This window comes from Gouania willdenowi, chromosome 9 (assembly GCF_900634775.1).
Source record: "Gouania willdenowi chromosome 9, fGouWil2.1, whole genome shotgun sequence".
NCBI lineage: Eukaryota > Metazoa > Chordata > Actinopteri > Blenniiformes > Gobiesocidae > Gouania > Gouania willdenowi.
Genome location: NC_041052.1, coordinates 8,996,992 through 9,138,399, shown reverse-complemented (window position 1 = coordinate 9,138,399; position 141,408 = coordinate 8,996,992). Strand labels below are relative to the sequence as shown.

The following is a 141,408-nucleotide window of genomic DNA, read 5'->3' as shown; positions in this document are numbered from 1 at the left end:
AGCCCTCTTAGGTCACCAAATCGCGATCCATTAAGCCGGCTACAAATAGCGTTAGAAAACTTCGACGAAACATTGCAGTATCATTCAGCAGCAAACGTACACACATTAATTCAAATGCTAGAAGCCATCTCTCCACCCCCTACACCGCAAAATGATTTCTTACAAATTGACAACGATGCATCTATAGCGGGTTCCCCACAAAACTCACCAACTCACGACATGCTCAGCATGATAGAAAGAGCATTACAAAACATTCGGAACTCACCTACACACTCAATGCATAGCAACTCACCTACGCATCTCCCCCCATCACCTTATTCTTCATACACAGACATAGATACGCCTCTCCAGAGCTCCACAGAGCTTCTGCAGAGCTGCGTACACACAGATGTAGAAATGCAGCCGCAGAGAGGAGGAGGACCGGTGGGGGGTGGTCACACAACTAACAACGAACATGAACACATTGAGAGTGTTAATACGAACGGTAATTCGGCAGAAATTAGCCACGAACGTTTTAACACGCTCAGATTGAGACGATCAATTACGATTCCTAACCTAGGCGAAGTCCCATGTATTGCGACATTTTATCGCGATGTGATGGGGATTATTCAGGATTTGGCCAATGAGACGAGATCACACGCTTTGCGTAGCGATGTTGTACAATTTCAATTATCTAGTGAAAATGTACACAAACATGTTACAATTACCGTGGATGATCAGCGAGATAACATTCAACCCGCTTTTGAAGATTTGCTCGATCGTTTAATGCAGTCAAACGGTAACATTGTCGGGGATGAAAACATAGAGCTAAGCGTTCAGGTAACCAGAAACCCGCGGGGCGGAGCGAAGCGCAAACTTGAGAACCTTTTAGACTGTGAAATCCTAAACAAAAAACGACGTTTCTTATACATTGTTGACAATCGGTCAGATCAACTATGCTTTGCCATTAGCTTAGCTCATGTCATACACCCCGACCTCACTGATAAAGAGTGTGAGAATATCGGTAAGAATATGCAACACATGGCCGGTTTGAGCGATCAGACAGCCGTCACTTTGAACGACGTTGAAAAATTTGAGAAAATTCTATGTCGGAAAATTATCGTATTTTTCAAAAACCCCAGGACGCATTTTGAGACAAAATTCTCAGATCGTTCCAGGCCACTGTTTCTGTTTTTGCTACAAAACCACTACTACGGGATAAAGGATCTCAAAGCCTTTGTGGGTGTGAAATTCATTTGTGATTTTTGCTACGAACCGCGTGATGATAGCCATAACCATCGCTGCATCGGTTACTGCGGCGTGTGTGAAGAACGAGTGTGTCCGACCGAAGAAGTGAGGTCCTTAATTTGTCCCGATTGTAACAGGACGTGTCGTTCGGTGTCATGTTACAACAGACACAAAACGGTCTATCCACCGAGGGTGAAAAGCAAATGCAGTGAGGTAAAAAAATGCGGACAATGTCATCTAATTTACAAAATAGGTACAAAGGGGGATGTGCATAAGTGTCCGATCTCAAAATGCGTCATTTGCGACGAGAAAAAACCTGGCGACGATCACCTGTGCTACATCGAACCTTTAGCTCCGCGCATTGATAAATCATATTTGATTTTTTATGATTTTGAAACTTTTGCGGATGAAAACAACGAACACAAACCATTTCTAGTTTTTGCAAAAACACAGAAAGGTGAAGAGAAAGAATTTTACGGTCCTGATTGTGTAAAAAACTTCATCACACACTTTAGGAGCAATAGATACAAGGGTTGCGTCTTCATAGCACACAATGCTAGAGGCTTTGACAGTTACCTGGTTTTCAATGGTATACTGAAAGCGGGTGTATCACCTCAACAGATTCTTATGACAGGTTGCAAACTGTTATGCTTCGAAGAACCCGAGTATCGTCTCAAATTCATAGATTCACTCTCCTTTCTACCGATGCGTCTTTGTGATATGCCCTCTGCATTGGGTTTTAACGACCGGAGCAAGGGCTATTTTCCTCACAAATTCAGCTCGGAAAACCATCTCGACTACGTCGGACCCTACCCCCCTCCCTCAGACTACGGTGTAGAGCGCATGTCCGTTCAGGAGAGGGAAGAATTTGACGCTTGGTATAACGAGGTACGTCACAGGGTCTTTAACTTTAGAGAAGAAGCCGTGCACTACTGTAAAAATGACGTTGACATTCTCGCTAGGGGTTGTCTTAAATTTAGAGACCAGTTTTTAGACGACACAAACGTAGACCCTTTCGGATCCGTCACTATCGCAGGTGCTTGCATGAAGGTGTTTCGCACTAATTATCTGCAACCTAAAACCCTCGCGATACCCCACCCAACCAACTACAAACAAAATCACAAAAGCTACTCAAACGCCTCAATTCAATGGTTAGAGTGGATGCGCTACGATCAAAAGGTCTACATTCAGCACGCGCTAAACATTGGTGAGAAACAGATTGGAAGTTTTTTTGTTGATGGGTACGCAGAGTGTAACGGTGTGAAAATGGTATGGGAATTTCACGGTTGTTTCTACCACGGATGTTTGCAATGTTTTAACCCTGCAGAGACATGTCCTATGAGGAGGGTTAGATTCGGTGAATTACACGCGCGCAGCGAGGAACGACTGGAAGAGTTAAAGACAAAACACGGCGTCGTCGTAGTAGTAATGAGAGAGCACGAATGGGATGAAATTAAAAAATCACACACCAAAGTTAAAGAGTTTATCCAAAGGTATAATGCTCCCGAGCCTCTTTACCCTCGCGATGCGCTTTATGGTGGAAGAACGAGCGCTTTAAAGCTGAGACACACAGCTGGTTCTGATGAAACTGTCCACTACGTAGACGTGACATCCCTCTATCCTTATGTAAACAGTACATGCTCTTACCCAGTTGGCCATCCTACAGTCATATACAAAGATTTTGACGACCCTTCGACATACTACGGTCTGATCAAGGCTACAGTGTACCCACCCCGCCGTCTTTTCTTCCCTGTGTTGCCTTACAAAAGTTTATGTGGTAAACTACTTTTCACACTTTGTCGCACATGTGCGGAAACCAATAATCAACAGGGTTCCTGTGAACACGACGATGACGCAAGAGCTCTAACGGGTGTCTGGGTCACGCTCGAATTTAACAAAGCCCTGGCATTGGGCTACAGAGTGAGTAAGATTACAGAAGTGTGGCATTTTGACAAGAGCAGCGATACCGTCTTTACAGGTTACATGCACACATTTTTGAAAGGCAAACAGGAAGCGTCCGGTTACCCTCCAGAGGCTACAGATAATGACACTAGGGAACGTTACATCAGGGACTATAACGAACAGCAGAATATTCTTTTAGATGCAAACAAAATTGAAGTCAACCCTGCAAAGAGACAAGTTGCTAAACTGTGTCTTAACAGTTTGTGGGGTAAATTTGCACAAAGGGATAATTTACTTAAAACCAACATCGTCACAACACCTGATGAATTTTTTAAGTACTTGTTTTCAGGTCAATACAAAATAGAGTACTACGACGTTCTTGACAACGACAGAGCTCTAATCAGATGGAAATACACCGACAAGTGCATCCATCCCCCAGGTAAACAGAGTAATGTTTTTATCGCAGCATTCACCACAACGCACGCACGTCTGAAGATGTACGACTATCTGGAAAAATTGCAAGAGAGAGTCTTTTACATTGACACAGATAGTTTGATCTATGTAGTAAAAGAGGGCGACTCACCCCTGGCTTTGGGTAACTATCTAGGCGATCTGACCGATGAATTGGCAGGAGACAGCATTCAGGAATTTGTATCAGCAGGTCCAAAAAGTTACGCGTACCAAACGAGAAACAAAAAAAAAGTGGTCATGAAAGTAAAAGGTATCACACAGACCAAAGAGTCTGCTGAAAAGGTGAACTTTGACTGCATCAGAGATCTGGTGGAGGGGTACATGCGCAACTCTCGCGATGAGATCGAAATCCCGCAGCACACCATCAGACGGTATAAAAAGGGGTTTGTGTTGAAAAATCTATCATTCAACAAAAAATTCAGGGTAGTTTATGATAAAAGGCGTCTTTTTGAAGACGGAACAACTCTACCATTTGGTTATTAAACTCGTCACTCACACACTATGGAAGAAATAGAATTTGAACCTAGATTTATTTTTCCTTTTTCATGTTTAATCGTTGGTCCTAGCGGGTGTGGGAAGACCTATTTTGTAAAAAATGTATTAAACAACTGTAATCATGTTATGAATATTGTACCTGAAAATATTGTGTGGATTTATACATGTTTTCAACCCATCTACAATGATATGCAAAAGATGAATAAAAATATAAAATTTGTCAAAGGTCTACCTGATTCTTTTGAAGATGAAAACCTGTTTCCTCCGGATCAAAAACATTTGATTATTCTGGATGATGTTATTTTTCAGGCTTCAAACCACCCCGAAGTTGTAAAGATTTTTACTCAATTTCGACATCATAGAAATATGAGTGTCATGATGTTAACCCAAAATATGTTTCATCAAGGTAAACACAGTCGTACTATAAGTTTGAACAGTAATTATTTGGTATTGTTTAAAAACCCCAGGGATAAACTCCAAATTAAAATATTGGCTCATCAGATTTATCCTTCACAAAAGGCATTTTTTTTAGAGAGCTTTGATGACGCCACCAAAGATGTTCACGGATATTTAATAGTAGACCTCACACCCATATGCCCAGAGCTATACAGACTAAGGACCGGCGTGCTGCCTCACGAACGTCTGGCCGTTTACACCCCCAAAACGTAAATCATCATCATGTCGGCACGTATAAAAAGAAACGCTCCCTTGTTGGCGGCTCTGTATCATGCCTCACCCAAGAAACGAAAGGACAATGCTTAAGAGAAACACCCCGGGAAGCGCCCGAAGGAAAAAGAAGAAAAAAGGCGTTACTATCCCCAAAATGGATTACTCCCGAGAGAGAATTAGCTGCCGAACGGACTGTGGGAAAAACAGATTACTTTATCATCGCCGTGGATTAACATTTCATCTTAAATAACTGTGATGCAGAACACATTTTATTGTCTTTCATCAATAAAAATGTTTATTGAGCATATTTTGAGTGTACATTTTTAAAGCAAAATACACGCGGGTAATGGCATAGTATAAGCATAAAAAAAGTAATTCATAGAACATCAACTTAAAGCGATCCTTGAGACCTTGAGTTTAACAGTAACATACCTTTATCATTTGTTCTAATTTTACTTTGTATTGGCTACATGTAACTTGTCTTTATTTGCATGTTTGAATTTCTTCAAATCAAACATGCAAATAAAGACAAGTTACATGTAGCCAATACATTTTCAGGTTAACAGTTACGCTACATTAAAGGAAATGTTTTTAGTATATGACATAGACCACCAACCTTTCTAAAACAGGAGCTACTTCAAAGTGCTAATACACGCTGCTTCAATTTTCCAGTTTTACTTTAATTAGAGGGAAGACTTTGTTTTATTTTTGAAAATAAACAGGGAGTCATCGCGTTCCCACTATACCTGCCATCAACTGCTCTTTACCGTGTTTTTGGATTGTAACAATTATGTAAACTCCACCTTCTTATTTAATTTTATTGCCTTAAACACCAAATCTGCAACATCTTTAATGAAACACTGCTGGGACAGATGTCTCAGTGAAAATAAACCTGTATTGAATACACTTTAACTCTAACTTAAATGTAGATCAAATGCAATTATTGTGCATCATCTGGCTGAAATATTTATAATTTCACTAAACCATGATTTGTTTTTATCTAAGCGAGTTTTTACCAGAACAAGTGGATGTGTGCCGCTATTTCTGTTCAGGCAGTGTTGCGGGCGGCTAAAGGGTCTTGACGTTGGAGCAAAAGGGTAACGGAACATTTCGGTACACCCTGTAGTGTTTGGTGACTGATGTAAAGTTTAATAGGTAACGCGTTGATGAAGAAGAAGTGAGTTTGTCTCAATGTGAACGTGTTTAACTAATTGTTTGTCTGTAATAAACATCACGCTAGAGCATCATTCATCTGTTTAATAGATGTTGCGCGATTTGCCGGCTACGTCACACAGGTCCTGGTTTAGTAGCAGAATGATTTATTGAATAAATGGACGGAAATCTAAACACACGGACCTCTGCGCGGACACACGGCAATTATAAACAGAACAGACTTAACCGAAAGGCCATCATCAAACGGAGTAAATGTGTCCATACTGTTTGTGTAGAGTTTAATATCACCAAGTTTACCAAAGAGCAACTATTTATTCCTAGTTATTGTTTCTAGAGTTTTATTGCCTTTATTTGCCGGTTATTAGTTCCTATCTCCTCAACGCTCCGCTAATCAGACAGAAACAGAATAATTCAAACAACCCGTCGTTATAAAAATACAATCCAGTGCTCCATCATTTCAGAAACTATTTCTATTCAAACGGAGCAAAACTCTTGAACCAAAAAAAAAAAAAAAAAAAAAACATGCAACCACACACACACACACACGCACTGCCCCCTCCCTTTGGAACCACGGCTGCTGCAGAGGATCCAAGGGGGAAAAAAACAGCGGCTGCAGGCGGTAAAACTGTGGTCGGCGGTGCAAAACCGGGTCCGTCTTAAAAACATTGTTATTCGTGAATAAATCATGATATTATAATCAAAACATATTTATCATCATATTAGGTACGTATTCTGCGTAAAAGTATATTCTAAAAAGCTCACACAACCCTTGAATTTTGCTTTATTTGTATGAGGGTTTTGGAGATATCTTTATTTACTTTTTCAACTCCGTCAAAGTCCCATAGAGACTCATTTTCTTTATATCAGTAACCAGCAAATGCTCAGCGTCAATCACCCCTTAAAGAGACAAACGTTGTCTCTCTCTCATTCAACTGTTTAAACAAATTAAAAACAAATTAAACAAAGTTACGTTGCCTTCAAGGCAATAAAAATGATGAATATAAGAAATAATATTATAGTAATTTTTTGTATTATGAATATATTAAAGAAAAATAATAAAGTTGAAATAAGAATAAATACAAATAACTAGTAATATAAGTACAAAACAAATACTTAACCCTCCTGGGTTATAAGTTTTATGACATTTACCTTCTTTGAATATGACCCATTCAAAACAGACAATTAAACTTTAAAAACAAGTCATAGCTGGCGCACCAAGACTGCTTTTTTTTTTTTTTTTGTTTTTTTTTGTTGGTGGGATGGTTGAAATTGTGCCTGTGTGTGTGTGTGTGTGTGTGTGTGTGTGTGTGTGTGTGTGTGTGTGTGTGTGTGTGCGTGTGTGTGTGTGTGTGTGTGTGTGTGTGTGTGTGTGTGTGTGCGTGTGTGTGTGTGTGTGTGTGTGTGTGTGTGTGTGTGGGTGTGGGTGTGGGTGGGTGTGGGTGTGTGTTTAAAGTTCAGAGGTAAGTCTGATGTTCAAAGCATTCTTATGCATAGTGATGGTCAGACATGGTCATATTGCTGCTATGAATGGTAAGATTTGGAAAGCTTTTTGTAAGATATGCTTCAGCTTGTGCAGTCACTTGTTTTAACTAACTGTCACGTTATTATCTGATACACACTTGTTTTAACTAACTGTCACGTTATTATCTGTTAGATGCACACTAGAAGAATGTGTGTTTGCAAAACATGTCTGTTTCACCCCACCCAGGGTGCGGCTCAGTTTCTGCCCTTGACTCTTATCTCTTCAGAGCTTACAAACTTTCTTCGGTCATTGTGAACATCTAAGGTCATTCAAAAGATCACACACATTACACGACAGGAAAAAGAAAGAAAGAAAAAAAAATATGTATACATTAAGAATGTCAACCTCTAAATGATGCCTGACCGAAAGGGGTTTAAGCTGAAGTCTAGACTTATTTTGCCTTTTACAACTGAAACACTACTGTCTGTCCAAAGATGACACAATTTCTCTCATACCAACGATGTAAGCACAAAACTTAAACAATCAAAATTATATTAAGCATCCTCGATCAACTTCTTTTCTAATGTTTCATTCAAGTGTTCTATAATATTTAACTTGTACATTTTCTTAAATGCATGAATAGTTTTGGAGCAGAAAGGTGATTGAAACCCTCTCTCTCTGTGTGCGTGTGTTTAAAGTTCAGAGGTAAGTCTGATGTGGAAAGCTTTTTTTTTTTTTTTTGCATCTTCTTTTCAAAGCAAAACACTTTTATTTTATGCAGTCTGAACTCAGGGGTTGTGTTGGATTGTTAATTAGTTTTGTTTCTTCGGTCATTGTGAACATCTAAGGTCATTCAAAAGATCACACACATTACACGACAGGAAAAAGAAAGAAAGAAAAAAAAATATGTATACATTAAGAATGTCAACCTTTAAATGATGCCTGACCGAAAGGGGTTTAAGCTGAAGTCTAGACTTATTTTGCCTTTTACAACTGAAACACTACTGTCTGTCCAAAGATGACACAATTTCTCTCATACCAACGATGTAAGCACAAAACTTAAACAATCAAAATTATATTAAGCATCCTCGATCAACTTCTTTTCTAATGTTTCATTCAAGTGCTCTATAATATTTAACTTGTACATTTTCTTAAATGCATGAATAGTTTTGGAGCAGAAAGGTGATTGAAACCCTCTCTCTCTGTGTGCGTGCGTGTGTGTGTGTGTGTGTGTGCGTGTGGTTTTCTTTTATTTGGTGAGAAACATTGTGCATTTATACCTTTCTTTAAAACAGTTCAGTGAGGGGCTGGTGAATTATGTGTGTGTGTGCGTGCGTGTGCGTGCGTGTGTGTGTGTGTGTGCGTGTGGTTTTCTTTTATTTGGTGAGAAACATTGTGCATTTATACCTTTCTTTTTCTTTAAAACAGTTCAGTGAGGGGCTGGTGAATTATGTGTGTGTGTGTGTGTGTGCGTGCGTGTGCGTGCGTGTGTGTGTGTGTGTGTGCGTGTGTGTGCAAGATTTTTTTTTTTTTTTTTTTTTTTTTTTTTACTCTAAGGCGGGACTTCCGGTTTGGGAAGGCGGGACTTCCGGTTGGGGGCGGGACAAAGGTCGTGACGTCACACCTGTCAAAAGTTTGATTGAAAGTGGGTACTATCTCTCTCTAATGTAGACATGCTAATATTCCTAAAAAAAGAAGAATATGTCCAATTCTTAAATGTGGGCTTTGTAGACTGTTGTCATTTGATGTTTTGAAAGTTCATGCACAAAAAGGAATATTATTTGAAAAAATGTTATGATGATGACATGATTTGGTTTACTTTTAGACTGCAATGAATTGCCAGTCTCTGTTTTTGCGTTGTTGTCAGGATGGGGTTTTATTTTGTAGGGTAGGCAGGAACTCTTGGCCTCCCTCCCAGCAGCTTTCTCCTGGTGGGCACCAGCTGCTGGTGATTGGTCACCAGCTGCAATTAACTGCTCTGTGTTTAAATAGGGACGCTTTGCCTCAGTTCAGTGCTGGGACATTTACTATGGTTTCTCACTTGTTAACTGGACTCGGTTTCATGCCAGTAATTCCTGGATTCTACAACAAGTGTTTCTTCCCTGATTTTGAACATTCTTCTTGTTTGTTCTTGGTTTACCTTTTTGTGTTTTTTTTACCTCTGCCTCCCTGGAATGCTCACGTGTGTGCCGAATCCCTGCTTGTCTAACCATGCCTAAAAAGCAATAAATATTGGACCTGACCTCTGCCCCTGCATTTGAGTCTGCACCTACACCTGTATATCAGAACATCAACCAGCAAGAACAATTCCACGCAAAGTATCTTCCCTCAATCATGTTTATTAGCAGGCAGGACCAAGTCCCTAATCAAGAAACGCTATGAAGGGTGAAATCCTAGATTCTTGGGGTAACGCTGCTCAGAGCTCAGTTATGGACGACCATTGCGTTGTCAGGAAGGTAGGCTCTGACTGTGAAACAATGACAAACAAGATGGTGTCGTATCCAGCCTTCTGAAATCAAGCCTTTAGCCTCAGATATGAAATTTTAGAGAAACACCACACACAGTGCTTTTGAAGATGCTTTCGAGAAGGACAAACGTCTTGAAACTGCAAGAGACAGAAACCTTCTTCCTCAGTCTTTAATACAGACCACCAGTGTCCAACTTGCTGGCGTTTGTTCGAAACTGGCTTTGTAGCTAGAGGCGCTTATTTCATTCAGCACTTGAATGATGAGATACTAACATAAGGCAAGTGGTAGTCACAGTCAATATAGATCATTTGGATCCTTGCATGAGACACAGGAGTCTGAACTGACTCCTGTCTATTAGGAGAATGTCTTTCCACTGCACTTCCCCTCACTGTTAAAGCTGATTATAGGCTCACACCGAAATGCCACCATTGTGTCAAGTGCACGCCACAGAACAATACTTCAAGAACGTGAGAGTAATGATGAAAATTGGCCCAGGGGCTACCCCGGAGGCACGAACATCAGACGCTGCATAGAGAGTTCCACTCATCACATTTATCTGTTAGGATTGGAAGAAGGGCGGAACAATCTGGGAGAAAAAAAAAAGAAGGGTGTGGATTCTTCCACAGGATCCACTGTGATTGCTTGTATGCCTAATTCATGGGGAAGTTAAATAATTGATCTGGGGAGTAATTGGTTCACACATCTACAGAAGGTTTCCTTTCATGCCACTCTGGGGACGAATAAAACAAAACTATGAGAAAAAGGTTTTGATCTTCGCTTATGGAGAATTAATGCTGAAATAACTCTGCTGTATATTTGACTGTGTTAAGAATGAAGACCTTAAAGCTGATATCTGGAGTTTCTGAGAAATCTATGTTTATGTATGATTCCTTTGAAATGCGAAAAAATATCTAGCTAGTCTTTTACTATGGTCTATGAATGTTCATTCATATACATTAATGTGTATATATATATATATATATATATATATATATATATATATATATATTAATGTATATGATAAGTCCCTTCTTCTTCCTATAGACCCCTATACAAATGGAAACTATCGCCGAGTGCGCCCAGCCAATAGGCTTCGACTTTCTGGAGCGAGGACTGTCAATTAAAGTGAATTTGCGTGTCGTGCACAGAAACGAGGCAGCGCGTCTCAAACAATTATCACTCCAAGCAGCATAGCATCATGGAGGAGCGCTCCGAAACTCCAAAGTTATCCACGATTGCCAACGTATAAAGCTTCTACTAAAAAAACAAAAGAAAAATCCAGGTACAAAGCTTGCAGATAAACGTCTTTGTGACCGCAACAGAATTTATCTCAGAGCTGCTTTTCAAAGGTGGAGAGACTTGCTACTTTTAAAAGGATTCTGAACGAATCAGGATTTGGCGACATTTCTCATGGACAGTTAATAAACATGTTTTAATCAAAAGTTATGGCACTCTAACAATAAATGTGTAATCTTTGTATTTATGCGACTTTGTTATGTTTTGCAATGCACAAACGTAGAGGCGTAGCTTCTGGTAGATTGGCAGAGGCAGGGGAGGAAGTAGAGCTGTTGAGGGCGGGACATCCAGACGTTCTCTCAGAAACTCCGGATAGCAGCTTTAAGTGAGGTACATGTGCTGTCAGCAGCTCATTAACAAGCAACACCTTTTTTTTAAAAATTGTTGCAATCCTACAAACCTTTTTTTTTAAATTCTACATGTAAACATCAATATCCTCGACATAGATAGAAACACTTGACGAGGATGATAATGTGCATGAATATGTCACAGGTACATCTGTACATTAATGTGTTCAGTAAAGCCCTGAGGCTGCTTACGGACCAGGAGGAATTCTCAATGCAGATCAGCAATACGGAGATGAAACTGGGGACTGAACCTGGCCTCACTGAGACTCTACTCAACACCTACTCACATCTGCGCCATCTGCTTTGTAGCTCCGTGGAAATCCCTCCCACCAAACACACACCCACCTTTTCATCCTCCCTCTTCACCCACGCACGCCTAATGCTTGCACACACGGCACTGTTACTGTCAAACACTTAAATGCCAGACCACCTTCCACCTCCAAACTACCTCCCACACGCTCAGAGCAAGTGACAGGAATATAGAAATGTAGTCATCAATGCACACACACACACACACACACACCAAATCCCACTGTCGTGTAGGAGTGGTTTAATCCCTTCCTCTCGTTGACTTCAACAGCTTCGTCTCACATCACAAGGCTGTGGATGACCTTTTAATCTGTATCGCGTTTTTGCTAGGTTTCTCCGATGTGCTACAGATTACTTATCCACTTTCAGCTGGTTGTTAACATTTTATGAATGCTTGGGTTCATAGCTGCTCCAGGCCTTTATTTCTCCTTTTTTTATCCAGCCCAATCATTAAAGCTTTTCTATTAAGTTCTATTGAGGGTTGATAAATACAGAACGGAATCTACTGTGTGAAAAGAAAGTGTTTCCACACCGGAATTTCTAAAAGCTAACAATCTCTGTTTTCACGTTAATATTTTCTATGTACTGGACTCACACATCATTATGTTTGTCATAATATGACAAACATATTATTGGCATAGACGGATTACCGCATGGGCAAAATGGGCACGTGCCCACTTTCAGACTTTATATATATAATGTGTATATATAGGTGTGTGTGTGTGTACACAGTATACATTTGTATGACAATTTGTGTCGTTTTGAAAATGCAGTATGATAATAAAAATCATATGAATGTTAAATCATTTATAATATTAGATCATTAATGTCTAATTACACAATGACGTACCTTAAAAATGGAGATTTTGGATTGTGAGCTGACCGCTGATGCAGTGGCCAAGCGGTTAACATATTTTTACAAAATCTACAACCTGTAAAATGTGACGAAGCATAAGAATAAAGAAACACTTGAGATCATGCGTCAATGACAAAAACAGAATCAATTTCTTGAGGTACAACTCTCTTTTGCAACAGACATCTCGCAAAATGTGTTGCACAATTCAAGCAGTGCAGATTCACGCGAGAAAAGTAGTTTGCGCATCTGTAGCGGCAGATTGGAGAAGTTGTGACAGCAGAGTCGTGGTTGTAAATGATAATTTGCGCGAGTAATAAAAAAAAAAAAAAAACATGCGAGTCTACACATTTGTGAATATTTTGTCTGTGACTTAACATTCAAATCATGCATGTGTGAATATTTTCTTTGGGTTTAAATCCTAAATCAACAGTTCACATTTTTTCCCATCATTTGTGACCCATATTGCCAGGCCTTTTTCATGATTTTCACTGATCTTTCAAGACACACAGAATATCACAAAATAACTCCAAAAACATTCAAAAAAGTGTAATGAAATAAAACATGTACAGTAGCTGGTGATGCACTTATTCAAGTTGGTTGCAACACACCAATAACCAAGAAAGAAGAAACTAATTAATTACATTAGTAGTTATAGATATGGGTAGATAAAATTCTTATCCACAGGAATAAAATTCAAAAATGCAACTGTGATTCGGGTGCACACATATAAGTGTGTACACAGAAAACTTTTGACAGTAACCGCCCCACACTGTCAGTCCACGACAGTCCAGTTTTTGGTTTCTTCAGTCACAAAGTCAGACTGGAACTACAAGCAGGATTGCAGGAGAAGCCTTCAGCAGTTTAGGGAGTGAACTGAGAAAAAGCAGGAGTTCAAAGAGTTCTTGTGTGAATGTACCCCGCACTACCCGTTCACAACTTTAAAGCAACACCTGAAGCTTCAATCCTGCTGAGGCTCCAGTCCCGCTTGATATTCACATGATCATTCAGCTTGAAGACATGTTTTTAGTCAAAGCTAAGACACAGACAGAATTGGAATCAAGCCTAAATTACGCTTCCTCTTTAAAAAAAAAAAAAAAAAAAAAGCTTTGTTGACACAATCTGCTCCAGTACACACACACACACACACACACACACCCACATGGATACTCAGTATTCCTCTAATTCAACAGACATAAGAGCGAGCCACCTCGTCTGTCAGGCAAACACCCACACTGTTTTTTGGGGGGGGTTTTCACCAGTGACAGAATTTCTTGGTTGGATGTTTTCTAAACAACAGACTGGAGAAGCCCAAACACAACACCACATCAATTCATAAAACAGGAAGATGCATACTTAAACAGCAAATTCCGACATGAAAGTGCACAAACCATGCTGGTTCTACAATAAATATGTAAACCACAAAAAATTTGAACATGCTCCACAAAGAAATATGGACTATATACACACATGCATGCATATGAAGCATAATGCGCTAATGCAATTGACTGTATTAAAATGTAGCACTATTCTCTAATCCGAAACAAGCTAAAATGGCATTCAACTAATTTTTTATTATTCACAATTTTCTGGGAACTTGCCAACACTTCAGCGACTCTCCAATCATATTTCCCATCATTACGAGCAAATATTTGCAATCAGGTTATTGCATGAATGCATACAATTCACACAATCTGGATGTGTTACAGAATCAGTCGTGGGTGTTGAATATTTCCTAAAGATGATGTTTATTTAATGTAGTTGAATTCATTAATGTTGTGAATGTTAAGATGTATGATAGAAAGTGTCCATTTGTACGGTTGCTATTGGTACAGTTACTGAAGTACAAGTACGTAACTCTTTAGGGTTAAGGTTAGGGTTAGGTTATAACCCAATATTACAACAATTTTTACGATTAGGGTTAGGTTTAGGGTAAGGTTTAGTCTTAGTCATGTGACCTAAACTCGCCAAATTGGGGCGCTGCGTACGTTTAGAATGTTGGTATGATACGGCAACCGTACGGATAGCCACTGCCTTTATGATATTGTTGGGGAAATGTTTAGAGGGAACAATTGTTTTCCTTCAGTTGTAGCTATCAGATATTTGTTTTGACCAGTAGATGGTGCTGGTAACCCAGTTTTTGGTTGGGGGATGCAGCTTTTCTGCGCAGTGATGAGAAGAAGACATGCTATGCTACTTGGGAGAGCTAATAGAAAAGAAACGGGACTTTTACATATGTGATGCTGCAGTTTATTTCCCTCAGTAAAGTTTTTGAAGCTTAAGATCTTCTTCTTCTTCTTCTTCTTCTTCTTCTTCTTCTTCTTCTGTTTCTTCTTGTTTTTCTTCTTCTTCTTCTTCTTCTTCTTCTTCTTCTTCTTCTTCTTCTTCTTCTTCTTCTTCTTCTTCTTCTTCTTCTTCTTCTTCTTCTTCTTCTTCTTCTTTGGTTATTGGCATGTTTGAATCAACTTCAATAGGTGCATATTGCCAGTATACTGTACATGTTATATATATATATATATATATATATATATATATATATATATATATATATCTTAATATTAGATTTCAATTATAGATACAAGCAGTTCTTCCAAATACAATTCAATTATTTATACAGTATTTTCTGACTAAAAAGTCAATTACAATTGCGATCCTCATTGCTAAAGTTCCAAAATCAGACAATTAAAAACCAAGATTTATTTTTACATTTTGTTAATGAGAGATAGAGATAATTCAATTATTTAAACCAATCCAGAATCAGAATATTGATCCAGATCCAATCCAAAATGTAATGCCATCTTCCATGAAGGCCTATCTTTGTCAAAATCTGTTAAGTACTTTTGTCGTAATCCCGCTAAAAGATAAACGTATATTTATAACATATATCAACGCCAATGAAAATATAACCTTTTTGGTGATGGTAATAGATTTACCAATGGTAAAAGTTCCTAACCAGCTCACATAACCACCATAATTATTTTTTGTATACAAAAACTAAAAATTGTGTAACAAGATATGTGCTCCCCCATGATTACTGCACATGCTACAGAAATACAGACAAAATGATTGCAGTGTATGGAATAAAGGCTGCTGTATCTGTGTTAGTAGTTTAGCATAAATGAGCCTTTTCGAAATATTTAGTGTCAGGATACACCGTCTACCATGCCTTCTTCAAAGAACCCCTCTGTGCCTCAGCTGCAAAAGATGCTTTGAAATGAGAAAACATGTATGGAACAAGCTCTGCCATTTGTAGCATCTTGTCATGACAAAGAAGGACTTATCTCTGCAACACGTATGTAGTAAAGAGATTAGTGCTGGTTTGAAAAAGAGTGTTGGACAAAAGGGAAATCAGGCAGCTAACATAAAAGAGTGAGAAAACAGTGTCTCAATTTATGTAAGTAGTTAAGACAGGAAAATTGAGATGTGAAATGTGTTTGCTACAGACAGGAAGGGGCGGGCCTTACACACAGACAGCTTTCTGCATTTTTCTTTAGCGCAGTTTAAACTAAAGGTCAGTGGGATTTGTGGGAATTACAGTTTAAGAACATTTTAAAGATAACTCTGTTCACACAATAGTATCTCCATAATGTTCTATCTTATTTAGATGTACACGATTATGGAATAGTTTTTTTCTTATTTGGCAAGGTAAGATTTATCTACAGAAAGCTTCAAAAATATTTTAAGAAGTAATTTATCCTTGCACTGTAAATGTTATATTGCCTTCTCACTGAATTGCTGTTATTTTAGTAGTAGGGGATTTGGTCCCACTATTCTCTTTACTGGTTTGCTCACTGAAAGAGTATACAGCCTTAGTAATGGGATAGCAAATGATATAAATGTATGCAAGCATGACTTTAAATTTTGTAGCTACAGGTGGAGAAAGGAGCCATGCAAATCAGTAATGTGCTTATGAAGAGTCTAAAGCACGCTGCACACTGAGTGGACCTGCTGTTTGCAATGTCAGCGTGTAGGATTTTCTAATCCCGGCTCGATTCTGGAGTGTTCCCAGCAATATAAAAACAGTTTGGTGAATTGGAACTTTATGAATACATGAATAAAATTCAAATAAAATCTGGAGATGACGACAAACACGAACATTTTTGATTAAAGGAATCCGAGTTGGTGTTATGTATCTACTGGTGCCCCTCATTTCTTCTGATCAACTTTTGTGTGTGCTGACAGCTGCAATTGTTAGCGCTGGCTATTCAAACATGGAATTATTCATGGAATTATTTTGTTTAACTGCCCTCACAAAAGCGATGTAATTATTTTTGTAAAAGTATTTCATGGTACATTTTCTCTAACATCTATTGTTTGGCTCGCACCAGCAACACAGAGGATAGTAATAGTCACCAGTTTAATTGGATATGACTTGGACCATAACACCGCAAAACAAAATTTAAGTGAGCAGGCTTTCAGTTAGGATCACTTTAGTCAAAATGTTTATTAGCATGCAGATTTGGTGGTAAGGCTCTGTTCTGGGACCTCTCTGCCCTTACAGCAGCTGTGTGGAAAGCCTGAAGCAAAGAGAGCTCCCCATTGCTCTAACATTAGCTACATGGAGAGGCATAAGCAGAGAGAGCGGTCAGCAGGACCTTCTGAAACAGACATTAGATGGCAACAGGAGACACTCTTTAATTAGACAGAAGAGGAGGAGCTGGGGTAGGGGTGGGTTATGAGGCCTTTGCGGACAACGCGTGCGAAAGTAGGCATGTTGCAGTGGTTTAAATACAGCTTTGTGACTAACTCTAACCAATGGGAAGCATGGAACATGATCAGCTGGATGATTAACTGAATTAGGGGATGGATGCTGTCAGTTCTTAACAGCTACTGTCAGCTGATGGGGCTGGGCTAGCTTGAGTCCAGTGGTTGCCTGAACTAACATAATGCTCAAGTTTTAGGAGCGGAAACAATCAGACTGCATGAGAACATGAGCGCTAAAGGAAAACTGCTGCTAAAACCAGTTAAATACCAGCTAAAATAAATAAATCCCACACAATCCTATCCTCCGTGTGCAGCAACCTAGTACGGGACTTGGGGAGGAAAAAGGGGTGCTGTGGACTTCCTAAAATTTTGCGTCCTCTTTGTTCCTACAGAATCCGCTGTGTGTGAAGAAAAACTACACAAAAAAAGAAATGAAATGTTAAAACATGTTTCAACCCCATTTAGGAATGTTGCCAGATGCCATTGTCATATGAAAGTCACTATCGCTTTCCTCTCCCTGCTCATCAAGTCTATTTTGTAAATCACTGTTTGAGAAGGAAGTTGTCTTGTGTCCTTAGCTTCATCGTTGTTTGCTGTATTTTCAAGGAGAGCAGGATTATCTCCATGGAGGTATCCCCAGTGTATTTCTTTGCTTGTGTTATCTAATGACTCATTGAAGTTTTTTTTTTTTCTTACAAAGGCGTTCATTGCAGCATAATAAGGAAGTCGGAAAGTTTTATTGGCATTAAGCCAACATATTAAACCAGCATATTTAACGACTGGAGTTCAAGTAAACCATGTTGAAAGAGCTGGAATGTTGTTTTCCGTAAGTTAGATGGGTTAGTACAGCTCAAAGGATTATTATAATATTATTCAAAACTGACAACAAAGTCTTCATTAGATGAGATTTGCTGTCACTGCTGAATAACATTACGGGTCTATTTTTTTCATGGTACATTTCAGCTTACAATATGGTTTCAGGGTTTGAAGATTAGAAGTATATTGATAAAAAGATGGAAAAAGGCAGGACAGGTTAGCTTTATTGGTATTGGTGGTGGAGCCCATTATTTTATGACCTTGCGGTAGTTTTCCTCCACAATGCTTCAGACTAACAATAATCTAGACTTGGAGGGAAAGGTTTGTGACGTTTGACTTGCTTTGTGTGTTTCTCTGTTACACATGCTTGTTTTTCTGTGATACTTACACATTAATAGGCTGTCATAATGTTCTGCAGTCTTTATTTTTTTCTTGACATTTGATGACTTTTGATGATAATTAGGTCAATATTTCCCATCAATACAAGCAACACACTGGTGAGCTGATGTAAACAACTTACATCTTTGCTGACTGACAAATTTTAGGCAGAAAGTCAAAGACACAAAAGAGAAAAAAATTACAAACAACAATGTGAGCTCAGGTTCCTCTACAGGGAGTCATTGGTATTGCTTACCTCCTATAGTCATTTTGCTGTTATTAACACTAACGTAGGAGAACAGAAACTATGTTAATGTTAAAGATTTTTAGATATTTGCAGATATACGATGTGCCAATATTTTCCCAACACTAAATTTCTGATTTCTGATATTACCAGTACCGATACATGCATAAACAATAAAACCCCACACCTAATTTTAGGTAACATAATATACTGTTTATAAAGCTCAAAGGAAATTAAATTACAGATTTATTCTGCTTTTAATATGATGCCCTACAGGATGTATTCTACAAATAAACATCATATGCACAAAAAATTTATACTTATTCAACTTTAATAGTGTTACAAATGCTCAAGACCACAGTTTCCGAGACCAAGGTTTGCTCGAGACCAAGACAGGACCAATATCAAGACAAGACCAAGACAAGACCATGAGAAGACGAAGACCGAGATAAAACAAGATATGACCGAAACAAGACCAAGACAAGACCAATATCGAGAAAAGACCAAGACAAGACCATGAGAAGACGAAGACCGAGATAAAACAAGACAAGACCGAGACAAGACCAATATCGAAACAAGACCAAGACAAAACCAAGACAAGACCAAGACAGAATGGAATTGAAATTACAGATTTATTCTACTTTTAATATGATGCCCTACAGGATGTATTCCACAAAAAAACATCATATGCACAAAAAATTAATACTTATTCAACTTTAATAGTGTTACAAGTGCTCAAGACCACAGTATCCGAGACCAAGATTTGCTCGAGACCAAGACAGGACCCATATCAAGACAAGACCAAGACAAGACCATGAGAAGACGAAGACCGAGATAAAACAAGATAAGACCGACACAAGACTGAGACAAGACCAATATCGAAACAAGACTAAGACAAGACCAATATTGAGAAAAGACCAAGACAAGACCATGAGAAGACGAAGACCGAGATATAACAAGACAAGACCGAGACAAGACCAATATCGAAACAAGACCAAGACAACACCAAGCCAAGACCAAGACAAGATCATTATCAAGAAAAGACAAGACCAACACAAGACCAAGAGAACACCAAGACCAAGACAGAGGCCATCAAAATCGATTTCAAAAACCATTGCTGCAAACCATCTCTCTTTAGTTTTCATTTTAATGTTTTATAAGATCCTTCCATCCATCCATCTTCATACCCGCTTATTCCCGTTTATCAGGGTCGCGGGGGTCTGCCGGTGCCAATCTCCGGCTGTTTTATAAGATGGTTTCACTAAATTATTGGGAAAAATAAACTCTCTTGTGTATTATGAAGCCACTGATAAGTCCAAAATAATTTTTAAACAACTGAAAACAAGATTTGTCTTTCTCAGATGAATGTACAGTTAGACATTTAAAGGGATTTCTGACTAAAAATAAGATGGATGGTCCCAGTTTTTGCAGGTGTCACAGACACATAAGGAAACCCAAAAGATTTACAAGAAGGAACAAGAATCATATAATTTATCGTTTCACCAATTTCTTGTCTTTATTATCACATTAATAAAGTTGAAGAATAGCAGAAATCAGTAATGGTCTTGACGGAAAGTTTTAAAATGTACCAGTCTCGGTTACTACAACACCAAACTTTAGTCATGGAAAAAGCACCATATTCATTTGTATTATGTATTAACAGCACATAGCCTGTTTTTGTTTTTAAATATCTGTGGAAAAACCAATACTGTTGTAGGCTGATAATATCAGTGGGCTGACTATAACGTCCACCTCTAGTTTATATTTCTGCAAATAATCTAAATCCAAATCAGGGAAAACAGATTAACATTTGGCAAGGTACGTCTACAGCCATAATGTGACAAGACTTTATGGTGCAAAGTGCAGAGACTTTTAAATGGCTAAAGTATCAAGGACTTCACATTACAATACAACAAATTTAATTGCAGCTCCAATAAAGGAATACAGAAAGAATGAGTTTGATTAAGTACTTAATATTAATGGGTGAGTTGATTGTTTTATTCATACAGGACACAGAAGATGAAGCAGTAAACAGGAAGCTTTGTGAATGCTAAATGTTCTCTTGGGGCAGATATGCAATTTAAAACAGCTTGTGACCACTTTTCACTCAAATGAAACTATACTGACATACAAAAAAACAACATAATAATAACACGCTTAGGTGGGCTGTCTTTAAATGCACACGTGCAGTTGCAGTACACCATGTGACAAACATCGTATCTTTCGTTTACCTAACAGTGCTAAAGCATCGCTGCAGAGTCTCACTCTGTGTACAGTATGTACTCTTCCCTGCAGCCCACAATGTGTCTCAGAGCAGTGTGGGTATTAGCAGTGAGTAACTGGAGGGAGGTGAGGGAGCCATGCGGGGCAGGCAACACTCTAATGATGATCTTCACCATGAGTAATAATGAGCGCTAAGGTAATCCTCGCCTGGGACCAAGTGCAAACACACACACAACCAAAATGCAACCAAGAAACCACACTAAACACACACACAGCCTGCGTATTATCAGTCTGGCTACCAAAGTGTGCAGGGAAATCAGCGGCGGACAATCTTGCCTCCTGGATCCAAACTTATAGCACCCCCAAGGCTGTTACCATGATACTATCTCAACCCTTCGTTCCGTTCTTTATTCTCTTATCACACAGGCAATCAGATAGATAGCAGTATTCTTGAAAGCGCTCCTCGAGCTCAGCAAAGGGGACCGCTGACTGTGGTCCTCACTTATGCAAGCCCTTAAGCCCTGGGCTTGTTAGCTGGAGTTGTACCTGAAAGGAAAAAAAAGATGGAGGACAGTAAAGGAGGGGAGAAGAAAGGGAGCACTGCAGATGTTTGGATGGTTGCAATGATATGGAGCAGATAAAAAAAACATCTGGATAGGAAATGACTTGGTTGAGAATTATTATAGTGGAATTTGGATGATGAGTTTTTTAAAATATGAGTTTGAAATGATGACATCTGCTGCAAAAGTTTCCCTGAGAATGAAAAGGTTTGGCTTTATAATTGTATAACATACTGAAAGATTTTATTCAAGGCTGTTATCTAGTGTCAACCCTCCATTTAAAAAGGATCCACAGCAGAGGATATAGAAATGGATCCACTTCATTTGCACAAAGACTGTACAGATAATATTTATCAATGATATAGATACATGTATACAACTATAAATGTATACATACAAAATACAGCCTCGGCCCCCTCGTTTATTTGGGTAAACTGTAAGAGTTTTTCTTTTGTCACGAGCATAGTGTTAATATGTCAACAATTTGTCAATTTAAAGTTGCTATACCCCAATTTTTTTTGTTTTTACAAGATAAAAGCATAGTGTGTGCCCACAGATCAATGAATTTGCTCCAAAAAGAAAGACAGATGGTTGAAATGGGCACTTGTCTGTAATGGTAGCATTTCAGAGCATGGCTGGTGGCCGCATGATGTTTAAAAATATAATTTTGTTTCTAGCTTGTTTCGTTCTTCCGTAATCCGCAGTTGAATAGAGGCAAGTTTCACACAAATCGCCAGTTTGTGACAAAAAACTGAGAAAAACATATTTTTCTGAAAAAATCTATTAGTGACTTTGAAGCAATTTTTTTTTTTTGCTTTAGTGACACTCTGAACATTAGTTTCCTACTATAAAACTACAAAAATAACACTGAAACTGGGCTTTTGATGGCAAAATTATTATTATTTTGCTATCTAGGTCAGAGTTCAATGAGTTCTTAATGTATTTTGGCTTTCCTCCAAGTCTCTCCCCCCAGATTCTTTACAATGTGTGTTAATGCTCATTAATTCCATCCTTATGCTCTATATTTATTTTCACCGTATTCTGAGGAAAATGTTGTAGTCAGACAAAGAAGGTACTTGGATTCAGATATAAGAAAAAGGCGGTACTTAAGCCACAAAAGTTTGAGAACCACTGGTCTAGACTTCGATTGGGAACGCTCCGAGACCGTCAGAAACTATCGCTCTAGAATTTGCCTTTTTGATCCGCTCTAGACGTTGTTTGCGTGTTCACACCTCAATTGAGTCCAACTATCTGAGCAAACAAATCCTAGAACATTTTAACCGCTCGAGGGTCTGTTGGTGTGAACGTCCCCTTAGTGTTTGAAGGTACTTCTATAGGAGCCAGTTCTGGCTAACACATATACCTCTTATTTTGTTAAAATAAAAAAAGTGGTTCCCTGCACAATCTACAGAAGTGCTGCTGACTGGCACATCGGCTTATGTCATTACAGGTTCAAATCCTGCTGGTAACCACCAATTTCGGTGTGATAGACTGACATATTGTCTCGGGGGGTGGTATCTCACCATACATCCACTGTCAGCTGGAAGTAGCTTTATCAAGACCTCTGTGACGCTGTGCAGGACAGTTGTTAAACGAAAAGGAGAGACCCTCTGTGGAGGTGAATTCATTTCAATGGCAGTGTGTAATGCATGTAGAGCAGTGCCTCTGCTGAGAAGTAGCAAAACCAGATCGTGTCCCTATGTGTCAGAAGTCTGCCTCTTTGAATGAGAGTCAAAGTGGAAGAGCTCACACTCTTCCTTCACCGACTCCCTCCCTCTCTCTCTCTCTGTGTCTCTCTCTCTAGTCTTTGATCTGAGTGTTTCTCACTCTGCCTGGTTCAAAATCAATCGACCTCCCACACATCATGTCATTACGAAAAACAAGACAAGGACACGTGTGTTCATCCAACCCGCATGACACACTGCACTGCTGGCATTATTTTTGTTGTTTTTATATGTTTATCCACGATAACGTGTGTAGCTCAAGTGTCCCATCACAAGCATGACAGCAGTCTTCCCTCTGCGCTTATGACTAAAGATGATATTAATCCTTAAAACATGGAGGAGGAGATTATTGTGTTTACTGCAGTGCATGTGAGTGGGAATGGAGCGCTCGTGCCCAACGAGGGATGGTGCGTTTGGACTTCCAAGAAGATTTGTAACGTCACTTCAAAAGACAACAAAGAGGAAAAATAAGCATAATGAAAGTGCTGTTTTCGTGCAAGTGCAGCTGACATGGCTGCCATATGTGCTTTGGATAATTTATGGACAAATAAAAAGACGTATTTCATTTATTTTTAGCCCCGACTGTTTTTGCGAATCGTTGCAAGTGCTTCCATGTGTTTAAATCTCTCCATAGCAACTTGCCAATATTTCTTCAGTACTTGCAGAACCTCGGTCCCGATAAGAGAAAACATGAAAGAAAAATAAGGGGGAATTAAAGATAGCCAAGGAACCAATCTCTTAAAATAGGTCAGTTAGAAAGCATGATGAATTTTCATACAGCCTTTTTAAAAAGGGCTTTTTTGGACTGATGATTGTGGCAGAGACGAGGTGACTGAGAATACACACAGACACACACACACACACACACACACACACACACACACACACACAGAGGACTACTACTGCCCCCTTGTGTTTACCACCTAAATTGCTGGGGTTTTTTTGTCTTTTTTTTAATACAAACTTCAGTTCACTTCTGTTGGGAGTATATTTTTAAAAAGCGTGTGGGTTTAGTCTCCTCATATAGTTCTCACAATATGTTTGCGTGCGTGTGTGTGAGATGTGGGCATCAAAGCATTGTCTATTTCTCCCGCTCTTTCACTAGCTCACTTCCTGTTGCAGTGCCTACACGGGAGCAGCTAATCAATGAAGTTTCCCCATCCACAAAAAACCCTGAGCTTTCAGAAGCTGCCATCTTACGTTTTTACATCCAAGGTTGTGTAAAAAAAAAAAAAAAGGAGAGTTGATGTTCTCTGACTCATCATCCTGAGAAAAAAACAGGAGCTTACTCAAATTCAGCTGCAGATAGCTCAAATGAGCTAATGCTGCTAAAATTGCTATGAGCCAGTTCATGTAGGGTGATCAGATGTCACGATTTACCCGGGACAGTCCCGGTTTTCAGAGTTATGCCCGTGTCCTGGTTGATTTCCCCGAAACCATTGATTTGTCACTAGTTCAGTCCTGTTTATCCCGTTTGTTAAAAAATTTACATCTGGTCTAATGCCGCTGACAGAAAAGGCCCTGAAAGCAGCCAGACAATTCGCTTAAAAACGTGATCTTTGTGAGCTGTCAATCACAACAGTTGCCATAGTAGCGCTTGCAAAATAAACCACTTAAAAACCTCAAAAGTCTTCCAAGAGTTTGCAATTCGATGCTGATTGGTGGATGACATTGACAATACTACATGTTTGCGTTCTCGTTCAATATGCCAAAAACAAAAAACAAGTTTGTTTTTTTTATTATTATTATATAAAACAATTTTATGTTAACTTAAAATGTTGCTTTTTTTTTTTTTTACTGATGGCCACTTTAAACTTGTGTCAGCCATTGCAATAATTTAAATGTAACATTTAGATTTAACATTTAGCATTTAGATTTAATGTTTATTCCCCGGGACCCTGAAAAACAGGAACAAAATTGATGGGTGGATGGATTTCACATTTATATTTAAAAGTAACATTTAGATTTATCATATAGTATTTGACATTGACATTATATTTTTACGAGAATGAAAAAAATCTCACAAACCTCATATTTTGCTGTAAATCTGGTCAAAAGTAACATTTAAAAAAATCACATGCGTTTTTTTTAGACGTGATTTGTTGCTAAATTTTGGTAAAAGTTGCCATTTATTTTAGGATGTGTAACTATGCAGCAGCCTTGGAGCAGAGCTCAACACTTCCAGGGCAACTTTCCATGAATGCTCACACTGTTTTTACACGTAGTGAGAACAGCATGCACCGGACTTTCGGATTAAATCTCTAATTAAATAATAAAAGTGTGTTTCATGGTTACTTATATCATCATAATAATAGGGAAAAAGAAATAAGACAATCATCTCCAAGTGATATCTGACCAGAGGTGGAAAAAGATCTTACTTTCATTACTAAAAAAAATGACTTAATGGCAGGGGTTGACTGGCCATCTGGCATATCGGGCATCGTCCAGGTGGGCCGTCAACCCGAAGTGGGCCGGTCCAGTCATCTACGTGTTTTTTTTGTTCTTTTTTGACGAGCAAGTAGAGGCAGGCATGGTAACAGGTGGCCAAAAATGGTCCATAAGTGTCAAAAACGTGTCATGAAAAGAGTGAAAAGTGACTAAAATGGGCCAAAAGCAGTCAAGAGTGGCCAAAAATGGGCAAATATAGAGAAACCAGGTGGTACGTATTGGCAAATAGTAGCTTAAATGGGCAAAATGAGGCAAATGTTAGTGAAAAAGGGCAAAAAAATCCCCCCTTTTAAAATGTGACAAAGAAAAATACACAACAAATACACAAATTTACTCCTAAAATTGACAAAACGACAAGTAAGTTAAACAAAACAAAAAAAACAAATTACATGAGATGACAGATAAATACACAAAATTACTCCAACAACACACAAATCGACAACAAAAATACACAAAATGATTGAAAGAAAATTTGAAAGAAATACTCCAAATACACACAAAAAGGACTACGTAGCATGTAAAAGGACATCTAAAATTTGCAAATTGACAAATGGAAATCACAAAACGACAATTTAAATACACAAAACGACAATTTAAATACACAAAACAACAAGTAAAATCCACATGACAAGGACAAAAATACACATATTAATGACGGAAATACACAAAATGACAGACAAAAACACAAAGTGGCTGTCAATCCAATTTATTTCCCCCAAAAGACTTCAAAAACAAGTAAAGTGACAAATAAAATACACAAGAGAAAATAAATTGACAACGTGAAAATACAAAAGACTACAAATACACAAAATGACTCTCAAAATACTCAAAACAACTAATGAAGTACACAAATCAAATAAAAATATGCAAAATGACAAACAAATACACAAAATGACTCCCAAAATTGACAAAAACAACAAGAAAGATGAACAAAACAAAAACCAAACTACACAAGGTGACAGAAAAATATACAAAATGACTCCAACAACACACAAATTGACAACAGAAATACACAAAATGAGTACAACATTTAAAATGACAAGAAAAATTCACAAAAATGACTTCACACAATAATATTAGATGAAATTGTGAAAGGACAACAAAAATAGACAAGATGGCTGCAAAAAAAGCATAAAATGACAACAGAAATACATAATTATTTTTTGAAAAAAGTGAAAAGTATAGAGAAATATCACATTTTTGTAGCCCTCACTGTGATAAAATGTGCCCAGCTCTGCTCTAAGTGGACACATAAACTTTGATTCTTTACTGCTTTAATTCGGGGTAGTGACTGCAAAGCCACTCTATGGATTTTCCTCCAGAAATCTGTTCACATTGAGGGACACGAACAGACTTGTGATTTTAAAAGCCCTCAGTCAAATTAGCTCTAATCACTCATGAATCCAGTTTAATTTGTTCGTTTCTCTATTGTTCTGGGGAGACCTGTTCAGTCTAATCCTATTTATCCAAGTTCTTTCCTCTCAATCTTATTGAACACGTCCATCCAATTAAGTTGGAGTATACTTCAGAGCAGGTGAAAGACAAAGCAATCAACTGTGGTGGAAATGGATGTGCTTGAAAAAGTACAAGTCCTGAAATAAGGCAAAACTAAATGTAATATACTACAGATTTTAATTAAAGCAGGTAACCACAAAGAGCTCGAATCTGTATCAATGTGTAATTTGACTTCCAAAGCTGTGAAATCTTTATATTCAATGCACATTAGGCCTTAGATAGAACTTTAAAAATGGTCGTACGCATGTGCATTTGTGTGCAAGTGTGAATTTTTAAGGTAAGAGCTTTAATGCGATCATTGTTAGCAAACTTTAAGTTATCTCAGCGTGATGTGAGATTTCCTTAAAGACACTTAAGAAAAGTGAAGAAGCCTCTTGGTTGAAATGGGAAAATGTCTGAGAGGAAAACTTCAAGCAGATCCATCTGTCCATGTACAAGGCTTACCAGATGTGTTATCAGCTTGTTTTCAGTGGAAAAACCCTCAGGTGGTAAATGGAAGGTGCACTGGGAAAATATCAAAAAACAGATCAAAAAGAAAATAAACCTCACCGTTTATGATTTTTAATTCTTATTGTTTTATTTAGAGCATGAGCTGCGGGGACACAAAAAACTTTTAAAAGTACAAATAACAGAGAAATCATGAATTATTGTGCAAAATACCATCAATACACAAATTCAATATTTGTGAGGGCTCACAGTTTTCCATGATTATATCACATGATGGCAGTTATTTTTAATTTGAAATTGCTGAACAGACTCTCAATTATTTTGTAATCCTTAAATGTTCCCAAATTATTCAACAAAATGTCACCAAATTAATAAAAATTGGTCACAAAATCCAGGATATCTAAATGATGCTCCTGCAGGGACTGATATCATGGATACGTGGAAGTACAGACTATAGCACAATTATGTTAAAATTGATTTTGTTTTCTCCTCTTTAATCTGCGGCCCTTTTAACCTCGAACTGAGACATATTTGGCCCCTGAACTTAAGTGAATTTGGAGCCCTGCTGTAAATAACACAAAATACATGGGTTTGCTTTAAGTCTCCCTTGTTTAAAAACACAATGTGTACCCCACTTTCTGCCCTGAGTCACCCTTCAACTCCCAGAATAGGTGGGTATCCACCTTATTCCTGGAGGAGCTACTTTGGGTATGATTATGGGCTTTTCCTAAATAACAAGAGCACTCAGAGGGCGTAAAACCTCGCCAAATATTATTATCCTTGCTCAAAAAGTTCTTCTGGGTACTGTATCTACAGAACCTTCCGGGTCATCTCCAAAATCAAACTCATTCTTCCCTTTGACTTTGTCCATCAGCTCAACCAAATTGAATTTAAATCCATTCAAAACTTTTTGAGATATCCTGCTAATAATCATCCACATTAACGGACAGACAGTGAAAACGTTACCTCCTTGGCAGAGATAATAAAATAAGTTACATTTGATGGGTAGCATATTTATAACAAAAAATGTAGTTATTGTTTGTATTAATTAAAATCGTAAGTGTCTCGTGTTTATACAATAATCAGAAATAAAGTTATATATTAGTATACAGTGTATAGCAAAGATGGGCAACTTTTATCACAGTGGGGGCCACAAAAATGTGATTTTGTGATCCGAGGGCCACATTATCAGCAGTTATATTAGCCTTTAGATTAATGACCAATCTGAGCATTAATACAGGAAACTCAAAAAAATGCCTTGTCATTTTTTTGGAACCATTTTGTCTATGGAATCATTTTATTGATTTTCTTCTATTATTAGAGTAATGTTTCTGTGTTATTGGTGTCGTTTTTAAATTTAGTTTTTTGTATTTTTGTTGTAGTCTCTGTTTTTAGTCTAGTTTTGTTGTTCCTAACTGTATTTTTCTGTATTGCTGTATTTTATATGTTTTTTTGAGTCATTTTGTGAATTATCCTGTAACTTTGTTTGTTTATTTTGGGAGCCTCTCAAAATTAGACCAAGGTCCGCATGTTGCCCATGTCTGGTGTATAGTCTTTATTATAGGCTCTTATTGTGAAAGTCTTGAAGGAGAAGTTGGTGTGTTCTGTGTGTATGACCATGATGATCATTTATATGGCAAAACCTAGAGTTGAGTTTGTCTGCTTGTCATTGTATTATATAAGTTTACCTCCCATGATGCACCTATAATGAGGAAGTAGAGTCCTCGCGAATAGGCTTTGATAAAAGTTGGACTGAATCTCACATCAAAGCAAATAAAAAACACTCAGGCATACATACTGCACATAAAAACCGAGTGACCAGAAGGCTGTAAAACGCCGTTAGCTCACTTTGTGCACTTAGCAGTTTGGACATCTGTCAGCTGGACACTTCCTGTGTCCCTCCAGGCAAAACGTCCTTTGTTATTGTTTCACATGCACATTATTATCATAGATGTATAATCTAGATGAGTGTGTTTGTTTTACGTAAATTATTAAGAAGCAGTTGAAGTTAAATTGTATATTCACTGTGGTTGCATTCGCAAGGAAGCTTGGAAATGTGATTCTTTACTTGGATGCAGTTAAATTTCGGTTAAATTCTGTTGCCGTCAGATAAAATCGTTTTCTCTAGAAATCCAAAGACCATTCTGCGTCTTTCACTGTTTGTTTGTCTGCTTGGTTGCTCGTCTTTGCTTTTATCTCAGCATCAGTTGTATAGTGTAAATGTTTCTCCAACTGTTCTGGCATTACAATTGGATCCACCATGCTGTGCTCGCCCGCTAACACGCTGCTTCCTATAGACACACGCACAGATCTAATAGGAAACACACCCAAACACCATCAGAGCATGCAGATATAGAGAATCCATGCGTGTATCAGCCGCATTTTTTTTTCTTCTTTTTTTTATTTTTTTTATTGCAACCTACTTTCTTTTATCAACTGTTATTACATCTTTTTAAACAGTAGGATTTTTTTCCCCTATAATTATTATAAGTCTAGAGATATGATTATTATAGGTCTAGATATATGATTATTATAAGTCTAGATATATGATTATTATAAGTCTAGATATATGATTATTATAAGTCTAGATATATAATTATTATAAGTCTAGATATATAATTATTATAAGTCTAGATATATGATTATTATAAGTCTAGATATATGATTATTATAAGTCTAGATATATGATTATTATAAGTCTAGATATATGATTATTATAGGTCTAGATATATGATTACTATAAGTCTAGATATATGATTATTATAAGTCTAGATATATGATTATTATAAGTCTAGATATATGATTATTATAAGTCTAGATATATGATTATTATAAGTCTAGATATATGATTATTATAAGTCTAGATATATAATTATTATAAGTCTAGATATATGATTATTATAAGTCTAGATATATGATTATTATAGGTCTAGATATATGATTACTATAAGTCTAGATATATAATTATTATAAGTCTAGATATATGATTATTATAAGGCTAGATATATGATTATTATAAGTCTAGATATATAATTATTATAAGTCTAGATATATGATTATTATAAGTCTAGATATATGATTATTATAAGTCTAGATATATGATTATTATAAGTCTAGATATATAATTATTATAAGTCTAGATATATGATTATTATAAGTCTAGATATATAATTATTATAGGTCTAGATATTTGATTATTATAAGTCTAGATATATGATTATTATAAGTCTAGATATATAATTATTATAAGTCTAGATATATGATTATTATAAGTCTAGATATATGATTATTATAAGTCTAGATATATAATTATTATAAGTCTAGATATATGATTATTATAAGTCTAGATATATGATTATTATAAGTCTAGATGTGATGGCTCCAGGTTTATCTACTTATATGAAACTTAACACTACATGCAATGCAGTAGTTCCCAAACAGTGGTACGAGTACCCCTTGGGGTACAGGAGCACATCGCAGGAGTTACTCAGAAAGATTTAACAATTAATTTAGAAATAATTGGGAAATGTTCCGAGTTCCTACTTTTTTAAGCAATTTTTTTGGGCAAATTCACTTCAAAATCTCCGTAATATTGCTAAAAACAACAACATTTTCTTGTTTATGTTGAAACATGATTATTTCATACTGTAGAGGCCATTTCATCACACTTCTGACAATAGGGGACAAAAGTTAGCAACATTTAACAAAGGACACCGTATTTACTCACTATTGAAGTAATAATCACATAAAAGTGCATTGGTATTTAAGAAAAAAAATAAAAATTCACTCATTGTTTTTAATTTGTAGATTAAACCTTAGGGATTAATCACTATTTTTGCTTTTGTTTTAACTTGAAAAGTTTCTTGAATACTCAATTATCCCACAGAGTTTCATCCAGATCAGATGCGCATTGTGCATTTTATCATCATTTTTTGGGAGAAAATGTGCATATACAGTGGGAACAAATGTATTGTTATTAATGTGGAAATACATTTTGGTAATACTTTACTTAAGGTTTTATACATACGGCTGAAATTACACTGTCATTAGCATGAATATGGTGTCATAAGGGCTGTCATTAAGTGTTGTTTGCTAAATCATGACACCTTTGGAGCTATGTTGGCATTTTTTGGGTTAGTTGGAGGAATCTAGTGGGGTTAGGTAGGGTTTGGGGTTAGGGTTACGAAGGGTTAGGGTGACGAACAACACTCAATCACAGCCTTCTTGACACCTTATTCATGCTAATAACAGGTGTCTTGTTATAATAATGGAAGCGTAATGTCAGCCATATGTATAAAACTTCAAGTAAAGTGAAATTTCTTCCAAGCTTAGTTTACAGTGTGAATGATCATGATACCATAATCAGGATCATTGATCCAGATGTTGTCAATATCTGGCAAAGAGGAGATTTGGTGCTTGTCGGTGGTTTGTGCTCTCCTTGATTGCTATCTGTTTATATCTATTCGTTTGCCCCACAACTTTGACTTCCTGAAACGCTCATTATGTGTTTCCCTGATTATATTACAATTTGTTATCTGTAATTCACGATTATGTTTATTGGTCTTTTCCACAAACGCATTCAAAATGTGATTTTGCACTTGCAGCCACTCTGCTCCTACACATTCTCCATGTTAAAGACCATGATACGTGCAAAAACTGTCATTTAAATAGGGCTATCTCCACTACTTTAGTACCTGCGGTGATTTGAGCAGGCAATCTTAATAAATCTACAACAGGTGAAACAACAGCAAGTGCAATCCATATGTGTTTGTTTGCTTAAAACCAGTTTATTTGGGTAAATCAGGCCCTGAGAAATGAGGTTTTTAACCAAATAAACATGAATCTGCGCTCCGACAGAGTTTTCATTTGTATGTCAGATTGACTGCAGTGCATGTGTGCTGGTGAAAGTCTCTGCAACATCTTTAGGTTCATTATCATATACGAACTGGGATGGGCTTTAGTAGCCTGTGAGCCTCGAGCAGATAAACATGTACAAACAAGGATAGTTGGACAGATGTGAGTTATCATACAAAGATTGTATTTTTTTATTTTTCATTAAAAAAGTGAAAAACCTGAAAGTCCAATTTAGAAATCCACGTGTTATCACACACAAGCTTCAATCTGCTGCTTGATCTTTCAATTCCATACAAATATAGATGTTATCTTTTTGGCACTGGTATTGTATTGACGATATATACAGGTGGAATTGAATTTAGCTGCGAGCACGCACAAAACAACAGTGTGTGTGTGTGTTTCTTTCCCTAAAGGCGTCAGCTCCAATCCATCCTGTGATTAGAAATTGTATTTTTACTTTCTTAAGAGAACTGGTGGCCATGAGATAGTGATCCTATTTTTCCCCTGCTGCTGCTCTCCGTGAATCCAAACTAATGATCAAAACAAAACACTGAGGCACTCTGAATCATCACCAACACACACACATTGGTATACAGTACATGAGGAGAAATAATAGGGCTGATGTAGGTGTGGTGGTCCGTCATTCCTGCATTAACACTTTCTTTACTGAGAGTTTTAAATGTTGTCAGAGCGTTTCAATCTGACTAACTCCCGTACCCTGCTGAAAATGTTTCAGTACAATCCAATGTTGAATGATAGTTAAGCACATTTTATTTAATGACAATACATTTCAAAGGGTGCTGTTAGATTTGGTAAATTTTCTTGAAATGAACACTGACAAATCATTTTTAAAGGCTAGTGTGTAACAATTAAAAGGGGAAAAATTAGCAAAAACATGGTCAGTATTTTTTTCTTTTTAATAGTCACTAAGGCAGCGCTCTCATTGTGTGCGGCCTCAAAAACAAACGTACAAAATGACTACAAGAAACATACAAAGATACAAAAAGGTACACTAGACAACAAAAGTACACAAAATGACTCCAAAAACACACAAACCACAACAACAATAAAAAAAAACACACACACAATAACAAAAACAATATACAAAATGACAGAAATACCTGCTGAAAAAAAACATTACGAACCATTAGGTTTCCAATAGTCTAATGGGAATTGAACACCATTAGGAATCATTAGAAGAAACAATTAGGAATCATTAGAAGAAACAATTAGGAATCATTAGAAGAAACCAGTAGGAACCATTAGAAGAAAACAGTAGAAACCATTAGAAGAAACCAGTAGGAACCATTAGAAGAAACAATTAGGAATCATTAGAAGAAACCAGTAGGAACCATTAGAAGAAACAATTAGGAATCATTAGAAGAAACCAGTAGGAACCATTAGAAGAAAACAGTAGAAACCATTAGAAGAAACCAGTAGGAACCATTAGAAGAAACAATTAGGAATCATTAGAAGAAACCAGTAGGAACCATTAGAAGAAACCATTAGGAACCATTAGAAGAAAACAGTAGAAACCATTAGAAGAAACCATTAGGAATCATTAGAAGAAACAATTAGGAATCATTAGAAGAAACCAGTAGGAACCATTAGAAGAAACAATTAGGAATCATTAGAAGAAACCAGTAGGAACCATTAGAAGAAACAATTAGGAATCATTAGAAGAAACCAGTAGGAACCATTAGAAGAAAACAGTAGAAACCATTAGAAGAAAACAGTAGAAACCATTAGAAGAAACCATTAGGAATCATTAGAAGAAACAATTAGGAATCATTAGAAGAAACCAGTAGGAACCATTAGAAGAAACCAGTAGGAATCATTAGAAGAAACAATTAGGAATCATTAGAAGAAACAATTAGGAACCATTAGAAGAAAACAGTAGAAACCATTAGAAGAAACCAGTAGGAACCATTAGAAGAAACAATTAGGAATCATTAGAAGAAACCAGTAGGAACCATTAGAAGAAAACAGTAGAAACCATTAGAAGAAAACAGTAGAAACCATTAGAAGAAACCATTAGGAATCATTAGAAGAAACAATTAGGAATCATTAGAAGAAACCAGTAGGAACCATTAGAAGAAAACAGTAGAAACCATTAGAAGAAACCATTAGGAATCATTAGAAGAAACCATTAGTAACCATTAGAAGAAACCAGTAGGAACCATTAGAAGAAACAATTAGGAACAATTAGAAGAAACAATAAGGAACCTACTGGTCCCATCAGGATGTAAAACCATTAAAGACCTAATGGTCTCATTAGGATGTAATACCATTAGAAACCACTACATATAGTAGCTATAGTAACCATTAGACTGGTATAGAAACGCCTGTAGGAACTATTAGGACTTCTGTAGGAACCATTAAACTCCAGTAGGAATCCTTAGTAGTGACCAGTTAAAGTCCTTTATATTTGTGTATGAGATAATAGAACCCCATTAGAAAAACAAACTTAACCATTAGGAAAACATAGTCATTAGAAACCATTAGAAACCAATAGAATATGCCTAATTGTTGCCTAATGGTTTCTCTGACTTTTTTCAGTAAAAATGACAAAAACACAAAAAACAACAACCAATATACAAAAAATAACTCCAAAATTACAAGGAAGTACACAAAAATGATTCCAAAAACAGAAATCGGCCACTAAAATACACAAATAACTTCAAAAACACATACAAACAACAAAAACCATGTAAATGAAAGAAATCTACACAAAACAACCAAAGAAATTGCACAAAAACACACAAAGCAAGAACATAATATAAAAGATGACCACAAAAACAGACAAAACTCTTTCTTCCTTCTTGTATTAATGTTCAGATTGGTTGGTATTCTTAAACACTGACATGAATGTTGATATTGTGGCCTTTGTAACAGACAATCCCATTTTTGTGGTTTTCTATATAAAGAGCTATTATTCATCATAAGGTGCAGAGGGAGGAAATTCAAGAATCTGGGGAATAAAACTCCCACGGACACACTTTCTTAGAACATGCTTACCTATGATTTATCTCACTAATATTTTTACTAAAAAAAAAAAACAACCAGTCATTAGTTGTACCTCAGAGGATGCAGAGGCATTCATTTCTCTTTCCATGTAAGCTGAGCTACTGTGTGATGTGTGTGTGCGCGTGTGTGTGTGTGTGTGTGTTTTGCTGTTTTTTGTTTTTAAAAAAAAAACGCCTTTTGGCACAGCAAACCTAACAGCCTGCAAGATGGCAAACTTCCTCTATCGTGCATATGTGATTATTCATTCCGCTGCTTTAATACGAGCCTGTGAGGATATACTCATTGCAGGTCCAATCTGTTTACAAATCATTTGTTTTCTCACAGTTTTATATCACAGAAAATGAGGAATTCTTCAGGTTTGAACAAAGATCTGGGCTCAAGTCAAGCCACTCAGATGATTCACCACATTTATGGCTAAATGGTTCCTATCACAGATTTATGGCTCAACAGGAACGCCTTAAATAGTTTCTCATGCTCTCATTTCTCATGTGTTTGGAATACAAACAGTACTTTTGTCAGATAACTGCACCACTTTCCTCCAGTCATCCCCCATCATCAGACACTTCTAACACCCTGGAGTCATTTCCTGCGCGCGGAATTGCATACTAACATACTACTCATACTCTGACATCAAAATGAGTATGTAGTGCAGCTTTTTTTTTTTTTTTTTTTTTTTCAGTTTATTTGTTTGTTGCAGTCTAGCAAAATGATATTCAAACATCAATCACAATTTAAAAATACATAACAATACAGAAACAGGCAGAAGCAAAAACGCTTATATTCAATAATACACACCAAAGAAACTCAAGCATTTAAACCAGTTCATCTGAGTTGCCTTTAACGGAGAATACAAACATAATTCTACTGCTTCACATAACTCTCTAAAATATATTGTGACTTTTTTTGGGGAAAATAAATAATGTGTCAGTCATTTTTATTTCTTTATCAACATTGTGCCACAATTTAACCCCTATAACAGACAGACATTTGTGTTTTACTTCCTTCTAATCTTGCTTTTGGTAAAATAAACATAAATTGATCTCTTAGGTTGTATTTGCTGGTCTGTAGTGAGAAGTATTTTTGAATTCCTTCTGGAAGAGGATTTATTTTTGCTTTGAACAATATCTTTAAAATTCATAAGTTTTGATTTACCAAATATTGATAGTATGGAAAGATTGAGTATGTGAGACATACCCGGATGTATACTATATTGGGACATTTTTAAAGTATGTACAGTGGGCACACTCCTCATACTCATCCACCCCATGATGCATTGCAAGCATTTTCTTATTATTTGTTGGCTAATTTGGTCCAAATTAGCCAAAAAATAAAAGGGTTAAAATTGTTCAGCTACTTACCCCAAAATGAGAAGTCCTATTTCCAATGACTGTTTTTGGGCCACACTTGGACTGAATGTGCTAAATATGGACCAACTTGAACATTCCAATGACAACCCAATTACAACGACATCGGCAAGAAGGGCCCATCCACCCATCTGCTCGGACCCCAGGCGAAGGGGGCCAATGATGACAGCAAGGCCAGGGAGTAAGGGAGGAGCCCCACTGATGCGACGAGGTGGGCCTAGCACCGGGTCTCCGGCGGCAGCGAGAGGAGGGCGGCGGCGACCGACCCAGCCCTGAGAGCCAATCCTTATCTCAAAGTTACGGCTCTGACTTGCCAAACGTCATTGTCTTACCTGTTTGCATCACATTGAAATCATGGGAGATTCAGTGAAAGTTGTGTGCTCTCCATTATCCATATTGTCTGGATTTAACACAATTTCACGAATCATTTCTCAGTTTCATTGGGGGGGGGGGGATGGGGATCTCACTCCCATCACTAAAGATATGAACACAGTCATGCAGCTGAATGTGCAAAGACCCAGTTTCTCTTTGTGTGCAAAATGTGGCAGTAATCTCTCAGTTTGCTGTCAAAAGATAAAGACCACACAATACTCCTGGGTGGCTCATAGCCACCACGCTCCTTTCTGTCATTTCATCTACTGGGACACAAACCCTGATTACAGCTTAAGTGGCAGCTGGAAAGCAGCAAGCCTCTTTATCTATTGTGCAGGAACAAAAAAATCTTTTCTAAGTTCTTTTCCTGTAAAATAATACCGCTACACAGCCCACACAGATAGATCATTGGAACTCAAATTCCATCAGTTTACTAAAGCAAATCAGTCAGGAAAGTAAAAAATCCTGCACATTAGAACAACATTTACTCTTGCAGTTGTTCTTTTTCTTATTGCTGAATCCATGTACCCCCTTCTGTCCAACTACTACATTTTACTCAGAATTCTGTGAAAAAACAACTATAAAGCATAATGATGGAATAAATGAGTGATGACACACATTTTAAATATCATTTACAGTCATCTCCCTCCTGATGTGGGACCTTTGTGTTTTCAGTTCGTGTTCTAATCAGAGAATTTATATCATCATTTTGTGTGTTTTTGTCCCATTTTGTGTATTTTTTTTGTAGCTTCTCTGTTCTTTTTATTATTCTGTATATTTTTCTCCTATTTTGTGTGTTGTTGGTGTTATTTACATTATTCTATCCTAGTATGTGTGTATTTGATGTCATTTGGTTGTTTCTTATGCTGTTTATTTTTGTGTATTTTGTAGTGATCTTGTGTATTGTTCAGTCATTTATTGTGTCTTTGTTGTCGTTTTGTGTGTTGCTGGTAATAGTAAGTATTTTTCTCTCTTAGTGTGTGTGTTTTTGGTTTCATTTTGTGTATTTTGTTGTTGTTGTCTGTTCTTTTAATTATTCAGTATATTTTCCTCTTATTTTGTGTGTATTTCTTATCGTTTTGTGAGTTGCTGGAAGTATTCAGTGTGATTATAGTTTTTAATAAAAATTAAACGTTATAAAACCCCATATTTTTAGGCCGGGCTACCGGACTCAAAATGCCACTCACTTTGTTGTTGGTATTATTGTTGTTGTTTACACTAGTTAAAATCGCTACTGCTCTGTTATTCGTGAACGGATCGGGCTGAAATTTGGTCGCTATAATCAACGAATATGTACGTGTCGAGGCTCAGAGCCCTATTTAAAAAATTTGATTGATTTGCGAGCTAAATATTATGATGGTTGGTGGTGCTGAGTCATTGGCAACATACCAGTCTATAAATGGGGCCCATTACCCCGTACGTGTCACGGGGGCCCCAGTTTTCAAATGACTACTCTTTCATTCTTTTTCGTTTGATCGGAATGCAGTTTGATATGAATACTCTATGAATAAATTTGATGAGATGCTCAAAGCCCTTTTTTTGAAATGGGGCCCGGGGGCCCACCCCCCATTTCTGTTAATTACCAAATTTATGGGAACATAGTTGAGTGATATCTCATTTCAAAGGTAATTCAACGTAGATTACGATTATGCCTCGCACAATTTGATTAGAAGCCCGGGGGCCTACCACCCTTTTTTAGGATATTTCCATTAAAGTCGTTTTCTCATTTATTTGTGAGTCCAATAATGTGACAGTTGGTGGTACTGAATCATTGACATATATCAATATATGAATGGGGCCCATTACTGCGTATATGCCATGGGGGCGCTAGGAGCCCCCGGGGGCCCAATTGTTCAAATCACTACTCCTCCGTTAATGCTCGTTGAATCAGGCTGTAATTTGACATGGATATTCTATGAGCAGATGTCAAGAGCCTCTCGTGGACCTTTTTGAAAGGGGGGGGCACCTTTCTAAAATGAATTTCTAAATTCATCGGTACAGTCGGGTGATATATTGTTTCAAAAAGCAATTCAACGAATGCTTGGGATGTGATATGTGCTCTTCGACGCAGAAAACTTCCGCGGGCCCGGCCGTAGTTCATCAGAACTTGCTTCCTCGTTCAAGTATCCCCTGTAGTGCCATTGCGTACCCCTAGTGGTACACGTATCCCCATGTAGAACTTTTCCTCAAACAAATACTCAACCAATCAAAAACAGAAGCAGTGACAACTCTGTGGCGCTCTGGCTTGAGGAAAGTTAACACCTGCTAAAGTTTCCCTAGAGTAATGATTAATGCATCCAATTTCTGTGATGAGTATTGAGCGCAGCATCATGGGTAATTAAATGATGGTCTACGGAGCACTGACTGCACTCATAAAATGACAAGGCCATAATTATCATGAAGCTTGGTTAGCCTTTGACTCAAATACTAATTGTCTATCAATAACCCAGCAGAACATGTCGGTGAATTAAACCCCTTAAAACAAACCCCAAGCTGCACCAATAGCTTTGAGTTTTTCATAATAGTTGTTTCTTTTTAGTTTTAGTCATGGTCTTTTGACTAAAATGACATTTTTAGTTTTTACACCAAATGTAATCATCAGGACTATTTCAGTTCTAGTCTAGTTTTAGTCAACTGAATGATGTCAAGATTTTAGTCAACTAAATCTCTTATATGTTAAATATATAACACTAAGATATACAGCACAGTTTTTAGGGTTTTTTTTTTTTTTAAAAAAAATGAAATTATCTTATCATTATTTATCACCTTATTATTATTTATCCACCTGATACGGGATAGTTTTAACAACATATTTGATGTGATCAATACGCAAGACCAAATGATCCATGTTCTGATTGAATTTCGTCCCATGTGCCAAAATTATAGTTTAGTTTTTTTTTTTAGCTAAGAAAAATATGAGCTTTTTTTAATTATGATAAATGTAATATTAGGAACTATTTGATATGTTATTTAATCTACAATGATATATACAAATTGTATAATACATATATTAGTATGAACTTCTTGATGATCTACTTAATCTACAATGATATATATAATATTTTTTATGATAAAAATAATATTCTAGTATTACGAAATAGATGCCTATGTTAAAAATAGCTCCTACACTATCTTTATAGTTGAATGCTTGCATGTTTATGTATGTTTTTTATGTTCTTTGATGCTTTTTGGTCACATGATCTCTCGCACAGCACATAAGCACCTGTTTTTACTTGTTTTAATCATGTCCGGATGAAGACAGTGTGAGTTAAAATGTGTCGACATGACATCCCCGTGCTGAATAAAGGATTTTACACCTCAAGAGTGCCTCGGATCTTCAATTTTGGCTGCTTCTGGTACTTTATTCATTATTTTTGACATAATAGTGAGGCAGGTGACTGATTCCCTTCTTCAAACATATTTTAATATTGTTCTTGTTCCCATGTATTTGTTTTTAGTCACAGTCTAATTATTGTCATTTTAAAAAAATGTACTATGACAAAAATCTTTAGTCAACAAAATTAACACTGGACACGTATTATGTATTTTATGTTTATTTGTCCTTAAAATTAAGATAGTCCATTTGTAAACGTAACAATATATGTAACTGCTCCACAACTAAAAACATATTTATGTAAATGATGAGCCCATTTACACACAAACAAAACAATTATTGCAATATTAAAATGCCCCAAGTAGAAGTGGGCAATATTATCAGCCCACCGATATTATCTGGTGATATTTGCCATGAAATATAATATCAGTATTGGTTCTTCCAATGATATTGAAAAAAAACCAATATGTGCCATTTGAGACATGTTAAATATAAAACAGATATTGGCAGAAAGTTAATATCGAATATCTCTGGTAACGAGATATTTCATTGAGGTGTACCAAACTTGATATTAATTTCATCTGTTTTTATTTTATTTTTTACATTCAGTGTGACAGCCCAAATAGTTTGGTTTGTTTGTGTGTCTTCTCCTCTCTCTCCCACACAGGGCCTGATTGGGAACATTGGTTTCAGGTGTAAGTCTCTACGGGGGCGGGGCTACAATTATAAAACCAGTAAAAACCTGCTGCTCGGCTTGACCCTCTGCAGCCACTTCCTGCTTTCCTTGTGTTTCTATAGGTTGTGTTTTGTCATTTCATTGTGTTAATGTTTTGTTAATAAATGTTATTTGCAGTTATGGCAGAGCTATTTATCCAATTGTGAGTTTTTATTCATTTTTTTGCTTTTTTTTTGCCCTTGAAAATGTTGTATTCATTTCATAAACCCCATATCATGTATCATATTGTGAACCCCACCTCAGTACCGAAGCAATACCAATAGGAAAAACACCCACAAAGAATAACACTTTATTGCCCTTTAAGTCGACCTTATTGTTTGTTATTGTTCATTGTTTAAATAAATAGATGTCTCTTTAAAAGATACTGAAGTCCTAAAGAGAAAATGTGGAATGGTTATTGATCCAGAGATGAATAACTGAACAAAAAAAAGGTTTACAGAGGAGTGTGATTTAAGTGGTGAGGGCTAGTAAGAAAAGAGCAAACCAGAGAATAGCCACAACAGCAGGAAAATACAAAATAACTGACATGTAAAAACATTGTGAATTGAAAAAACAGCAGGCAAATAAACCAGGCACAGCAGTAGCAGTCATCAACCACAGGCAAAACAAGTGTTTAAAAAAAAAAAAAAACCTCATGACATTGACATACTCTCTATTCTGTCAATGACTCTTTTCTTTTTTTTTAATACACCGGTTGGTAGAGAAGCTCCCCAGAGGCAAGTCTGCGTTTGAGCTCCTTCCACAGCAGCTCCCGCTCCCTTTGGGCTCCCTTCATGAAGCCTCGGTTCTCCTGCGCTCTCCGAGACAGGTAGGGCATCACCTCGCTCACCGGCCCGTAGGGGACGTACTTGAAGACAGGGAAACCTGCCTGGCCTGGAGATGATGCCCATGGAAGGAAGCAGGACAACGCATGAATAAAAAATACAAGAAACCAGAATAATATGAGTTTTTTAACACAACTTAAGCACAAATACACAACATATCTAATGTTGGTTAAGTTTTTGATAAGGTGCAATTGACTATACTAACTATTTTTCATTAATTCAACAATAGGTTCCATTATTGACTGATTCATTCAAACTCTCTCTCAGCAAGCTGCAGATGTATACTAGCCTATATTACAGTGCTAAATATATGCATACTTCCTACGGGCACTGCACTAGCACTATTCAAAAAGAAGACAAAATGAAACTCGCTGGAACTATTACGTGGAAGTCAAGTGAAACTTCAAAGGAACCATTAAAGGCGATCAGCAGAACTCCTCTGAGGAAGACTGGCAGTTGACAGTCGAAACATGTCGGGAAGAGAAAAAGTTCCTGAAAAACCTAGTCTGAATAAACGAAACCTCATCTTATCAAAAAAAAACTACCTAAGTGTAGTAACAAAGTACATTTACTTCATTACTATACACCTCAGTCATCTCTATCCTTAAAACAATCAACTAAATAGCAGTCAAGCCTGTTTCAGCTTGAGCTTCACTTTGATAGACAACCACAGTGTCTGTTTCTGATTGACAGACATGCTGAAAGTCACTTTGTCAAAGACTACTCGTCAATACTGAGGTGTCTCGGTTCATATGACAGGCTGCAGTCTGACTTCCACCTTTGCACCACTGGCAGCCTTAGCAGTGTGTGTGGTGTGTGTACATGTGTGTCGATCACAGGTGTTAGCAGACACGGCTGAGGTCTACAGGAGAGGACAGAGGGAATACTAATGTGGCAGATGCTGTCAAATTGTCTTTAGATGGGCCGGGGATAAACAGCGCCACGAAAATGTGTTTTTCTCACCCAGTGGGAAGCTGATCTGATCACACATGCCCAGTAGTTGACCAAAGTACACTTTGTTCTCCTTGGGCAAGACACGTAGCTCATTCATTCTGAGAGAGAGAGAGAGAGAGAGAGAGAGAGAGAAAAGGGGGGTGAGCTCAATCTGAGTCCAACTAGTGTCGATACTGTGCTTAAAATGTTAACCCTTACCTCTTCAAAGTGTGTTTTATTGTGTCTTCGTTGTGAGAAGCGACCATTACGTTGGCCTTTCTGTTCAGAGCGATCTCATCCAGAACATAGTCCAAACATCTAAATACACAACATAACAACTCAGCAGAAATCAAATACTCTCAAACAAAAAAAAAATACTTTATAATATTTTTTTTTACTTTCTCTCTCTCCATTTAACCCTCCTAATATCCCAAAATATTACATTTTACCCTACGGGTTAATCTGACATTTGCCTTTAGAAAATAGTTCCTAGAAAATTGTTGGGCACGTTTTTGTGTCAGGCACTGTTTTTTTTTTTTGTTGTTGAATACATAAATAACCCTTTGATAATGAAACCTTGACCTGTTTTTTAGCACCACCATCAGCTCAAACTTTTAAATTAGTATTCATTTATATTGATTTCTGACATTAACCCTTTTATTACCCTCAAATATTACTCACACATTTTACCCTTGGCGTCAATCTAACCCCAGAGATATTTGCCTCAAGATAATGATTTTCAGAAAGTTTGTTGACCAAGTTTCTGTGTAGAGGACTTGTTTATTTGTTGAATACTCAAATAACCCCTTGATAATGAAACCGTGACCTGTTCTCTTGCACCACCATCAGAACAAAAACTTTTACACAAGATTATATTCATCTTGAATAGTTTTCATCCAAAACCTTCTCAAATTTACTGACAACATTGATGACCACAAGAGTATGAACCCTATTGTTTGTGGTGATGATTATGGGTGGGAACCTCTGGGTACCTCACAATACGATACGATACGCGACACAATAACGATTATCTCACAATATGACGATACTGCGATTATCAATATATTGGTCAGAAATCAATCTACGATTATCTATGACATGACAAGAAAAAAAAAAAGATGAAGTGAAAAAATACGATGTTAATTTTGTATCTTTGAAAGACATACATTTAAAAAGTGTCCTATGAACAGTGACACTACTTTAGTGCAACATTTCTGTAAATAAGTGTCAACATACCAATGTAAAAAAATAAGTATCTCCAATTGTGCTTTCTGTAAACAAAAAATAGGGTCTTTTTTACCAGTGACACCATTATAGTGCAAAATTCCAGTAAACAATATATTGGTTCCTTCAACAAACAGTGACAAAAGTTCTGTGAAGACCTACCAGCACATTTTAGTGAAAAAGCAAAAAAGGCTTAGAAAAAAACAAATATAATAATAATAAAAATAATCGATACCGATCGTGCGAAAAAATACCACGATATATCGCCGTATCGAGATATCGTCACACTCCGAGTGATGAGCTTTGCTGCAGCGCCACCATCAGGTCACACTTTCAGTTTTAGAGTTAGCATATCATGATTTAGAATGATTCAAAAACATTACTTTTTAGTTATTGTTGATTTAATGTTTTTACTGCTGAATTCAAATGTTTTTACAGCTGATTTTAATGTTCTTATTGAATGTTAAGCTGTTTTCTGTTGCATTTTTGGTCATGTAAAGCACATGGAATTGCCTTGTGCATGAAATGTGCTATACAAATACATTTGCCTTGCTTTGGAAATCTTTCATCCAAATCTTCACTATTTTGGGGGTGCACATTCATGACTCACAGAATGAACCATATTGATTGATGTTGGTGATCTCTCCCCACCCTTTCTTCTCATAAACATATTTATTTGCTAGTTTTTATCACCTTTTTGTAACATATTTGGGGTTATTCATTATAAAGTGATTATATTAGACAAGTTCTACACAGCTAAAACAGCTTGGGGTCAAATTGACCCCAGAGGAACACCAATGTGTGCAACATGTGTTTGTGCACCGTGAAAGAAAAATCCTCATGATAATTTTATGCTTAATCAAATTAGAAAAAGTCAATTATTATTTTTTGAATGATAAACATGGGTAATAGGAGGGTAAAATCTACATCGAACACATTGTGTTTTGATCTGTGATCGTCATTCAGGGATTCAGTGTTTTTGCGAAATTGCCTTGCAGCTAGAAGGTCATGAATTTGTGCTTGATTAATTCTTTGCAAAGTTTGCCGGAGTTCTCTCAGCGCTTCGTTTTTCACCCGCTGAGCAGAAACATGCAGCACGCTGTGAGGGATGAATTCTTCTTGAGGGTAGTTAAACATGGACTGACTAAGACTGATTGGGGGAACATTTTATTCATGCCTTACAGGTAAAAAAGCAGGAGGGTTAATAAAATGCTTTTGTGGGGGCTGTCCTAATCGTGAAAAGTCTGAAATAAAATTGGCATTGGCACTGCAGTTTCCTTGAGGGGGTAAAAAGAGAAACTTAACAAATAGAGGTTTGCTGACACAAAATGATAGAACCAGATATTTGGATTGGACTTCCGCTTTCCAAATAAATTAAACCCCCGAGCTGTGCTTTGGAGAATACGAGTCCCAGATTTATGTAAATGTGGGTTACAAACTATAGCGATACATGAAAACAAAAGTCAAACACCTACTTTCAAGTAGGGGGCATTTAAAGTGTTTTTTTTCCAAACAAAATGAAAGTTTAAAAGAGCGTATTGCATTTATTCGATGTAAACAATAGAAGATAGAAATATTTGATTTGATTTTGTGAGTTTTTTTAGTGATGGGAATACAACATGAGGAAAGCTTTACCGAATGCTGATGTACTTTTTCATGCAGCAATGATTTTTTTTCAGGCCAATGCGAGCGACAATTCTAACTGCTTCACTCTATTTAAAGCTGCAACACCTGATATTATTCTAATTCTAATCTCATAGATCAATTAATTAAACATAATTTACTTTAAAAAAAGCTTGAAACTTTGTTTTTATCTTCACCCTAAACATAGAGTCCCATAAATGGATGCAAAGAAGTGATTTTAGTTTATAATTACCGTGATTTTTTTTTCACCAGACAAAGAGGACAGTAATTTGCTTGACACCCTTTTTGTTTCCAGTACACTAATGTCCTTGATAACAGAATTAAAAAAAAAAAAAAAAAAACTACGCATGTGTCTCAGCGTCTCAATATGCCACGATGCAATGCGTGAAAATGGAGATGAAAGCAAACTTTCAAGCGGTCATTTTTACCCTATTTCTTTTTTTTTGTTTGTTTGTTTTTTGAGCAAATTATGTTTATTTAATTTATCTGAGGCCTACAATAGGAATTAATTAATCTAATTGTTTGAAAAAACTAGCAGGGGTAGCAGCTTTAAGGACTTCACCAACATGCTCAAGACCGGCATCATTCTTAGATTGGTAAATGAACAATGAATCACTATAGCTACAACAACTTTCTCAACCAGGGGTTCTCAACTGGTCTCACCCTGGGCCCCACATTTTGCCATGGTCATGAAATCGCAACCCACTTTTTTTTCCTTTTTTTTTTTATTCAACCTACCAGAATTAGCCTTTCTAAAGCCTGTTGAAAACACATGTAATCTTTTTAAAAATATAAATCTATTTATTTTCCTGTGCGACATGTATTTCACAGCATGTCTGACAAAAGAAACACTTCTTTTAAAATAAAAGACAAGTCCAACATGAGACAATAAGTATTTCTTTTTTTTTTTGACCAGCTTTCCGCGACCCACTTTTGGGTCTCGACCCACCAGATGAGAATCGCTGTTCTAAACTCTGTTGTCTCCAGTTAGGACAGTATCCAGTTTAGCAGAAATGCTTCAAATGAAAAGACAATGTTTGACTTATTTTTAGGCTCCATAATAAATGGGGAGCATGCTATTCTAATTTGTCACCATAAGTTTGAGTTATGTAGTTTGAAGTTGTCATTCGTTAGCTTTAGCCGCTAGTCACTTCTCAAATTCTCATCCAGGAAAAATATTTACATTTGGTTTAAACTAAAAAAAACAAAAAAAAAGGCACCAGATACGACAAAAGTAACTATATCTAAATTATGACATTTACATGCTTTACAGCCCTAAATCCTTGAAAATTGACCAAAAAAGGGGCAATTTTACTTCTTTGTGTGTTCTGCTTGGTTTATTTTATAATTGTTACAACTTTAATTATTTAAAGGGGTGAGTTTAAGGGGCTTCATTAAGAACTGAAAACATCCTTTTTTAAAATAGTTTTCTCTGCTGCTGTGAGTGGGCTACACTGTCTGCCACACAAACGAAGCCCATTTTATCAACACCAGCTGATACACTAGTGAATCAAAAGCTCTGGGTCTCACCTGTGGTACATTCTGTTAGTCGACTCATAGTCGGCGTTGATCGGGTCCTCGTAGCCCATTTCTTCGGCCCTCTCCCTCTCCTGGTACATGTACGCCCCTCGCACCAGCTTGGCAGCAAAACACCAACCTTCACGTTTCGAGAGTTGAACGTCCCTTGTTATATTTTCATAAGCATCCTGCCAGAAGGAGAGATTTATTTCAGTCTTTAGGTAGCGTAACATACTGTAAGTAATGGGAATTATAGCCGCTTAGTCGTCTTATGCATCTTTAACCACCTGTAAAAGCCCAGTACATGCACGGCCTATGCAGAATGAAAGTCCCCTTTCAAACAGTGGTAGTTTATCAGTTACACAGAGGTAAAATGGCTTAAATCACTGTTAAAAAAAAAAAAGCAATCTGTTTTTGATAGGGTCACACAACACTATGAGAAATGTGTGCATGAGATCTTAATTTTAGAGGTGTCCTGGTCCACATTTTTCACTTCCAATATGATATCAATATCAATCCGATACAATATCAGCACTGATTATACACACTTTTATCACTTATTATGTAGTGTGGAATGTTAGAAAAGACTTAATAAAGTAATATTACTAAAAACAGACAATAGTCAGCGACAGTAGATATAAGAATAACTGAGCCATTTACAAATAAACAATGAGCTGCATAATATTTTACCTTAAATACATAATAATAATAATAAATAATACAATTATAATCGTTCTACAACTGAAAAAGATAAATTAAGAAATACATTACCAGTAAAAGATCCCAAAAAATGATATCAATATATATATATATATATATATATATATATATATATATATATATATATATATATATATATATATATATATATATATATTAAAGTGCAAAATAATTACAAGTTTAACTGAAATATAAGAAAATTCTACAATTTAATATAATAAATAGAAAATAAATTAGAAGACCCTGAAAAATAACCTTAAAATCAATAAAAACAATATATTATTTTAAAGTGCCAAATAACCATTCAATTTCACTTTAGTTATTTATTTATTTATTTTTTATTGTTGGTGTTTAGTTCTGTCAGCTGCTGGGTAGAAGTGTTGGAGCAGAGTTCAATAGACTTTTTGCTGATATAAGACCAATTTCCAATATCAAATTGGGACACCACAATTTAATTTAGTGTGTCCAACTTTTGAGTCCCATATATACTGTATGCATCGTACAAAGGAATGCACTGCGAGTTCCCAGGAACCTTTCATAGTTGTCTAAAAATCTTTTTTTTTTCTGTTCTCACACTATTAATCTCAAACGTGGCATATCCTTTGATATTTGGAGGAAATTCATGGCCAGTGTGAAATTGAATACGTCATTGAAAGGTGTGATTATTAGGCATTTATTTCCTGACACATTACCTTCAGGTAGCACTGGTAGGTGTTGAAAATGATGGGCTTCGTGGTGTTAAAGATCCTCTGCATCTCCAGGGTGAGTCTACTGATCGCTGGTTGGAAATAGGTTTGCTCTGCATCAACCATCAGTCGAACACCGTTCTCTTGTGCGTGCTGCAACATGGAAGATGAAATGTATTTTTGTGACAATCACAAACTGTATAATAATTGCTTAATGTGCATGTAGGGGACTATAATGGCCTATCTTTGCATGGTAGCTCTGTAATACACGTGTTTCCTGTCCATAGTGTACTCCACCCTGCGCCTAGGCTCTGCTTGGTTTAAATTAGGTGTCAAACTTAAGGCCAAGGGGCCAAATTTGGGCACAGGAGAAAGTAAATATGATATAGAAAATGGTATTCATTGTGTAAATTACAAACTAATAAAGTCCTAGATATATCAGTCCCTCAAATACATAAATTAAAGTTGAATTCAGTTTTCCCATGTTAATGTCACATGATGGCAAGCATTTTTGGTTTAAAATTGTTGAAAGAACTCTACATTTTTCCAAAATACTGACATTTTTGTGAAAATAATTCCACAACATTTCCCTAAATTAAATAAAAATTGCTCACAAAATCCAGGAAGTAAACTAAAGATCCAATACGGACTGATTATGTGTCACTTACTGCTTGGATGTTGTCTGTGCCTTACATAATTTACATATTATTTACACATGGATGTGCAAACTGGGGTCAATAATTTTGAATGTACTTGTTTTCACTTGAGATCAAACTGGTTTAATTAAACACTGTATTTTGTTGCCATCTAAACATCTGCGTTTCTGCTCCGGAGGGGGGTCCTACTGACCGCTCTCTCTGCTTATGCCTCTCCATGTAGCGAATGGATAAGCAAATGGGAGCTCCCTTTGCTTCGGGCTTTACACACAGCTGCTGGAAAGCGCAGAGAGGTTCCAGAACAGAGCCTTACCGCCAAATCTAAAATGTATGCTAAATAAAGCTATTTGACTAAATTGATCGTGACTGAAATAAATCTAATTAAACAAATTCAGTATAAAAATATCTGAGCCGGTGCATTTTGTGCATTAATCTGGCTACAAATATGATTTAAAAAAACGAATTCAAGAAGAAAAAAAATGTCTCTGGGGTTGCCAGAAATTCAGCGTTATATCAAAATGAGGACATGACCCAAAAACGTTTGGGAACCACTGCTTTCCTAATGATTCCATTTCATAAATAACAGTTAACTGAAACACTATTGATATATAAACAGATTTATTATTGTTTCTCTGTGCATGATGGGTCTATTAAAGATAAGATTGACATGTGTTTGACCAATAAACATACCACGCTGCCAATATACACGCCATTTGTGGTTCCATATTCCCTATTTGCATTTATTGCAGATTAAAACCAAATGGCTGTAGCTGTTTATGGAGCATGTGTGGGCTGCTGCTCAGGCTTTATGACTAATTAGATTTTTTTTTTTTTTTTTTTTTACCATCCCCAAGATCTCCATCCGCTGGAATATTCTCCTCATTTGTTCCTCCTCCTCTTGTGTAAACCTCTTCAGCAGTGGCTCCAACTCACCTAACTGGAAAAACAAGCCCAGAGAGGGGGAGAAAACAACCGGAGATGCTAATGAGCCAAATATCACACAGCAAGACACCTATTAGCGCTTCCTGCTTTGTCCATGAATCGGCTGTACCCAGTTCCAGATCAACAAATATCTAACAGATAACCTGCTCGGACACACAATTATACCCCTGTGTGCGTTTTCATTTAATTCCTTTAAAGCTCCATTTTAGACGCAGTTTACTTCAAAGACTCAGAAAACACAAAGAAGAATCTTGAAAGGCCTCAAATAGAAAAAAAAAAACTAACTGTAAACAAGGTTTAAACTTCAAAAGGGCCACTAATAACCTTCTTCTTTTAAACTTAAAAAAACAATAATATCCAATTATATACTGTACCTGCTTTAATACAAAAATAATTATCAACCCTCGGTCCACCTTTGGGGACCAAACGTGGACCTTCTGCTTATTCAGTTTTTTTTTTTTAATTCTCAATATCTGATTTAGTTTAAAGACTAATTGTATGAACCTAAGCTAAGTTTTTGTTTGATATCATGTTCATAATTTCATGATCACTTTTGTTGCAAGACGTATAGAACAAGAGATATAAAATGTACCGTGCTCTGGAGCGATTTGGTCCCATTATAACCACATATATTGGATATCCTATTATCCTGACAAACAACAGTCGTTTTCCCATGTATACCTAATAAATCTAATCTGCTACCTTCAAAATACAAAATGCACCTTATTTTTAGAAGGAAAAAAAATGCATAATTTGTGTTTTTCTCATTGAATGTGTGTTGTTATGACAAAAAGGGCCAAAAATAATAAAATGTATACAAATAAAATGGAAAAACTTTATATTAAGGGTTGGGTCTGAAGTTGTTGAAAATATCTGATGTGAAAAAATATATCTATTAATGACATTTTGAAGACACTTTAATTGAAGGGCACTGTTTTGGTACCTAAGCTCAAAGAGTGTAGGTTTTTTTTTAATATATATACAGTATATGTATATATGAGTGCATAGCTCTGAAAATTATTGTTCCTATCAATTATTGACCTAGTCAATGCTGCAATAAACTCATACCAAATATTCCATTTTGCACCTTTTTTTAATGTATTTTTTGTTTTTGTGTGTTTTTCTTAATGAAAAAAATGTGTTTTTATGACAGAAAGGGCATAAACACATAAAAAAAAAATTTTAAAAAGTAATATTGTTAGGTCTGAAGTTGTTGAATAGACCTGATGTGAAAAAAATTATGACAGTTTAATAAAAGTTACCTAAGCTCAGAGTGTAATTATTATTATTATTATTATTATTATTATTATTATTATTATTATTATTATTATTATTATTAAAGTCTGGGATTTAAATCTGTACATTTGTTCTATAAAATCATGAGGATTCAAAACATTTAAAGGAGATTTTTCTAAAATGTCAAGATTCTATTATATTTTCTTATAGAATATTGTCACCAGTATTGTGTATAATTTGATGTGTATTTTGCTTTATTTCGGTGTCCAGTGCTACTGACCTCAACATTAGGAACAACAAGCAAATGTGCTGTTTTTGTCCTTTCATCTATGAGGCTGTTCCAGTCTAGCACATCAATGCATCTGTGAGAGGGTAAAAAAGTATTAATGAAACAACCCAACATGTCAACTTCACATATAAAAGCACTTGTCCAGTGAAGATACAGAATTTTAAACATGTACGTCACTCAGCTTTTCTGCAAGTAGAAAGTATGGACTGTTAAAAGGTATATACAAAAGAGTTACTTATTATATTTAAAATTAGCTGCTTGGTTCTGTGTAATTGGTTTTTGCTGCCTGAAGCCCTGATGATTTGTAAAATTACAGGTTGTTCCAACCATAATCAGGACGTAGCGACAAGAGGAATACTTTTTTTTGAGATTTATTTTAATGTTAAGTGCATTATAAATGCAATGTATTAACGTAAAAAGCACTGTATTTTTAGGTTGAAGCTCAAGGTCTGAAGCAAGTGGAGAAAATGGAGGTTAATGCTGACTCGACCTAAAATGCTCTGTCTGACTAAAATGTGAAGAGCTAGTGATTTTGGTGCAAAGTATTTACATTTTGCATTTTTTAATTTCCTCCTCTCACAGCCCTCAGTGAGCATTGATTGACAGCTCCACGCGGAACTGTGCAGTGCCGTAGGGGCGGGGCTGCTGTGACTGGGCGTGTCTTAATTACTCTAGGAGCAACGCCCATAATCAAGGCTTTTTTTTTTAAATTTCCCCGAGTGACAGGTCAGCAAAAACCTGGGGGTGTGCTTACACTTTAAATACTGTAACAATAAAGATGTCATTTGGTCAAGGATTGTCAAGCATTCACATGTTAGCATTAAATAGCTGTCCATATTTTATATAAACAAATAGTAGGGATATGTACTGTATATCACCAGTTTAATGACGACACTATATTGATTGTTTACTGGTTTAATATTTACAGATGTTACAAAATCTGCCACGATTTGATTTCCATTTAACTGAATTTAGGGCCTTTTGATCGATCCAATACTTCATTCTATTCCAGTGTTTTTCAACCTTGGGGTCGGCTGCAATTTCTGAAAAATTAAAATAAATTTTTGAATTTTTAAAAAACAACAATTAAAACAACACACAATATTAAACAAATGTATTCTATACATTCACTTTGTCAAATGTAAATCTAGTTAAACTAAAATTCAGTAAAAGAAAAAAAAAAATATTTATATATATATATGAGATGGTAAAACTTGTACCAACTAATCCTGGCTAATCTGTAATTGTAATACAGTATAACAAACATGATCAAAATGGCAAAATGGGGTCACGATCCATAAAAAGGTTGGGAAACACTATTCTATACCCATTTTACACTCATTTCTAGGGTTGCCAACTTACAGTATATAGGTGATAAGGATTAAATATCAAATATAATTTATTTAATGCCTATACATGATTCTATGTCCAGCAACCGCTGTGTGAGTGAGTGCTGGCTGAAAAAAAAAAAAAGTATAGTCACTGATTCTTGATCAGAGCATAGAGGGAATCGATACGTGGACTATGTAAACAGATCCACTGCTGTCTCTGGCGCGGCGGCACACACTGCACACCTGTGTTTGACGTGCGTTTGTTTCCCCATGCGCTGATCTGATGTTGACATTAACAGTTGTTTATTAATAAAAGCAGGCTTACCACTAAAACAAACATAAATATGTAATTTGTATGAGGAAAAAAATAGGTTCTAATTGTCAGGTTGAGGTCGGGCACTGATATAAATACCTAATGTCTGTGAGACTTGTAGGTTTCACTTTTGCTTTGTCGGGTTCTGGTCAAAGCTTGAATAAGGTTCATATCATAAATGGTCTGTGTTTAAAGGCAAATCGGAACCTCACAAAGACAAAACAAAATATTTGTCTCTCTTTCTCCTCTGCACATGCTCATTCATTCTCCGTTTTTTTTTTTTTTTGGTCGACTAATCGCTACGTGTGCTATAGTCTTGGTCAACCAACAATTTCCTTGGTTGACTACAGCCCTATTCATTACTGTTATATTTCATAGAATAAGATGTTTCTGACTTTTCTTAGAACAGCACTTTATGTTTGAACATCTTAAACAAGATCTGCTTGTTACATAGTGATATAGTCATTTTATTTGATATAGACTGGTGTGTAGTTTTTATGGGAGATGAAAAAGTTAATTCTAAAGATCATAAAAATGCTTTTTATTCAGTCGTGAGAGGAGATGCTTCCTTACCCTTCATGTTTCTCTTTTTGGCCAGTAAACCAGCCATAGTAGTCTCCTGTAGCACCCAGCTTGGTCAGGCATTCCTACAAATTAAATGAAAAGTATTAACAAATGTTCACTTTACCAACACATTTCTTCATTAGTTAAATACTTAAGGGGTTTAATGTAGATGTTAAATCCTAACCTGCATTTGTGTCAGATCTAACTTCTTCTTTAAGGTGGCATCTTTCCCTTGTTGTGCAGCCAGGAATGCGTAAAAGTTTTGCCATTTCACCAAGACCTCTGAGAAATTTAGCTTGTAAAAGAAAAAAAACAACAACCCAACACCACAAAGACGAGTGGTTTCACTCTAAAGTCATCCTTGCCACTACAATATCATCTTAACTATCACACTGACCTTTTAATCCCCCCCTTTAGTGCCTACCAGAAACTGTGGACGTCCCAACGCAGTCATTTTGATGGCAGAGAAACCGTCGGTTGAGCTCCATCCTACCGGGTGGATAATCAGTGTTTATGTGCACAGCGATCAACCACAGCATTACGACCAGAGACCTGTGACTTATCATGACACCTGTTAGTATTAATGAAGTATCAAATGTCAAAGTGTAAGAAGGAATGCAAAGATGATCCTCTGCCAATCTACCAGAAGCCAGAAGCAAATTTTGATTTCAGTCGTGCTCCAGTAATGACACTTTGGCACTTTGTTTTTGGGGCAACACTGGCATCAGTAGAGGATAAGAACCACTTTTGGATGAAATACAGGTAGGCTATGGTTTAAAAAATGTGGTTTATCATCCCCAGAAGTTTTAAAGATTATCAAAACTCACCAGAAGCTTTGATGCACTTGATAAAAGTCTCCATATGTCGATCACATTTGGCCTCTTCAGAATTGGTACATGTAAACGCTTTGGTCCCTCCTTTCATACTGTCCCTGTCTTCTTCCATGTCCTCACCTTAGGGATGAATATCACGTTTTCATACAAGTTTACATCAAATTTTATCACATACTGTGTCCACAAATGAGAAACAAAATGGGGCTGCTTACTAACGCTCTTGTTGTCTGTCGAGGATACACATGAGCTGTGAAGCAGAGAAAACAACAATGATACAGTTAAATTGCTCCGGAAATATCACAAATGCAGGCTGCGTTAAGAATCAATTTAGGAGCGAGGCCATTTTCTGTGAACGCTTTGGCATCTGAACGCTGGCCTCGGAGGATGTTTAGTGACCCCTTATGTGCTGAAGTGGCCCACAGATTTGCTGCTGGCCCTCAAAAGAAAAGGAGCAGTGACCCCCCCCCCCACTCTGGTACAAGCATGTAAGCAAACAGATGACTAAACAGTGATTGTGCCAAACATCGGGAAGTTCACCAAGTGTGAAAGCCAGAAAAACTACGAGGCATAAAATTGACTTTCGACATCCTTATTAAAGATGCTGATGGTACATCATAATCTAGTAGTGAGAATCATACCAAAAAACATTACCTCTGACTAACGTGATTAAAATTCTGCTTAAGAGTTCTTTTCATATTTTATTTCAGTTCTCATACCTTTAGTGGCACAACTCAATCTAGCATCTAAGTCAGAAGGAAATATTCAATAACTATGAACGCTAAATATTGCAGGATGTTTGAGCTTTCATTATCATTAAATTCTTGGTGCTTGCTGTAGATGTGTAAACTTACCACCACCTACTGCACAAGAGTGGTATTACAGATCTCTTTTTTTTTTTTTTAAGACAACAATGCATGTTTTGTGGCCATCACCAGCCCTCCCTAAGGAAAGGTAAGAAACACTTTATTAAAGGGAGAATATAAAAAGAGAGGGCAGTGTTACACCTAGGTGAGGATGAAGGGAACAGTGAAGAGAGAGTCAGGGTAGGAAAATGGAAGGGGTGAGGAAGAGTCGACTCTTTTAAGGTGAGAGTGAGATGTGATGATGTAGTTGTGCATATTAATAAGTATAATGGTGGTGGCCCTGAACAGAGGGGAGGAGTGAGTGCTTATACCTAAAACAGGTATTTGGGATCAATGTGTCTATGGTTAAGCCCAATACGAGTTTCATCCCACAGCCCAAGGCCAGTGCATCCATGACCAATGTTTGTACAAGAACCACTTCCGCGAACTCAGGCGTCACCTCGCGCCCGAAGGTTGGCAGCAACACCGGGAGCCAAGGAGCCCCAGGCCAAACCCCCACGACCGAGCATCTGTATCAGGTCGGTATCTAAAAAAACAGCCTGAATTCATATGATTTTTTTTAAACTCACTGATTGGTGATCGGCCGAAAAATTCTGATCGTGTAATGCCTTATAAGAATAACACATTATCATCGGCTAATGGCTTCATAATTATATTGATATAAGCAATGCAAACAGTAAAAGAAAGATCAGATTATAAACACATCAAACCTGGATGTTCCTCTCTAATTTCTCTCAGCTCTGAGGAGGAAAAAGAAGTGATGCTGTTCCTATCTTGACAGATTACCAGAGAGCTTGTCAAACCTTGCTTTTTTCAGATCAGGCTGACACAACAGACCTTGTCCTTTAATCTTTAGAGTTTAAAGGTAAATGTGTTCACCAAACAAATGCCTTTCCGCGGCTCAGTCGAATACACTCTTTGATATCCTTTGTCTTTAAGACACCTGCTTTAAATCATCAAAGCATTAATGCCAAAAACACTTCAGAGATAAAAGCTCAAGGAGGGTCAAAGTAGAAGCTTCACCACCTTATATAGAAGGTGTTGGCAAGACAGTCTATGGAGAGTTATTACTAAATGACCTGTTAAAGCCTAATGTAAAGCATAAAGGATTAATGAGTTTTACTTACTAATGCTAAATGGATTTGTTTTGACACATGTAAACGTGTGATCCTCTCATTGCCTAATACACTTTTATCCTGAGAGAAAACGTTACTTGCATAAGACAAACACTGCCTTCCAGGCTTATATCAGCTCACAGATCAGATGGCTGCTGCCCTGCCTTCTCATGTGACGGAATTCTTGACAAGTTAAGTTAAGTCTCCTTTGAGCGAGCCAATGCAAATGAAGGAGGCTGTGTTCATGCTAACAAATCAGGATGTAGGGAGAGAATGTTTATTTCCTCAACAAGATTTTGCTAGTTTATCGTTACTTTTTAATTCCATCTTTACTATGTATTTCAACTTATTATTTTTTGTTAAGTGCAGAAAAATGGAGCACTCAGAGAACAAAAACCTCCACCAAGTACCAAATATCCTCTTTTTCAGATATTGGCAGTTATATCCTCATGGTACCATGATCATTCACACTTTAAAGGCTTGAAAGAATTTTTTGTAACACTTGAAGTTTTATACACAAGGCTGACATTACGCTGTCATTATCTGACATTAACATTAATAAGGTGTCATGAAGGCTGTCACTGTCATTTGCTAAATTATGACAACTTTGGAGCTATGTTGGCATTTTTTAGGTTAGGTGGAGGGATCTCGTGAGGTTAGGTAGGATTAGGGTTAGGGAAACGAAGGGTTAGGGAAAAGAATTAATTTGGTCACAACTGTGTTCAAATTTGGTCACAATTGTGTTATAATGGACGGTATTGTGAAAAAATCACTTTATAATGATTTTGCTACAGTGATAAACATTCCTTTAGCCTCATTCAGAGGGCCAAAGTGTAAAAAGTTCTGTTTCCTCCCTCCCTTGTTATTCAACATTTTGTAAAAAGTCAGCTCCAGACGGCCGAGTTGGATTTTCCACGGGAACCTGACGTCACCTACCAGAAACTCCTCCTCCTAACAATCCTGGCTCCTCCTACCCTATAAGAATGTGAGCTCCTCCCTCTCAAACTACCTCACAACTAAAACAAACACTGCGGTTTGATATAGAATATACATTATACTTTATTGTCATATATGTAAATCCACATACGCAAAATGTGTTCTCTGCATTTAACCCCTCCCTGAGGAGCAGTGGGCAGCATCGGTAGCACCCGGATAACTTTTAGTACCTGTTATACCGCCTTGTTTTGCCTTTGAGATCTGACGTGTTTGTGACAATGTGAGGCAGCGGTTTGACAAAACAGTGGACCATCACCTCGAATGGACTATTCCTGTAATCAGCAAAGGAGATGATGACAAGTAAGTGACGTAGCAGCTCCGGGAAGTGTTTGAAGCAGCTGCTTTTGCTGCTGTTGCTACTTCATGAAACAATGTTTTTCTGACTCACAATCACAATAGCCACGTAAATAGCCATGTGTTTTACTGTAATGTGCAGTTTTTTTGGCTGAAAACAATAAAACAACAAAGCAGCCCGTTTTTAGAATTGCTCAGAATGTCACTTTTCAGAGGGCTGAAATTCCAGAAAAAAGGCAATTTTGGGAAAATAAACCTCAATAACTATGTTGTTGGGATTCTTAGAACAAATGGAGATGGGTGAAAAATAGCGTAAGACTGGACCTTGAAGTACTTTTGTCGTAATCCTGCTGCTTAGTCCGTAGGGACATGGGTTTGGAACCGGAGGGTCGCCGGTTCAAGTCCCAGTATGGACTAAAAGAACAGAAGTTGTTCTGGTAGCTGGAGAGGTGCCAGGGCACTTCTCAAGCACTGCCGAGGAACCCTTGAGCAAGGCACCGACCCCAACACTGCTCCCTTCATTGTAAAGCAACTTTGAGTACCCAGAAAAGCGCTATATAAAATTGATGTATAATAATAATAATAATAATAACAGACAAACAAATAAAAACCGGTAAAAATATGACCTCCTGGTAAAATATAAATCATTAAAACTGTACAAAAATTAAATCATACTTTGCCTCAATCTGTCCAACTTCCACTTCACTGATGTCTTCTTCAACGCTATAGTCCAGCACAGATCCCACACCAAAAGCCAGGTTCTTCTGGATCAGTGGTCTGATTTCCTTCTGGTCTTCACCAGCAACAAACTGGCCATAAAATGTCATTTTCATGAACTGGTCAAAGGCTTTCTGGCCCAGTACCTTTTTTCCAAGATCCATTATCTAGACAGAAATAAAAAAAAATTGAAAAACATAATGAGCAGGGCCATGATTTCATATTTGTTGTATATGAAGTCACTTATGTATTAGCAAAACTAATGAAGTCCAGTACAGACGTAAGCCACTGGAGGCCAAATGCTGCCCTTATTCTAATTTTGTGCGGCCCTTGAATTGAATGCACAAAATGACTTAAAAAAACAAACAAATTGGAATAAAAATACAGAAAAAGGAACAAAAAACACATTTGTAAAAATACAGAAAAAAATAGCAAAAATACAAAAAAAAAATGGTAAAAATATGTAAAATAACCCAAAACACACAAGACAACTACAAATAAATAATTGACTTATACAAAACGGTTACAAAAGTACACAAAAATTAGTCCAAAAACGCAAAAAAACAAAACAAAAACATAATGACTCAAATCGCAAAAAACAACAAAAATAAGCAAAATGAAAGAACAATGAAAACCAAAGATTCATGATATGACTCCAAAAAACACAAAAAAACATAAATACACAGAAACCTTTTGTTCTCTCCTGTGTTAATGCTCTGTTTGATCAATATTCTAATTACTGACATGAATGTTGATAAAGTGGCCCTCGGATCAGACATGTTTGTGGCCCCCGCTGAGAAAAAAAGTTTTCCATCTCTGCTCTGGAACATTTTTTTTTTCTTCTTCTTCATTTTTTTTTTAAACTAATCCCACAATCACCTTAATAACTATCAACCAAAATCCATTTTTTCATTTATTTAAAGAATGACACTAAAGATCCATTGATTATTTTTTTTTAATACAGTTAAACTAATAGGGAATGAATATTGCCGACTCCTGAAATTTGGCAGCTCTATAGAGATAAAACAGTTGAGTTAATAAAAACCATGCAGTGTAAGTGTATGTCAGGCATGTGTCTTAGTCTCTTTCTATAATAGATGTTACGTGACTGCAGCCGGGATTTTGTAAGCAGATATAATAGAACATGTTTTACCACCAAAGTTTATATAGGCAACACAATATTACAAAACATAGCAGTGAAAGTCAACGACTTGTATTTAATCCTGATTATTCATATCTATAATCCTTATTTAATATTTAACACATACTCTAGTGTTAATATAATCATTGTCTTGGTCTTGTGTTTCCCCCTGGGATTATTAAAGTAATTCTGATTCTGATACCCTGCTGCTGCATTATTATAAGTAATAGTAATATGCTCTTCTAAAGAGAACGCATGTCTATACATATACACGTTGATGCTGGGTTACATAACTTTGACTGCAGGGGGTTTCACTTATATGTTTGGAAGAACAGGTTGTAATTTGAGAAGTGAGCTCTGAACAAGTGAGCGTGGATCTGAACTTCAAAACAACAAGAGTTTAACAAAGACTAATAAGGCTGATGTTTGGTTTTTGGCTCTAACAACATCTCAGGGCTTTTAAGAACATCACATCACGCTGAGTGCAACAAATGAGTTCAAATAACTGCAAACTGTCTAAAATGTAAAAATAATAATATCAATAATATTAATTAATAAAACTGTATTTAAAGCTGCAGTTTTCAGCCTTATTGGTTTATTGGTATGAGCTTTAAACAAACTTTGGTCACACTTTACTTGAAGTTTAATACATAAGGCTGACATTACGCTGTCATTAGCATGAATAATATGTCATGAACGCTGTCAAATCATTAAGTGTCGTTCGCTAAATTATGACACCTTTAGAGCTATGTTGTCCTTTCTTGGGTTAGGTGGATGGATCTAGTGGGGTTAGGGCTTAGGGTTATGGTAACGAACGACACTTAATGACAGCCTTCAACTTATTCATGCTAATGACATGTGTCATGTCATAATAATGACAGAGTAATGTCAGCCTTATGTATAAAACTTCAAGTAAAGTGTTAGCCAAACTTTTGTATAGTTTCTTGTATTTTACACAATGCATTAATCTCTACACCTAAATATGCAACAGCAAATTACTAGTTGTAGCTTCCTAATCTGTTTTAGTTTCTAATAATAAATACATGTTTGACCCTATAATAAATACATGTTTGATTCTATAATAATGTTTGACCCTATAGTAAATACATGTTTGACCCTATAATAAATATATGTTTGGCCCTATAATAAATACATGTTTGATTCTATAATAAATACATGTTTGACCCTATAATAAATACATGTTTGATTCTATAATAATGTTTGACCCTATAGTAAATACATGTTTGACCCTATAATAAATACATGTTTGATTCTATAATAAATACACGTTTGATTCTATAATAAATACATGTTTGACCCTATAATAAATACATGTTTGACCCTATAATAAATACATGTTTGATTCTATAATAAATACATGTTTGACGCTATAATAAATAAATGTTTGGCCCTATAATAAGTATATGTTTGACCCTATAATAAATACCTGTTTGGCCCTATAATAAATGAATGTTTGAATATAATAAATATATGATTGACCCTATAATAAATAAACGCTACATATAAATAAAGCAAACATACATAATTACATATAAACAAAAGGTCACCTGAACAATGCTGTCTGATTTATACATTAATGTAATTACCTCTTTATTCTTATCAACCAGGAAGTCATAGGAGCAGAGTTTAAACACCACTAAACTCCTGAGCAGCTCTAAAGAGGCTTTGCTCCTGTAGACCTCCTGGGTTTTCTCAAAGTCCACCAGGACTTCATCAGCTGCGGGGTTCTCGGTTTCCTCCTCAGCAGCTCCGCGGTGTCCCCGGTCCTCCTTCCCGGTCCGGGCCGGGCTGGGGCTGGTCGAGGTGACGGTGGACCGGAGCCTGTGGGTGGAGAGCAGACCCCTCCTGAAGTGGACCTCCAACCCGGACCGGGTCAGGGTGGAGGCGGACTTGACGTAAAACATGAGCCGGTCCGTAGGCAGCTGTGAGCGACAGAACTAAAGAAGACTGAACACAAGCACAGCTCCGTCACAGGAGACGCTCCAGCGGGTTAACGACGTGACGCACTTCAAAAACATTGTCTCCAAACGTGTCCGCGCAGCTTCACAAACACACGTTTAAAGACAAACATACAGTACATAACTTTTTACATAACTATCCAAACCAGCGGTGACTTTTATTTCTGTCCATGGTGACTGAATGCGCAATGTGAACGTTAGAGAAAGGACATTCAAAGTCAAACTCAATACAGTGTGAAGTATTGTATACATTATATATATGATATCTATATATTATATTAACCCCTCCAAAATATATCTTATTGCACAATATATATATATATATATATATATATATATATATATATATAAATCTATTTAATTTATTCAATAAAAGCAAATCATCAGATTTATATGTAAATTGAAAAAAATAATAATAATATTTTTTATAAATTATCTACGGTTTTTAGAAATCTGTGATATCAAAATGGGTTCACGACCCAGAAAGGTTGGGAACTACTGTGATAGGCTTTTATTTAATCCTCCTGTCACGTCTAAATTGCACTTTTTCTATAGTAACAGATGGGGGCGCTGTTGGTTCACATTTGTTATTATCACATACACCAGTGGTTCCCAACCAGAAGTATTTGTACCCCTAGGGCAGGGGTCTGCAACCTGCGGCTCTGGAGCCTCATGTGGCTCTTTGACTCTTTAGCAATGGCTCCCGATAGCTTTCAAAAACTTAATAAAATAATTAATTATTATTTCTTGCAGAGGGTATTGATGAATAATGACATTAAGTTCAAATAAAATTAGGATAAAAACAATTTGTTAACCTAAAAATAAATCACATTGTGCAATAACTTGCACCTGTGGCTAACCTTAAGTTGTAATGAAATCCCTAACTAAACTAACAAAAAGACTATTCTGGAAGAAAATAGATATGTTGCAAGAAATTAAATCCATTAACTCATAAAATTATTTGACATTATTTCAACTTTATAGAATTTTATACACTGTATTGTTTGCATTGAGAAGGTTTTTTTTTTCTTTTTTTTTTTTTTTCCCGGCTCCAGAAGAACTTTAATCCTGGTGAGATTAGGCAAAATGGCTCCTTTGAAAGTAAAGGTTGCTGACCCCTGCCCTAGGGGTAATTGAACACATTGCAGGGGGTACTTAGAAACATTGATGAATCTATTTCCAACATGCGGAGTCATTCTTAAGCCTATTTCAGACACTGTACATTATCATCCAACATCTTTTCCACCCATTGACAATAAATGGCATTAATGGAATGAGCAATATTTTGGCTTTGATATCCTACTAAATTGTTACTAACATGTTATGCACATTATTAAATATTGAAGTGATGGAGGGGTTCTCCTAATCTGAAGAGAGGCCTCAGGGTTACATGAGACAGAAAAGGTTGGGAAACACTGATATACACAACCATCTAAAATGCTTTAAAATTAAGATTTGTATATGTATTTCTTTTTTTGCAAACAAAAAATTAATTCTTGAATTTCTTCTATTGTAAATGTTTTGATTTGGACAAAATCAATGTAACAGTTGGATTATTAGGTTTTGATTTTTAATTAGGCTTACATATGTTTAGAAACTTGGCTTAGCATTTTAAAAAAAGAAAACTTTTTTTGTTGTTTTTAATTGTTTATTTTTTTTCTTTTTCCCAATAACACGCAAAATGACTTCCAAACACATACAAAATAAGAATACACACAATACTCCAAAATAAGTAAATAAGTATAAATATTCATCAAGATAACTACAAATAAATAATTGACAATTATACAAAACATCTGCGAAAAAAGGCAAAAAATGTGTTTTGCACTTAAGGCAAAAAACAACCCCCCCCCCCCCCCCCCCCCCCCCACAAAATGACAACTAAATTATACAAAATGACCAAAGATACACAATTTGACCCCAAAAAGACACAAAACAACAACAGCATGTCACAGCATAATGAATATGCTCTGAAATGTAATACATGTATGTCGTAGATATACTGTAGTTCCCGCGTGTCTAAAAAACAACAACAAACAAAACTATAGTTAGGCTTCCTTGTGGAGGGTGTCAATGACTGTCTTCTGGACTTTTGTCAAGTCAGCAGTCTTCCCCATGATTGTGTAACCTATTGACCCAGACTGAGACCATTTACAGGCTCAGGAACCCTTTGCAGGCGAACTTTTTCACAATATTCTAATTTTCAGAGACACTGAATTTTGGGTTTTCATTATCCGTGAGCCATAATCATCAAAATTTCAAGAAATAAAGGCTTGAACTATTTCACTTTATATGTGTGATGAGCCTATATCATGAATGGGTTTGACTTTCTGAAATGAGTGACAAAAAAATATTGAACATTTTCATAGCATTCTAAATTTTTGAGATGTATCTGTATACAACCATCTATATTAAGATTTGCATTTTTTTTTTAAAAAACACATAAATCTTGAATTCCTTCTATTCGAAATGTGTTGCTTTGACCAACATTTTTGTTACACTTTGATTATTAACTTATATATTTAAGTAGGCTTAAATAAGTTTATAAACTTGGCTTTTTGCAATAATACACGGAATGACTTTCACACATGTACAAATTTAAAAACACACAAAACAACAACAACAACAACAACAACAACAACAACAACAACAACAACAACACACAAAATACTTCAAAAACACACAAGATAACTACAAATAAATAATTGACAGTCATACAAAATGTCTGCAAAAATGTGTTCAAAAAATGCACAAGATTGTGTTTTGCACAAAACGCAAAAAAAAAAAAAAAAAAACACAACAACCAAAAACCCCAACAAAACTACAACAAACATATACAAAATTGCAACTAATTATACACAGTATGACTTCAAAAATACCCAAAACAACAACATGTGACAGCGTAACGAATACGCTCAGAAATGTAATATGTATGTTTTAGATATAAAACAAAACAATTTTTTTTTTTTTTAATCTGTCACGTATAAACTGCACTTCTTCTATAATAACAGATGGGGGCGCTGTTGGTTCACATTTCCATTTCCAACCATTATACAAATATACAACCATCTAAAATACTTTTGATTTAGGATTTGCAATTTTTTTTCTTGAATGTCTTCTATTGGAAATGTATTGTTTTGCCCAAAATTAATGACATACGTAGATTATTAAGTTTTGATTTTTGAGTAGGCTTATATAGGTTTATAAAGTTGACTTGGAAATAAAAACAGAAATATTTTTTGTTGTTTTTATTTGTTGTTTTTTTTCTTTTCTTTTTCTTTTTTTTTAGTTGGGCCCTTTTTACGCACAGAGCTCGATGCAAATCCAGTGGCGCACACATGGAGCACAAAGCCAAAGATAGAGTAACAAATGAGGAATTTCCCTCCCGCTACTCCTGAGAGCGCACCAGAGGACTGAAGTCACACACCAGACGCTGCTCCACAGAGGAACTGCTCCTTTCTCATAGTTTACTGGAGACAACCCTCTGCATGTTACCTGGCACAACAACGACTTTTTCTTCACTGCAATTTATTTTAAATCTGTGCACATTTCAGTTTTGGCCTCTTACAGAAGTTTTGATGGAGTAAAACATCTGCGCATGGCTGGACCTTCTGCGATTTGCAAGTTTGGGGTGTTATGAGCTTCCTGCTCTGGATTTTCATGCTGGAGTAGATGGTGCCAGAATCTTTGTCAAAGGCTCCAGAAAAGCAAGAATTGACCACTAGGACTCGCGTTGGGTCGATTCTCGAGGATTATGAGTGCGTAAAAAGTTCCAATCCCTGGACTTTTGGAGAGGTTTTACGCGGAGTGAAAACAGGGTCTTGAAGGATGCTGTTGCTGGTACAATGGAAGTGAAGCACTCTTTAGCAGTCGTTGCGGGGCTTTGTCTTTTCTTTTGCTTCGCTTTCGGTCAACAACTGAATCCCAAAGGAAAGAATGTGTGTAAAACACCAGGGTAAGCATCACAATATAGGTTTATTTCAATCACATGAGTTGGTTTGTGAGAAATTGACTTATCATTATTAGTGGACATTGTAAAGTACAGCAGGTTTGTTTGTGTCAGACATGATCACCATAAAAAGTATCATATTTTTACTGAGAGAAAACTTTTAAAGTGTCCACTAAAGAAACTAATTCATGATCTAAAATGTTTGTTTTTTTGGGGTTTTTTTTACTTTGTAGATCAAAGCAGGAACAAGTAACAGTTTTTAGCAAAGTGGGGAAAATTATATATATAAAAAAAAATACTTGTGTTGCTGGTTTATCATAATGACTACTACATTTCTTAAAGTAAAATCCCTAATTTGTCCTGAAAACTGCTGCACATCTGTGTACATCTGGAGCGTCTCATCCAACCAGAGGGGGCGCTCGAGCACACGGACAGCTGCAGTGACAATGCAAAGAACAGTTTAGAAACTTTACAGTTGTGGACCACATTCAGGTAATTAATAAATAAATAAATAAATAAATAAATAAATAAATAAATAATAATAATAATAATAATAATAATAATAATAATAATAATAATAAAGATGTTTTATTTAGAATAAAATGCCATTTATTGAAGAAGTAAACAGAAAGAAAGTGAACACTGTGCTTTATGTAAAGTTAAATCTTAAAAAAAAGTGTGAATGCTGTGAGTTAGCCAAACTAGCAATAGCATCCTAGCTATCAAATTACTGACTTTGGGATTCCACCTTGTTGAATGGATGTTTAAGGGTTTAAAAATCAGTCAGAAAACTGCAGAAGTAGCTCTATGGGGATCATTTTGCAACATGCTATAAAGTTTTAATGTAAGGTTGAAGTTTACCCATTCTATCTTCACAATTGTCCTTTTGAATGTAGGAACACGCAACTTGTGTAAGAAGGTTCTTGTAATCTTATTTCTTTTAAACACAAAACTGTTTGGAATCTATAGTTGTTTTTTTATTGCTCCATTAACTTTTCACAAAGCCCTCGTGGTTATCGAGTGTTATCTATGTATTTATCAATCTATCTATTTATTTAAAACCTTTAATTATACAGGTGGTTCCATTGAGTGAGAGAGTTGTTTTGAACAAATACATTAATAATTTAAAACGTACCATTTAAGAGTTATACAGACATGTTAAGTGCTGCAAAAATCCATCCAAAGTCAAGTTGAATATCTTTCTAACTGGAATGTATCAATGGTGAGTAGTTCAGTATTTATCATGGTTGCTCAGCATTTCCGTTATGTGTTCTCACTAGGGGTGTGGAAAAAAAAACAAACTACATTTCACGATATATTGCGATTTTTTTGGTTGCCGATTTTAAATTGATTAAAAAAATAATAATAATTATTCACATTTTTGTAGATGTGTTTTCTACTGTTGGAGACATTTTATTTTCAGATCAGTGTTTAAACTGACACAATAGAATCAATTATAAATTGTTCTTATTTTTGCGCGTTGTCAGTAACTCAGGGTGTTTTATCCTTAATGTTCTCACTTACAGTTGTTACAATGTCGTCATTATGGTGTCACGGTTACTTTGCGACTTCTACACAGTAGTTTCAGTGAAAAGAAAGTTGTTGCACTTTATTTTATGATGGCAGTGTGTAACACTGCAATTTCTTTTTTTCAGTGAAAATGTGCAAAAGCACTAATAATAGATAATAAATAGGAGGCTTTGAAGCAAAGTTTTGACTCAATTTGTCTTCTGAATGATCAATATCTTCTGACAAACATATACATCAACTTGATTTTTCATTTCTACGTTTAATTTTGATATCAACTGGGTAGAATATCGTGATATATTGTGATAATATCGCATCGTGACCCAAGTATCGTGATACGTATCTTATTGCAACATCCTTGCCAATACTCACCCCTAGTCCTCACATTTTAAAATCAGCTGCATTTAGTGACATTATAAATGGATTTTTCAACAAAACTAATATTCTACTGTTCAAATTCTACTTTAAGTGGTCCTTTAAAAGAAAAAAAAAAGGAAACACAGCAACCATTACTTTGTTAAACCAACTGTTCAACCATGTAACACAGTGGTCCTTTAATAAGGATTTGTGGTCAGTAGAGCAGCCTCTTTACGGACGAGAAGTTCTATCATTAAGTGTGTTCGTCTTTGCTCATCATTTGGTCAAATTAGCTGTAAAGTCCACTTTGTTACTGTGTTAGACTGTTAGACTGTGCTCACTGTCTCACTTTTACTTCTGTAGATGTTTACATATAGACTTTGTCAACAGAGAGAGTCTACATTGGATAATTGTTAGTTAAATATAGTTGTTTTTTGTTTGTTTGTTTTTTTTAGGGGCAAATAAGAAAATATGGAGAAATAAATCTGTTACTTTAAATATCAAACTTTTCCTCAGAGAAAGTGTGTCATTTTAAATCTCTGGCTACTTTCATTAAGGACATATGATACAAGATAATATGAATCATGTGTGAGTCACAAGTCTTACTCATTGAGTGATAAGTGTGTAAGTCTATTCGAACCAATATTAGTGATGTTCTCACAGCCATAGCTAATAAATGAGTATGTTTTTAGAACCCAAAAGAACACATTTCATGTTCTAGCTAAACTCTACCACTCATCAGATCCTATTGTCTCTTGGATGTTCATATGTCACATTCATTTACACTTTTGACTGCAGTCACATCTAGTTTGTAATACAAAAAAAGACATATCCTAAATGTTCCTGTAGATCAGTGATGGGCAACTTTTATCACAGCAGGGGCCACAAAAATGTAATTGGGACACATTATATTAACGTTGATGTAATCTTTTACATTTTTTTCATATATTGTGCATTTTTTACTTATTTTTATCAAATTTTGTTTATTTTTTTGTTTTGATCTTGTGGGTTTTTGGAGTCATTTCATATATGTTTCTCTCATTTTGTGTATTTTTGTTGTCATTTTGTATATTTTTCTTTTGGTTTTCTGTATTTTTGTTGTCCTTTTAAGTATTTTTCTGCAATGATCGGCATATTCGCAGTAATTGTGTATATTTTTCTGTCATTCTATGTGTTACTTTTGGGCGTCCACACAAAATTAAACAGAGGGCCGCATGTGGCCCTTGGACCACCAGTTGCCCATGTCTGCTGTAAGACATTTCTCCAGTCCTAAAGGACACTTCACAAATATGGTGATTGATGACAATAATAACAAAAAAAATGCAATATTCCTTTTAAAAAATATTTTAGTCCATAGAAATTGAGAAATATTATTTCCTGATGTTTTTGATTAATATTTTTGGCTTGTTTTATTACTGTTTTATATAGCTCCCAAAGGGTTTGAACCTTACTGTAGTGAGGCAGGAATTTATGTATCTATTATTGAAATACAGCTCATAACAGCCAGCCAGTTGGATCCTAAAAATCAGCTTTTTCTGATAAATCTTGACTCCTTTTTTTTTTTTTTTTTTAACATTTACTGATTTTAATAAACTTAAATTACTCTCATTAAGACCTGTATGGATGTTTACTATGTAATTCATATTGTGTATAGAACAGTGAACTCTTACTTTTTTACTCGAGTGGTGTCTTTTAATTACTGTTAGGCTGCATGTGAATAATATGCATTTTAATTTGGTTGACTAATTGTATTTTGTAGTTTGCTAGCAACCAAACATGTTCAAGGAAAATAGTTTGCGTCGCCTTTTTCAGGCTGGGTTTTAGTCCCACTTGTCGCACAAAAGCACATTTGTCCTATTATCATACACAAGGCTTTTTTTCAAACGAGGGGAAACATTAAGTAGTCATAATACATGTTAAATATTTCTTTTCCCTCTGCAGGCCAACGCAGAGGATATAAAGGTTTGACCTGTGATCGTAAACATGCGTTTCTTTCCACGGGATAAAAAACAGCCCTCCTCCCTCCACATTAATTGAAAGCAAACTGCCATCTTTAAACAATTTAGAGGAAGCTGACGTGTTGCAGAGGCCCCGCGAAGGTCACATGTATGGAAGGAAGACGTGATGCATTTGTCCTTTCCTGTTAGGCCCCAGACTGCAAAGTATTAACTGAGAGTACCCCCCCCACCCTCCACCCCAAAAAAGGCTAACGGCGCTAATAGGCTACACAGTCCGCTACAGGGTTTCTTTAATGTTTTTCAGAGCCTCATCTTTATCCTTTGATGTTTCTTTTTTCTCATCTGTATCTTTACTTTTTTACCTTTCCAGGTCGACGGGGTTGGTGTGCTGTGGTGGTTGGGAGCAGCTTGGGGATGAATGCCTGACGCGTACGTTATTAGACCAACATTAGGCTACTTTTAGTCATCGCATTGTCATGAGGTGTATTTTTCTGGCTAGCCAAATAATGTTGGATATTCTCTTTTGCCGTAGCAATCTGCGAAGGCAACTTTACCTGCAAGGAGAACGAGGTGTGTGTCAGGCCGAACGAGTGTCGCTGTCGCCATGGATACTTCGGAGCTAGCTGTGACACAAGTAAGGCCATCTTTCTACAAATTAAATGTTACTATGTCATGCATTAAGTACCTCTCTTTTGCTGTAGTACAAATCCTAGAACAAACATAGAAGAGTTTTGACTTCATTCATATTTTGATTTCTTGTGTTGGCCCCCAAAAACTGTGGGCCACAACAATGGTGGATGTTTAATTTTGGGCTTACACGGAAGGTTCGTGATCTGGCCGAAATTAAATGTCTTGCAGTGACATGAATACTTTTTAAAAATTGAAATAAGATTGACGTTCGCATGCGAGAGTGTAGGGGAGTTTAAAACATCATAAAACTCTCCAATAAAACAAAATAAATTCCCGACATTTGTCATTAGTCTCTATTGAGAAATAAGTCGCTAAAAGCTCCACAGTTGTGCATGTTCACAAGGATACAGGTAAGGGATGATAGGTTTCGAAACGGGGAGGGGGGCGCATGGTTGTTTCTATACAAGTCTCACAATTCTACATACTGCAGCTTTAATCAGTAGGTTGTAAGGAAGTGTGTAATGCATGTAACATTACGCAAAAGTTTTGCGCATTGCGTTGTGGGATGTGGAGTCCCACAGACAGATGCATAGAAGTGATTTCATTCATATTGTGATTTCTTGTGTTTGCCCCAAAAACACTGCGGCACCACAATGGTAGATGTTTATTTTGAGGTTCACGTGGGAAGATCTGAAATCTGGCTGAAATGTAATATCATGAGGAGTGAGGTGATATTACTGGGAAGACCGTGAACAACAAAAAATGGCAACAAGCGAATCCCTGTTCTGCTCGTCATGTCACAGTAAGAATGAAGTAAACTAAAAACACTTCGAGCATCGCAATGTGCGAAAAGAAACTTTTCCGACAATCTCAATAAATAATGTTTACAGTGGAGATCAAAACAAACTTTTGAATGTACATTTCCGACTATAAAGCCTACACTGTCGTTATCTGCTCAAAATATTCTTTCCAGCAGCTTTAAATCTGGATTTCCTTGCACTTACTAATCAAGTTAATGATTCATCTTTCGGAATGTTGAAGAAAAATTCCCCCTTTAAAAAAATCTAATGGAAAACGTACTGTACACATGCTTTGTGTACAGTATTATTTCGTCAATACTTATTCAATGATTCAAACTGACTTGTCTTTCAACAGAGTGTCCGACACAATTTTGGGGTCCTGACTGCAAAGGCAAATGTCACTGTTACCCCAATGGACAGTGCGACGATTTGACTGGCAAGTGCACCTGCAACCATAACCGATGGGGGCCAAACTGCGAGAATGTGTGTCTCTGTCAAAAGGGAAAGTGTGACCAAGACAGTGGGAAATGCACATGTCACCCTGGTGTCTGGGGGCCCAATTGCAACAACAACTGCTACTGTAGCATCAACTCCATCTGCGACCCGAATACTGGCCGATGTCTGTGTAACCCTGGCTGGACTGGGAGAAACTGTGCAATCCAGTGCAACTGCAACAATTCTCCGTGCGACCAGTTCACCGGACGTTGCCACTGTCGGGAAAGGCTTTGGGGTCCTCGCTGTGAGAGATACTGTCAGTGCATACATGGGAAGTGTAACCAGGCTGATGGATCATGCACATGCACACCGGGGTATCGTGGGAAGTTTTGCCGGGAACCGTGTCCTGCTGGATTTTATGGCCAGAACTGCAGAATCAGGTGGGTTCGCACAGTGTAGGTTTGATAGGGAATATGATATGATGTAAAGTAGAAACATGTTTGCTAAAAGAGAAATTATGAGGTTTTAGGAGTTGTAAGGGTTTGGAATTGATACCAATTATTGAACCTTTAACTCAAATGCCACCGGGGGGTATTAATCCATATATTGTTATAGTTTATTTAAAAAAAGAAAAAGTATTTTCCTATTGAGTTGAAAAGGTCACACACAGAGTAAGTATGTCCAGTGTTTAAATAATAATAATAATAATAATAATAATAATAATAATAATAATAATAATATTATTTTTTCAACTGCAATTATTTTTGTCATTTTTTTCTTTCCAAAAATACGATATCATATACGGTAGTTATTGCTTGCGAGCCAGTTATCGTACCATATTGTGAACTCAGTGTATCATCCCACCCCTAATCGATTCTATAAAGCGCATTTTCAGGTCACTCTTGACAGTCTTAACTTCTAAACAAATGTGTGAAATGTAAAATATGTACGCATGGATATGAACGCATCCATTTTAGCCAATCATCACCCGAAGCACAGATCATGTGCCACATTGAAAACATTTTGTGTTACCAATTAGGACTTTTCTGACCTAGAATTCATACAGTAATTTAGTCTCTTGCCAACATTGCAAGAATGTGGGGGAAAAATGATCTGAATAAGATGTCATGGCCCTGTTAGCAGGGCCGGCGTTACTAATTGTTGCGTGACTAAATCACTTCAGAAGAATTGAAAAAGAGATAAAAAAGTTATGATAATATTAAATTAAAAAAGAAACAAGACTTTTCACTGCAGGTAAATATATAGAGAGAAGCATTTAACTGTAGGTAAATGTAATACTTTATTTTGTTAACTTGTTATAGTATCAGTATAAAGGGAGCTGAGTTAGTTTTCTTCACATGCAGATTAAAAATGAATGTTATTGACTACAAAATCTAACTTTTTATATGTACCCTGGTGACAGAGGTGCAAGGAGTACTGATAGACCCTACTCAAGTAGACTCAAGTACAAGTAATAAGTAGCTCAATTAATACATTAATGAACTCTACAACTGAGAAACTGTTTTGGCGCCGTGCATTACGTTTAATCTGCATTTGATTGTGAAACTACAAAAAATGAAATGACCAGACAACAATGTCCGTTGATCATTTTAAAACAACAAATAATAATTTACTCAGTAACGTTTGGGTGTAGAAATGTAAGAAATGACTTTACTTCTTTGAAAATGTCCCTAAGTTCAAGTAAAATGACTGATTTATAAATATACTCAAAAAAGTACAAGTACCCATAAAAGCTAAACAATGACAGTAAAGTGAGTACTTGTAATCCGTTACTTTCACTTCTGCCTGGTGATGTAGGTGTGGCCACTGCAAAGGTCAGCAGCCATGTAAGGTGACAGAAGGCCGATGTGTCACCTGCGACCGAGGCTGGAACGGAACCCGCTGTGACCAGCTCTGCTCCAAAGGGTTCTTTGGGGAAAACTGCCAGGAAGTTTGTCCCACCTGTAAAGATGGTCACCACTGTGACCCCATCCATGGCAAGTGCTCTCACTGTAACCCCGGCTGGATTGGGGACAGGTAAGAAAAACACATGAAAAGTGTGATAACAATGCATCATGTCAACACTGTGATGATGTGTGCTATACTTCATCATTGAAAGAACAGCAGTCATGGCCTTCCTTCTGTGTGTTTAGGTGTGAGGTGCGCTGCCCTAATGGAACATATGGAGAAAACTGCGAGAACAACTGTAGCCATTGTTTTAAAGGCATTTGTCATGTTGTCACGGGGGAATGTCTGTGTGATCCAGGATTTTACGGCACCTAGTAAGTCAACACAGCAGTGAAAACGCTAAAACGCTGATGTTAACGTCCCAGTTCAGTTGGAGCACATTCACAATATAATATATAAACAACTAAAAATGTGACGTCTTCTTATCAAAATGTGAGATTTGAAGAAACCGATCTCAGGCTTATTATTGTTTAGAGTCATGTTCACTTCAATTTGTGCTAAAAAAAAAAAAAGGACACATAATCAATAAATGGTGGCAAATCTAATGTCTTTAAACTCCTTGATCTCTATATTTAATCGCATTTCTCTACTTCATACATGAGCCTAGAGCTGGGCGATATATCGCGATTCAAGATGTATCAAGTTTTCTATTTTGGTAAAAAAAAATTACAATTCATATATATTATAGCTTGTTTTGTTTTAAAATACTTGTTTTAGGAGTTGCTGCTTTAGCTACTTCTCCTAACAGCATGAAAAGCACAGTTTGATGGATTACTGAGTGCGTTCTAACCCAGACCTTTCCCTAAACAAGCCACACTACAGGACTCACTCACACGCACTATCTCTTATAGCCTAGGTTCCCAAAGTAGGGTACAGGTACCCCCAGGGATACGCAAATTGCCATAGGGGGTACGTGAATAGAAATAAAAAAAAGAACATTGATTAATGTACCCAAGTTTGTACTTTATGTATGATTTATACATTGTGTAAAGAATGTAAGGCACCAACAATATCCAAGCAACAAGTAACATATCAGTCCCTGCAGGAGTTTCTCATTCAAATTTCATTATTTTGAGACCAATTTTTGACTTCTTGGAACATTTTTAATTTAAAATGACTGCACTCATGGGAAAAAAAGCATGGGAAAATAGCGATTCTCCAAATATTGTGGAATATACATTGAATTTGTGTATTTAGATATCTGAGTTGATTTTCTACAACTGAATTATTATTTGTATTTATTTGGTAATCTGGACAACAATTTCTGTTTTTTCTGTTTTTTTTTTTAAACTTTCTCCTGCAGAACGAATTTGATGGTCTAAAGGGCCAGATTTGTGCTATAGGGCTACGTTGTATGTGACATTACATTATTATGTTAGTGTGCAGGAATAAGGGGTACATGGTTTCAAGTGAAATGTCTGAAGGGGTACGAGAGTGTGAAAAGTTTGGGAACCTCTGCCTTAGTGGTTAGCACGTCCGCCCCACAGCAAGAAGGTCCTGGGTTCAAGCCCTGGGGTGGACTTGGGTCCTTTCTGTGTGGAGTTTGCATGTTCTCTCCGTGCTGCGTGGGTTTCCTCCGGGTACTCCGGCTTCCTCCCACAATCCAAAAACATGACTGTAAGGTTGATTGGAGTCTCTAAATTGCCCATAGGAGGGAATGAGAGTGAATGGTTGTCTGTGTCTGTGTTGCCCTGTGATGGACTGGTGCCCTGTCCAGGGTGTACCCCCGCCCAGCGCCCTATGAGAGCCGGATATTGGCACCGGCAGACCCCCGCGACCCTGATAAACGGGAATAAGCGGGTATGAAAATGGATGGATGGACTTTATTCAGTTAAAAATATGTATATTGTACTGTATAATGATGTATATCATCATTTTGTGGTCCAAATTGCCCAGCCCTACATGAGCCTACGTTTTATAGATCTGTTTTGGAGGATAGACATTTATCAATAGTTGTGTTTGTCCTTGTGTTAAAGTTGCAATATGACCTGCCAACCTGGCCAGTACGGAGTCAACTGCAATCAAACGTGTTCCTGCCATGACAAGAATTGTGACCCAGTGTCTGGTGCCTGTCATCTACGTAAGTACAGCAATTGTTTTATTTTTCAAAACAAAATTAAAAATGAAAGTTTTTGCCCATTGGAAGAAAAACGCAGACAAAATGTAAGAACTTATTCAGACTCGAGGTGGTACAAATGTAAAAATCTGAATGGTGATTTCATAGCTGGGTTCTAATTAAGCTCAAACACATCATTGAATATGTAACGTAATACAGTTTAGAGACTTCACAGTGTTTCAGACGGAAGCTGGTCTCCTTTTCATAGCTGTTTTTGTTGATTCTATTCCCGTTTTAAGAGAAGAGGGGACATGAGGAGGGGAGGAAGTAAAAATAAAGATAAGGGGCACTGGCAATTCAAACGATATTAAAAGGATGTTATCGGAGGCAGGAATAGAAATTGGTGTATCACACAAGAATAACAGGCTAGGAATCACAATGGGTGGTGGCATATCTTGTCATTTTTTAATTCCATTAGTGGTGACAGCATGGCACACCCAGACTGACTCCAGTGCCTGGCCCGGGGGTCACTGCTAATTATCCTCTCACTGATAGCTTAGCTTTCCTCTGCTCTGATGGGATTTGTCCTCAAAACTCAAATACTCGCCCTATACACAAAACAACACGTATTATCCATAATGTGTTTCCAGGGAGGATTACTAATGCATCATCAATGACCAAGAAGGGCTTCAAGTAAACTGTTAGTTGTCCTAACTCAGCCCAAGTACTCCCGTGTTACACATTAGACCAGCTTTAAGAAGATTTATTTCATATTAATGACGTTACCACTCAGATATATTGCACATTAAAAAGCTGTTGAAAGGCAGAGGTGGAAACAAAGCCTCAACTGATGCACATCTTTATTGTTGGATTCCGACTTAATTGGTTACACAACTAAACAGCGTCAGTATTACTGTAGATCTGTGCTGAGTCATATTCTTTTTTAGTTTCAACAGTGTCATCCAGATCAAGACATGTTTTTGTTTAGCTTTTTATACTATGAATTAGGTCATTTTAAACCAAGCTTCTTTTTTTAAACCAACAACATAATAGTTGGACATCAGTGGCTGCTTTGTGATCATTGTAATCAGAACAATTTTATGCTATATACTGCTATTTTGAGTTAGATGTTAACATTTGTGTCATTTCATATTTCAAATAGCAAAGAAACAAACAAAAACGGTTATGTGGTGTTGTACACAGTGCATAAAAACATGTAACAACATAAAAACATGTAGCAGTGCAATTTGACCCATTAAAAATTCTAGATAATGTAAAAACAGTGAGACAAATATAAATATAAATCCAGGGATCTGAGGTGGGTGAGGTTTTGAGGTCAACCCAAATGAGTTAATGAACAAAAAGTTGTGAGAAGGACAAAAAACAAAGGAACAAACCGTACATGATGAGTAATCTGAGAACATGAAGAACCACAGCATCAAAGCCAATCCAACAGAAACCACGCTGTGACCAAGCACTTTTTTGCTAATGCAGGGAAGATAATCAGGGGATGGGAAACGCCTGAGTGGAAACAGAAGGAAATGTTCAATATCTCTGCACTTAAACACTAAAAAGACACGAGGTGCGATACACAAGAAAGGACTATAACCCTTAAACGTCAACTGAAAATGGAAGAAATACTGAACAGAATGCCTAAGGAAATAAAAACGCAACAGAAAAAAGTCCCACCAAGACTTAAACTCTCAACCATCTCCATTAACTTCACAGTAAACAGGATCTTACCTAAACCAGTGATGAAATCTCAGTTTTCTATTCAAAATGTAGGTTTCTTTATTTTTGCTTGTTTAAAAACAAAAAAAAATGTAGGGTGTTATTTGTGAGTCATGTATTTATCGGAACTGGGATTCAGTTTTCATCGTCTTATGTGACATACCCAGAATTCTTTGCATCTTGTGTCTTAGAGCTCTACAAAGTAGTACACTGCATTTTGTATTTTCTTGCAGCTTTCAATAGCTGTTTTTAATAAGTGTTCCAACCTTCAAATGCTAGTTAGCACTAATGGCGGATGTCACATACTGTTGTAAACATGTTGCATTTCCTACACAGTAATGGAGTTCTCTTAAAGTCAACGTCAAAGCCTCCACTGAAGCACATCTTTATGGTTGGAGATCAAATTAATTGGTTACACAACTAAACAGCTCCAATATTACTGTAAGTCAGTGCTGAGTCATGTAGTCTTATATAACAGTGTCATACAGATCAAGAAATAGTTTTGTTTTTAACATTATGAATTTGCCAATATTTTTTATTTTTTTTAGATTAACAACTTATGCTATAAACCTTTTAGAATTTTTATCTTTTTATTGTGTTCATTATATTTTGTGTCCTTTTATATTTTGAATAGCAATGCATATTTTGTTATTGCAATAAAATACATTGATTTATTTTATTGCTTAATTGTGACCATCACCAGCCCTCCCTAAGGAAGGGTAAGAAATCTTTTATTATAGGGAGGATATAAAAAGGGAGAGCAGTGTTACACCTACGTGGAGGGGGAGGGGGAAGGGGAGGGGAAAGGGAGCAGGGAGGAGAGACTCAAGGCAGGAAATAGATAAGGTGGGGAAGAATAGACTGTTCTTCGTATACCAGCATATGTGCAAAAAAACCGCTACTGCAAGCCCAGGAACTGCCCTGGGCCCATAAAGCACTTCTTAGCTAGTGCAGGGAAGATAATCAGTAGATGGGAAAGGTCTGAGTGGAAACAGAAAGAAAAACTAACAAGACACGAGGTGCAATACACACAAAAGGACTATAACCCATAAGCAGCAACGGAGACTGGAAGAAACACTAAACAAAGTGCACATGAACAGAAAAAGAGCTCCAACAAGACTCAAACTCACAACCATCTGGATTTACTTCACTGTAAGCAGAATCTTAGCTAAACCTGTGATGAAATCTCAGCGCTGTAGTCAAAATCTAGGGTGTTTTTTGTGATAGTCATCTTTTTTATCAGAGCTGGAATTCAGAGTTTTCCTTGTCTTATGTGGCATACCCAGAATTCTTTGCATTTTGTGTCTTAGAGCCCAACCAGCGGATGGGTGTGATTGCGGCCGGGACCTTGGTCTCCTTCCTACTGATCGTCCTCCTCTCTCTGCTTTGCTGCTGTTGCCTTTGTCGACACAAAGATGACCACAAGTGAGTGACACATAGAAATAAATGCCTTCATAATTGTTCCAACTGTTAGTTTGAAGCCTCCCATATTGATTTTTGAATTACTTTTTTAAGCGGAGGGAATCAAATGTTATTAAGTTAACAATCTTGGGACTTTGACATATTATACCAGTAAGAAAAACAATATGAAAAAACTCCTGAGCCCTTGCATAAGGCAGGCGGCCAGGCCAAATGGGCCTGTTTTGAATGATTTCCATGGCATCATCCCTTTTCAATTCTAACCACGACAACTCTCCCGACAGCAAAAAAGCCAAACGGATTTTGTGTGGCCGATTCAGCCGAATCAGCACGAAACTTCCCCGTATTCCACTGAGGCGACAGAAACTACCCAAAGTAGTCGGTAAGCCCCAAAACTCTCTCTCATATCCCGCTCCAGTGCTGCCAAAGACTTTGCCAATTATACCGCAATATCTGCAGGAGTTGTGTGAAATCTGTGCTTTATTAAATGATGGATTTTTAACTGTCCGTCGTCGAGACGGCAGCAGCTGTGGAAGCTTGTCCGCGTTAGCGTTTTCATCCAGCTTTTACTTTAAGTCTAGCGCTTGGATGATGTATAGTGTTAAAGAGTGTACAGTGACTGCCAGGCGAGTGTGGGGTTTCATTTGAAAGGAATGCTCTGGTTTTAGAGCCCATTATTATTATTGGCAGTCTGGAATGCCATGTGTTCAGATTATTACAACCTTAAAGTTGGACCTTTTTTTTTTTCTCTTATTATTTTCTTTACTCCTTTCTGTCATCTTCTCGCCCAGAAACTGTTTCTTGTGCTAAGAAGGAGGTTGTGTTTTTAAAGGAAGGCCGGCGTTTGTTTGAGGGAGGCCCGTGTGGTGATGAGTGACGTGCTATCAAAGGGCTCACTGTCTGGGCGGACGTTGATGCTTTGCTAGGCCATGTGGAGGTCTTGTGGTGTGTGACAAATCTGTCTGTGACCCCAGTCTTTTTTTAAAACAGACTGTAGAGATATGCTGATCTTTTAAGCCCCAGTTTATCATGTTAGGGTTTGCTTAAGGGTTCAGTCATCTTAAGATAAAATATTATTATTGTTTGTTATGACAGGAAATGACAGATGAGTTAGCTTGCGAACATGCAGGACCACAAAAACTTTATGCTACAGGTTTGGGGATGTCTTTTATTTTTATTATTATTATGTTTTTGTTTACTTGACAGGGCCAATGTATATTCTTAAATATTACAGCAAAGGTACCAGAGTCAGCCTAATGGTTTTTTTTTTTCATCTGATGTCCCTGGTCAGCTGTTTAAAGTCACCCTAAAAACAAAATGTATCCACATTAGTGCAATAAAAAAATGTCACATTCGAAAACAGCACAAAAACATTCATAAAACTTTATAAGTCACTTCTGTACCTCCGTCCTGAGGGTAGAAGTGTGAACAGACCATGTTATTTTAATGTTCTTTAAATTACTTAATTTCAAACATTGATTTTCACTTTTTGAAAGCCGTCTTATAATCCAATAGTAAAACCCGTTGGTTGGCTGACAACATTTGGTTTCTGAACCTGCATCAGGGCATCACTGTGAATATTAATATTCTCATTCAAAGAAAAAGAAGATTTCAAGCTTAAGCGTTGAAAGAAAAGTAAAATTAGCTTTATGTGCGAGAAGTTAAACAACAACACAATGGCCTGTTTTCTTTGCCATGCGCATGAGCAGCATGTGCTTTTACACTTATCAAGTTGATTATTCAAGCAGGAGTCTGTCTCTATTACACCTCGGGTCAGAATGCAGCACTGAAACAGAGCTGACTTTGTTATTTTTAGTGTGGGATTCAGGGCTTTTTTAAAAAAAAAAAAATAAAAAAAAAAGAGCCATCTACATCAGCCCTCTCTCTGTACTCTTAGCACTTTTACTTTTATTAAGTCGCTGTTGTGTATAACCCCATATTTAAATCTGTTTAAATGGTGGATTCCTTCTTGTCCTCTTCATTGCTTTTCTGCCTTCTAATGGGCTCCAACCAGTGATCTGACTTCAGCTACACAGTTGTGCACACAGACATTCCAAACGGGGCCCGACAGGGCTGGAAACAGGAAGTGGTCAAATTTACCCTAGCTAGTGTCAGAGCTGTGATTTATCCACACAGGAGTCGGTAGCAACAGATGTGCCAAGACACAACCAAAAGGGAAGAGGGGGAAACAGGGGACATTGTTTGTCCCAGAGAAAGACACTGTGTAAACCCACTGTCTCCTATGCAGCAGAACTACAGCTGTTTGTTTGCATGTCGTGCATTCCACTTCAGGGGATATTTACTTTATTTACAGGCATTCTTTGCATTCTCTGCCCAAATACGTTCTCATTGATGAGAGCCAAGGGAAGAACCACCCATGCCTTTTCCTAAAACATTTTTAGTTGACTGAGATTGCAAAATTCTTAGCAAAACTGACAGTGTGCTTAAGAACTGTTTAATAAAAGAGAAAGTGAAAAGTTTAACACCTTGAAGTAACTGTGTGCTCTTGTTATGTATTTTTTAACGCAGAAAACAGAGAGCGCAAACCTCCGCCAAGTGCCAAGTATGTTCTTTGTCAGATATCAGCAGTTATATGGACCGGTGATCATGATACCATGATAATCCGTGTACTCATTTTTTATTCATTTATTCCATTTTAAAACCAAATCAGAATAACAAATAAACAGTGTGGTTATTTTGTTTTACTGACTTTAAACCTAAACTTGCAAAATAAATATTTTCAAAAAAGCTGTAATTGTTTTTGCAAAAGTGTCAAATGGTAGAAGTTCTCATCTATTGTTCCTCAGACCTGGATACTATTTGGACTGTAACACACTCTGACAGAATGTGACGTGCATAAGGTCTCGCTCTAATTTCCCCGTAAATATCCAAATATTTCACAAACACAACAAGATTTAATCATTTAATTTTAAAGTAGAAAAACGCTGCTTGTTTTTTTTTCTTTTTTTTTTCTGTATTTCTGTTTTGGTTTTAAGTCAGTCAAACAAAACAACAATATTTATTTGTTATTCTAATTTGGTTTTAAAACAAAATAACCACAGAACAAATGGAGGATTCATGATCATGCACATAATATATTAAGGTTTCTTTTATTCAGACAACTGTTTGAATGTTATTTTGCCAACAAATTGCCTCATTTTGAGGCTTGAGTTATTCTTAACGAAACAAAACAAATTCTAATTTTCTCTTTTCTGCATTTTAATGCTAGATTATAATCAAACACTGATTGATTGACAAGTGTCAAAACCTTTTCACTATACCAAACGCAGGAGTTTATTTTACTAAGCTTTTAACATTGCTGACCCACTGTGCTACTGTGGTGATGGAGCGCTACAGCTGGGACTTGTCAATATTACATTTTTTTTTGTGTGCCGGCGGCATCCACTGGGGGGGTTAGGCAGAAGCCGCAGAGCTATCAGCACCGTTAGACCATCAACAGTCTTTGAAAAGAAGCTTTCAGGGGCTGCAGTTGTTCATTATTGCATGTGAGTAGTTCAGCAAAATGCCCATGTGTTAGCATAGTGACTAACAGGACTAGAATTATTGCATTGGTTTGCTGCTCTGCATTATTCTCTGCAGGACAAAAAACTGCTCTTTTCTACATTGCATTGACACAAAGTAAAAATTACTTCGAAACAGGCCAAAAAAATCACTGAAATCATATTTATACAGCAGCACTTAAAACAATCATCAACATTTATTTCCATTGTTCGCTTATGTTCATTGAGGACAGTTGTTCCCAAACTGGGGTACGTGTAGCCCTATGGGTAACGGAGCACATTGCAGGGGTTTCTCAGAAAGATTTAACATTTAATTTAAAAATATTCAGGAAATGGTCCTAGTTCCTTTTTAGCCCATGTTTTGGTCAAATTCGCCACAAACTAACAGTGCTATTACTAAATAAAATACTAATAGTGTCTTGTAATTTAGTGAAACAGGATTATTTTATGCTGCAAATGCCATTTATCACACTTTTGGCAATAGGAGACACTAATCAGCTACATTTAACAGAGGAGACTGTATTTACTTACTATTGAATAGAGCTGGGTATCATGGGCAATTTCCTGAATTGACTCCATTATGATTAATAAGGTTTTTAATTTCAATTCAGTATTGATTGATTGATTTTTTAAATTTTACCTTCATATTATTAAGATGGTTCCAAACTTCTGACTTAAGTTGGGGCGTCTTACCTAGCAGTGCAATGCACCCTCGCGTTGCACAGGCGCAGTAGTCGACAAGGCTATAGAGCAAGACGACTGGGGTTCAAGTAAAAAAAAAAATATATAATATAAAATTATATATATATATATATATATATATACTTCAGCACCTATGAATCAATTTTGGAAAATTTCAATAAAATCAATTCAAGATTGATGAAATGGTTTTTTTTTACTCAGCTCTTCCACTGAAGTCATCACATAAAAGTTGTAGTTTAACTAAATTCCACCTTAAATTAAACTCGCCGTTTTGAATTTGTAGATTGAGCCTTAGGGAACCTATGTTCGTGACACATTTAGGGGTTAAGGAGAGCCCCGCTGTTCCACAAATGAAAACGCATGTGAAATTATGGAGAGGGTATTTATGATATGAAGAAGGGGTACACATGATTTCACAAAAACATGAAGGGGATACACGAGATAAAAAAGATTGGGAACCGCTGATCTAAGATAAACCAATTAATTTTCATAAACCATGTTATTGTTGATTGCTTTAAAGCTGCTGGGGACGATACGTAACTTTTTATAACAGAGCTAAAGACATGATGTAGGCCTCATATATCAATAAATCAAAAAAAAATGGGACAATTTATTCCCAGAAATTGTTTAGGACTCCACTGTCAACCACGGGTTTGTTGTTAAATTCTGGTCACAACTTCGAAAAAGTGTTGAGCATTGCATTGGGCGATTTAGAATCACGTAGATAGAATAATGCAAAAATGATTGCTTCTTCTCCAGACGAGACAGTGATTTGCTTCAAAACCAAAATATCAACATCGGCCATTGTTTTTTGTTTGTTTGTTTTGTTTTTTCAATCAATGAAAACACTAGAAATGTCACATTGGCAGTGAATTTGGGGTCATACTGACATGAGTAGTGGATGAAAACAAGTTTTGAACAAAAAATGTTATTTATCATCCCGAGCAGCTTTAATACAATTTGTGCAGAACAAATTCTGGTCCAAGGGTATTCATGCAAGTCACCAATTGCCTAAAATGTGTTGATTTGAAGTTCTTGACTAGCATCTTGACTCAGCACTTTAGGTTTATTTGCTGAAATGGATCTGGGACCTTTTCGTGTGGAGTAAGCATTTGATCCCCGTGTACACCAGATTTTCTCACCATCAAGTGAGGCCAGATTTACATTAAGTTGTTTTTGTTATTGGAGGATGTCTTCCGACCGTAGAGGGAGAGCTAAGCAGGCGGACACACGGGAGCTTCTGATGTGGCCAGTCACGTCATGTTTGGGCCAGAACTGAACTCTTCACACCAGATGAACAGATTAAAGCCAAGTATCTTTTAGAAAACACAGCTGTCTGAGATTGAAGGGTCAGCAGAGTGTTGCAATGTCTGAACGAGAGGAAGGAAGAGAGCGAGAGGAGGGAGAGTAGGAGGGGGAGACAGTGAGAGGAAAGCAGGACTTGACCTACATATTCATGCAGAAAAAGATTAAAAGAAGATGAGACAGGAACACAGTTGTGGATGTCAGATTATTAGGGTTTGTGTTGAAGTTATTCTACTGTTTGCTGTGTGTCTGAATAGAGTTTTCTAGAAAACATCTACATTAGTACTCCACAAAATGCCAGGATTCGATATCTTGCTCCTGTCTTAACGTATCCAAGTTAGCATATTGGCATTTCAAGAAATTATTATAGCATCATGATGTTAGAAACAAAGTTACACACAAACTGAGAAGATTCATCACAATCTATAGTTTTGTAATATAAATATTTAGGGATCTACAGTTGATTTGACTCTTTCCCAAATACCTTCGTTACTCAGTTTTGAAATATGATTTTCTTTCATTGTAATTTAAACCTGATTAACGTAGTTTACCATAGTTATTTGTTTTTTATATATATATATATATTTATATAACCCAATGTTTAAAAAAAACATCACAAATTGCCTAAGTTACACTTTTTAACCTCTTTTAAAAACACATACTCAACCACTAACATGCATAAGATGTAGTAAAACAAAACTATAATTTGGATCGATCTACCCTTTTATGTTAGACCAATATATACTGTATTACATATACTTCAGACTGCATTAATTCCCATTGTATTGACTGCTAACAAATTATTTTGATGATCCTGGTGCTGAAAGAGTTTCTTGTTTTTCACATTCATTGGATTCAACAGGGAAATCTCAATCTCAACTTGGAAAGATTCACTTCTAACTTTCAGAGTTTAAAAATACAAAATTGCCACATGTTGGGATTCACTTAAAAAGAAACCTTGACTGCCATGGTTGCCTGGCATGGGAAACCAATAAACTCCCTCTTTTCTGCAGACTAATTTAAAGTAGCTCTGCTGTGCGTCTGAGTGAGAGCAGACTGTTGATCTTGTAACACGGTACAATACCCTCTGACTAACCTTTTGGCTTCTGCATTTGTTTTCTCTTTCTTAGTAGCTCACCACGATCCAGAGAACACCTTCAACTGCAGCTTCATTGAGCCCCCCTCTGTAGCACAGCAACCATCCCCTTCATCCTGGTCGTCCCAGGAGTCCTTCTCTTCCTTTGAGAGCGGAGACGAGGGGCCCGTTTACTGCGTTCCCCATGAAGGTAAGTCAACGTACAGATAAATCAACAGTTTACCAGCAATGATGTTTGTAAATCCCCACTTTGTTTGGTTTCTAGCTTCCTTTCTCTCACTCACAGACACACACATGCACACACTTCATACACAGATATGTACTTGTTTATGATCGACAGTCAAGCCCAACAATGTGATTGTGACTCATGTACTTGTAAATCTCATTATGGAGACAGTTGGTTTTTAATCATGTGCCATCTAGCTCCGAGTTTTTCCCTCTGAGAACTGAGAGAGTATAAACAGGAAATGGAATGGTCGTGTCAGCATGTGGCACAAATCCAAACAGTGACTAATTCCATGAAGTTTGGTGGAAAACACCCGCTCCATCAGCTTCTATTCTGAAAGTGTGACGCTGCATATGTGGCTTAAAGTGTTATTGTTTGACTTATGGATCTTTAGTGCTCACATGGAACATTTGTTTAGTTTGGCTCGTGGATATCCCATGCTGGGAAAGGTCAAAGGACCTTTTTTCTGAAAAACCACTGTAAAGGTCCAGTATTATGCCATTTTTCACCCATCTCAAATTGTTCTAAGAACCCTAACAACATAGTATTTGAAGTTTTTTTTTTCCCAAAACTTGCATGTTTTCCGAAGTTTTAGTCATCTGAAAAGTCACTTTCAGACTGCTTGTAAAAACAGGCCGTTTTTGGGCCTACATGCATATGCATGAGTAGGCGTGTCTGTAGATGCTGACTCTACACCACAGCTTTATTACCATAGCATTTATCTTTTGCTATCCACACACTCTTGTTATGGTTTTCAACCAAAAAACTGTACATTACAGTGAAATACTTGGCTATTTAAGCGGCTATTGTGATTGTGAGTCCGACAAACGCTGCTTCAGGGTGTGTGTTAATTGCAGCAGTAGTAGATCATTAACAGTCACTTCCTTCTCCGCCTCACCTCTTCTGATCACAAAAATAGTCCATAAAGGCGATACGAGGCGGTATACCGGCTGCTAAAAGTGAAACTGATTGTGAGGGCTCACGGTGCGCTCAGATGACCTATATACTGAACATAAAGATAGTAACTGTGATATTCACCTGACTTCGCCATGTTTGTTTAACCTGTGAGGGAGGAGCTCACATTCTTATGTAGGGTGGGAGGAGCCAGGATTATCAGGAGCTCACTGATTATTTGGAGCTGACTTTTTACAATTTACAACGTTTTTCACAATACTGCCCCTTTAAAAATTGTATAGACAAACAACAATAGATAGATAGATAGATAGATAGATAGATAGATAGATAGATAGATAGATAGATAGATAGATAGATAGATAGATAGATAAAAATATAGCTTACAATAGTCTCACATGCCATTATTAATGTGGTTGTGTGCTGACCAATACCGAAACTGAAATCTGCTAATTCTTCCCAGAATCCATCAGTGAAAGCAAAGAAAAGCAAAGCCCAACTGTGGCAGAAAAGTCAGAAGCTTCTCCAAATGACGAGGATGCGGGGGAGTACACATCCCTGAAAGACACAAATGTCAACAAACCAGAGGGCAGTGAGCAACACCTACTCAAGTCTTCTGACAGTGAAGGCTCCACCAGTGGCTCTGAGACAACAACAGCAGCGCTCTATGCCCGCATCGCTCGTCTTTCCAAACAGTCCAAGGAGGATGAAAATAGTGGCAAAGATGGGAATGATACTCCTACACTAGAGATTAAGCGAAATGGAAAGCCTCCACCTTCACCTGGTAAGCCCAAACCACGCCCACCAGATCCAGCTACAAAGCCCAAGGTGTCGTGGATACATGGAAATACCCCAGGATCTCCCCAGCCAGAGCAGCATGGGGGAAACAAGTCACTGGCAGTGCCAAAAGAGAAGAAACGGAGCAACGACGAGCGCCATAAAATGAAGAAAAATACTCCTGAGGACCATAAGAAACCCGAGGAAACAGAAGCAGATGTCAATGATTCCCCCAGCAAGCACAAAAGTAAGAAGTCTGGGGATGAGCACAGCAGTCCAAGCCACATTGAGCACATTAATGGTGTTGTACAAAATGCCCTCAAGAAGATCAGTAATTTCCACAACTCTTCATCTGAGAAAAAGAGTTCTGAATGTCCAAAGCAATCCCCTAAAGAGCCACCCAAGAGCCCTAAAGTTATCCATCCTCACATGAACTCAGAGGCTGCCACACTGTTGGCTGCTCAGCTCAAAGAAAAAACCCAAAGCATCAACAGAAACGATGGGACAGGACTAACAAAGACCAACGGTCTCTCCACACCCAAGGGAAATCGGGAAAAACCCACACCTCCACAAAAAGCCAAAAGAACCCCCTCAGGTGGATCCAACCAGCAAGGCTCCACCAAGCCCCTGCTGCCCACCTCAAGTAGCCTCCAAAAGATGGTGGCACCTGTCACCATCAGTATCGGAACCTCTGACTCCAAGAGCCCGGAGAAGCAGGACTTGAACGGCTCCAGAGCAGCGGACCCATCCGATTCAACGCCAAGGAAGACTCCCATTAAAAAGCCCCCCAGGAAGAAAGGCAAAGATGGTACTTTGGATACACCAGAAAGTAAGACACCCCAGCAAAAAACAGCCATTATGCCCCCACAGGTAGTAAAGTAAATATTTTTAACAATAAATTGCACAAAGTTTGTAATGATACCTAGAAGACATACGTTCAGGACACTAGTTTTGCTGCGCTTAATGTAAGTTGGGACCAACTTAAATGGAAAATCCGTCCAAACTGAAAAACTCAACTGAGTTGTACTGGAAAGGTGATCTACAAGCCTAATAATTACCTTAAACTACCAATATTGGACATTTCGGGAATTGTTTTTTTCACTTTGCAAATGTATACCACTCACTCCACATCTGTAGCAAAGACAGATTCGACTGTGAGAACAGTGACACAAAAATAATGCAACGTTTGTACACCACTCAAAAAAACAGTCTTTTATTTTCAAGTTTGGAATGGTCTGTAGCCTAATTTACAACAAGGTGATGCAAAAAAGAAGAAGTCATTTTTATATGTTTTCTCCACAGGTACTGATGGTACTATGAATGAATAAATTAGAATCTCTAACGTTTGTAAGCTAGTTTTTTGTTGCTTTTTTCTGCATGTTTGTTCATTTAAATAAGGATATACTTCATCTTGACCAGTTAAGGGCTATGGGCTTACCAGCCTCGAACTAAGTATGTAATCCTGGGGTACACGGATCCTCATGTGCATCTGAGAAAATGTTTTCTAAGCTAAAAATAATGTGGCTATTTTCTGGCTGTAAACATTGGTTGGTTTTCTTTAAACATACCAGACAAATGCTTTTAGAACATTCAACCAAAACAGTCCTCAAATAACTATCTTCATACTTTGGCTGGTAGGCTATAAAATCCCCAGAGTGCCATGTTGCTACATTTTAATCAACAAGCTAAACAAGCTATTCCCGCCTTTAACTGGAGCCATGAAATGCTTGATAAAATCTGGTTTTCTATGCCATCTGCAGTCATTAAGAAAGCATTCCCTTGATTATATCTATTCATCATTGTGTCCATAGCTGATGTTAGCAACATTAGCACAAGTTCAAACATTGTATCAGAAGATCCTTGGTGCCTTAGTTAAGTACCATAATAAGCTAAGTGGAGAAAAGTTGATTTAATCTGATGATTGGCTTGGGTTGACATTGAAAAGATAAAGTGCTCCACTTTTTTAAGTGATAGAAAGTTCCTCAACTGTGGAACATTTTAAACTAAAGCAGCTGTGTTCGACGTATAGATATTTCTTCATGCTACACATTGGCCTACGTTAAAACAAGGAGCTTGGTGGATTCTTAAACTGGACTGATTAATGTTGTCATGAGTAAAAACTTCTTTTAGATATTTGCTTTTATCAAAGTGACGAGTGGACAATAGATGAAGGTGACCAGGGAAATACCGTAATAAGCATTTGCTTTGTTTTAAAGTGTCTTTGTAAGTTCTTCGTTGATTGAACCACATTTTTGGTGTATTGTTTTGTTTTTATTTTCTATGGTACAAACACATTTCTTTGCTTCTTGTTTTGGTCTTTTTACTTGTATACTTTGTGTACTTTGTATTATTTTGTAAGCTGTGCTTATATGATTTTTCTGGGTTATTTAGTTGTTTTTTAAATGAGTGAACTGCCTTTGAATGTTGTATTGCTCATTTTGTGTGTCGCTCTGAGACAAACCAGCAGTATGTGTACTTTCCTTCTGTTGGAGTTTACATGTTGATGTTATTGTTTGTAGCACTTAGATGCATGACACAGAGTGTAATTATATGGCATTATTACATGCAGGGGAAGTGTGTAATCTTCTTTTTCCTTCCGTCTTGTAAAAGTGACCACCCCACCCCCCCACCCCAAAGATACTAACTTAAACAGAAAGATTGTACAATACTGCTTTTTTACCACTGTTCAAACAATTGCATATTCAATGTGTATTTTCAAGTGTCGTCTCATTGACTGACCCACACGCCTGTTTTTATAGGTGTACAGTGCATTGGAAGGGTCTTAAAGCTGCAAAAACAATAGCAACTGTAATAATTATTTCATTGTGTCTGTGGTTTAGTGAAAATAACAATTTCCATAATTGTGTATTATTATTAAATCGGTGTGTTCTCATTTACAACTTTGGAATAAAAAAAAGCAATACACATAACTAAAAGCAAATCAGAATCTAAAATGCAACGCTCCCTTTAACTGATCTACAGTGATAGTCGGGTTATTTTGCTGTGACCTTTATTCAAGTCTCTGATTCCATGGTTCAAACCACTCAAAAAATGCACCAACAATACCAAACCAGTCTTTCAATTGTACCTTCATTTTGCTGATTGTTATTTGACCTTTACCTGTCGTTTGGTGCAGCGAGGCTTTTGCAGAGTTGTTAGATCACAGCGGTTCTTCAAAGTGCCCAGGGGCAACCGGGGGACCGGTGATAGGCCTCCGTCCAGGACGAGTGAGGCAGGAAGGGACAAGAGCTCCTTTCATTGGAGAAAAACAGTAGAAACTTTGTGCTTGATAGTTGATCATGCTGCATATGTATCCTCTTTTTCAAAGAAGTAAAAACAGGGAGAGAAAAAAAGGGCCCCATGGCAATAAAGGATCATGAGTGAGTTCATATGAATATGAATTGATAACACATCTGATTGTACAATGAGAAAACAAGGCTGGCTTTTATTTAGGTTGATATAATTTTCCTGAGTCTGGATAGTGTAAAACAATAATCTCAGGGCTTTTAAACCTTACCTTATTTACTATCTTTTTGACAACCAACCCATGAGCTGACATTTTAAAGCGTGTATTTTAAAGCTGGCTCTCGTTTCATCTCTTTTAAAGTTCAAAGAATTAATCCACTTTACAAGCCTTCATACAGACTGTATTTCTTCTTTTGCCAGTGTGGATGGAAGCACAGAGGCAAAGTTCTGGCACATTTATCACCGGTTGAGACCCGTGTTCCAAATATCTGCTCCTATCCTCCTTTATGTAGTGACCTCCATGATCTAATGCAATATATTCAAACAAATGAGACAACAAAGGTCTTTGCAAGACCCAAATTATGGGCCAAGCCTCGATCTACTTTTTTTTTCTTGTTCAAATTTAATGGCTGGTTTAAATTTTTCTATGTAACTATACTCAAATATGCTTGTGTGTATTGCAATTACCTCTATTGCTATACTTGATTCAAGTATTTAAATTTCCTTACCCTTGTTTTAAAAGTTTGTGAAGTCACTGAGACGTCCCACTGTGAAAGTGCTCGCTTGGGAACATGGTGACATGAAAGGGAAGGTTGTAAATTTAAGGTGGAACACCATGTGGTCCTGAGGTAGACGGGAAACAATTGCCAGGGATTAGCATCTGTCCTGGGATCATTTTTTATGGACAGATGACACCAAAGTATAAAACTCTCTGGAGTGCAGAGCATCAAGATGTTGAGCCTTTATCTTGGAAAACACAATGAGAGTTCAAGCAAGCCTTGGGACTGCATAGCTGCCTCTAAAATATGCTAAGGACTGACACAAATTAAAGATCTAACAAGGAGTTTTATATTAATATGTTGGCAATAAAAACTATATCTGATCTGACAATCACAGATTTTGAACTGGGAAAGGATAATTATCAGTTTTCTTGCTAAGAAGTAGTCCTGACCTGAGCTGAAAACCATTTTTTCGAAAAACTAAACCATCATCTGATCAAAATCTATAAACAGAAAAAGAAAAAAAAGATTTTGAGTGGGCTATTTAATAACTGTACAATTTTGCTTTAGTGACACCTCAACATTGGTTTCCTTCTATAAAACTACAAAAACAACACTGAGACCAGGCTTTTGATGGCAACATTAATATTATTTTTCTATCTGGGTCAGAGTTCTATGGTTTTCTTACTGTATTTTGGTCTTCCTCAAAGTCTCTGACCGCTTGCCCCGGTTTGTTGATCGTTTTCTCTCACAATCGCGACACTCTCAATAGTCCACTTAGGTCCACACATGATCTGCTTGAGTGTAAACTGTTGGTAGCTTCACTCGTAGCGCCATTTTCTGCCTCATCCTTGCCTTCTCCCTCCCCAGCGATGGTCATAATCATTGCTAATCGCTCATCCAAATGACACATATTTACTTCAATGGCAGTAAATGAGGTAAATACACTTTTAATGAGATTATTAGAACGCAATGGTTCCCTTGCAAATTACCACATTAAGCAAAATAACATGATCCATTAAGCCTAGAACAGAAACGGCCAGTCATTGATGAGACATCAGCTTAAAGTCAGATTTATTGAATGGATAGGAATGCTGCCTACTGCCTCCAACTGGCTATGATCCACTTGCAGATGGAGAAGAATGTCAAATGATTGTATCAACACATGGCTTAACATCCTGGACATGTGGGAAAGTCACAGATTGGAAACGTGCATTTTAGACCACTGTTTCTAGAATGCTTGGTATAAACAAAGTTGATTTAGCGATTATATGAATTTGGATGACCTTTTGGGATTTTTCTTATCCCCTGAACGGTTACCTTAAAGTAATTTTCCTTGTTTTTGTTTTTTTTTTTTTTTGCTTTGTTACGGAGGCACGCAAGGGTACAGCTGGGGGGTTCAAACCCTAGACAAATAATTTAGGTTTTGAGTATAAAGCATGAGTTCGGTGGCATCTTGATCACTAGTCTAAACACCACTTTGGGCCTGGGTGCCCTCAATATGCCATGTCTCACTGAACAGCGAGGCTTTAAACTGGGGCCCTATGAGTCAGCCAAAAGCCCTTTTTCAGTCCCTGTTACTATGGTAACAGGTACAGATTGGAACCACATCTGGTAGCAATTTCAGTTTCTCCTTAGAGAGGAAGAAAGAAATTTATGAGTGAGGGGGAAAAAGGCAAATATTTTCTGCAATGCAAAGCAGAAAGAAAGTGGAGTTGGGTTACTCTTGAAAGTAGTGAAAACAATAAATCAAATGAGGCCTGATTTGTAATTGTAATTTGTATTGTGGATTAACCTGGGAAGAAGTAAAAGTTAGAGGTTTACTTTAGAGGTTTGTTGTTGTGTCCACAACTATGTACGCAATGAAGACAAAACTAGGAAAAAGCCCAAAATAGAAAAGAGAGTGAGATGTTTTACCAAAATGTATCTTCAAAGAGCCAGACAAGAGATATTTGTTTTCGTCAACTGTTACTGACGACGATCTGTCTGTGAGAAAGTCCTTCATACATGTTAAATGTTGATTCTGAGCTTTGTGGAAATGCAGTAACTATGAAATGACATTTACTGGAAATGAAGCCGGTGCTTTTCTTTAGCCAAAACCACAGAAAACTGAGGTCAGTGTGAAGCGACAGAAGGAGAGAGTCAGACAGAGTTAAAGAGAGACGTGAGCCAGCTCCATTGCATGATTATAGATTTCCAGCAACACACACTGCGATTTAAAGCACTATTATGAGAGATCCGAAACTCCTTCTTGCATTGGCAGCCAGATAAAATGGGGCCTTGTCCCAATGCAAAGATTAAGAACAACCACACGACAAGCCGACCTCCCAAATGGATGCTCTTACAAGCTAGTTGACGTGCAAAAAGTAGGTCAAAAAATTTGAAACTGGAGGAGCTGCAGCTTGCAATGGATAAGTGCATCCGCTTCAAGTCATAACGTTATATGACATCTAAAATGTTCATTTCCTTTAGCTTATGCTCGCTCTATTGCATCCACGACATAGCCGACAGATTTGGTTTTGGATGACAAATGCAGTTGACAATACAATTGGTGTCATTTTGAGAATACAAACTAATGTGACGAAGGTCCTGTTCGCACAGGAATTAAATGGCATGAGTTCTGTATCATCTTGGCCTTTCAGTCTCACATGTAACCTTTAGGGACCTCCAAATCATTAGTTTTGAGAACAGGTTCCAGAGTAGGAGAATCTGAAGAGGCCAAGCCCTCTGCATCTAGACAATCCAAGTATGACTTTGTGACGACACTATAACACCCCATACGCATTCTTACCATAACTCCTATCCTAAACCGAAGTACAAGTACGTAGAGTCTTAAGGTTAGGGTTGTGTTTAGAGTTAGGTTTAGGGTTATGATTATGGTTTGGTTATAACCCAATATTGCAACAATTTTTATGGTTAGGGTAAGGTTTAGTCTTGGTCACGTGACCTAAACTGACCAATGACTGACTTATCACATGACCTAAACTGGCCAAATAAGGGTGCTGCGTACGGATAGAATGTCGGTATATTGATACGGCAACTGTACGGAAAGCCACTGCCTTTGTAAAACTGTACCTGTATCAACATCCAGAAGTTGTTGTCATAAATCCTCTTAAAAAGATTTTACTCACAAATGTCAAAGAATGACATTGCAGCTTTAAAGTTTGTTTTTGACTTCGTCATAAATAATGGCTTTGTGGACAAATGGTGATGTGACTTGAACTTTGAACAAGTTTTGCACATTGCATTGTGGAATTTGGAGTCCTGTAGAAAAAAGCAAAGATGGCGCTGAAGCTGGAAAAAACTTCTTCAAAAAGTGTTGTTACTTCATTCTTACCATGATTTCTTCTTTCATTTCTGTTCTGGTTTGTGTATTGTGTTCACCTTCATATGACGTCATTGCAATTTTGGCCAAATTTGGGTGTTTCTGTGGAAAGCCAAAATATCAACATCTGCCATTGTGCTGTCAACTTTCAACCAGTGAAAACACCAGAAATGTCACTTTGGTAGTGTTTTTAGGGTCACACTGATATCAGTAGTGGATGAAAACAACTTTTGTAATGACAAGAAAAGATAGACCTTTTTTCATCCCACATTTGGTTTGTAGCAGCAGCAAAATAAAGGATACTAGCACTTCACTCAATGAAAATAAATGAATCAAACATGAATAACAAGGGGTCAATATACATGCAATATAAGGCATTAAGTCATTGTAAATGTTATGTTAAAAAATATCTTTTTCAAGAAGAAACATGTTTCCAGTGTTAGAAAATGAGGTTATGGGGCCAAAGAGTTACTCCAATAGTACTGTGGTCTTAACAAAAGTAACAATGGTCATGAATTCATCCTGACATACTACATATACCAAACATCTGGAAGAAACCTCTACATTTTTTGTTGTCATTCCAAGCAAACGTGAAAATACAGATAAGAAATGTAAACCTAAAGACTTCTCCCTTTTTAAATGTTTGGACTATTTTTCCCAATTTTTTGTTTATGGTTTGCAAACAGTTGCCTCGGAGTTGCCTCAAACTGCCTTGGATTTTTCTCCTTTGTCAGCAGAATTCAAAGACAGATCTGTATAATGGGTGATGATTTGGATGGCTAACGGAAAGCAGATCAGTCATACGTGTTTGCTTTTTAATCCCCCTTTTTCTTTTCTCTAACCTCAGTATTTTCTTCTTCTTCTTCTTCTTCTTCTTCTTCTTCTTCTTCTTCTTCTTCTTCTTCTTCTTCTTCTTCTTCTTCTTCTTCTTCTTCTTCTTCTTCTTCTTCTTCTTCTTCTTCTTCTTCTTCCAGACTTTATAACGCACCCCGAGGTTTCAGCTTTCATATAATTCCACTGGCTAACCCAAAGTCTGTCTTTCCTGCCTTCCTCTCTGTTTCTGTCTCGCTCCATCCCAAAAGCAACAAAAGAGATGTGAGGATGGAAAACTATCACAAGACCAAACGTGTCTGGAAGACAAAAAGGGAAAATGCCCTGATGGCTTAGGTTTTTCATGTATTAAACCCCAGCTGTCCTGACATTGTGATTGGTCAGTGACATTAAAAAATAGAATTAAAACATATCGCTGCTGTATAAAACGTTACTGCTTTGACTCTCTAATATTGACCCAGCATGTGAAAAGGATCCTTGTATAGATGTCATCACTGTTTCTGTTTACTGTTTGCACCCGATGTTTGCACGTATGTGACCCTCGCAGCCTTGTTCTTCTTCACGGGGTAACACTAAAGTCATTATGGGAAGCCATGTGTTTCTGATTACCCCGGGTGCAGATTAGAGGGAGGGGACCAGTGCTCGCTGTCTGCTGGTTCCTCTGATGTGGCCAGCAACTGGACGTTCACCAGTGTAGGTCCCCACCGCTGCACTAACTCCCTTCCTCACCACGAAGGCAAAGAACGCTCCACATCTGTCACTAAGGTGTTACCAGCCACTTCCTAGTCCGATCAGCAGTAAATGAACGTGAACAAGGCTATTTGTCTGTAAAGTCTAAGTAACTATTAAGTATTTAGTTGCTGTTTCCATTACCCATTTTTGCAAGATAAAAGTGATATGTATAAATGTTGACAAAGTATAATTGCGCTTTGAATGTGTTTTCATTGAAGGTTGTTTTGGGTTGGAGCTTCGTAACTCTCGTGAAATCTCATCCCGCGAGACTTCGCTGCAAGAAGACGGACGCTCCAAAGCACCTTATAACACTCCTTTGTTGTTTGCTGCCTAATGTGGCAGTAATACACATTAGGCAGCAAATGTATATGTGTATCTTGTCCTCATATTCACGTTCTGTGACATGTATTTGCGGAAAAAGTTTTTCCATAGCACCTTTGTGATACATTTCAACATCAAAATGTCTGAAATACCTCCTCGTGAAAGCCTAAAAACATTTTAGTGATATTTGAGTGTTTTTTTAAGTTCAAGTGTTTCCATCACCAGTTTTTATTGCCCTATTTAGATTTTGCGCATTTCCAAGGGTAATGGAAACCAGCATGTGTCAAATATACCAGTCCATACTCATGCTACTCATGCTGTGAGGTGCGTGTTGTATATTTTGAAGAAGAACTTCAATGAGTCTGCTGGATTGCGTTGGTGGTCGATGTTTATTCGCACAAAAATATCTTAAGATTTCCAGTCCACGTCCTTTACAACATACATTAAATCAGAAAGGTTGCCAATGCTTAATACACGAAAGCATTATGCTCCAGTCAGTGTCCACACCAGATATTCCCCCGTTCGTGTCTTTTTTTCTTCTCTTAACTCCTGAGAAGTCCCTTTGCTCAGTCTTTCTTCCCTCAAGACCGCGACTCACTCAGAAAACTAAACTCTCTGCTTTACATGGGCTTTCTTTTTCAGCTGTCTAACACAACTATACATAGGGTTTCCTGATGTCACTCCTGTCATTGATGATGCAAAAGCAACAGCTGAGGACATGTTAATGCACACAGAGGAGGCAATGCTTCTGTCTGCTGAGAAGCAGAGAGAGGCTGTTTAAATATACTTAAAAGGTTATACTACATAGAATAATGTTTTATCAGATAAAGCCATAGTGTAGACCTCATAGATCAATCAATTTAAGACAATTTGCTGTGAAAAAAAGTAAAAGGTTGCTTTGAACAATCCGCTTATTGACTTTCTTGGGAAGGTTTTGCGCATTGCATTGTGGGATGTGGAGTCCTGTAAACGGATCCATAGAAGTGTTTTTACTTCATTCTTACTGTGATTTCTTGTTTGGCGGCCAAAAACCAAACTTTCCAACACATTTCTGTTTTTTTGAGAGACTGAAAGTTTCGGCAACACATTTTGGGGCTTACACGGAAAAATCAGAATCTCGCAGAGTAAAGTGGTATCCCAGGGAATGCCAAGAACAAACTAGAACAAAAATGCAAATCAATATCCTCGGTGTCTGGTGAAGAAACACAAGAAATCGCGGTAAGAATGAAGTTAAAACACGTCTATGCATACCTATACTGCATACATTTGTCATGAAGTAATGTGGTCATTTATTTTCTTATTTATTTGAAATTGTTTGAAGTTGAGGAAAAAGGCACACATTCCTCTCACTAACAATGTTTATTAGTTCCATGTTTCATTTGTTGGTTTTGGTGCTGATTTAATATTGAGTTGCAGGTGAGAGTTCCACCTGTGACCAGTTGCTCTGATTGGGCAGCATGCCATAAAGCCAGGCTGCTGGTCAGTCTGAAGGAAACATCTGAGTAGAGAGGAGCTTAAGAAAGCAGTGAATGCACTCCTTTTTCTTGGCATTAAAAAAAATGTCTTGTTTCAAAAAAATTGACTGCCAATTGAAAATAAATGTAAGGCTGCATCAACACCTACTTTCTCTGATATGAAGTTGGTTTTTTCCCCTTTCATCAGTTATCAGCTTGTTGAAAAATGTTGGAAAGGATAACATTTAAATTGATGTTAACAAATGATCTAAACAGACTGATATTTCTATCCAGCATCCTGTCCTTTGATTTTCACCAAATAAAATAAGTTCACTACCTAAAACTGTGATGGGAATTACATGTTGATCCATGTGGCCTTCACTTCCTCTCTTCATTTATGAGCTAAACTCAAGCACTGCGGGTCAACAAGTGGCAGCTTTTTCTACTCCAGTTGCCCCTAGGCTCAGACATATAAACACACAAATGCCAACAAAGACATACAACTTCAGACCTCAGCCTAAAAAAAGGATTTATGTTCAACTTTATTTCCCACTGATTTCTAAGAATACAAAAAACGTCACCACTACAGTGACTGGTGGGCAGCCTGTATCGCTAAATAAGAATAGACACACAAATAGCGTCTCTCTGGCTGGTGGGCATGCAGCATCCGGAGAAACAGGAAGTGTGTGCGTCTCTTTGTAAAAGTGCTCTGGAGGAGGCAGGATTGCAGTTTGGTCTTTAAGCATTTGATCATTAGCCAGCTGCAAGCGCTGCAATTTAAGAAAAACTCCTGCTGGAAAAAGTTGCTCAGTGCAAACTTTGCAAATGTTTTCATTATCCTTGACTCTGCTCCATCAGCCAATGGTTATAAATGACTGCATTTTCCCCCTTGTCAGCAATTTAATAACAACATCCCCTTCTTGGCACTCACCACGTGATGTAAGCTGAAACATGCTGATCGTGAACACATATGGTATGCATCCACACGTATAAACCTACCCAGGACTTTGCCAACCCAACCCCCACAGCTCATTGTGCTTTCTCTGCTACCTCATGACATCAAATCTTTTTCCTGACCAAATTAGTTTTTTTTTTTTTTTTTTTTTTCTTCGCTTCCCTGGCATTGAGATTACATTGTGGGAGACAAGACTTGAGCTGTGAGATGCATACACAGCCGCACATTTGCAACAGCTGCAAAGGGATGGTTAACCCTGTGAAAAGACTGTTTTACAGCCATTTGACACATAACCCCCCGAAGTGGACACGCAGAGCACAAGACTCCGAGCTGCACAGCTCTGCGTCTGGAAAACATAGGAATAGTCAGATGGCGTGGCTACAGCATTCCAAGCAGGAACAGTTTATTTTTGTTGGAAACATAATTGTCTGTGGCTGGGATTGTGGATGTACATTTACCCGCCAAACTGTAGTGAAGTGTTCAGGAGAGTAGTGACGCCCTCTTCTGGTGATCTTATGTAAATTACCTTTTTCTTTTTTTTTTTAACTTCAGCAAACTTTGTGGGAAAACATATTTTCCTCCCCTACTGTGATAGCAAAACAGAAAAAAGTTAGTGACTCACTGACTAGAAAAAATACAATAAAACTAAATAAAATCAAGCTTTGCTCATGATGTAACTACATTGGGTAACAATGAAAAATGTCAAAGCAAGATAAGTGTTTTTTTGGTTAATTAAATGGAATCCAGAGAGTTGTTTTCTTCTCAGATTTCTACATGTTGACTCTCCCTACCCTCCATTGTTCTTCTTCTTCAAGTACATTATATACAGTAGAGGCATGTTGCTGCCCCCACAGGTCAGCAAAAGAAGTGTGTGTGGACCTTTAACAGACCTGGGACCACATTACGTCAAGGGCCAAATTGTCTGTTTTTCCTCCATTTGACTTGTAAGCATTTCTACATGTACAGATGTAGTTTCCACCATTATTAGTGATATTATTATTATTTAGGGATGGACTGAAATGAAAATTCTTGGCCAAAAACCGAAAATGACACAGACAGACATAAATTGTTTTGCTAACTTTTATGACCATTTTTAGGTGTCGACATGACAGAAACTCAAACGGCACTTAACTCATTCACTGCCAGCCGTTTTTAGAACGGCCAAGACATTTTTGAGCATTTTGACCGATTTTTAGAGACCCACAGAATATTTTCTACTATTACAGTCTGAAATCTGAAACCAGATTCTGACAGATATGTCTCTACTTTCATCAGATTTAATTTTTTTTGTTTCTAGCTTGTTTTGTTCTCCCGTAATCAGCAGTTGAATGGAGGCAAATTTCACACAAATTGCCAGTTTTTGACAAGAAGCCGAGAAAAAAGGCTTTTTCTGAAAAAATCTGTCAGTGACTTTGAGGCATTTTTTTTTTTTTTTTTTTTGAACATTGGTTTCCTTCTATAAAACAACACTGAGACCGGGCTTTTGTTGGCAAAATTATTATTATTTTTCAAATATGTACACAATTTTTAATGAACTTCCTCATTCAGTCAACAGTGATAATGTCGTCAGTTCTGCCTCTACAGTGACGCCATCAGTCCTACCGCTATAAAAGCAAGTGTGTGTGTGTGTGTGTGTGTGTGTGTGTGTGTGTGTGTGTGTGTGTGTGTGCCCCTACACTGAATAGTTCAGCTTACTGTGGTAGACTATAAAACATTCTCCTGCATGCAAGGGGACACAACAGACCTTGCAGTACAGTCGTGTCTCACTACGTTGGCCCTTGCATGAACAGACCCTATACCTCCTTGATGGATTCAACTTCTCGCTGGTGGGCGTCAGGTGTTCGAGTCTGTCTCCCTATTTGTCCATCTCGTCTGCACATGAACTCCAAAAGGGTTTTACACTCCCCATGGTTTTTGGTTTTGTAGGGGACATATATATATATATATATATATATATTACTATTTTGTGAAAATATATTGAGATATGAGTTTTGGGCTACATCACCCAGCCCTAGTAGGAATGTTCACAGCATTTCAATGTCAACAAAAGGTAGGCCTACCAGATTCTAATGACATAATTGTATTTAGTAAGTGGATATTTTAGATTTCCTGTACACTTGTCTAAAAATATAAGAGACACTGGAGCTTGGTTGGGGTTCACTATACTGCTGTAATTATTTTACTGTAGGCTACTTAAGGGTTCAAGTTAATGATTACTATATGATTATGGTCCAAAGCAACATCAAATGCAGTTTTTATTTTTATTTTTTTTATCAAGGTAAATGAAACTTGTGTTACTGACTGGCTCTCCACACCACGCATGAAGTAGGCCAGTCTGTCAATGACTCCCTGGCCAGACAAATCAATTATTAAATTACTTCGTTTTGATTAAAACAATACTTCTGAAGCCTAAACTATTGATGGCTGATAACACTCCTCATGATCAGAAATTAAGTTTTTTTTTTTTTTTTTTTTTCTGTATATATACAAAATTACTTCTATGCATGCGTGAATGTGTTACAGTGGTAGTGTTTTTGTGGCTACCCAACACCTGCAAGTTGACAGTATGGGAAAAAGTGATAAGACCACAGATGTTCAGTGGATTCTGCATCTAAAGTGGAAGAAACTATAAACTATAAAAGGTAGGGAGCTTTTGATGACTGTTTCAAATATCAAACAGCCTAGTAACCAAGACTTGAAAAATAAATACCAGATGACAGAGCAGTTGTTGTGTCAGTAATTGATTTTTCAGATGATGGCAGATTTACGGTAAATAATACAAAGTCCTTCCTCTCCCCTATTGGGAGAGGTCATGGTTTTGTCCACCTTTAGAGACTGGTCAGCAGATTAACTGGTTAGTCATTGGTGTTTGGAGCTGAAGGGAAAGATTTGTCATAAGTTTGTCCCTAAAATGTGGGCCTTGTTGGTGCTGATACTTGCCTTTGCTGTTAAGGCATCTGATGTTAACAATGATACGGCAATTGAAGAAAAGCAAGTTATAGCCAGAGCTAAACTGCTGGTGAGTACATGTTTTCGGAATTTGTGTGTTCTATGTAAGTCTAAAGGTTTTGCAGGGAAATTATGTCAAATTGTATATTTTTAATTCACGTAATAACGAATACAAGGATAATAAGGGGCTCAGATTTTCCGTGATAGTGAAAAACGTACAGAAAAAACTTAATTAACTTCCTGAAACTGAAAGGGCAATATTGTTAAAAAAAATAATGAAATTGACAAAAAATTGCAATGTGACTTGGAATATACCCTCACATGTATGTTTTGGGGCATTATCACACATTTAAACGCCATATTTCACTGTAAAGGGATGGTCAGAGAGATCAGAAATGTCCATTCTAGTGCAAAATCTGACGCAATCAGACGTAAAATGACTCGACATGACGGATTTTACGTCCCTCCTAAAATGGAAATAGCCATATGACGCAAAATAAACCCTCACTGACAAATATTGGGACAATGTCACGTTTTATCATGCTATTTTACACTGAAAGACAGGTTGCTTAATGTGAAGCAACCTTAGCAAACTGACAGAAAAGTCTTGCGTGATTTCAGCTTGTGCATTTGTCTTAAATAATGACAAAAGTAAACCCCATTAATCGTATTAAGCATGTTTGGCATGATTTCGGGAAGTTTAAAAGCCATTAATGACATCTGATCAGGGAAAGCAATGAAACCAAAACAAAACAGGAAATTACGTTGAAATGAGTAAACTCTGATATAGAATTGAGGAAATTTTGAAATTGGAAATGGGAGCCTCTACATAAAGATACAATAGCTATACAATCTGTTGTAATGACGGTTTGACAAAAAAAATACCTTTGGATATACAGAATTCCAAGAAAGCCTCATGAGATAATCCAATATTTATACTGTATATTTGGTACTATGAACATCAGTGGTCATTCCAACATGCAGCCTATTATCTGGATGTCTAATGTATAACCAATAACTGTTGATTTAAAGTCATCAAGGCTTTCAAAATCTGTTTACTTTTCAGTTATCCACCAATTCAAACACTAGTGAAGATGTTTGCTGCATCATTTTTATTGTGCCACATTTTCACTAGAAGGAAATGGTGACAGATGTAGCTTACCGCCACAAGTAGTATTACAATGTAATATTGGTGTATGTGACGGGCTGGGGTGTGCAATCCTTACACAAAGAATAGACAAAGCATATAGTCTCCAAAGCTTGTTAACATTGTGTTGTTGTTGTCCCAACAGGCTCCCAGTGTGGTTGGATGAAGTATAAAGAAAATGCCCGAGCTGCATCACTTCCTCCTGGAGCGTTCGGCTTTATAGTATCCCTGTGTTATTGTTATGTTACTCAGTCTTTCTGATGAGTTGAGATGGTATCCTTCTATATAATACTAACACTACTTTCAAATTGTCCTTTTGACATTGTTTCTGTTAGCCTTTCACTAATCTTGCTCTTACAACAGAGAGTAGAGCCTGTTTCCTCACATTCACTGCATGACAACCTGTTGTTTCCGCCTTGATGCACTCTTCTGTTGCTCAGCCATAACTTGGAGTATGATTCATCGGAGGAAAAGAACCCTCGTCTGATTTTCTACGACGAAAAAGACGAGGTTGTGAAGGTGATTAACGACTCCTGTTCATCTGCTCCAAGAAGAAAGTTTGTGAAATACCAAGATGAAACTGTGGGGAACGTACCCACAATAGGGATAGGGAGAACAACTAAACTCCACACAGAGAGTCCCGAATGTCCAGAAAATAAACCCAGTATTACTGCTGTTTGCGCAATCGTGCTAGTTTTATGATGTAAAAAAGACAGTTTTTCCAACTAAGTATAGTAATATAAAGCAATACAACTTTTTAAAAAAAAATGACAAAAAAAAGTGCTAATAAGTGCAAATATAATCAAATTGACAAGACAATTAAAAAACCTATAGAAAGGTTTGTAAGTCATGGAATTGATGCACAAACATACAGTGTGTTAACAATAAAAACTGAATTATTGAATACATTTACAACCAGAGTAGACTTGGCACTTATTCAACACATTAAGCTAATAATAAACTTTAACATCTCTTTTTAATGTTGCTATTTGTATGTTTGAAACAATATTTGAATATGGGGTACACGCCAATAAGCTTTCTTGCTTCATCTGACCGCTTTTGAGCTTTCATTACTGGGTGATGATAAATCTTGTTTGGTTAAAAAAAAAAAAAAAAAAAACTAAACTAAATGTGACATTGCATGTGAGTTAGCATGTTGTATGTATTTTTCTTTCATCTGGGGGAGTCAAAATGGGATTTGAGGGTCTTCTCTAAATCTTTTAATAATGAAAATAATAAGGTATTGTAAATGTCTTTGTTAATGATTTTTTTTTTTTTTTTTTTTTTTTTATAGATTGCAACATTGGTTTAAATGGCAGCACTCACCCACCCCATGTGTTTGTTATTAGCCTAATAACAGCCTTTACATTGTCTGGATAATGACTAGCTCAAAAGCTAAAATGCTGAAATACCCAAAATGTCAGAAAAACATGAATAAATGGCTTAAATTGTTAGTTACAGTCATTTTAAATTAGTGGGAAAAGTGCGGAACAGGAGTCACATCTGATTTGTCAAAAACCTGATTACAAAATTGTCAGCCAATCAAAATGTGATGTTAAATGTCAATGTATGTTCCAGTGTTATTTAATTTTAAACTCTCTTTCTCTTTGTGTCTGGGTGTGTCAGACCGTTCCTGTGAAGAAAATGAAGGCAGATGACATCAGCGGCCTGTTGGAGTCGCTGGGCTTCTATAAGCGGTCCCAGAAAGGGGAAGAAGTGCCGGAAGAGTTCCAGCATTTCCCGCTCCACGCCCCCAGGGACGAGCTATAGTGACACCATGTGGTCAAACTCTGCCACTGCACCTGTTGCTGCTTAATGAAGAGTGGAGCCCAAAGGCAACTAAACAAAGCCAGGCGCCACTTTGAGGATCGCAGTCCCTGTGCAGAATGTAGAATGTTTGTCTGTATACTGTGTCATACGGTTTAGATTGTTGAATAAAATTACCAAAAGTCTGAACTGATGGTTTATTTAAAAGGCAGGGAGACAAAGACAATATTATTCAAATATACAGTACACCTGTATTATGCATAATATCTAATATATACGTTTTCATTTTATTATTATATATACACGTACATTGAAACGTAATAATAAAAGGAATCTCGATTCTGCCATGCAATCCGTAAGGTTTAGTCAATATATACTTCAAAGGTTATTTTATTTTTATTCTAGAGTGATTCCATTGAAAATAAAAATATATTTATTTAATTTAAGTTGTGGCTAAGGCCGAAAGCAACAAAGTCACACATTAGACAAATAAAGCTTTTAAAGACAATATATAAAAAGAGTTAACTAAAAACCCACATCAGCCTAATAATAATCTGCTATTGTGATTTACGAATCAGTCTAATAACACGACATTTTTTTTCTGCTAATTTTTTTTCTATTCTATATTTTTTTGTATATGGTTACAAGTACACACACACACACACACTATATCCTCCACAATCATTCAATTCTCTAAAACTAATAACAATAATAATTGCTGCTGAAAGACATGGCCCGTAACTCTGTAATAAAACATTTCTTTGTTTTCTGTCAGTAAAATGTGTGGGTCATAATTTTATTGCATTGGATTTCTTTGAGCACTCTATAACCTGTCAAGTGTGTTTTAGTAATAGTAAAAAAAAAAAAAAAAAAAATTCTTAACCTAATAAAATGCTTTAAACTGAAGTCAGTTGGGTGACCTCTCCACCTTATAAGTCAATGCTTAACTTGTGTGATCAGTTTAAAAGCAGGCAATGGCAGGACTTGTGTGCACACGCTTTCCAATCAAAGGCTGTCCTGTTATCTGATTGGCTGAGGAAAACTTTTGAGCATCACAAGTGGCCACTCCCAAGCTAATCCTCTTCTGCAGTAAATCAGATTATCTGTCCAGTCTGCTCACACACATCTTTGTGCGTCCATCTCTATCTCAGTGTGTCTTTAGCTGGTCTGTGTGTGACTGTAAACAAAGAGGATTATAGCAGGAGACAGTCGCATGTTTGGACTTCTTGACTATTTGGTAATCATGGTCATCATCTGATCCATCAATGCCTGTGTTTTACTCACCTGTGCCTGAGAACCTGCACATGGGCCTGGCCTATGTGGGGGGTTCAGTGTTCACCAACAACAGGACAGCAGACAGCGACTTCACCCGAGAGCAGGAGGATGCATCTGGTTAGTTTATGATTAAAGTGCATGACTGGTACACGTTCACTATTATTGCATAACAAAAAAAACAAAAAAAAAAAACAAACTATTGCTACTACTGTAGACACTGTAAAATAAAAGTATATAATAATTGTTCAATAAGATTCATCATATTGCTTTTTTATTTTGCTTTTTTAATAATGAATATATATTTTTGGCTTATTTGACAGTTTATATTCACTAGTTATAATGTGATATGTTGATACAACTGTTGTTGATCTTGCAGTGGTCAATGAGCTGGTTTCCCACCTTCCCCTGCAAATGCTGCTCTACTTCAACATGTTTTATTTCCCCTGCTGGTGGTTCTCTGCAGTGTTCATGCTGGATGTCAAGGTTAGTGATGAGATGTAGATCAGAGCCAAACACTGAAAAGTACAGAAATATCCTTCACTCCAAAATAAGCTTCTCCATTTTGGTTTAATTCTTGTTCATGCACTATTACTGATGAATCGTGTTCTTCTCTTTGCAGTTTTACCATCTTGAAGATTACTACCAGGCTCTGCTCATCACTGGGATTGTCCTTCTCACTGTCATCGAAGTGGTGCGACTTTATCTGGGTTACATTGGAAATCTGAAAGAAAAGGTCACTTTAGCTGATTTCTGCTCCAGCATCATGCATTTCTTTAATGGATAGAAAATGTGCATTTTAGCATTATTATACTGAATTCTACCATTTGCTAACAGGTCCCAGAGTTGGCAGCTTTCTGGCTCTTGACTTTTACCCTCCAGCTGCCAGTGGTTCTGTTCTTCCTGACTGATGAGGACACCATCATTCTTCCCTTGGAAAGAGCGGTCCACTCTCTTTACCTCGTCTTCCTGCTCACCCAGATCTTTGCTTCCTTCTTGGCTCTGAGGACCATGACTCGAAAGCTCATCCTGCTCTTCCATCTGCGACAGTTTGGTAAAGTGGAGAACTCCCACCACGTAGGGATGAGCTCAGTGTACGAATTTCAATACCACCACAGTGTGCTGCCAGTCTCACCAGTCCACGACGTGGGGTACCAACTTTAAAGTGCTCATATGTTGATTAATGTATTTTTACGACCTAAAAAGTGTTAAAAATGTGGGATTTTTGTCTTCTTGTTTATTGGATAAAATGACTCCAAGGTCTACAATTTTTTTTTTCTTTTTTTTTTTTTCAAACTATTATTGGATTGGATGCTATTAGGGACTCTTACTTTCCAGAATTCAGTTTTTTACCCATTTCTGTGTCAGATAACCCTTTTCTGTTTCTTTTGTATCATCTTTTCCTGTTAAGATGACTTTACTGGCTTTAAAACTTCCCAAAATCATAGCAAAGATGCTGTAATTTTATATTGAATATGCTTCAGATGATTCACGCTGAAATCACGCAAGATTACATGGCAACCGGTTTTATAGGAAAAATACCATGGGAATGTGTGATATGTTCGCAAAACATGTAAATGAAGGTTTAATATACTGTATTTCATTTTGCATAAAATCCTGCACAGCCGTGATTATGCAGCACAAGATTTGGGATGAGATTAAAAGTGAAGTTAGATTTATCGACACATTGTTCGTTTAGTGAACTTTTCAGTCACCCGTTTTCAGGGGGAAAATATGTAAACGCCTTACATTTTCCTAAAACATGCATTTGAGGCATTTCCATTGGTTTTAATTAACTAGATACAAATATTCAATGCAACTGAGATTCAGAATGTGAATTTTGTGTTTTCAGTCTGTTTTTCACGATCACAGTAAATTGGATTCCATGGTGTGCCAATGTCATTGAAACTTAAAATGAACTGTTACAGAATATGAGAGGTCTGTCATCATAGGTACACTTCAACTGCATGTGAGAGACAGAATGTGAAAATAAAATTCCAGGAAATCACATTAAAAGATTTTGCGTTAATTAAGTATTTGGCAGCAGTGGGCGTGCACTGTAGCTATTCCCACTCAGCGTTCTTGAAGTCAAAATACTGCGGTTAGGGGTACATCCATCTTGAAAATTTGATGACATTTGGAGCTAGAGTCTGCGCAGTATGGTCCGGTGGGAGGAGCCCTGGTAACAGGCCCCACCCATTTAGCGTACTGCACTGATGACTTACGCAGCTCAGCTACGCCAAAAGCATAAGTATCTTTCCCGCTGCAAATATCCCTTAGATTCCACAGGTCGGTTAGAACAGTTTACAACTCATTTTGAAAGCTCAAAAAAAGACCAAAAAACCGAACGGAAAAGTTAAATGGCATTTCGACTTTCCTTCACAACGTAACTGCTATTCACAAAGACAGCTTGGCAAAATTCGCAGCTGTCAATCATCGTCATATGACGTAAAATCCTGTTTTTCAACCTCAAATAACTGGTTAAAAACAAACTTCACAGACAATGAGCACTTGAACACAATGTATGGTGATAATAACTAATGATCACAGCAGAATTTAAGTTTGGAAAAAAATATGTGACGAGTATTTTAACTTTACAGTTTGACCCATTGAGGAGGCGGGGTTAATGACCAATACTGCAGCCAGTCAGCAGGGGGAGTTCTAATAAAAAAAAGCTTCACTCCACCTGGGAGGTTGTCCCGTCCAATCTTTTTACAGTCTATGTTTGGCACCTACAAACAAGCAAGCATTTTGGCTCTCACAGACCTGTTACTACATTTTAGAAGCTCTTCTATCCTCCACTTTTTTACTTGTATTAATGGCACCTGTTTGAACTCGTTATCTGTATGAAAGACACCTATCCACACCTTCAAACAGTCAGACAGCTCTCTGGTCTTGGCCATGACGGAGGTTGGAGTCTAAGGACAACAGGGACACAATTGTACCTGCTCAAGACTGGGATGAGCCAATCCACAATAGGCAAACAGCTCAAATGAAAAGAGATCAACTGTTGGAGCTAATATGTTTTAATTACAGTTTATTTTCTTGTATTTTTCTGAAATCACTACAACGTTCTGTAATCATTTACATTCATATGAAAAAAGTAAATATTATCATTGATTGCTTTCTAGAATCTTTTTTTTTTTTTGGCTGAATGGATTATTTAAGTAATTTGGTTATAGATTTCTGGTGCTAGCTTGGTCATTTTACACCTTATTTGTGTTTAGAGCAGGAGGCTACTTAAAGGCACACTGTGGACTTTTTGACCGAAAGAGTTATGACCATATGAGTTATTTAAAATGATTCCTCAGGCCAATATACAGCGCTTGACACTATCAATGCTCCGAGCGGGGCTTCCCTCTTGAAATACCGACTATGTAACTTTGGAGGAGACGGACCTTTCACCAGGTCATGTGACCTGGAGAACGTTTCACTTTACAGCAGTCACGTGACCGCAGGCTCCGATATATATAGTTCCCACGTGATGTCACAACATACGGGCATTTCTCAACCCGGCACCATTGCTGTGGGCAGCTGAAATGAGTTTAGCCTCTGTTTACAGCCAAAAGAGCACAATATGGTAGTTTCGTGTTGGGTTAATGGTGCACTAATCACTGCGATGGTTCAGTTTAACGTGGATTCTTTAGTAAGGGAAGTCGGCTAGACAGATCTGTAACTTCGGGATAAGGATTGGCTCTTAGGGCTGGGATGCGAAGTGGGGCTGGGCTTGCGCCGTGGCTAGTCTATTGGCTGGAGTATGGGCTGGAGGAGCAGCCTTCCCCCTACTCCCTGGCCTCACCGCTGTTGTCGGCCCTGCTTTGCAACCCTGCCCCGCTTTGCACCCCAGCCCTTAGAGCCAATCCTTATCCTGAAGTTACAGGTCAACTACTGTCTGCATACACAATCAAGAGACGAAGGAAGGCTGGCCCGATTGACTGTTGATTTTTGCGGCAGTGCTGCTGCGCTTGTGGACACTAGGGGCGCTTGCGTGAAAATTACTGATCTAGTGCCCTTAGTGGCCAAAAGTTACACAGTGTGCCTTTAAGAAACTCTAAAAAACACTTTCTTTTTTGTTTTTAACATTTGGAGTCTCTGTGACATTTCTATGACCCTAAAGCTATTCAACAAAACTGACAAGCTTCAGGAAAAACATTGTTCCAATGGCATTGTTGAATGCAGTCGTCATCTGTCACACTGGTATAAAATATTAAATCATTTTTTACTTGTCACATTAAATGTGAAACCAGCCAAACTTTCACAGAGGCAGAGACTCGACTGAGAAAAAAAAAAAAAGAAGCAGCAAAAACACTACTGACAGCAGAAGTGAATCAGATATTCAAGGCAGCACATTGCCACTGGCTGTTTGGATCAAACAGTGTTAAAGGCACTTATTGTTACTCCTTTAATGATGATGATGATAGAAGCTGTACAGGGTGGAATAAAAAAGGAATGCTCGGGTAGATAAAATTCTTTCACCCACAAGATACAATCAGCCTTTCCAAGGTATAACGCAAGCTATTCTTCACAGAAATATAACCAACAATTTCCCCTTCATTCTGCAACGTATAATATTCCCATTGTGGTGGTGCAAAAAAAAAAAAAAAAATCAAATAGTGAAGGTTTTCTTTTCTTTCAAAGTCTGTCAAATACATTTGAAACCAAAGAGCAGCAGAGTTGTGTTAAATAATGATGACCACACAGTGGCAGTCAGTGACCAAAAGATTGAAAGAGACTGAGAAAGAGAGAATTAACATGCAGCTCAAAGTCTAAACACATCAATGCCCTTGTGTTATTTGGGAATCATTCCCTTGTGTTTCATTATTGCCATAATTAAAATCATTTCTAAAGTAAAGAATAATTTCAGCGGTGCATAGGACACCAAAATTATGTGTTTTTGTCAGTGGGGAGTTTTGCTTTTCTAATGAAATTATTTCATATTTTTCTTTCTATTGTCTCTTTTATTTGATTGCCTTTAGCAAGAACATTAAATTAGGATAAAATAGGAATACGTTTATTTGCTTTTTTGCAAGTGGAGTAAAGACACCATTCAGAGTGAATGGAAGAGTTTATTTATGGTTTTACATTTTACTCATTTATTGAGAATCTAAATGTTGTTGAGTTATGATTATCCAATAACATTGAATAATTTGCAGACATGTTGTTGGCCCACCACTTACAACAAAAAAATTAAAAACCGTGCAACTATTTTAATCAACATTTACAGTAAAAATTGAGTACTGCATGTCAGAAAAGATGAGGTCTAAGACAGTAAGTTGTAATGGCGAAGTGCTTGAGACCGATCTTGATCTAAGTCTCAGACTTAAATGTTTTCCTTCAAGACCTGTCCAGTCAATTGCTGATCTGCTATTATTCTTCAATGTCATTAATGTGATAATAAAGAGAAGCACTTGGAACTGTTCCTGATTTATTGTGTTTGGCAATTGAAAATTATTATTATTATTATTATTATTATTATTATTATTATTATTATTATTATTATTATTCCACAACTCCTTTGTCATGGTACTCCTCCTAGACTATTAGTGCAGCACTAATGACACATGTCATCTCATAGAGGAAATGTCAAGGATGTGCAATCGACCTTTTTCGGAGCCACAAGGTCAAGGTTGTGTCAAATGTCAAAAACCAAACTTTTCCATATCGCCACAAATATTTATTGTACAAGTCCGATGCTTACAGTACTGTAGTGTATGAAAAGCTCATCTCAAGTGGAGTATTTTATTTAATTGGGCCAAAGCTGTACGACCTACCAGTAAAAAGATTGGTTGGGGTCAAAGTTCATGACGTCACCAAAAAAAATATATATATATATATATATATATATATATATATATATATATATACTATTTTCCCTATAACTTGGCCACAAATTGAGATACAGTGTTCAGACTGGTACTATTGAACAACTTCTTTCAATGTGTGACCTTGACCTTCGCACAAGGTCATATTTAAGGTCAAGGTCAGTCTTCTGGTTTTCCTGCATTATTAATTTTACTTTAATTAGTAAAAAGAACAACATAAATGGCCATTACTCAACGACAAAATACGCACAATAAGTTGTCTTTCACATGAACAATTCTATTTGCCAATTTTCAATTGCCAAATATGTATTTGCCTTGCGAATACTGGTCTTGCCTAGTTATTGTTGTAATTACACATTAAACATTTAGCATTAGGTCACTGATTGTTCTGCCTCCTTGAAAATATTTTCCAGTATTGTGTGAGAAATCTGCAAAAACAAAGACATCAGTCCATCTCATTTTTATATGTCTGAACACTTACTTTCGGCCTTATTTGCCTGGCAAATAAACATCTTCAACAAATTCTGGACTTATGAATGGCTTTTAAATGTTCTTATTGAGTTTTAAACTGTTAAATGTTGACTCATGTAAAGCACATTGAATTGTCTTGTGTATGAAATGTGCTATAAAAATACATTTCTCTTGCCCTGCCTTGCTTTTTTAATACATGCAAGGTTTTATTTTTTGGAAGAATTTAGTTGTTTTGCTTTGATAGAGCTGCAGACACTTTTGTTTTTGTCTAAATGTTAACTTCTAAAGCCTTTGTCTAGTGTAGGCTGGATCTAGTTTTAGAGGGATGAGAACTCTGAAAAAAATGTCACCCCTACGGCCATTTAATCCAATAGAATGTCCAACAAAGTGCAAAAATGTAAAAAAATTGAAATCCAGTAATGTATAAATTCAAAATGTGTTGTCAAATATACTCACGGGAAACAATGAAAACACAAAGATATTTTCTTTAGGAAACCAAGTAAACTGAATTACCCAACAAACACACACTTTAGGGATGTAAATTATGGACATGGGATTAACATGTGGCAGCACAGAGGGAGAAAAACACTTAAAAAGACTATAATAAACACAGACAAAAGAAGAAAAATAATCAGAAACCTTGCTCATTAGCAACTAAAATATAAACCAAAATTCAAACACAAAGCAGCCTACCAAACAAAAGTTGTGACACTATTGAGACATGGTGATATTAAAATTAATCCAGACTGATCAAATCTACTTTGAAAAAGGTATAAGTGTGGAAGCAACGCACACCTAATGAAGATCTGAAAATGTCAACAATCCCTGATCAAGAGAAATCTACTGAAACGTCTTCAGCTGTTGATGTGCTCAGAGTAAAATTTCACTTTTAGTTTATTTGTTCTTTTGTGGAGCTAAATCTAAAAAAGGCACAGTCTTTCAGACTCTTTTATCAACATGAAATTATAGCTTCAGATATCTAATATATAATGAGAGATTTATGATGTGGCGATCATTCACCCTTTGTGCTGTTTTTAAATCATTAAATATGGGATGTTTGTGCGAGATGTGAAGGAGTGTTTCTGTGCACTTGTTGTTAGCCTAACAATGGTGTGATATGTGCACTGCATGTGTTATTGTTATACTTTCACAGAACACTTTCAAAAAAGTCTGTCCTAATAAGAATTTTTTTCTGGAGCTGAAGGCACACAGGTGTCAAAAAGATTGGAAGTAACCATTAATAATGCAATGTTCACATCTAAAGTTCTCCTTTCCCACTTCTTTCCCTCAGCTTCTTGTTTTCTGAATCATGGCAAACAAGAATTGAAGGGTTAGTGAACATGTTTGAGGATGGAGTCTGATCAGCAGTTACTGCTTTAGCACATTCCATTTTTGGTTGTTTAAATGAATGATTATTCTTTGTATTGAATTGTATATGTTAGATGGCAGCCAAGAACAAATAAATATCCCCCGTCCCCTACCCCCCGCCCCTCGTCCAACCCCCACCATGTGACTGTGTGCTATCTTATCTGTGTTTTTGTAGCTGAGAGGTTTTGACTGGTTCTGTACTTTGTTTCTCCTTTCGGGAATTCATTTCATAATTTATTTTTTCCCCCCTCACCTCTCCTTATGTTGTTTTCCTTCTTTTTTATCTAAATACGAAGCACCTCAAATGCCCTTAGAGACTCACAGTTCTCCTGTTCTTGTCTCTCATGTTATTTGTTATTTTTCTTCCATGTTCTCTTTAGACGGGATGATACTGAAATTTGTGTAAAGCACTTTGCGGTTTTTACCTGTGAAAAGCACTCTATAAATAAAGATTACTTACATACTTCCTGATTTCTTACTTTTTTGCATGTTTTCCACACAATGTTTCAGATCATCAAACTAATTTAAACATTAGTCAAAGATAACACAAGTAAACACAAAATTCAGTTTTTAAATGAAGGGTTTTATTATTAATGAGACAGAAAAAATTCAAAAGCTACATGGCCCAGTGTGAAAAAGTGTTTGGCCCCCAGCTCCTGTTAAAACATAACTGTGTCTGATCACTACCTGACAAAGTTAAGAAGACAAAAGGTCCTCAAAAGCTATAGACATCATGCCAAGATCCAAAGACATTCAGGAACAAATGAGAAAAAAAGAAAAGGTCTGGAAAAGGTTATAAAGTCATTTCTAAAGCCTTTGGAACTCCAGCGAACCACAGTGACAGCCATTATCCACAAATGGTGAAAACATGGAACAGTGGTGAACTTTCCCAGGAGTGGCCGGCCGACCAATATTACCCCAAGAGTGCAGCGACTACGACTCATCCAAGTGGTGACAAAAGACCTCACAACATCTAAAGAACTGCAGGCATCACTTGCCTCCATAAAGGTCAGTGTTCATGACTCTACCATAAGAAAGAGACTGGGCAGAAATGGCCTGCATGGCAGAGTTCCAAGACAAAAACCACTGCTAAGCAAAAAGAACATTAAGGCTCGTTTCATTTTCTCACGACTTTTGGGAAAATATTCTGTGGACTGACGAGACAAAAGTTGAACTTTTTGGAAGATCTGTGTCCCATTACATCTGGAGTAACAGTAACACTGCATTTCAGAAAAAGAACATCATACCAACAGTAAAATATGGTGGTGGCAGTGTGATGGCCTGTGGCTGTGTTGCTGCTTCAGGACCTGGAAGACTTGCTGTGATAAATGGAAACATGAATTCTGCTGTCTACCAAAAAATCCTGAAGGAGAACGTCCAGTCATCTGTTCATGACCTCAAGCTGAAGCAAACTTGGGTTCTACAGCAGGACAATGATCCAAAACACACCAGCATGTCAACCTCTGAATGGCTGAAGAAAACCAAAATGAAGACTTTAGAGTGGCCTAGTCAAAATCCTGACCTCAATCCTATCGAGATTCTGTGGCATGACCTTAAAAAGGCGGTTCATGCTCAAAAACCCTCCAATGTGGCTGAACTACAATTACAATGATGAGTGGGCCAAAATGACTCCAGAGCGTTGGAAAAGACTCATTGCAAGTTATTGCAAATGCTTGATTGCAGTAGTTGCTGCTACAGGTGGCCTAGCCAGTTATTAGGTTTTTCACACAGGGCCATGTAGCTTTGGATTTTTTCTTCCTCATTAATAAAACCCATAATTTACAAAACTGCATTTTGTGTTTACTAGTTATCTTTGACTAATATTTACATTTTTTAAACACTTTTTCACAGCACTGTATTTGGGTATGAAGTAGTATTGTTGGTTGATTCTTGTCCAACTCTTGACATCAAAGTATTTCAATTTGGAATTTTGTATTTTGTTGGAAAAAAGTAAGAGTGGCTACCCCCTATGGGTTTTAACTAGGTATGTTACTTTAACGCAATATTTGTGATTAATCAATTACAGGAAAAATAACGCACACAAAAACAAAAAATAACAGTCAATCGTTTTTTTTCTTTTTTTGCACTCAAAACAGCACGGACCCTTTACATTTCAAGAGTTCCCGGTACACCCATTATACTGATGCACAGACTACATACAATACAAGATGGGAGACTGCAGTATGTCACAGCTTTGTTGGCGTTAATTTTGGCTTAAAAAAACACAGAATGGATCAATCTTTTGATCTGCCGCAATAATGTAGTTAATTTAAATGAAAAGATCTCAAGTATGGGGCTTTTCTCAGAATCTTTTGAGTGAAATTAAAAGAGATTCATTAGATTAATGAGTGGATTGTTCTTTGAATGCTTCAAGAGCCCCGATCATGATAGAGGCATTTATTCTTGAAATTCCAGCCTAGACGAACATCGGCAAAAACCTCTGGGTTTAGTTACTCTTCCACTATGGTAGTTGTCAAATTGAGGGTACATACATTGGTTGTAGATAGTTGTTGTTCAAACATAAGTCAATGAAACCATAAATATTATCTAAGAAAAACTGTGTACAGTTATTAGTTAATTGGTTATGGTACCTGGCATTCAAGTAGTAGTAGATCAAGATGGGATTTAATGAATTCCAATGGATTTGCTTTACTGCTGGAACCAAATTAATGTGGTTGTATAGAATCCAGACACTGTAACATAGTTTAGTTATAAATGATTAAAGGCTGGTTATGTACGTCTTCCATGTCTGTATATGATGTCACCCCTTAAACCCAGCTGTTTCACTATTCCAGCCTAAATGGTGGTGAAGCCGTTCAGGGTTTGAGTCTACATATTTTGCCAATTGCAGACTCTAAATGATATTGGCTTATGAAATTCAAATCTCATTCAAAAACCATTTGTACTGTCCCACCTTCACAGCCTGGAGAAAATTCAACATCATTTTGAGGGAGAAGGTAGATTGGAAATCCAACAGAATGTTGTCAGCAGAAAGGATTCCATTTTGAGCTGATTACTGCTGAAATGAGAAATAACTAGCCAATTCACTTCTCTCAGTAGTTTTAATGAACATGATATCAGGAGCAAGAGTGATAAAAGTGCACTGCTTAAAGTCACAGGATAATCTATTGCGCACAAAACAGCTCATGGAACACAGATGTCTGATTGGTTGAACAATATCATCACTGTGCTTGTTTTCAGAGCCAAGAGGAGGCGCAGAGGTTCAGTGTCCTCTCATATGGCTTTAAATTACAATTTTCTGAACGGCTAATATGGATCTTTGACCGAATGACAGCAAAAATAACTTACATACTGCAGCTTTAGACTTGAAGTGAGCACTGGTTTTTATGGATCAGCAAAGAAAATCAAGTACAATCTGTTACAGATGTTACCTTTTTAAAATTATCCAATAAGTTCATGTTTTCAGTTAAATTGTAACTAAATCCTCAAAACTTTTAAAATAAATGTATTTGGTAAGAAGTAATGTTGATTGATTCGTGTTTAAGCTCTGACTTCAGATGATGTTTCGAAACACTAAGAATGTTCGGAAATCCCAATTCCCCGATTTGCATGGAACGCAGCATTAGATCACGTTGTTAGATCACATTGGATCACGCAAGATTCCTGGCTTTGAGGAAGATTGGTGGTGAGACAGAAGGGTTCTGTGTGGTGTGTGCTGTGTTAAGATTATCAGAGCATACACAGAGTAAGATCAAAACTGTTCTATGTCTGATTTTTTTAATCTGTAACAGATACATCTCTTAAGATATAGAAAACCTTTATGTGTGTACTCGGCTTTAAGGCATTGTAATTTAATTGGTCAGTATGACATATTGTGAATGTTGTGTAGTTTTGTTTGACAGCAGATCAAGTGCAGAAAGAGGCACAACACACAGTGCAACAGCCAGTCGTTGAAAACCTGCAGGACATCAATACAAAATACATGTGATTATTTGTCTCAGCCTTAAAAATAATAATTTTTTGATTGATTGCCAAAATATGACAACTCCGATGGAACGGTTGACTCTGTGTAATAATGTTTCAGTCATATGTACTGTATAATGATGAAGCAAACTGGAGAAATGGAGAACGGGTTGAAATAATAAATACAGAAGCTTAGTGGCTTTCCACTGAACTAAGAAAGTCAGTCTAACAGTGATTTTATGCCACAAAAACAACAGGGTGCAAACATTTTCGGCCTGTTTTAATTTATTTTTTGTTACATGCAAGTCATTCCGATAAAACAATGATTTATCGCAAATCCTTTATAGATACAATATTTACTGTATACTACAGTATCAGGGTGTGTATTAAAAGGCATTCTGTAATATAAGCATAGGTGGATGATGCAGAGCTGAGTACCGTTGTAAGAAAGCGAAACCATATTTACAGAATGGAATCATCAAAGGTGACATTTTACCAGCTTTTTGTGTTACTCCTGAAAGTAGTGAAAATGTGTGAGTGAGAGTTGGTGATAATAGGAACTCATTTTGCTGTTATTGTTGTTTCTAATTTATTTATGTCCTACATTTTACATTTTGCACTACTATCCTATGTTAGTATTTATTTTTGTTCTTCATATACTGTGTTGCTGCAAATGGGAATTTCCCCTCTGGGGATCAATAAAAGTGTTTTTTATTCGATTCTATAACATGATTGACAGGAAGTGGAGTTTGATCGAGATCTGAATGCCTTGGAGAAACATTGCCTTAGATCTGCTGTTGTGATTTATAGTTCAGGTATATACTGTATCTAATCAAATGCTTTGTTACTGAATGAGCAGGAGTAACTTTTTTTCTTTTTTCAAGGACACTCCATACTTGATACTGAATGGATTGACTGCGCTGTGTATGAAGTGGTTGCTGCAGCTGTCGCACAAACATAAAAATACTTTTACGTTAATGTTCTCGTTGTTTCAGGCAGGTGGAAAAATACAGAGAATGTGCAAATGATGATCGCCATCTTGGAGATTTGCTACCATTGCCTTTTAACCTCGTGAAACCAGTTGGAGTTACGTAAACGTCATATTTTCTTGAGTAATCAAATGTCACAGTTAGTCAAACATGTCATTTACCTCCACAATCGTATATTTCAAGTGCTTTTTATTGAATGAGCAGCTTCTAAATCACTTCTTATTCTTACTGGTAAAGGTTACATATATAAGTATTTAATGGAGCAATCTTTTAGGTTAAGTATCCTTTTAACTGTTAAACCATGCAAGCAAAATGTGCTAATGTGTTGGTGTGTTTTGTAAAATGTTTTTGAATTTCAAATTCTTTCGTCAGTTGGTTGATACAGAGTCAACTTTTAAATTCAATGCATTTCATTTGGAATTTTTCTATTTTCTATTTAGGTTTTTATGAAAGTATATTGTATTCACTTGAAAAAAACTTTTTTTTGTTTTTTTGGACACATTTTTTTTTGAGTCATTTATTTCTGTTTTTCATGTTTGTTTTTTCCTGTTTTTCGGACAATTGTTATTTAATTTTTCAGTTTTCCTCACTATTTTTTCTGAGCTTATAGAGGGCATTTGAAACAACAGATGCATTTATTTTTTTTATCAGGAGCAAACATGGTCGGCTTGTTTATTTTGATAAAAATGTACTTTCAACTTGGTTTAAGACACTGGGAGATAGGGCCATATTAATGGCTTTACAGTTAGTCTCTCAACTTTAGGCAGGCACCTGAGGACTTTGCGGTTGTTCAGAAGGATAGCGACGTGTCTTCAGGATCAGTCGGACAGATACAGTGTGGCATGTTTCATGGATATAAAATCATGCATTTGAAGTGTATTCATGCTGGCTACGTCGTCACTCAAGATACGATCAGGAGACTGCTCAAAATACTTGATACACAAGGCGTGCAGCTGTGGTGGTAGAGTGTTGAAGTGTGCAGCAAGGAGTTGCCATAGGATGGATTTTGTGCATAAAAAACAGAAAAAAATGACTCTAAAAAAAAAAAAATACTCTAAAAAATAGAAGAAAAACAATTAGTTCAAAAAACAGAAAAGAAATTGCCCAAAAACAAACAAAAAAATAAATTGTTCAGAAAAAAACAGATTTTTTTTTTCAAGTGAATGCAATACACTTCATAACCTTTGAGAATGTTTAGAGCTACTTTATATGGATATATATCTTAAGTGCTGTTCGTTAAAATCTCATTCTGATTGTGGCAAATTAGCTCTAACTTGAAAATGTTATAAGCTTCTTCGAGACTTTTCTTTCTAACGATTGAAAAGTTGAAAAAAGGCTGTCACGGCGCTGCCAGCTTCTCCCTCTGAATCTATTTGCTGTTGTTGTTCTGACAAACCATGAACTCTTTTGTTCTCTGAGATTCCAGGAAAACAGTGCTGCTGCAGCTAATTGGTTTATATGTGTGAGCGGCATGTGCGTTTAATTCACATCTCTCACACAAACAATTAGAACTAGAACTGCAAGCAGTTATGAAAGGGGGCCAAGCCTTCCTGCGCGACCCGGCCCCAGGTTCGGAGGAGCCCATGAAAGTACGTCGCGAAGGATGACGGGCTTAAAGCGAGCGTCAAGACACAGTATAGTATTGGGCGTGGCCCGGCCCAGGTGATTCAGTGCTATTCAGGAGTGGGCAAGGCCTATGTTAGAAGATGCGACTGTATTTAGGGAACACGGGGATATAAAGTTTATGAAGATGTGATTCAAAATGTGAAAGTTACAGGCCAAAATGGGTTTGCACCCATTATAACGCCACTTAGTGGCGCATTTTTGGAACAGGTGGTCTGTGTGCTCTTCTATATATACCCTGTACATTTTACAGCCCTCAACATAATACTTCAGCTGAAATAAATCTTTGTTGTTTATGTTGTAATAAGCTATGCCCACATTGACCAATTGTGATTAACTTTGAGATATGGCCTCAGGAGGTCATACGCACCCAATTTGGTAAAAATCCATCCTGCCATTTAAGAGGTACAAATTTCCCATAATTGCAGTGCCCTCTAGTGGCCAACATTATTCAAATTTGGCTCATACTCCCACAGTCACTTGCTAACCAAGAATCTCACATTTGGTGGTGTTAGCATTTATTTTGACCAAGATATTCAACAGCTTGCATTTTTATCGCTAGCTAGAAAATTTTACTTGTTAATAATTTGCGCATATTTTGACCGAACAAAATGATTTACTCAACTTTAGATCAAGTCCAACTGAAGACTCTACGTGCCAAGTTTCACGCTGACTGGCCAAAACCCCAAGGAGGAGTTCAAAAATGTAAATTTTCCAGTTTTTGTGATTTTGCGTGAACAAAATTAAGGCGGAAATGGGCGTGGCCCAGCCCAGGTGATTCAGTGCTATTCCAGAAATCTGTGGATATGAAGTTTTTTGAATTTGCGACATACTGTGTGGGAGTTATAGGCCAAAAGGTGTTGACCTATGTTTTAGCGCCACCTGATGGCGGACATATGTGAGTTTTTGCATTCGAGGTAAGCTGAGGGGTCTGGACCAACCCTCCAAAGGGCACCGCCCTCCTTTGCACCGTTTAACCTGCAGCACCACTTTTACCAACGGAATAATAAAAATCAGAACAATTACAATAGGGTTTCCCAGCAAATCTTAATTTTGTCAAGGGGAATGCAACAATAGCAAACACCGAAATTTAGAGAATTCATTTCTGAGTGAGAATGTCAGCTATAAATAGAAAACGTGACATTAGCACAATGACTGTGTTCACTCCAAGCTGATAAATTCTATAAAAAACAGAAATCCTCTATAGTCCCATACTGTCAGTTCATTGATAAAAGAAGCTAGATGTTTAATATCTAGAGAAAAAATACAGGATCTCACATCTCTTTCATAATAGCAGACTTATCTTCATCCACAGGGTAAAATATTAAACAAGCGATTCCTGAATAAGAGCCACTTATATTCCAAACACGAGGCCGTATATTTCCTTGCTTGACTACTGACCTCTTTAAAGTCTCCAGTTAATGCACACTTAACTGTCCCATGTCTATTTGTATTCCACCCAGTGTTTTAGACTCAGACAGAGAAAGTAGCTTTAACTCAATTATATCTCAAAGTTCTACGACTCTTGATACAATCAGGTTCAGGCACAGGACCATAACAAGACATCAATAATAACTACTGACAATTGCAGAGGCAGACAGATGCTCCGAACTCTGGAAGGTTCAACAGCGACATTAATGTGAAAATATTAAATGATAATGCAAATATAACATAATGACAACACGTCTGGTATCTTAGTTGAGGCAACTAGACTTGAAGTTTTGCTTGAAGACTGTTCGCCTTTCATCCATGACTTATTACTGCTTTGCATGCCTCTCAACTCACAAAACAAAACATGCACCACGGCATAATAGAAGAAATAACATTGGCATCTAAGCAGCACAGGAATGGAAATTAAATGGAGTAGAAAACAAACTGAAAATCAAGAAAAGTTGAGCAAATATACATGTACACATCTCCTTTAACTCTGTGTTCAATTTGACAGTAAATTATTGTTTTTTACTACATTCATTCAGGAAATCTGATACTAGCCTTTGGAAGTAAAAAAATTACTTATCTGTAGAGAAATTCTTATGAAGTAATGTGACTCAACCAAGCAAAATACAGAATTCTATAATCACACAATAATCTTGAAATAAACTTTCTTAAGTTACTGAATGAACACCAAATGCTTTTGACATGAACGCGACATTACATTTTGACTAATGAATGAAAGATGAAATATGAATATCTGTTTTGAGCGACTGACATACTCAACTGTGGATGTTTGATTATGTCGAGAAAATGCACCTATTTTTCTGTTATTTATAGCCATTTTTTGAAATAAATGCGTTAGTTTTTCACAATGAATGAATGGATAATTTGGTAGAAACAAGCGAACATGATTTTATACTGGTTATACTTGTCAAGTTCATACATGGTAATATATGTACCTGCTCATTAGCTTACCTCTATATATTAAATATTGCATGGCAGGGTATTAGCTAGTCACATTATACTGATTTCTCTCAGTCAACAATCATGGGCTGGCTGAGTCCGGTCCCTAAGTGAATATCCACGTCCACTTCAACGGAACCCTTTGAGACAACACACATAATGGATTTCAAGAGACATTTAATTTGTTGTGACCTTGAGGTTTTAATTAAACACTTGAAAGAGGTGAAATAAATCATTCATCTATTTCACTATTTCCTTCCACACTGCTAATTCTCTCATTAATCTTTGTACTATTTTAAATGCAAACTGACAAGCAGAACTAAAGTTGCTGCTTGTTAAACAGTGCTGTTCTCTTGACCTCTATACACGCCTTCAAACTTTTCTCATCCTCATTACTTTTGTAGGGCAGCGTTGGTTGGGTAACAGTGATTTTGTCACACATTTGTCTGGTGTTTGGATTCAAGGTTGGCAAATTGTCCCTGATCTTGGGTGGATTTTGTTTGTAAACCAATACTGGGTAGCTTAGGGCTGCTGAGAACTCCTATTTTTCGAATAACTCTGGGCTTTGGGGTTTACTGAGCCAATTTCTGATTGGATGAAGCGATCAGCAGCCAATGATAGTCGGCCAGGTTCAACATCATCTGGTTACACCATTTTGTTGTCTTTTTTTGTGCTTCAGCTGTGCTCTTTTTAAAAAAAGACTCTCTCGCTACCAATGTCTATATTAAATATCTGTTGTTTGATTAAACAATAGTTTAGGGACAACTTTCATTTTGAGGGATTTTGAGGGTATTTTACAGAAAATGATCCCCTAGAATCTCACATCAACATTTCCAAAATGCAATTAATAACAATTTATCTTGATTAACACTCCTATGCTTAGAGCATTGGTGAACTTAATCACATATTTCATTTTTGGCTACTTTCTTAACATGGGATGTGCTGTAGTTACTAGGGGTGAGCATTGCCATGAATCTTGACGATACAATATGATTCACGATTTGCATGTCAAGATACGATATATCCTGATCTATCTTGATAATAAACAATACTATATATACTGTATAGATATATATATATATATATCAATAATCACAATTTTTACCTTTACAAGTAAAAAAATGGTATGAAATACATTTGATTAGATTTATTTTTTATTTTTTACTTGTGAGGACAAGTAATTGGTATCTAACTGTAATCCAAATATCAAAAACAAGTGGTATCTGTGGATTTACATTTTTCAAAAAAGTTAAACTTTTGCTTCTACGACAGATTCTGATTTCTTAAACTCCTAAAAAAATAAGTAACCACATACATCTATAAAAATGCGCACTATGTTTTACGAAAATAAAGTACAATCAACTTCCAGCTAAAATGCATTAAGGAGTGAGGTAGTTTAACAAGGTCTAATATGGTTCACTGACAGCTAGTGATTGGGCGTTTACAAGCTATGCATATGTTAGCGCAATAAATGTTTCTTTTTTTCCTTAAAAAATGTTTTTGGATCAATACAATAATTGCGCGGTGAATAATTGCGATATATCGCAGAATTGATTTTTTTTTTTTCATACGCCCTTAGTAGTTATAGACAGGTTTCTGTGCAAAGTCATTGCAGATATAAGCGCACAACTAAGATTCAAGCAGAAAAAGAAAATTACAAAAAGCTGTGCTGTTAACTGCACAAACCAGCAAAAAGATGGATGGACATTGTATAATATCTCGAAGGGATCACATCCCTAAAGAGGAGGTTATGGCTCCAGGTCATTAAGAGGGAGTGGATTTGGGTACTGAAGTTTGTTTGGATCTACTTTAGATCATCATAAGGTTTCCTCTTTAGTCCCTGTCTCTGGCACCTGCCTTCAAAACTATGAACCGTTGTCATGAAACATATTTTCTTTGCGATGTTTATGTCGGGCTTTCCAATAGCTGACCATTTGGACATATCTGAAATCCATTTGTCACTAGGAGTATTATGGGTCTGGTCATTTCTCACCATTACTGAGAACCAGTTTCTTGAGGTAATCAGTTCAGTCGGAGCTGCTTAGGCTGTTGAGTGTTGATGTAATTGGTCTGATCATTTCTGTCCCAGACCTACAGTAGCTAATGAGTATATTTATTGTGGCATTGGTGGTTATTACCTTCACCAAGGAGGTCATGTTCTCACCACCATTTCTCTCTCTGTCTGTCTGTTAGCATGGATGTTTGTTAGCAGGATCAATCAAAAAGTTCTGAACGTTTTGAACGAAATTTGGTGAACTGATAGACAATTGTCAAAAGGAAGAACAAGTTTGCTAGAGTACCTCTAAGCTTGGCGGGGTTTGCGCTCTCTGAGTGTTTTTGTTATTATTTTTCTTCTAAATGTTGGCAGGTCATAAAGTATCTTCATCCTAAGCATTTTTACTTTGACTTTGTTAGTGGTCACTAATGTTACCATTCTTCTTCTTCTTCTTCTTCTTCTTCTTCTTCTTCTTCTTCTTCTTCTTCTTCTTCTTCTTCTTCTTCTTCTTCTTCTTCTTCTTCTTCTTCTTCTTCTTCTTCTTCTTCTTCTTCTTCTTCTTCTTCTTCTTCTTCTTCTTCTTCTTCTTCTTCTTCTGGAGAAGAAAGGCAATTACCAAAAAGTGGGCACTTTTGCTTTTGTCCTCAAAGCAAAGTCTCCTCAGGAGGCCACCTCTGCAGTGTGGGGGTTTGAGGTAAATAAATACTTAGAACTGAGACTCTTGTGAACTGCTGTTTTTATAGCCACGGGCCACTAGATTTACACCTGATGTTATTTTATCTCTGACCTTTCATTAATATTTGATTTTGTTGCTGTGGTTGTCATGGGAACATTGATCACGTTTCAGTGACACAGCTGGGTTGGATCTCAGTGCAGTAATTTACCTCCCTCCAAGAGTGAGTCAGAAAGAGGACACAAAGAACTTCTATCGGTCAGAACTGAACAACCAAAATAAATAAAGTCAGTGAATGAGAAAAAAAGGAGAACGTAAAGCCTGAACCCTTTGGCAGTGATCATTAGCACAAAATAAAAGCGATATTTCTAAATGTCGACTAAGTATAATTGTGCTTTGAATGTGTTTCCATTGAAGGTTGTTTTGGGCAGAAGTCTCGTAAGTCCTATGAAATTCTCATCCAGCGAGACTTCGCTGCAAGAAGACAGACTCTCCAAACCTTCTTATGACACTCTATAACATCTGAAATTCCTCCTCATGAAAGTGTAAAAACCTTTTAGAGATATTTGAGTTCTTTTTTAAAATTCAGGTGTTTCCATTACCAGTTTTTGTTGCACTACTTAGATTTTGCGCATTTCCAAGGGTAATGGAAACCCAGCTATTGATGGCCTGGCATTGGTGTTAAGTGCCCATCTGCTCACTGTAAATCTCACAGTAATGGCGTTGGATGGTTCCCTGGATCCTCACTCACATGAACCAGCTGGCCTTGACCTTGAGATGGACTAAAATAACCTCTCTAGATGAGTTTTCCTTGAAGTTTACTGAATACTCTTCTACTTGTGAACATACGAGTTTGAAGAGTAACAGCCTCATTGTTGCAAAAGGAAGAACATCTTTCCTTTTAGCTTGCCTTTTTATGCAATATTGTGTTGCTGATTTTCAATTGCTATGTCTAGAAAAGGGGATCAACAACATGTGGTTGGTGGCCAACTACAATTCCATGAAACAGATAGACATGATAAAGTTCAGACAGCTTTTTATTTGAAATCAGAAGTACAACTGTAAATTGAAATCACAGACAAACAATGCAGAATAAGTCTGCGTGTGTGCTTTGCACTGCTGTGGGTGGATATGTTCCTTTACGTGCCCCGCTGTTAGGACATGTTGTGCTGCTTGGTTTTTCATCAAGTCTGTAATGAGGAAGTTTTTGGTTTTTAAAAAAGGTCATTTTGGTAACGTGTGAATCCAAAGTTTTACACTTAGAGTCTTGCTCATTTACACAAATATAGTATGAAACACTGTTAAAATCAACCCTCTAAAATGATGGCGTCATTACTGGTACTCATCTTAAAATGAGTACCAGTAAATTTTGTTTACCACCGTTGTTTGCAATGAAGATAATCATGTTTTCCCAGTTGGAATGTACTTTTTCCTATTTTTTGTTCATTTTTACAGGTTCAATTTGACATTTTTATCCAATTTTTGTTCTTTCTTGAATTTTGTTCGCCATGCACTTTTCATACAAATTAGCTACCTTTTGCCCAATAAATTCCACTTCTTTATTTTTTTCCCTATACATTTCACCTTTTTATTCCACATTTTTACCCTTTTTCACTATTGTTTGCCACATTTGGCCCTTTTTCACTATTGTTTGCCACATTTGGCCCTTTTTCACTATTGTTTGCCACATTTTGCTCATTTAAGCTACTCTCCACCATTAAATACCACCTTGTTCCTTTTTATTTGCCATCACTTTATACTCTTTTTTAACTATGTTTTTTCCACTTTTGGACCATTTTTGACCACCTGTTACCATGTTTGCCCCCACTCGATCTTTTAAAAAAAGAAATAAAAATGTAGCAGATGATTGGGTAATATAATTGGAAACACCTATACAAATGAAATATGTCCGTGACTTTTGCTGCACATTACCTTAAATGGTCCAGAATTCCATTTCATTCGATTTATTTTTTAGCTTATGTTGGTTGTATGTTTGTATCTTATTGTGTAAAATGTCTAATTCTTCCTCTCCTGTCTCTGTCACTCCCCCTCCATAACCCTCCTGTTCTCTGCCTCACTGCGCGCTGCTTTTTTCCTCATTATCGCCCTCACTGCTCCACTGTCTTTGCTTGTGCTTTTGACAATTTGTTGTTGTTTCCTTCAGTGACATCATTTCATCCTGTTTGTTTAAAATGTGAAGCAGAGACTGCATCTTTGTTTAATGTGCAATGCTGGTTTGATAAAACATTGATCACATGTTTATTTCCTGTTTAATAGATTGAATGTGTAAGACTGACTGTGTAAGTGCCACAAATGTATGTGTTGGGCAAAAGCGTCATCAACCAATGAGTCTTAATTAGTAAAAACAAATAAATGCAAATTACTTTGATATTTTTGCTTGTAGAAAGATTTTTTTAAGTCAGTTGTTGACTTGAAATGAGAATGTTGATTGAGCTTGTCTTTATATTGCAATATAAATAGTTCCTAAAAGTAAAATAATGTTTCTTTGAATATTTTTTGGTTGTAAAAGGTTGATCTAGAGCACATGTGACAATAATAATAATAATAATAATAATAATAATAATAATAATAATAATAATAATAATAATAATAATAATAATAATAATAATAATATTATTAATGGCTTGGATCTATATCGTGCTTTTTTTCAAGGAGACTCAAGGGCATAACAGAAACCATTATTCATTCACACCAGTCACTCACATCAATCATACAGTTGGTGGTAAGCTACATTGTAGCCACATCTGCCCTGGGGCGTACTGACAGAAGCGTAGCTGCCATTTCGTGCCTACGACCCTTCTGACCCCAACAACATTCAAGCAAAATTCACACCTAGGCAATGTAGGTAAAGTGCCTTAGCCGAGGACACAATGACAATGGATAGAGCAGGATTCAAACCCCCAACCCACTCTACCACTGATCCACAGTCGCCCTAGTATTTAGTATTTTTCTATAATCTTTTGATGAAGTGAGCAATTGAAATTCACTTCAGGTGCGCTTTAAAAAAAATCAAGGGCATCAAATACAGTAATTTATTGTATTAGATGTCCTTTATTGTCAATAAAGTAATGTAAAGTGTATTCATTTGTGGCCCATAATAACTAAAGTCAATGAAATTGATTGCTCTGAACTTCTCTGGATCACTAAGCTTTTCATCACCTTTGTTTACTATTGATTTCTTTGGGAAATACAAATACCTGGAAAGTCACTTTCAACTATTTAGATAGATTTAGTTTAGTGTGAGTGTGTGTAACTATAAGTTTACACCCAGCACCCAAAAACTACAGCGAACTCATTTCCTATTTCTTAGTTTCAAACCTTCATTTATTATCAGGTTCCCATCATGGTTTGTTGTGGTTGGCCGAAAATGTTATTTCCTTGTGTGTTTCCTCAAGGTGGTGTTTTTTTTTTGTTTTTTTTTTTGCTGTTTTTTTGCACAGCCTGTGAAATAGATGAATGTAATGTTGGCTATTTTCTCTTGATTACACAGTGTCACCTCTAGGCAATTCGATCACTGAATAATGCTTTGACAAAATAAATGAAATGCTTTTCAATATCATTCGCAGCAAGAAGTGACAAAACCCACAGAGACACAGAACAATAAATAGCCTGTTACTGACCCTCCTTGTGCTCATACAATACAAAAAAGAAAAGGAAAAATGAGAGCAAAACCCAGACGAATAGCTCATTAAATGACTTATAAATGTTGACTGGAATATTTTATGAAAAGGAAACAGATCCAAAGACATGAATCAAAAAGCCACAACTACACATAGAGATGCTTGATAAATAATATGACAGACAGACTTTTACAGCATGTCGATATAAAACAAACACTATGAGTTCACCAGGTGCTTACATAAAGACAAAATGGCATGACAGGGTAAAAACCCTTTACCCTGACATTAAAAACCTAGAATTAGTGATTAATTATACAGTAATTAATTTACCACCCCACAATATAGAAGTTGCCAGTTCTGCAAACACAAGCTCAAATTCCCACAAAAGTCAAGGAAGCTTCAAAGGAAACATCAAAGCAATCAGCAGATGCCTCTGACGAAGACTGGCATTTGTCGGTTGTCTGAATAAATGAAACCTTAACATATTACTTATTCACTTTCTGAGCAAAGCTTTCATGTTTTTTTTAGTACATTTTAGAAGATTTGTGCAAATACGTATGTCAAACACATAGACAGCTTTAATTCAGTGCTCTCATGCAGAAATACTAAAAGTTATTGAATGCACTAACTTACACTTATAACACATTAAAGCTGCCTTTTTTTTTTTTTTTTTTTTTTTTTTTTTTTAACTCTGGGCTTGTATTTTCTCCAAAAGTTTTCATCCACTGCTGAGTGGCCATAAAAACTCTGCCAAAGTGACATTTCTGCTGTTTTCACAAATTGAAAGTTGTGCCAATGTGGATTTCTACGGAAAAACCTAAATATGGAGGAAATTTGTAGTAGGCAGTGGCAATCTGTACAGTTGCCGTATCAATTTACCGACATTCTATACCGTACGCAGTGCCCCTCATTGGCCACGAGGGGTCACGTGATAGGTCAGTCATTGGCCAGTTTAGGTCACGTGACTTAGACTACACCTAACCGTAAACCTAACCCTAACCCTAAAAATTGTTGCGATATAGGTTTATAACCTAACCCTAAACCGCACCGCCACACAGGAAAGATTTTGCATCTGGGACGCATCTATCCATTGACTTTGTATGTAATCTGGACGTACGGAAATTTCGTGACACATCCGGTGTGAACGCAGCATAAGGGACTCCCAATACCACAATGCAATTCATGACAGTTTTCTGAATGGCATTTTTAACCATCAACATTTGTTTGTGAGTAATTCCCTCTATTTATTTGGAAGAAATAACTTTGATTTTTTGATCTATGAGGCCTACACTATGCCTTCATATGTGCTAAAAAATATATATAAATAAAAAAGTTTGTTTTTGTCCCCAGCAGCTTTAAGTTAATAATGACAACATAAATATTTAGAAGTTTATTTATTCATGTTAAGGAATTCATTTCTCTTGAACGGGTGCAGTTATAATTGTAGTGTTGCCAGATCTGTCAGAAAATATCCTGCTCCAAAAACTGCAAAAATGCAGAGGCTTTTATATTGTGAAATAATATAAAAACAATGAACTACTTCATCACAAGCCTAGCATTGTAAGTTGACAAATGAGGCACATTTTGATTTGCTTAAACAAGTGGAGAAGGAAAATCGATTTTAAACAACCTGATGAATTTCACTGACACTTTTGTTATGAAGTTTTATTGATGTGAAATAACCATTCCGAAGACAAAGTCAAACAGTATGAGATGTGAATGAACAGTTATCACATCTCCAAGGTTAAAAGACGGGTATCAAATTACAGTAGAATGAAGACAAAACATTCAGTAGCAACAGATTTTTACAGTTTTTTTTCATTTGTAAAAAGAAAATAAATATATACTTTTTTTTCACATTTTGCTCATGTTTGGATTTGATGTGTATGCACAATGCTTAAGTGATTCCAAGAATAAGGCAACAAATCAAATTATTACTTTAATGTTTACTAACTTGGCTCCTCGGGAAATGTTCATAAACATAAATTACATTAATAAAACAAAAATCACAATTTTTCCCCCCACCAGCTTGTTTTCTATCTAAACACAAGTACCAAAAATAGATACATCGAAGTAAAGGTGATGCTTTGTCTAAGCTATTTGATGAACAATCATGGTGGTGAGTTGTTCTGCACAACAGCACAGATTAAAGTGCAATTTGGAAACAAAACTATCTGATTTTTTTTTTTTAACCTCTCACAAAGAATTGACAGTGGTTTGAGGTAAAAAAAAAAAAAAGGTATTTTTCTTATAGCTGATTTGCCATAAAATATTACACCAATATTCTGCTAATCAGAATATGACATGTGGAAAGCAATTACAGGATTGTTGGTTGTTTCTCTGTTCTGTGGTTTCTTAAAGCTGCCAGCGACAATCCTTAACATTTTTAGCACACACTTCCAAAAAGACCATGACATTTCTGGTGTTTTCACAACTTAAAAGTTGCGCCAATGCCGGCTGTTGATGTTGTGGCTTTCCACAGAAACACCAAAATCTGGATTCACAATCCCACTATGCAATGCATAGTTCAAGTTCAAGTCACATGACCTCTTGTCAACAAAGCTATTGTTTGTGATGAAAAAACAAAGTTGTGAGAGGCAATTTTACCCTTCCTAATGAGTAAATTCTCCCATTTTGCAGAAGAAACACCTTTTGATTAGAGATGGACGATATTGTCGCCCAATTACGATGATTGCGGTCATTTTGCACAGATGATGTTTATTATTGGAAAACATAATGTGGGACATCACAGTAAAAGTTGGCCATAACCTGTTATTTCCATGAAAGATTAGAGGACCTAAAATTAGGTTGGTGGGGAAAGGATCTGTCTATTTATCGGTATCTGTTAATAATAGAAATTGGATATTTAGTGTTAGACAATACCAGCATTTTGGATATTGGCAAAAAGCTAATATCATACATACAGTACCTACCTTTGGATTTATTGATCTATGAGGCCTACAATATGTCTTTATTTGTGTTAAAAGATGTGATAACTATAGTTGCTGGCAGCTTTAAGGTTTAGCATGATAGCCTACAGTGAAACGTTAGCTCCACATCAATCTACAGTAGATGAACCTGAAATCTTCTACTGGTATCTTTTACTGTGTTCCTGTAGGCTCTGCAATGCTGTGGGTTTTCTTTATGCTCTAACACACTACAATCTAATGAATGAGTCACTGTCTAACAAAGCTGATAAAAAGCTAGTCCTTACTCCCACCCTTTGTTTCACACTGCAAAAAGTGAAATCTTCATAAGTTGTAGTGTCTTAAATTAAAGCAATATATGCTCATTATTTGCCTGATAAGCTTATTTTTTAGTAAAATCCGAGATTCATAAAATTCGAAACCATCTGCCAACAGAACAGAACAAATTGGCACAACAAGGTGTTTTTAAAGTTAGTAAAATCCTCTTACATAAAAACTAACTGGTGTGAAGAAATAACTTAATAAAGAATAAAGAAATATTGCTTAGATTTAAGATAGTTCATCTAATATGATTTCACTTTTTGCAGTGCAGGATTGAGTTTTGAGTCTTAAAGGGATTCGCCGCTTTTTTTTAACAAATCTGACCTAAAACCTTCAACAGTCCGTGATTTACTCACTAACATCAGTCACCAGAGCATCAACTGCACACTGTTTAAGGTCATTAGGAGAGCTGTTCTTCTCTGCTTCATTGTCTTCTATGAAACCACAGAGTTGTAACTGTCGATCATAGATCATTTTTCAGGTCACAACTGATTTTATTGTCTTTCGATAAACAAAAGAGGGTTACATCGACATCTTTAACTTTTCCTAATTATTTAGACCGACTAAAAGCATCACAAATTGGCAATTTGACTGAAAAAGCTGTTAAATGAGCTAAAACCCTGGCTGAATGCTTCATTCAAATAGAAAACAATGGGATGATTCCAGGAAAATGGGGCTATGTGATGTCATCAATTACGTGATTTCAAGATGGCATAACACAGGTTCTAAAACGGTAAAGTAGTCCCAATAGTAGACGTTAATAAAAGAAATATGGTGCAAAATAATATGTTTCGTTAAACATAGATCTTCTAATAAGTGCATTTCAAAAGTTTTAGGCCACATTTGTACAAACAGTGGAGGATCCCTTTAAACATCTTGAATTTTCATGCCGACAAAGCTTTTGGAAACATGTGTCTGACAAATTTAAATTTCAATAAAAAGAAGATTTTTCTCTTTTTGAAACCCATAAGTGCAACTTAGATACTGCTACGCAAAAGGTGGACAATGAAAACGGAGCTGCGTATCCTCCCTGCCTCCGTACCTCAGTGACCACCAGTTTGAGAGTCCTGTGGTATGTGTGGTCTAAACCTGTGTGCACAGGTTCGTCAAAGCTTTGGTAATGTTGATACATGCATGTAAATACATGTGTGTATGTGTGTGTGCTTGTTACATGAGATAGATATGAATGGATTCATCTTAAGACGTATATCCAACAGTCAAAACTATATTCAGTCATGTTCAGATGGTTCTTTACACAAAAGATTTTATTGCATCGGTTAAAACCCTTTGACGCCCCAAACGTCCACACTTACTTATAACTACTACTCGTTAATCTTTTTATCTCAAACCTATATCAACAATGTATTCCCTGTTTCCCTCAATGCAAAGCCTTGTGGGTTATACATAGTTATTGCTCCATAGCAACACATCCAGACATTAAAACCAAACTAAAAATAGAGTACATTCATTAACATTTTTTTCAGTACCACGAACCATATTGATTGCAATGCATATTCTTTAAATATTTGAGTGAAACAGCCACAGTTTATGGTGGTTTCCCTTCTTCTAGATGTGAGAGATGATCTTCAGGCGCCGGACGTGTGAACTTGAATTTGTGATTAGTCATTTTCTGAGCACTTACTGTCGTAAAGCAGCCCTTCTTGTCCATGCACTTGAATGCTTTACTTTTGATGTGATTGCTAATTTTCCCATACCCTGAACTACACAGTTGCTCACAGTTGTTCATTGGGTGATCAGAGTTACAGCTCTGTTACACAGGCAGAATGATTATTACAGTGGACAAACCTCTAAAACTAAAGTCGTGACTGGTTAAGATCCATGCATTTCATGCATAGACGATGGTCATCCTCTGAGGCTCTGTTAACGTTTTTTTTTCCCATCATCTTTTAAGCCTGTGTCCAATTGCTGAAAACTGGTAACCTTCCTCGATTCCATTCAGCCTGAGTTTAACATCACCGCTGTTCACCACCTTGTCTTCCTCCCAGTATGAGGGGAAAGAAGTTGAGGTTTCCCCAGTGGTTACGGAGAAAATAATTTTGGGCAAATCAAGAATAAAGTAGAAATGTTGAGAATAAAGTTGAAATATATGTTACGGTTTTGTTTATTCAGACAAGGTTTTTCAAGAAATGTTTCGACAGTCAACTGCCAGTCTTCCTCAGAGGTGATTGTTTTCATGTATCCCTGCGAGTTCTCTCTTAAGTAAAGCATCAAAGCATCTTCCGATGGCTTTCATGTGTCCTTAAGAGTTCTTTCTGGAGACATAATTTCCTGAAAAACCTTGTCTGAAAAAACAAAACCTGAACATATATTTAAAAAAAGAAGACAAAATGAACTTGCTGGAATTGTAAAGTCAAAATGTTCAGATTAAAGTTGAAATTTAGAGAATAAAGTTGAAATGTAATGTCAACATTAAAGTCGAAAAGACAAGATTTAACTGGAAATTTCAAAAATAGACTCGAAATACAATATTGTGAATGTCGAAGATTTGCTATTAAAGTCAAATCTAAGGAGGCTGACTAGGGTCAATTCACCATATATGACAACAATCTCCATCAAAACTGGCCCTAATCTGTTTCCGTACAGCTCTTCAATCACCACAGATGGGACTGAATGCTCCATTTCTTCCAAACTTGACTGTTTTTTTCTTTGGAACAGTTTGGTAATATTTCTTCAAATTCCTTTAAGAGATTGTAATCGATACACAACATTTTGTAGACGGCCACAAACTGCTGTTTGTGGTCATATGATGAATTGGCCCTTGTCAGCTTCTGTAGATTTGACTTCATTATCAGATTTTCGACTTTTTTCACAATGTTATATTTTGACTTCATTTGACTTAACTTTATTCTCAAAATTTCAACTTGAATCTTGACATTTCGACTTTATTCTTGATTTGTCCAAAAATGTTTTCTCCCTCAAAATTGGCCCTAATCCTCTTCCTTTGTTTCTCATATATGGTGGCCCTCATTCATTACATCCTCAGTGTGGTGCACTGACCTGCACAGAGAGTACTCGTGAGCCTCCTCAGTTATACATTTATAGATACTTCATTGTTTCGACGGTATTTCACAGCTTTCTGTCTGCTTGTTTTTGTTGTGTTTTTTTTTTTAATGAACACCCCAATTCACAGTGGACAAATATAAAACTAGACACTCACTAAACTTCTCTTGACAGCCTATTAAACGCACCACTGCTTAAACGCACAGTCGCACACAGACAACAAATACTGACTGGTATGGTTTCGATATGTATACCCAGCTTTGCTCCTTAGTTGTTGTTCTTAATATGAGTCAACATGTGTATGCTGCTGGGACAAATTCCTGCAGCAAAAGGCTCTGCCAGTCCTTACAGTTGTATGGTAGTGTTTTTTTAATGTTATTATTCAGTTCATTCTTTTCATTGTCATTGATCTGAAAGGTGGCCTTTTGTGTGGAAGTCAAGGCGTCTTTTTTCTTCTTCCCTGGACTCCTATTTCATGCCGCTCCGCAGCATTTGATTGGCCGCAATGAGCATTACGCTGATAATAAAAGCAATGGCAAAGGCGCATATCAGGCTTTTGCGTACACATGTTTGCTTGACTTGCTGCGTCGGGCTGGAGGCTGAAAGAAACAAAGAAAGAGGCGAGGGAGGGAAAGACAAAAGAATCAAGCGGTTTAATGCTTAAAGTGTATTGTATCCAGTGTATCCTTATTATAATGTACATTTATTGATAAAACTTTACTTAAAGTTTTATACAAATCTGTCATTAGCATGAATAAGGCTGTCATTAAGTGTCATTTGCTAAATTATGAGCTACGTTGTAATTTTTGGGTTTGGTGGAGGGATCTAGTGGGGTTAGGTAGGGTTAGGGGTTAGGTGGTGTTCGGGGTTAGGGTTTAGTAGTGTTAGGAGTAGGGGTTAGGTAGGGTTAGGGTTTAGGGTAGAGATTAAGATTAGGCGGGATTAGGGTTTAGTAGGGTTAGGATTAGGGGTTAGGTATTGTTAGGGTTAAGGGTAGAGATTAGGGTTAGGCTGGGTTTGGGTTTAGTAAGGTTAGGGTCGGGGTTAGGGTTAAGGGTAGGAATTAGCGTTAGGTGGTGTTAGAGTTTCGTGGGGTTAGGGGTAGCGGTTAGGTAGGGTTAGGATTAAGTGTAGGAATTAGGGTTAGGTGGTGTTAGAGTTTAGTGGGGTTAGGGGTAGGGGTTAGGTAGGGTTAGGGTTAAGGGTAGGGATTAGGGTTAGGTGGTGTTATGGTTTAGTAGGGTTAGGGTAGGGGCTAGGTAGGGTTAGGGTTAAGGGTAGGGATTAGGGTTAGGTGGTGTTATGGTTTAGTAGGGTTAGGGTAGGGGTTAGGGTTAAGGGTAGGGATTAGGGTTAGATGGGGTTAGAGTTTAGTAGGGTTAGGGGTTAGGGTTAGGTAGGATAGGGGACTAAAGGTAAGGCATGGGCAACAGGACGTAGAGTTAGAAAAAAAAACCACAAAAACAAAAGCCAGCAGCAATACTAAGAATAGTGATAAATATAAGGATAAGGGATAATTAAAGAATGGAGGATACAAAAATAAAAAATAAAAAATAAAAATAAAGATAAATAAAGATAACTATCCTTGTTCTTTTTTCTTACCAATTAAGGGCAAGGAACCAAATATGGTCATTTTGTTGAATTTCTGAATGGTATTTAAAAATTGTTTTAAAAAAATTCAGCAGAAATAAAGGTTCTGTCCCCCAACAACACTCTTAGTTTGAATTTTTGAATTTCAAAGTATTTCAATGAGTGCCCTATAAAGTGTGTATATTCAAAGCCAAATTAAAATATGGTAATGAAGGGTTATAGGGTTAGGTTAGTGTAACAAGCAACATTTAATGACAGTGTAAGGACAAACTTTTTGCATAAAACTTCAAGTAACGTGCTACTAATTTTTTTTAACACAATTTAAAAGGACAGAAGTATGTGTTTAATCGTCTGTGAATAAGAAAATTTGAAGTGATCTAGAAATCCTCAAGTTGTCATTAAAGCAGTATAACAAAAATCCTGTTTAAATGCATCCACACACTGAGATGTATTGTGGCCGAAATAGAACCAGTTTCACTGAAGTGTCTTGGAAAATGTTTTTTTCCTCCTCCTCCAAACTCTAAATTAGGTCCCAGAAGTAGCCACTTGAGGAAATAAAAAAAAAACCCATTAAGACATTTTCAAAACCGATTAAAAAGACAAAAAAAAGATGACGACTCTCAGCTTTCTTCATGCAGTGCTGTGTAGGTGGACGGATGCTTTCAAGCTTGTAGTGGATTTCATTTGCAACATAACAAAAGCCATCAGAGGGAACAATGTGATGGTTTGTTATTACAAAATTGCAGTCAAGACGGCACAGCGTATCACTTATAGCTCAATGGGATCTTTTAAAAGTGCTGATGGCTGAAAATATATCTTCTTCCTGCACCAACTTCCAAGAAAAAATATGAAAGCAAAAATGAAAATCATACAAACTGTATAAGATAAAAAAAAAAAAAAAAAAAAAAAGAATATCCAAATGTATTTTGTGACTTGGATGGTAATAGGGTCAAAATTGTAGCTGACAGATAGATAAAAAGGTTTATTCTCATTAAAGTCAAACAGTTGTTGATGTTGCATCTCGACAGCTTAAGAAAGATGTGGTAAACTCAAGGCCCGGGGACCAAATTCGGCCCTTTTGATCAGCCAATTTAGCTCGCTGGAGAAAGTAAAAAGTGAAAGTATGAAACGTTGTGTAAATTTCTATCTAAGTCAGTTGTAGATAACTCAGCCCCTCCAAAATACACAAATTCAATGAAACTGCACAGTAATTGCAGCGCTCACTGTTTTCTAATGCTTATATCACATGATAGTAGTCATTTTTTTCATCTCCAAATGTTGAAAACACAAAAACAAAAAAACAAAACAAAATCATACAATTATTTCATAAAATTACTCCAAAGAAATAAAAATATAACACAAAGACAAGGACATTTAAAGAGAAAATCCTGCAGGGACTGATATCTGTCATTCATTTCTTGGATATTGTCAGTGCCTTAGAGATTACATATCATTTATCACGTAGAAGTTCATCCTAGAGCACAATAATGCTGAAATTACATGTTTTCCTGCCAATAATCTGTGGCTTACTTGAGACCTATACTTGGCCACTGAACTAAAATGGAGTTTGACACTCCTTGCCAAAGAAACTGATGTAACCTGATGGCAACATCTCACATCTCTCCTTCTCTAGACACGGTATATAAAAGCCTGAAGGGTTTTCTCTTACTGTCGATGTCCACTTGGCAGTCCTCTGGGTTTTCTATGTGGTTCTCCTCAGTCATAATGATGGTCTCAATGTCTTTCATGGAAAGATGATCACAGAAAGTGTCGTACAGCAGCCTCTTCAGTTCCTCCACAGTTAACTTCTGCATGTCGCACTGGAGACAAAGAATTAAGGCTTGTGAAGAAGCTCATGAATAACAAACTATGTAATGCTAAAATTAAATAAATTGATTGAAAATAATACATTGTCTGATACATGTTCTGTTGTGAGAAATAAAGGAGCATAGGGCAGGATTTGAGAAAAAATGAACACTCATTTTAAGTTTTTTTTTTTTTAATGCTAATGGTTGATGAAGCGCTCTAAACCAAAGAAAATAAGCCCACACACATTTCTACCTATTGCCTTGAAAATTTTGTGTGATACATTTTGTACTGCTATTCTGGGCGTGAATTTCCCGCGAATTGAAGGACTTGAAGTCAGATGACGCTGATGGTGAAGTCAAATGACGCTGGTGCGGAGAGGCGGCCCACTACGGGAAATAAAAAAGAATGAGAAGAAGACGGCTTGGAGACTGACAGAAGACAACCACAGTGGACTAAACTACTGTTTGGTTCCACAGATGTACGCAGAGGCATGTGCACAGGTCTTGCAGTAAACAGTCACATGAACGGCGAGTAAATAAATAACCGTGTCACAGTTGGAGTGCGGATCGGATCGCATTTTCTCGTCTGAGTCCGACCCAACAGTGAAAACCTCTTTTTTTTTCTCAAAGAAATGACATATGTACGTTTGTTTTCGTGGTAAGCACTGATTTTATTAACAAACAACTGTTAATGTCAACATCAGACCAGCGCACGTGTAACAAGCGAAAGTGAAGCATCGGATCTATTTACATAATCCATGTATCAAAGATAAGGATAATCCATGTTATTGTGCAGAAAAGGAATGCTTCAAAGGTGTATTACTTCATAATTGTCCTCTGCTCCATTCTCCTTGCCCCGCGGGTCACAGCTCTATCTGTTACAGATAAAGTTGCATTCTTCAGGGCTACAGCAGCTGCAGCAGGAAAGGAAGAATGCTGCGCGCAAACGACACTATTTATTTATTTTATTTATTTATTCAGTTTATTTCCGACATGGTTACATTCACTTTTTTTTTTTCTAAATATCTGTCTGAACCCGACCCATCCGGTGCCATCGGGTTCCTTCAGGCTTCGGTCAGGTATCCATCCTCTATCCACAGTATCATCTGTGCTCCGGTGAGAAACAAACAGTTGATGTGCGTACCCGCACCGGCTTGGCTGATGGCTGCAGTTACACTAACTGCAGGGTTTACCACCGGCCACTAGGGGCCACTGTATGCCTCTGCTTCGCTGGTGTCTGAGTTAGTCAGGAGGCATCCATGTTTTCTGCTGCTTCCCTCCTGCTAAGACGTGTTTGTGAGCTGTTCCACTTATTTCATGTGAGTTTGCTCATTTATATTTGTTCTCTATGTTCTTGTACATGCTTTAGCTTTATATAAGAGTTATAAGCTCCTGCTTAGCTGCACTTTTGTATTTGCAGGTCTCATTCATCTCTGTCATTAAAGATAACCACCATTTGACATAGAGGAGTGTGTTTCTTCACTAACCACCGTGGTGTCACTATGGAGTCTGATTTCTAGATCCTGCTATGGGCGGGACCAAAGGGGTGGCCCAGGGTGGCCCGTGTCAACCCTAAAATCTGATTGGCCACCCCAAGTGCAACCCCATCCAGATTCACAAAAGACAAATGAAATTGTAGCTTGTAATTCTTACATTCATACGTGTGGGCTGCTGTAAGTGACACTATGTTGTTGCTGCTGCTGAGGTGTGTGCACATTGAGAGAGAGAAGCGCTGCAGTAATATGTTTTTCACAGTGCATGTTATATTACTGTGATGTTGCAGTCGGACTAACGTTAGCTTGTTAGCGCCTCTGAGGGAGGGACTTTGGAAAGTTTGGAGGCAGGGCAATAGAGCAGCGGGGAGGGAGGGGGAAAGAGTGATCTGAGAGTTGCGGGCTGCACCTTTAAATAAAATATATATTTTTGTCAGGATAAAGTATTTCTATGCTTTTAAAATAAATAGTCTATACAGGTTAGGAACTTTCAGAGTTGGCATTTGATCCACACGCAGATACTGTTTTATAGCATTAACTACATATCACATGCATTTTTTTTCTTTAGATGTTTAACATGTTTTGTTGCTTAAACATATACGGGAAATGCCCATGTTGCAAATAATTATATCATTTAGGGTAAACATTATTATTAACTGGGATTTTAAATGGTTGTTTTATTATTTGAAATTTAGTGTGCCACCATAATCTGAGTCTTTGCCCCTGCAGTGCCCCCCTAACCAAGATTTTCTACACCCGCCCCGCAGGATAATCCTGTCCTCTTATGCTCCTTTAAAGATTGCAGTGAATGGACAATTTTACAGTGAGTAGATATCAGATCAGAATTAATAACACAGCTGAACAAATCCTTTATTCTCCCAAAGCAGCATGTGAATAAAGCCTTTTTGAAAGTCAAACTTCCCAAGGTCAATGGTATTGTAAAAATGTGAATAAGTTATTATCTAAAAACTGAATCACCAAAAGGGTTGGAAAGGTAACTCCACACTTAAAAAAAAAAAAA

General features: G+C 37.0%; 5 protein-coding genes across 6 annotated transcripts in view; 3 read left to right on the top strand and 2 right to left on the bottom strand.

The window, feature by feature from the left end:
- Window positions 1-41,691: 41,691 nt before the first annotated feature.
- prodhb (proline dehydrogenase (oxidase) 1b) lies at window positions 41,692-62,370 on the bottom strand. 2 transcript variants are annotated; one of them, XM_028458193.1, is made up of 14 exons: window positions 61,865-62,370; window positions 59,075-59,283; window positions 55,344-55,378; window positions 55,126-55,251; window positions 54,723-54,869; window positions 54,483-54,580; window positions 54,308-54,381; window positions 52,082-52,163; window positions 50,468-50,560; window positions 48,974-49,120; window positions 47,574-47,749; window positions 43,395-43,493; window positions 43,206-43,294; window positions 41,692-42,291 (listed from the first exon to the last, which is right to left on the bottom strand). In XM_028458193.1, exons 1-14 carry the CDS (start codon window positions 62,180-62,182, stop codon window positions 42,101-42,103), a joined length of 1,884 nt encoding a protein of 627 aa, XP_028313994.1. In that variant the 5' UTR covers window positions 62,183-62,370; the 3' UTR covers window positions 41,692-42,100. The 2 variants fall into 2 exon arrangements, with proteins under 2 accessions (XP_028313994.1, XP_028313995.1); XM_028458194.1 differs by having other exon boundaries at window positions 54,483-54,593; window positions 54,723-54,787; window positions 61,865-62,367.
- A 3,275-nt stretch (window positions 62,371-65,645) lies between these two features.
- Window positions 65,646-90,402, top strand: scarf2 (scavenger receptor class F, member 2). Its single transcript, XM_028458443.1, has 11 exons — window positions 65,646-66,191; window positions 70,398-70,456; window positions 70,560-70,661; window positions 71,813-72,332; window positions 73,711-73,929; window positions 74,046-74,174; window positions 75,837-75,940; window positions 78,958-79,072; window positions 79,351-79,448; window positions 85,725-85,880; window positions 87,292-90,402. The coding sequence occupies exons 1-11, from the start codon at window positions 66,082-66,084 to the stop codon at window positions 88,485-88,487; spliced, it is 2,808 nt and encodes a 935-aa protein (XP_028314244.1). The 5' UTR covers window positions 65,646-66,081; the 3' UTR covers window positions 88,488-90,402.
- An 11,665-nt stretch (window positions 90,403-102,067) lies between these two features.
- On the top strand, window positions 102,068-105,115 carry selenoe (selenoprotein e). Its single transcript, XM_028458055.1, has 4 exons — window positions 102,068-102,207; window positions 103,430-103,506; window positions 103,725-103,803; window positions 104,911-105,115. The coding sequence occupies exons 1-4, from the start codon at window positions 102,100-102,102 to the stop codon at window positions 105,052-105,054; spliced, it is 408 nt and encodes a 135-aa protein (XP_028313856.1). The 5' UTR covers window positions 102,068-102,099; the 3' UTR covers window positions 105,055-105,115.
- Window positions 105,116-106,316: 1,201 nt separating this feature from the next.
- Window positions 106,317-107,487, top strand: LOC114469410 (transmembrane protein 17A). The gene is made up of 4 exons (XM_028456918.1): window positions 106,317-106,443; window positions 106,703-106,809; window positions 106,946-107,059; window positions 107,161-107,487. The coding sequence occupies exons 1-4, from the start codon at window positions 106,317-106,319 to the stop codon at window positions 107,485-107,487; spliced, it is 675 nt and encodes a 224-aa protein (XP_028312719.1).
- A 28,107-nt stretch (window positions 107,488-135,594) lies between these two features.
- The window catches only part of LOC114469409 (calcium-binding protein 7-like), a 9,230-nt gene continuing 3,416 nt past the window's right edge, over window positions 135,595-141,408 (bottom strand). Inside the window, exons 4-5 of the mRNA XM_028456917.1 lie at window positions 138,756-138,906; window positions 135,595-136,095 (exon numbers count right to left, since the gene is read on the bottom strand). Of these exons, the coding sequence (XP_028312718.1) occupies window positions 135,965-136,095; window positions 138,756-138,906 (282 nt within the window). The 3' untranslated portion in view covers window positions 135,595-135,964. The remainder of the gene's footprint in view (window positions 136,096-138,755; window positions 138,907-141,408) is intronic.

Bases quoted from the DNA above. Each gene is read 5' to 3' on its own strand.
- prodhb (XM_028458193.1), bottom strand. From the start codon at position 62,182: ATGTTTTACGTCAAGTCCGCCTCCACCCTGACCCGGTCCGGGTTGGAG. The intron at 55,379-59,074 runs GTATGATTTAAT...TCTGCTTCACAG, and splicing joins GTTGGACAGATTGAGGCAAA to CTCATGTGTATCCTCGACAG. The intron at 54,382-54,482 runs GTTAGGATTTAA...TTTAATTTGTAG, and splicing joins TAGATCTGACACAAATGCAG to GAATGCCTGACCAAGCTGGG.
- scarf2 (XM_028458443.1), top strand. From the start codon at position 66,082: ATGGAAGTGAAGCACTCTTTAGCAGTCGTTGCGGGGCTTTGTCTTTTC. The intron at 72,333-73,710 runs GTGGGTTCGCAC...CTGGTGATGTAG, and splicing joins GGCCAGAACTGCAGAATCAG to GTGTGGCCACTGCAAAGGTC. The intron at 79,073-79,350 runs GTGAGTGACACA...CTCTCCCGACAG, and splicing joins CGACACAAAGATGACCACAA to CAAAAAAGCCAAACGGATTT.
- LOC114469410 (XM_028456918.1), top strand. From the start codon at position 106,317: ATGCCTGTGTTTTACTCACCTGTGCCTGAGAACCTGCACATGGGCCTG. The intron at 106,444-106,702 runs GTTAGTTTATGA...TTGATCTTGCAG, and splicing joins AGAGCAGGAGGATGCATCTG to TGGTCAATGAGCTGGTTTCC. The intron at 106,810-106,945 runs GTTAGTGATGAG...TTCTCTTTGCAG, and splicing joins TGTTCATGCTGGATGTCAAG to TTTTACCATCTTGAAGATTA.